The sequence below is a fragment of the Ammospiza nelsoni genome, chromosome 2, assembly GCF_027579445.1.
Source record: "Ammospiza nelsoni isolate bAmmNel1 chromosome 2, bAmmNel1.pri, whole genome shotgun sequence".
Taxonomy (NCBI): Eukaryota; Metazoa; Chordata; class Aves; order Passeriformes; family Passerellidae; genus Ammospiza; species Ammospiza nelsoni.
In genome coordinates, this window is record NC_080634.1 from 3219218 (window position 1) to 3353815 (window position 134598).

At 42.8% G+C, this 134598-nt stretch overlaps 5 protein-coding genes across 14 annotated transcripts; 3 read left to right on the forward strand and 2 right to left on the reverse strand.

The window, feature by feature from the left end:
- Window positions 1-8287: 8287 nt before the first annotated feature.
- Window positions 8288-29463, reverse strand: PROS1 (protein S). Of its 2 annotated transcripts, none has more exons than XM_059493686.1 (15): window positions 29295-29463; window positions 26042-26199; window positions 25578-25602; window positions 25180-25266; window positions 23782-23904; window positions 23546-23668; window positions 21724-21849; window positions 19566-19687; window positions 17818-17936; window positions 16285-16474; window positions 15449-15616; window positions 14258-14426; window positions 13659-13807; window positions 12729-12942; window positions 8288-10640 (listed from the first exon to the last, which is right to left on the reverse strand). In XM_059493686.1, exons 1-15 carry the CDS (start codon window positions 29353-29355, stop codon window positions 10495-10497), a joined length of 1980 nt encoding a protein of 659 aa, XP_059349669.1. In that variant the 5' UTR covers window positions 29356-29463; the 3' UTR covers window positions 8288-10494. The 2 variants fall into 2 exon arrangements, with proteins under 2 accessions (XP_059349669.1, XP_059349670.1); XM_059493687.1 differs by lacking the exon at window positions 29295-29463 and adding an exon at window positions 28847-29194.
- Window positions 29464-29886: 423 nt separating this feature from the next.
- ARL13B (ADP ribosylation factor like GTPase 13B) lies at window positions 29887-63066 on the forward strand. 7 transcript variants are annotated; one of them, XM_059493323.1, is made up of 12 exons: window positions 29887-30123; window positions 32712-32884; window positions 34075-34145; window positions 35954-36203; window positions 52183-52288; window positions 54550-54752; window positions 55724-55817; window positions 56983-57199; window positions 57558-57674; window positions 58125-58193; window positions 58900-58943; window positions 60974-63066. In XM_059493323.1, the coding sequence occupies exons 2-11, from the start codon at window positions 32826-32828 to the stop codon at window positions 58905-58907; spliced, it is 1194 nt and encodes a 397-aa protein (XP_059349306.1). In that variant the 5' UTR covers window positions 29887-30123; window positions 32712-32825; the 3' UTR covers window positions 58908-58943; window positions 60974-63066. The 7 variants fall into 7 exon arrangements, with proteins under 7 accessions (XP_059349306.1, XP_059349303.1, XP_059349309.1 ...); XM_059493320.1 differs by lacking the exon at window positions 58900-58943; XM_059493326.1 differs by lacking the exon at window positions 58125-58193.
- STX19 (syntaxin 19) lies at window positions 32474-49622 on the reverse strand. Its single transcript, XM_059493327.1, has 3 exons — window positions 49384-49622; window positions 39808-41180; window positions 32474-32877 (listed from the first exon to the last, which is right to left on the reverse strand). Exon 2 carries the CDS (start codon window positions 41078-41080, stop codon window positions 40202-40204), a length of 879 nt encoding a protein of 292 aa, XP_059349310.1. The 5' UTR covers window positions 41081-41180; window positions 49384-49622; the 3' UTR covers window positions 32474-32877; window positions 39808-40201.
- A 2519-nt stretch (window positions 63067-65585) lies between the features above and the next one.
- Window positions 65586-79351, forward strand: NSUN3 (NOP2/Sun RNA methyltransferase 3). Its single transcript, XM_059466240.1, has 7 exons — window positions 65586-65678; window positions 66350-66459; window positions 67285-67335; window positions 68099-68391; window positions 69661-69815; window positions 70340-70461; window positions 78724-79351. The coding sequence occupies exons 1-7, from the start codon at window positions 65589-65591 to the stop codon at window positions 78992-78994; spliced, it is 1092 nt and encodes a 363-aa protein (XP_059322223.1). The 5' UTR covers window positions 65586-65588; the 3' UTR covers window positions 78995-79351.
- A 24900-nt stretch (window positions 79352-104251) lies between these two features.
- LOC132069643 (nascent polypeptide-associated complex subunit alpha, muscle-specific form-like) lies at window positions 104252-117625 on the forward strand. Of its 3 annotated transcripts, none has more exons than XM_059466004.1 (7): window positions 104252-104682; window positions 105097-105238; window positions 105381-105524; window positions 105659-106355; window positions 106450-106569; window positions 108113-108187; window positions 116761-117625. In XM_059466004.1, the coding sequence occupies exons 1-5, from the start codon at window positions 104385-104387 to the stop codon at window positions 106474-106476; spliced, it is 1308 nt and encodes a 435-aa protein (XP_059321987.1). In that variant the 5' UTR covers window positions 104252-104384; the 3' UTR covers window positions 106477-106569; window positions 108113-108187; window positions 116761-117625. The 3 variants fall into 3 exon arrangements, with proteins under 3 accessions (XP_059321987.1, XP_059321988.1, XP_059321986.1); XM_059466005.1 differs by lacking the exon at window positions 116761-117625 and adding an exon at window positions 110974-111335; XM_059466003.1 differs by lacking the exon at window positions 116761-117625 and adding an exon at window positions 110993-111335.
- The last annotated feature ends 16973 nt before the right edge of the window (window positions 117626-134598 follow it).

Sequence of the window (134598 nt, forward strand, 5' to 3'; positions counted from 1 at the left end):
TTTTGGGTGCTGTGGTGCTGGAATTGCCTGCAAAACCTCCAGGAATGAGCAGATTTTCAGAGAGACTGGAACACAACTGGAAAGGATCACCTGCTTGCCTGAGAATGCCTTCAGAGTATATTGATGATACTTTTTTGTGAAATATTTTGGGTTTGCTAAAAGAGAAAAGTAAGTAGTTTCTCTGTAATATACTTCAAATATATGATTTTTTATTTATCACGATCATAGCTGTCTGCACTCATGATTTTTTGCTTTTATCTTTGTTTGCAATTCATAGGGTGAGGGTTTTTTCCCAATTTTATGAAACTTGCATAATTACAAAATTTGTAATTTTTCAAGCTGAGACAGAACCATCTTAATTTCCTTTAATTCACAGATTATGGAAGGGAAGATGAATTTACTGAGATTTACTTCACATGTACTACAGTTACTTCATGAAATTTTCACGTGCCATTTCATAAGTTCATCTAAACTAAATCTCTACCTTTTACATTGGTGGAGGAAAATCCTCTTTGCCCATCAACCGAAATAAAATATCAAAATTATGTCTGTGTTTACAGAACTTCACAGGTCTGCAAATGGCAGGACCTGGTTCACTTGTACCACAGCTATTCCCAAGGATCACTTTATGTTCAGTTTTTCCCAGCAGTGTTTCTGCCAAAAAAAAATCTTAAAAAAAGCAGAAATTAGCATTTTTGCACTGGTCATTTTCTTGCTTAAAATGCCATGGAGCTGTAGCTGCCCTGGGGGCTGTGGGGGCAGGAGGAGAGTGAGGGTGAGGATGGGGAGGAGAAGGAAAAGAAGGATCAAGATGTGGAGGAGGATGAGAATGAGGAGGAGAGTGAGGATGAGGATGAAGGATGTGGATGAGGATGGGGAGGGGGAGGATAAGAATGAGGAGGACATGTGGGTGAGAATGAAGGATGAGGATGCAGATGAATATGAGGATAAAGATGCAGATGAAGATTTGGATGAGGATGCAGATGAAGATGAGGATGCAGATGAAGATGAGGATGTGGATGAGGACAGATGAGGGTGCAGATGAGGACACAGATGAAGATGAGGATGTGGATGAGGACACAGATGAGGATGAGGATGAAGATAAGGATGAGGATGCAGAGAAGGCTGCAGACGAGGATGAGGGTGACAATGAGGATGCAGACGAGGATGAGGATGAAGATACAGATAAAGATGAAGAGTGGATGAGAACACAGATGAGGATGAGGATGCAGAGAAGGCTGCAGATAAGGATGAGGATGCCAATGAGGATGAGGCTGCAGATGAGGATGAGGATGCAGATGAGGATGAGGCTGCAGATGAGGATGCAGATGAGGTTGAGGATGAGGATGCAGATGAGGATGAGGCTGCAGATGAGGCTGAGGGTGAGGATGAGGATGCGGTCTCTCCCGGTGCCGCAGCGCCACCGCGCGTCCCCGCGCCGCTCGCATCGCCGCTCGCATCGCGGGGATCTCGGCATCGCCAGCCCGCGGGGAGCGGGGACACAAACGCGTTCGAACGCCTGAAGAGCCTCGCTCGGAGCGGGGCTGGAGCCGGCTTTGACACCAGCTTGGAGCGGCTCTCGGATGCAGAAGCTGCGCTCTCTCCCCCGCTGCCCGCCCCGCTGACGGGCTGCTCCCTTCCCTCCTCCAGCTGGAGCTGGCTGGGGATATTCGGGAAAAAAAATGTAAATCATCTCTGGGGAGCATGAGGAAAGATCGCCGAACTCCAAGCTGATGTTACTGGACTGATAACATTATTAGCAAATATTTTACGTAAGCCTTGTTGTGTGTTTCCAGGTAGCCATGCTGGGTTTAACAGCTCATACAAACATAACAAGGTCTGGAGTATCACATTCTATCAAAGCCCTGAGTGAGAAACTGGCAATTGCTCATCCAAAATAACGCAGTTTGACGTGAAAGGATTTTTGCCAGCCAAGGTAGAAATTCCCGACTGGGAGAGGATGCTGTGTTTTGTCCCTAAAATATGGGATTCTCCACAAACACAGGCTCCACTTCGGTAGTCAGCCATGTGAGAAGCATCCCTTTCTCGCTGGTTTTGGTATCCTAATTAAACAGACTTGCCCAAGGAGGAGAGGTAGAGTGTCTGAGGGCTCACCTGGCCGTGGCTGATCTCAGCAGACACATGGCACACACTCCATCCCCTCTTGTGCTGTGAGCAGGAGCTCCCCTGCCCCACAATCCGGAGTGCTTTGTATGGGATTTCTTCTTTGTGCTGTCTCAAACATCGAGTGTTTGTGTTCCTTTTCGGATGAACTTTGGTTCTGACCCTGCTGAGGGTGCATTGCTTGTTTTGGAAACACTTGCAATATCCCTGGACTGTTTGTTTTCCACTCCAATATGCTGCTACATTCCTGCAAGCTTTCTCTGGTTGTAATGCAATGTTTGGCCAGAAAACAGAGAATACAAATGGAAAACAGTGCCCCAGTCTTAGGGAAACGTAGTGAAACTGTGACAGAAAGTGTTTTATTGGAAACAAGACAAAGATTTCCAGAGAATTAATAAACAAGCAGCTGCTCAGCATCTCTGCAAGACCATCAACTCCAGATGTTTATTTCCTGGAAGGATCAGAGTATTTTGTTTAACTCTCTTCCTCTGCCCTCAGCAGGTAGGAGAAACAGAGGTCAGGTCTGGTGCTTGTGTTCCAAAGGAGATAATTAGATATTTAATAAGTGTAGCAACAATACAATTTGCATGGCCAGCTAAGCATCTACAGATTTTTTTTCCAGTGATAGATCCAAACCACTGATTTTCTCCAGGTATTTGCTGAAGACCAGCACTTAACAGCACATAAAGAGTCAGGCTGCAGAGGGCAGCAGCAGGAGAACACTTCTCCCCTGCAGAGCTGAGCAGGATCTGTCTCATGTCAATGTTGGGTCTCTTTTGCCAGGGCAGTGGGGTTTTGGGAGGGTCAGGACCTGTCTTTTCTGAAACAAGGGCCCAACTCCTCCTCAAAGAAATAGCAGTTTCAAAAACAGTGATGGAGAACATGAAAGCAGACCCTGGTCCCCAGGAAGTCACAGCACCATCAATTTGTACTAGGAGAGATGGAAGTTCAGCTCCTGAGGTGAGCCCAGGTACTGAATTCACCAGCAGCTGGTAAGGTCACCTCAGAGGGCCAGAGAGGAGTTCTGCTGCCCTGTCTCCACTCTGACAGGGCTAAAAATGCAGATTCTCCTTCAAAACTACACCCCAGAGGGATACAACCTCTCAGTACAACCCTGGAAGTGGACATTCCCAGTGGAATGGAGACCACAGACTGGCCCAGGGAAGCAGCATGGAACTCTGTTCTCCCAGAATTACAACCTGAAGAGCTATCGAACCAAAGCATTAAGACCAAAATGTTGTTGGGTGTCACCAGATGCTTTGAATCCCAACAACAGAAGCAGAAGAATAAGTGTGAGGCAAATCAGAGAACGAGGCTCAGGTAGGCACTGCCTCATCCAGAAGCATGAGGAGACTTGGAGATCTTGGAGCTGAGAAAAACTGAGTGAAAGAGATGAGATTTCACAAAAGTTGAGAAATAGGTAAAGTCCTAGTTGACCCACCAGTTTCTTTCCTGGTTTTTGGAACAGCAAGGGAATTGATAATTCAATTCCAGTGGTGGGCTCTGCAGTACAGATGTGGCTGAGCCTGGCAGAGCCCAGCATGCCTTTTCCACTGCAAACCAAGCTCTTTTATTGCTAAGCTAAGCAGCTCAGGCACAGACACTCACAGGGATCTCAAAATGCTTCCTTTGCACCCAGGAGAATTTCTGTGGGAGCACTCAGAGAGCAGGAGGACATCCAGGAATCTGCCTTCTCTGGAGCAGATGATGAATGGGTCATCTTGTACATGAAAGGAGGGGACTAACTGAGATAATTTCCCTCGGGACAGTGTTTGGACAAACCTTTTCTAACAAACTCAGGAGGCAGGATTGGCTTTTGCCCTGTGAGGTGGGGTGACAAAACTGGCATTGCATTCAGTGAAAAAGTGAACCTTGCGGCCAGCAGCACCAAGGCTTTGAGCAGACAAAGCCTTACAGGTAATGTGAATTTCTGTAAGTACATTTGCAGATAATCACATGAGAATTGCAGTGTCTGTGGAGACAAGGGACAGGACAGCTCCAGGGCTGCCTGGGCCTTCTCTCCCTGTAACAAAGCAGCACAAATGGGCAGGCAGTGGCAAATAAACCCAGCTGCAGTTTGCAAAAGGCACTGGTGTCATTGCAACTTCCTCCATCCTTAGGAACTGAAAGCCTGGAGGGAAAGTTCCTAGTGGGAGATTAAACTTGGTATTGCTGCAGAAAGCCAGCATGGCCTATGTTCAGCACTTTAAAAGGTTTTATGCTGTGCATTTATATATAGCAAAATGTACAGCAGACATGGGAAGTCATCAGATTTCTGGCTTGTCTGGAAAGTTGCTTTCTCACTCTCTGTATACAGCTTAAAGCTGGTGGCCCCATGTAGGACTGCCACAAACATGCTTTATTTTTGTTTGAAGTCAGAGAATCTTTGGACTTACTGCCTTCCCCCTCTGACTGCAAACATAAACCTCTGCAATTGCATCCAGACAGATCTTTGTTCTGGTGAAGAACAGCATATATCCTAAATTTTGGCTTTGAGATCCTCAGTGTAACAAGACAGAATTCCAGAAGCATGAAGGGTGGTTGGGTGGTTGACTTGCAAAGGGATGCCTAAATTCCTTCTGTGCCCTTGGAGATCATTGCTTTGTATATTGTTCTGCCACTTGCCTAGAAAAGCAGTTTCTGCAATTTAGGAGTTAAACCCAACATTAGCAGCAGAAAAATCTGTGCACATAAGGAAGAAAACCCATTTGGTTCTGGGCAGAGGCACAAAGAGCTTTGGGGCTCTGTTTAATATCCACTGTGCAAACTTCTGAGAAATGAATGCCCACTCTTTTAGTTTCACTGGTTGCATTTTATTTGTTTGGGGTTTTTTTGGGTTCTGGGTGGGGTGGAGGGATGGAGAATTCTTTTCATATCAAGACGTACAACAGGGTGTAGAGTAAAACTGATTAAATCCATTTCATCCTTCATTAGCAATGAAGGATGATCTCTGGGCTTCTGGTAGTAGCTCGACATTTCAAAAACTGGCAAAGTTTGTTCTTACATTCTTACCTTACATTGTTCTTACATTGTAGATGACCTAAACTACATTTTCACCCCTTGAGATCACAGATCACAGCTCTGCTTCACCAGCTTCAGCTAAGGATATCACTGACGGCCAAAACAGAGCAAGGAACAGCTAAATGCATCCACTGCTAATACTGCTAGTGGTGAGGAACCTGGGACTCCTGGGATCTCCATCTTTTGATGTAAGTCCAAGGCCAATTGAGAAGAAAGGTTGCTGCAGAGTGCAAAAAGGTGAGGGAATAACCTTTGAAGTTACCTGCTTTACAGTAGCTCTATTTTTAAAAACCATTTTATTTTCTGTAGGAACAAAATATGGAAAGGTGACTCACATTCACATCAGTGCTTGGGCTTTGCAGTGACATGTACAGAACTCACCAATCCCTCTTAACCCAAATTATTGTGATTAGATTCTGTTCACTTGTCTGAAAAAAAAATCAGCCTGTATTTCAAATTCTTGTCAGGCTCTTTGTTGAAAGACTTTTGTGTGTAAAAGAGTGCAAGGCTTAAAAGACACCGGCAGTGTGCTTGCCTTCCGTGAAGTGTTTGTTTTTATAGGTTGTGCATTTAAAGAAGAAGACTTTTTTAAAACAGAGCATGCTTGGAAATGCTGTTCATTTACCTTTGTCTAAAGTGCTGAGTGGCTGCAAGAGCTGTGGGGACAGGACACCAGTCCCTCTCTGGACTGTGACCCAGGCTGATTTAATTTCTCCTGTGGGGACAGGACACCAGTCCCTCTCTGGACTGTGACCCAGGCTGATTTAATTTCTCCTGTGGGGGGGGACAGGACACCAGTCCCTCTCTGGACTGACCCAGGCTGATTTAATTTCTCCTGTGGGGGGGGACAGGACACCAGTCCCTCTCTGGACTGACCCAGGCTGATTTAATTTCTCCTGTGGGGGGGGACAGGACACCAGTCCCTCTCTGGACTGACCCAGGCTGACTCCATTCCCCCTGCAGAGAAGGGCACCCCAAGCCCTGGGTTTGAACCCACCCCAGCAGATGCAAGGGCAGTTTGGGGCAGAGCCTGGTGTCAGCTTGGTTCCCATCTGTGGGAAACAGCAAATGCAGCAAAATGACTTCACTGGGAGTGTTTGGTGAAGCTGCCAATGAATTACTTAGGAAATTTTGGAAGACTGGGAGAGTTTAAATCTCCAGCAAGACACAAGCTCCAGCTCATCTGTACGGCCTGGGTAATGCCTCTGTTGCCCATAGTGCTTGTATAAAGTCAGGAATTACAAGGTGATGGGGTTTGCCTGCTCCAGGCAAATGGATTTGTTAAATCCACACGACCTCCTGTCCCAGAAAAAAACCCTTTAAGAAAAAGGCTGGATTTTACCCGGGTTTAGAAGAGCAGATTGCTTTTCCATGGGCTGAGTTAGCAGGAGTCTGTCACCAGCTGGTGGCAATGATCAGGCGCTCTGTGATAGGCCAGGAAAGAGTAAAGCCTTGCTTTAATGACAGCTGTGGCTTGGTGAGCTGTTCTGTGAGCTGAGTTTTGGTTGATGGAAATCAAGGAGAAAAAAAACATTGCTGGAGAGGTAAGATAGCTGAGTGGTAGTGAGAAATATTGTTTTATAGATAAACTGCTCCTTCTTGGGACATGTTTTAAGCAAAGCCATCTTTATTTGGTATTGTAAGTTACCCAAAACTTAAAACAATTTGCATGTAGTTTAGCATGTGTCTTGTGTCCTACTAATGAAGGTTTTTAATATTTTAAATGTTAAAATATTTAAATATGAAGAATTTTAGATGATCAATCTGATGAATTCTAGAACTATTCCTCCCCGATTCTGCAGCCCTCACACCTGCTCAGTTTCCTCATGCAGGGTGGTGGTGTTGCTGGTGCTTTTTATTGTGTGTTTTGGATTGGGGGGAGGTTGTTTCAAGTTTAGTGTTATTTTTGAATGGTCATTTTGGTTCCTTGTGTGTGTCCCTCCCCTCAGTGCTCAGCTAGAGTGGACAGAAGCCAGTGCACTGAGGTGGGTTGTGTTTCTGACTTTTTTCTTTATTTGTTGAGATATTAGAAATTCCTGGGGAAATAAAAACCCATAAAAACTTTTCTTTTTAAGTCACATAATTAAGTACAGAGTTGCATCAATTTGCACTCACTTAGTAGATCTAAGTGCCTGTAAGCAACACACCCTTACAATTTAGCTGCTTATTCACATATTCTACTGAAATTTAGCTGCCCCTTGAGCAGAGGATGTGCCCAGTTTAATAAGGATGTTACAGCTATTTTGTGGACTGAAAGCATTTTTCAAAAGCATGAACATCTCAGTGCCTTACTCTTATTTCTTACTCAGGTTCTTACTCAGAAAGTGGTGCATTACTTACTTATCCATTGGGTATTAGCTGTTATGGTTTTCCTTGTATTTTTGTGTTTGTTTAGGGGGCGGGGAGGGGTACATAACTTCTATTTCTGGCAGGTGAAATGCAAAATTGTGTCCAAATCAGGGTGGTAATTTTGATATAAAAAGGTTTCTGAGGCAAAAAAAACACTAAGTGTGTACGTATGATGAATGACATTAAAGGACCAGTATCACCAGTGTGTGACAGGCAGGACTAAAATTATAAAAGTGAGCGTGGCCTCCATTTCTTTGAAGATGATCTAGAGCCCATCTTGAGCATCAAGAGCCCTCAATCCACCAGAAAACATGCAGGCATTAAAGCATGTAAATTAAACTGCTGCAGTGTAATTGAGGAGCGATTTCAGGACTGGGTTTCACTTTGAAGGAAATTGGGACATGTGGAGTTGTAGCACAAGTGCACAGGAGCTGAAAATGCAGAGCAGCTCCAGCTGTTCTGAATAAACCCTGAATGGCCCTTGCTGAAATGATTATGCCTTAAAATACAATGAAATACATCTGATGAAGGAGAAAACGCAGGAATTAGTTACTTGCCCTCATCTTCTTTGTTTCCACATGCAGTTTTAAGCAAAGTCCAATTTCCTCAGGTACTATTAAACAATTAATTAACTTAATTATCTAGAGAATATGGATGCCTATTTGGATAGCATGTTAATTGGAGCCAGTTCTTTTCTTTGATGCTGAAGGTGATCACAATCTCCTGAGTAAGGCATTAGACCACCAGAACAAGCCTTGCACAGCAAAAATGAACAAAAATATGCAAATACAACTTCAAATGAAAAGAAACTTGCAAATGCTGCTTTATTTAATTCTTACAATAGGGAGGCACTTTTACATTAAAAAAGAAGTGCAGAGGTTTCATTATTAACTACAAAACCTGGAAGTATTATTCCATGAAAACAAAGAGAAATAGTGTCTGTGTGACAAAGTGACTGGTTTTTCCTTTCATTTCTATACAATTTATTATATTTAAACAAACAAAACCTATAAAAATCTCTAGAAAACAACAGCAAAAAACCTTTTCTTCTGTTCCTGCAGGCCAGAAGCATTTAGAACATTGATGACACTTTGCTTTTGTGTTCCTCCTCTCTTACTTTCTGTGCTTGTTGTATGAGGCAGAATCTGACCCAGGGGCTTTCCAAGATTAATGGGTGCCACAGAGATATCATAAATAAAGTGATCATGTGTTTATGTGATGTCAAAAGTCTCAATTCAGCTCTGCCATGCATGCCAAACCTGCTTGTTTCAGTCAAGTTATTCTCCAACTAACACCTGCAGGCAGAGTGTGTGTGCTGGTATGGTGGAAGAGCAGGGAAAGGTGACTGCAGGAAAGGATTTCCCCTGCATGGAGTCAGAATTCCAAGCTTGTTTTCCATGCCATCCCAGGAAAATGGCCTTGTATTAATGGCAATGAGCCCCTGGGTGTCAGCCTCTTGCTGGGCTGTACTGGGTGGAAGCTGGGAGCAAATCCTGCATTGCACTACCCAAGTGGGAAGTGAAGTTAGCAATAAGTTCAGCCAAAGCAATAATAACACTGAGAGAGGGCTCAGATCTGCACTGACCCTTGCATTTAACACTGGAAAAACCTCCCTGATGCCACTCAGAATATCCCTGAAGAAAGGCAGTCCTCCAAATGAATATTGTCACAATCCATCCTTCTGGACATCCACTTCAGTGTCTGAAGTGAGGACAGCAGAGCTGGGGTCAGCAATGCTGGCAGATAAATGTCCATGCTTGATGGATGAGAGGATATATTTATACCTCACAGCAATTCTCTTGCAATTTATTTGGTTTGGGGTTAACAAAACCACCAGGTGAGCTGCACAGGGAGGCTTCTGGTGCTGTGAAAATGAGCTTGGAAGTGGCAAGAACACTCAAAGGATGTTAAAGGAATATTGGAAATGCTCCAAATCAGCACACCTGAGGAAAGCAATACTTTTCTAATTACCTGTTGGTTTATTAAAGTTGGCTGAGCAAAATATGGCTTTACATTCTGAGGTTACTGGCAAAATTCAGGCTTTCAGTGGCAGCAGGGCTCACAAATAAATCTGTTCTGGAGCTCTCTCAAGGCAAGGTTACCCTAAATAAAGGGAATATGATGGATCATCAGACTGTGCTTATGTTGAACAGTGCTAGGTTTGATGGAAGAAGTATTTGCTGCAATTCCTTGGTTTTACTCAGCAAATTCCAGATTGATGTCCTGTGATGCAGAGTTCCTTCCTTGATGCCATTTCCTCTGTTTTTCAAAATTGCCTAGGGTGTTTTTTAGCCCACTTTGAAAGTAAATGACCTGACCTGATCCAGAACTCTTTTCAAACTCTAAAGCTAGGTTCTAAAGATAGAAAAATTAAAGCTGGTCCAGTATTACCAAAACTGTTTTCAAAAACTGAGCTACTTAAAGAAACACTTCCATATTGAAGTTGCTTTACCACCATAGAAACAACCTGTAAACATATTCACAGAGAGTTTGGGCTATAGATTCCAGGATATTTTTTCCTTTACCAAAAGCACGTATCACAAAACATGTAGGGATTTTTCTTTGCATGTTATGCTTGAAAAAGTTTAGTAAGTCTGGTTTCATTTAGATTCTAATACATTATAATTATTTGCAACTTGTATCTTTGTGCTGATATATGAAATAGAAGATGTAAAATTCTTTCTAAACAGAAATTTCTAAACTTTCTGTCCAAGCTAAATATGTCAAAGGACATAGCATGAACACGAAAGATAAATCTAGCTTCAAGATTTCCCACTGATATATAAAAGAATGTTTTACAAAATTTTGATCTTGATTGTCTCTTTCCAGCTGAACAGAGAGGGGTTTTTCCCTCCATTCTATATTGAAAGGGAGAAAACCACACTGCTGCTTATTTCCCTGGCACATCTTGCATGAAATAATGCAAGCTCCATTATGGCATGAGACTAATTACACAAATTACATCTGAAAGAGAAAAAAGTTAAATTAAGATCTGAACAGTTACTGCATGATCAGTGGGCACGAGTGAGATCTGATGTCGTTGTGTTTGGAAATGGCTTCATCCAGGTCCAGCTGTCTGTTGTTGACCTTCACCTCCATGCAGCCATTATAGAAAGCAGTCACTGGTGTAGCACCCAGAGGAACATCTGCACAGAAACACATTCAGTTCATTAGGCCAAGGCATGCAAGTTCCTATGGATTTTTCAGGTCAGTCAAAACATGGGGAATACTCCACTCCCCATCCATTATCCAGTCATGGGAGAAAGGCAGCAGTTTGGCAGGAAACACTTGAGTTCTTCTCCCTTAAGATCAAGATCAAGTCAGCAAAGCTGAGAAAGGCCAGTAAAATGTTAAATATGCATCCAGAAAATGGATTCCAGGAATGTTTTCCATAGTAGCTTTTCCTGTGCAACAAGAGTTTGTTTCCTGGAGCCCACTGTTCCTGCACTGAGCTACAAACAGCTGTTTCTGGGCTTAGAGGTCACACAAAGAACTGTCCTGCTTCTGCCAGGAAGCTACTCTAGATTCAAATCTACAGCTTCTCACTTGGGCACCCCTGGGAACTTCACACATTTTCCTGCTTCCTCACTGCTGCTTCCAAGTGAATTCTCTGTGAAAGACTCACTTTATCTGCTGCTCGTTTAGGTATTGTTTGGCTTAGGGCAGCATCAGATCATGGATATGTTTGCAGGAAACAATATGTTAAGCACAAGTCTTAAGGTACAACTGGCTTCTTACAAGGTAGACCTAAGGGATGCAAGTACCTTCAGCAATTAGAATGAGGATGATTAGGAGCTGATCTCAAAAGCACCCTCTGTTTTTTCAGGTGTTAATCACCCTATCCCTCCTTAGGAGATCGATGTGGTTATCTTAGGAACAAGAAATGCTGTTTTCTCCTGATTTTTATTTTGCTGTTAGCTGAGGTATTGCAGAGTCCTGTAGAATTGTTCCCTTCTGCTTTTTTCCCCCAGTGAGGAAAACACTGCTGTCACAGAACCGTGGAAGTTTCATTTAACCTGCACTGGTTGTGCTGAAATAACAGGGGAATACTCCCACCACTGTTACTAGTTTGTGGAAAGGGGTATCAAAAACAGGGACTTATGGTCTTCATGAAATGCATGGGGTTTCTGAATGCAGAGGCTTGTTTTTTGGGGGGGTTTTGTTTGCTTATTTTATTGTGTTAATTTGCATGTTTAAGATAGCTTTTAAAACTTAAAAACAGAGATGACAAGCAACTGAGATTAAGGAGCAGCAAGTAACTAATACTTGCTTCTTATCTCTTTGAGATGCCTGAATAATGCAAAACTCTTCATTCTCAAGATGTTGATTTCTCTGTGGCTGGCAGTACTAAAAAAGAGTCATTTAAGCATCACAAAGATGAAGAGGCCCAAGAAATGATTGGAATCTTAGTTACTGTGGCTCTGTTAAACTGCTGACTCACCTCTACTAAGTAAATACTGACTCATTCCTTGTCAATTCAAAACATGCCAGTCAAATTTGTAGCATTTTCTTAGAAATTGTGGTTCGTTCACCATAAAATAATAACAGGATACAGAAAAGCTCTACAAGTAGCAACACTGTAACCATGGCACCTTTCCTCTAGCAATTGACAAGTTTTAATTCAGGTTTTGACTATTTCTCATCTGGGGCAATGCTCTTTTGCCCCTTGATGCAGCCTGAAGTAAAATTATTTATACAGAAATATGTGCACACTTCCTGGGAAAAATAATCCTTGTGATAAGGACATAATGTTGACATATGTCTCAATAATGTTAACTTGAAGCTTGCTTTGAATGAAATATTTGCTGTTTCAACACATTGTCTGTCTCATAAAGACTTCCAGTCATCTCTTGCTCAGAGTTCCTGACTTCCCCTTCTGCACCTCTGACACTTGGATTATTTACAAATGCCTGCTTTTCTTACATTTTTGATGCAGTTGCTCAGCTGTGCCAGATGGTGGCATTTCAGAAACACGCATTGCTCACCCAACTCAAAAATCAACATATTTTCCAAATTGAAACCTCTAGAGAGCCATGTCTTAATGTCCAAATAATGCTACTGTTAAAAAGCTGGCTGCCTCCAAAGCTGAAATGGCTGGAGGAAACAAGAGGCACTTGAGGGGAAAAAAACCTTTTTTTTTTTTTAATAATTGTAGGCTATTCCTAGCATGGGTAAGGCTGAATAAAATCAGGCTTGTAGAAATAATGAAATGAATGAAAAGAAAGATGTCTCACCTGGCAGGCCACCCAGGTAGGTGACAACATTTGCCATCATTGCTTGATGCAGAGTAGAGAGTTGCTCGGAGTTGCTTCTGTCAGTGTGTGAATCAACAGCCAGGTCAAGCTCCTGTTTGGTCACTAGTAGTCCAACCTGCACTCTTCTGGGGGTGCATAATTTCTTTGATTCCAGCTGTGCAACAATGATGTTCCCAATGGTCACAGTGATTTTCTAGATGGAAGAGTGGTAGATCACCAAAGATGTCATATGCAACTTTAATAAATCATTATACTTGGCTTTAGTGCACTTTGTACTTGCAAGTAGAAGAAAATATTAAATACTGATACCTTCAGCTGGAAAAGCTGATGTGTAACCATCACTTCTGATGATGAAAGCCATTCTTAAATTTATAAGTGAGAATGTTTTACAGGGAACAACTTTGGCTACAGTTCTGAGGTGAAATCCTGTTTCACCTACAGTTTTGAAGGTACCCAAGTGTTCACTACAGGTTTTTATTTGGAGGAAAAAAAAACTGCATTAACCATGGTGTGCAGTTATGCTCTAGCTTGGGATGGCAGATGTAGAGGGATATTAATGGAAACTTAAGGACAACAAAATAATTTTATAATTTAGAATTAAGATAATGCTCTTACTGGATACACTGCTGTCATAGTTCCCTTTCTGCTCTGTGCATTTGGAAGGAAAAGTTAAGGAAAACATGGTGGGATGGATCTGAGCTCAGACTGCATAATGTAATCTCCCTGGCATGAGTGATTAGTGCTTAGTCACTGCTGCAGCAATCATTAATAGACAGATATTTTCTGCACATTATTACACAATCTAATTTTCACAATACTGAGGGTACCAGCTGCACTGCAAGTGTGTGAGTAGCTTTTTTTTTAGTTTGATTTTCCACCTGGCAGCTGCTAGGAGAATTGTAAGATCACCTGTGAGTCAGAGGAGTTAGAGTCCACTATGGACAAGGCAAGAGGCACTGTTTCATTAGAAACCAAGGCAAACATAACACCAGTGTCTGTGGATGGGCGAATACTCAGAGTCACATTTATTAGCCAATCTTCAGCACTGTCAAGATTATCTGTTTTAAAGAGAATAATTGAAATTAGTAAATCCACCTGCAGATGAAAAATTAATATGGGGTTAAAAATTAGTATTTAATCTCCTCCCTACTGTGGAAAAGGTAGTGCTAAATTTTTGAACTTATAGAAAGAACTATGATTCTAAAGAAACACAAGCAGATAAAACAAAAAAATAACCAACCCAAATAACTTTAATCCTGGATCTTCAATAGTGGCCAACCTTTGCAAATAAATTTCTGACTGTAAAGCACTCCAGAAACTGAACAGATGACACTACTGTGATCAAAATCCTCATTCAAGCAGATTCCTAACAGAAGTTAAGGGAATCACTGGTGAAAGCAGAAGTGTATAGCTTAGTTTGTGTGCCTTTTTTTATTTTCTTCCTTTTAAAATTTCATCAGTTCCATCACTCAGTCCAACAAAAACCACAGGAATAGAAAAATACTTACTATAGTTTATCTGGAATGCTGCCATTCCAGTGCCAGGGTAGAAGGATCCTCTCCCCACTGATACTAAACAGTGTTTGCTTTGTTTTTCTTGAATAACTTCATTTACTCCTGAATGTCCCTGGTTCATCAAGTTCCAGGCCCGGATACAACCATCCAGACGAGGGTTAATCTACAGCAGAATGACAGCATTGGAGGTTTGAGCCCAAAGTTTGGTATAAAAAAGTCAATAATGAGGCATTATTTTTCCATATCCATAGCTTATTTCTATGTAGGCAATACCAATCTTAACAATGCTATAGGTTACAGCAGTGATGCTGGGAGAAAACTGAGTGGCAGGCATTTGGTACCTCAGCCTTCAAAAGGTATTTATGGTTTAGCATTTCCCACTTTGCTGCCAGGGATCTGGACAACAAGAGATTGCTTCTACTTTTAAAGCTCGTGTTGTGACCTGGACAAAAGGGCAGCAAATTTTCTGTAGCTGAAAGAAAATCATCACTAGCAATATTCCTTGTTCAAAGATTTATCTTTACACTAGAGTGCCAAGAAATTTTTGGAATTGTTTTCTATTGGATGTTATTGTACTGTTCCATGATTTTTTTCTCTGCTTTGCTTTTGAGCAAAATTCATTTTTTACATTAATTTTTTTTTTTTTTAAATCTAAACTCTCTGTTGAGATTGCCAATTAGTTTGAAGGCTCCAGGACTGTAAAGAAGACAGTTGCAACAATTTGACTGTAGCCATTCTGGAGGCTGGGAGACTGAAAGAATCATGGGCCTTGTCCAGCCTGGGCTGCTGTAAAACCATGTAAAAACGAAAGCTCACTGTGCTGCCTGCACACTGAATGCTGCACTCATTTAGAGCTTAGCAAAAGCCAGGAGCAGGACATGAATCACCCTGAAATGCACTCTCAGCAGCAGCAGTGGTGTGATTTAGGGAATCTTAAAGCCATATTAGCAAACAGGCCACAGAATCTTCAAAGATTAGACCAGAAGTGCTGTGTTTTTGAAAGTGAAGCCTTACTGAAAGCAGACTGAAAAGCTTCACACATGTTTATTTTCAAAACAGTGGTTTAATAACCACATTTTTATTTTCTAATTGGGTTCCATGCCAGGCTTGCTTCTTCTGTGACTTCCAGAAGTACACAATTGAACAGAGCATGATCACTCAAGGTTAGCCTTATTATTTAATTACCTGTTTAACAAGAGCACCGCCCACCCTGCGAGGCAATCCTGCAATGTACACCTTGGTTTCCAAGAAACCCTGGGATTGTTTAAACAGAGTTCCTGGGCTGTTAATACTCATCACAGCCTCTTTAGCTATTTTTACACTGATGCTGTGTTCTAATTCTTCAACTGATACCTGGAATAAAATGCAAAAAATTACTTATACACACATACAAAAATGTAGAATATATTAATTTTTAAATTTTTAATAAAATAATTATGTAAGCCCCGTGAAGCATGACTAATGTTTCTTAAAACCTTGTAAAATAGTGCAGTCACTATTTAAATTGTATTTAAACTTGATGCAGGACAGCTGCCTATATCTAGGGACATTCACAGGAGGGTAACAAACAAAATCTAACTGACAGTAAAAATTTGGTGTGCTCTATAGATTGTGTGAGAAAGGCTTTTCATCTCAGCTGTAAAGGCTTGAAAAGCAAGATGAATTTTTGGTCTAGATGATGTAAAACTTGCTCTAAACACAGAGTATCCAATAACTGTGCACTTGACCATGCAATCACAGTTTTGAATATCCTGCCACTTTCCTTTTGATGTTTAAAATTAATAATTGCTATGTTCATAGCTAGAGGTAATTATCTTCTCTTTGATTGTTAAAAGGTAGCGGAATTTCCTAATGCAAGGCATGCCTGTGCATTTCTTGGCTGGTTTTTAAACCTGGGGTTTGAGTGCATCATTTTAAGCCTTTTAGTGGTTTAGTTTAGCTCAGTTTCTCCCTCCTTTTTTTATCAGCATCCTCCCACAGTGAGTAAAAGGAAGTGAGTGGGAGAAGAAAATCCAACTTACTATATGCCACAGTCCATCATTAATGGCCTTGCCTCCACTGGTGACTTTTGTTCCAAACTCATTCTTGAATTGAATCTCAATCTTCCCATCCCTAAGAGCAAGCAAGATCCACGCTGAGCTGTCCAGGGATTCTGCATACAGGATCACCCCCTCTGCGTCGTACGTCCGGAAATCAAACTCTGCTGTAAATCTGAGTTGTGAAGAAGGAATCTTAATAAGAACACAGGAAAGGTGAAATATTGTACAGCCTAGGATAACTCATTAGTAGGGTTAGAGAAAGGTTCAGAGATAATAACTTTTGGTGTTTCTATATCTGAGCAGTTGTGATTTTTTGCACAGTTAGTCAAAAGCAGGATGGAACATAAGCCTTGTTCACTCAAATCCAGTGGGAAGTTTCCAGGTTAACACCTTGACCTGGGATTTGAAAGAACCTTGGTGCAACTCCCAAATTCACTCTGACCTTCACTTGTGAAGGATATCCCAGTCCCCTGAGCAAGAAGAGAGATGTAATATCCCTATTGCATTTTTTATCAATGTGATGCAGACAAAATAGAAGATTTATGATGTGCTTCAGTACAGCTAGGTTGCCAAGTGCTGTCCTGAAAGAATTATGACCTAGGAATTTGCTCATGCTCTCATTTGAGGATTTGTTGGCTGGATCTAGGTTGAGTGTTTGTATGTAGCAAAGTTAGGATTTACTGTGCAGTAGAGGAGAGTAGAAGTAGAGTAAAAGCAGTTTTTGGGATTAGACGAAACAGACTAAGGATGAAAGGAGAAATCAAAGCATTTTGGAAGGTGGGGTTTGGCAAGGCAGCTCTAACTCAGAACTGGGTCTCTGTCCCTCGCAGTGCTGCTCTGTGTCCCCTAGATGGGGCTGTCCCTCGCCAGACGCACCCAAACCCGCTCTGTATTTACTTCAAACATTTATCATCTCTGAAAGCTCTTCCAGGACAGCATCAGTGCCCGGTCAACTTGGAACAGCGGCAGAGGGCAGAGTGCTCAGTATTTATGTCCTTCTGTGGGGTTCTGAGGCTCTGGGGATCACCAGCTCCACAGCTGCTGCTGCTGTTACCTTCCAGTTGTTCGGTCACTAAGTCAGGAACGCTGCAATTTCTGCTGCTGCAGCAAAGAGGTCCAAGAGCAATAAAGGGGTCAGTGCCAAGGGCAATCGCTCTGACAGCTGTAAAGAAAATCATCCAGCTGCTGCCAGACAAGGCACTGTGCTCTGTGAGTGTCCTTGGGACACTCTGTGTGTGAGAGGAAGCCCAGGGAGGGGCAGGGGGCAATGGCCTGACTTTGTGGCCATTCCCATATAAAACTGGAAGCCATACTGTAACTATTTTCATCTAAGTTCTGAATTTTATGTTGATAATTCTAAATGCCTTCTTGTTCATTCATCATGTAAAGGTATCTTATCCAAGGGGGAGATGGTGATATAATTTAAGCATGCAATGCATTCTTCCTAAACCTCCAGAAAATTAATGGAAACAAATATCATTCCAATGCATACTTTTATCAATAACAAATGCTTACCTTGTGACATTTGGCAGTTTGAACTTTAAGTAGAGAACAGGAATTCCTATAAATTGCTCTGCCAGGTAAAGCAGTTGATAATTCTTTTCAAGATTCAGTGGGATACACTCAGTAACAGACTGAAAATGGTAAAGAAAAAAAAGCTGTAATGCATTGTGATAGCTTATGAAGCAACTCCTGTTGTTGCCTGCTAGCCTTTTTTATTTTTAAAGTAATGGCTTACCTCTGGGTTTTTTGGTTTTTTAAAACTTGAATATCTATGTACAAATGAAATAGTGTGCTTTTGCTTCAAACATCCCTTATTTAAACTGCTGGAGGATAATCCAGGATGACACACAGTTCTGGTAGATTGAAACTAATATTTAAATACTTCATTTTTGAATTAAGAATTCCAATCTTCCATCACGCACTTTTCTTTCCCCAAGGATATATGACACCCACCTTCTAGGGAACTACCAAGCTCTGTTATTAAAGTTCTGCAGAACCTAAACCTGCTCAGGTGTTAGAAGGGAACAGACAAGAGCTGTACCTGACTTTGTTAAAGAGAAATTATAGAATCACAGTGCTTATGGACAAGTAGAAGCCTCAAAGCCTCTTTGATCAAATTTGAATCCCTCAAAACACTGCATGACTGTCTTCTACTCTGATTTTGCTATGCCTGATGCAGCAGTTCCATTAAATGTACAGGTGCTCTCCTTGAATTTTATGGCTACTTCATTTTGTGGCTGCTGGCGTCACTAGTCTTTAGATTGAATGTATTTTCAGCTGACTGAACTTTTTTTCCCCAATTAAAAGGCATGAAACTAACTTTCAGATAGAGAATTAATCACTACTGAACAACAGTACTGAAAATAAGAGCCTCATTACATGTCAACATTTCAAGGATGAGCAGAATAAAATTAAATAACTGCCAAGTGCTGTTCATTAAATTTCAGAAAGTACAAACAAGACCTAATACACAGATCCTGTAACTTGTGTCAGATCTTGTTCCTGCAGTTTAAGCCAAATTTTGTTATACTCTGTTGGAAGTGTTTTATTGTTGTTAGAAGTGGTTTATTGTTGGCAGTTATCTGAGCTCACTTCATATGACATCTCAGACTGCCTGAACTTTTCAAAGTATACAGAGAACCACTTAGAAAAAAAATCCTTGGACTTCAATCCTTGAATTCAGTTCTCTGGAGTTTCAAACTTTCTGCTCCTAAGAAGTGTAATTTTTCAAACTGATCAAGAGCAGCCCATTTTGGCTGCAAGATGTTCTCCAACTGGCAAGTATTACTGAGTGCTTTTCCTTAAGCTATGGCAGATGAGAACTGTGGAAAACAATCCAGGGTTTTTTTCAATCCAAAGAGAATAATTCTGAAACAGTGAGTGAAAACTTTTGCACAAACGAAAACTTGGGAACATATGGACAAAAGGAACATTCTGTCTCTGAGTGGGCTGAGCAGGAATTATTTGTTTGATAGGAGAAAGCTGAGGCTTATTTTGGAAGCAGCAGGGAATAAAGATGCCTGGCTAAAGCAAGCTGCTTTTGACAGGACTCCTGTAAATGAGCATGCATGAACTGAATGGCATCCAAATCCCTGCTGCTTTGTGAGCCAAACCATAGATCAGAATCCCCAGCATTTTCTCAGGAATTTTTAATCAGTTCTCAAATATCTTCCTATTTTCCTTAATCTAAGTTATCCTCTCGTCAAGAAATACCAAACTTTGTGATTTTCCACGTGGAATTTTACATAGCACACTTTTACCTCACAATTCTTCATGTCCTTAGAGAGCTTGAACCCTTTCTTGCCATCACAATAGCAGCTGTAACTTCCTGGTGAGTTCACACAGAGTTGAGCACAAATATTTTCAGCACATTCATCAATATCTAGGGAAAATCAAAGCAGACAGAATTCTGATTTTTTTCATGGAACAGACTGAAAACTAACACAAATTAATGGACTAACAGACAAGAGAGGTTCTCTGGAAAAATATGAATCCATAAGGTGATTTAGTAATCTGACAGAGGCCTAGATGGCAGAGTAGGAGACAATTTGGTCTGATTTCTGAGGCACAAGGTGGCTGAATAGTGAGAGATATCATAAATTGCTACCACAGATGGCACAAATCCCATTCTGGGTCAGATCTTCTGCTTTCCTTGTAAGACATGCTAAGAGCTCAGATTATTAAAAGTATGTAGGGCAAATATGTGAAGAAAGTATGTGCTTTATTAATATAAACTCCAAATAATCTCAGGGCAAAATACCTTTTAAAATAATATAGAATAGTCTCATAATGCCTCAGGTTCAGATAGTATCTATTTGTGGAGAAGAATAGTCTGATTTGAGCTGATTTAAGCTAAATCAATAAAAGAATTTCATTTTTTATTTAGTAGGTTGTGTAAAATAAGTAATTTAGAAATGAAAGGCTGTTTAAACAGCCAATGTAAATTTTACATTTCTAATATAGAAACAAAATCTCTCCCTGACAAGAGACTCCAATGAGGGTGAATTTGGCTTCAGATTAAAGCAACTGCAACATTTATTCTGAAACCAATATTTCTTCTAGTGGGAAGAAAAAATTTTGTACCAATGCATGCATTTAAATATGGAGGTTTTTAGGACTAAAATACTTTTTTTTTTTGCTGTTGCTTGGAGGAAGATAGGTAATGAAAAATGTAACAAACCCTGTTCTGTTCTTCAGTCTAATAGTATCTGTCATCATAGAGATAGCTGTGCACAAATGTATGTAAATTCGATTTTCCTAATAAGCATAATTGAGTTTAGCCACCTACAAGCAATATGACAATGAAAAGCTCATGTCATTTAGTATTTCTGTGAGGCTACATTCCTGTCAGGCTGCACAATCCTGTCCTTAGACAGGATTTGGTGACTCATTTAATGTGGTTACAACAAGGTCTAAAAGCTTAGCAGCATAATCCTCCTGCTAGGGAGGTAAGACTTTCCCCATTGGAATGTCATCATCTTGCAACCTCCTGAATCCATGTCCCAGTAGAAACACAACACTTACACGGGCTGCATCAAATTGGATTTATCTGAAGGAAACCCTGAGAGGAGTAAAAATTAATTACTGTGAAGTTTTTCTCACTTTGGTGCATGCAGGAACAGAAAATTGTCAGTAGTGTTTTAACCCCATGGTAACTGGACAAAGAGCTGACACCTGGATATGTAAACACTGCCACTGTGCAGAGCTTTGGCACAAAAGACCTGCAGCAAAAGCCATGAAGCTAAAGATTCATAGCCACCAGAAAGCTGCTTTTGTGTCCTTCTGAGCAGTAATGCAAGGCAGCTTTTAAAATAGAAATCACTGATAGATTTTCCTTAAACTGACAGTGTAAAAGATTCATCTTCACTGTAAAACTCTAAGAGCTTTCCTATCTGTTTACAACTGAAATTTAATTTCTGATGTGCAGTAAACAGAAACTTTAACAAGTACAGAGAAATTATGCATATTCTAAGACAAATATGCAAACACTTCTAACAGTGTAGAAGTTCTGGTCTTTGTATGAGTGGCTTCTTGCTACTTCACTGCAAGCTATCAATACTTTTCAACTTTGCTATAATTGTTACAGAACTTTGGAAAATTTTTTTCCAAGATTGTCATTTCAGGAAAGATTCTTTTGGAGCAGCTCCTTTTTTTCACAGTTTTTTCTCTGAGTATTTAGGAATAGTTTTATTTGACATCTGAGATCTTTATAAAAAAAAAATTAAAAAAAAAACTTTAGAGAACTGCCATGCTGTCATGTAATACAACCTGACAACAATTAATTTAATAAAGAATATGAAGATTCAGAAATGCACTGCTAGATGAGGAGCTGAGTTTGGTATAGAAGTGGATTAAAAAAGGAAGAGGGAAGGTGAAGATGAAAGATATGAAAAAGGGGGAGCTGGAGCAAAGACCCACCTTCACAGGTCTTGGAAGTTGAATTATATGTGTAGCCTTCTGGACATTCACACTCATATTTCCCCTGGGTGTTTTTACAGGTGGCTGTCCCACAGATGTTTGGATGTAGCACACATTCATTTATATCTAGAAACACAAACAAGTTATTAAAAAACAGCTCCCACTCTTGTACACCATTTTCTTCCCAACCTTATCCAACACTGTGCGAACTGAGTGAGGTTGGCAAAATTTCTTGGTAGCTCTACCATGCTGCCACAGCAGACTAGAGCTACAGCCAGAAAGATTTCCAGAGGGCTGTAAAAGACATTTCTGCATGCCCCCAGTGAAAAATTCTCTGCTTGCCTTTCTCTCCCATCCCTTCATGTGGGTAACAGGGAAAGGGATGCATGTCTAGGAAGGCAGAGAGAGAAACAGGCTATAAATTTCCCAAAACGTAAACCAGACTGCATAGGAAAATTCCATCTTAGAAAAAGACACCCAGAAAGACAAGAGATAATGCAATCAGAGGTTCTTCCATGCTACAATCAATTCATGTCAGTTTTCTTTTAATTGGCTATTCTGAGAGGTGTTCAAGTCCCTCACTGTCTCTCTCTATCCCTCAAAGCATTTTAGTGTCTATCTTCTGTCTTGTTTTCAATTTGTCAATGTCATTTTCCCAATGCAGATGTGACAGTGGGATTCAGGGTATAGTATCAATCTTACTAAGTGTCTTTGAGACAGAAAAATATCAGATCCCTGGCAGCACTTCACTCCCACTCGTGGATGCAGGGATCATTCTGGTTTTCTCTGTGGTTTTGTAGCAGCTGTGGAAATGGTGCTGCACAGGGGATTCTGCCACTGGCTTGCCTGGAGTCCTGGAAATGTAGTAAGTCAAAGCTGCCCTGAATTCAGACTACTCTTCTATAGTTAATAAGTGTATTCCAAATTCCTGGTTGTTTAACTCTGTAGTTGCATGTAATAAAATATTTGAATGCAGTTTGTCAAATGATTAAACTAACACTGAAGGCACTAAGGTATATTAGTCTATTTTTATCTTCGATAACTTTTTTACCAGATTTTCCAAGAATTACGGAAGTTCTAACCAATTTATCTGCTTGCCCTTTTTCATAAACCCACAGACTTCTGTCATTCTGGCATGTCTTCGGACAAAAGAAAAATCTGACATCATCCAAAACTGTTGTTCCATTAAAATGGAATGAAGTAGTAATTTTTTCTAAAAATGCAGTAAGAACTGCTAATTATGTCAATACACAGTATTTATTTGGAACGGAATGAAGCATGTAGATCATGGCCAACAGTAGACACAAGCATGCACAGAAAAAATTATGCTGGGTGAATCAAAGAAAAATCTTTCTCTCCTTTAAGAGTTTTTTTTTATTCATTAATAGTTTCTTCCCCAATGAACTTCAAACTGCAGAAAGAGCAGCATGGCTAATTAGAAATGATTTAGCCTAAATCGTATTTACCAGAGAGAATTTCCACAGTAACAATATCAGCTATTTGTATCACTTGAGATTTCAGTTTCAGGGCGCTTAAAGGATATGTGAAACTGGTGTGAGACCAAAATGAGCTTTAAGGAGCTCCAGTAATGAAGCAGAATCTCATCTATAGCCATTCCTCTTTCTTTCCTCACTTCTTGATCTGGTTCATTATTTGGCTGCCCAAATGCCTGCAGTGTGTAATGCATGAACAGCCAAACCAAACCAGGGCTGGATTTTTCAGAGGCAAGGCATTTATGGAACTACTGGATCAAACTCTTCCCTCTCTCTTGTCAGCAGGCACTGTGGTGGCATGGAAAGATGTTCTCCTGAAGTCTCCCTACCTCCACAATCCCTTTTGTTGGAATGCATGAAGTAGCCATCTTCACACAGGCAACGGAAGCTCCCGGGGAAATTGGAACAGCGCTGGCTGCAGCCTCCGTTGAAGTCTTCACATTCATTTATGTCTATAAAGAAAAGGGAATCAAACTCTCTGCTGACAGGAGGGCATCAACTGACCAGATGCAAATATTAAATTGTGCTTCTGAGAACCAACATGCCATGAAACTGAAGACTGTACCTTCCTCACAGTTCTCTCCTCTCCATCCTGCTTTACAGACACAGGTATACTTGGCTTGTCCATCAATGCAGTCCTTATATCCATCTTTATGGCATGGCAGGGGGCTGCACTGGTTTGAAATTTCTGTGGGATGGAAAACATGAGAGATCCTTGTTATTTGGGGTTATTTCTCCTCAACAATCACTTTAGTCTTTCTTCTTTCTTCTCTTCCTACAGGTCTTGAAATAGGAAAGGTCTTGATGTATATAACATGAAGCATCCCCACAACAATCTTGCAACTTACTCTGTCAGCAAAAATTTTTAAGTGAGTGAGAACATACAAAGCCACCAGTACTACTTCTTTTTCAGGCAGAAAAAAACTAGAAGACAAATTACTTGTTAAGCTAATCCCTGCAAGATGTGACCAGACTTGATATTATTATATTTAAAATATGTATTTCAGTTTTTAAAGAACAGTGCTCTGCCCCCATCATACTACCACAAATTTTACTAGAAAGATCAAAGTTTCAAGAATTCAAGATTAGAGAGTTGAATTTCTCTGTTCAAGAGTGGTCAGACGGAGAAACTGGTAATTTACTGCACTATTACAAACTGATCTGGAAAACATGTTCAGCCATGACCATGTGCAGTGTAATTATTAAGGATTTTTTTTGCCTTCCATTGCTTTCAATGATAAAAACAGTGTCAGATGGTTAGGGATAAGTATTCTTATTCAACTGAAAGTTCCTTTGATATAACCAGGCTGTAGGAGGTTTAGAGAGATGTTTAAACTGTGACAGTAGGAAATGTGGTAAAAATGGCTTGCTGTAAATTTACTAGAAAGAACACAATTCATGCTGGGCTTGTGAATGCATAGGCATAAAAATCAAACAATTGAGAAACATGCCAAGTTTCATGCTTTGTGACCTTTAGTTTGGAATCAATGACTGTCTTCCAGATAATATTTGGATGATTTTTTGGTTTTGTTTTGTTTTTTAAATTTTGAAATTTTCAGCTGCTAATGTAACTACAGGCCAAAGAGTAAAGGTAGAAATGACAATTAACAAGAGACTCTCTTAGTCTACCTGACAGAACATGACTTGCTAGAGGCAAAGGGTTTGGCATAACAGTTAAAGATGTGGTAGAGTACAGAGGACACACTGGGGAATATTGCTGGGTTGGTGTAAGACAATTCTGTTTGCAGAAGAACTCTGCCTTCCATGTTGCAGTCAATTGTGTTCCTTTATCTTTATAAAATTAAAAGCAGTCACTTAAACTGCTTTCTCTGGAAATGCCCTGTCTCACCTCACATTTTTTGGTCAATTTCTGGTTTTGATTATTGAGTTTGCCTGAGTTAAACCGTTTTGTGTCTCTGTGAACTGCTTTTTAGCCACTGAGCGTTCCAACATCGGCACTTACCCTTGACACAAGCCCTCAGGTCAGCCGGAGAGTCTGGAGTGACTGCAGCCACCCTGAACACCCCTGCTCGATGGGAGGCAAGGCAGCCTGCAAATGCAAAGCCACACAGTCAGCTCAGGGTCCAAACAACTCGTTTGCACTGAAATTACACCACTTGCTGCATGGCATCTTCAAAGAGCCTGAATTGCAAAACTGGTCTGGGCATGTTAAGGACAGCTGATGACAGCCCAACCTTCAGTGCCTCTGTGAGGATCTCAGCACACAGGACATTGTCTGCACTATAATCAGCATGGAAATCATCCCAGTGCTAGGGGCAGAAAAACTAAACCAGTATTACCCAAATGAGAGCATCACTGACTCATACACTACAGTTGTTTAGGGGTATTTTTTGTACTTACTTAAATATTTGGGATAAAAATATTCCTGCAGAAAGAAAAGAAAAAGAAAGGCTAAGAAAAATTTCAGGTAGATAAAATGACAGCAAAATACATCACCGAATATATTCTGAAGTATCTGGTATTATAACTGCAGAAGAAGAAAAAGTTACTTTGAGTCACAGAATATAGGCCTGGTTTTCTATATGACTGTAGTTTGGGCTAAAGCAAAAGATTATTTAATACACAGTATATATTTATATATATTTAAAACTCAGTGGAGAGATTAAAATACTGCACTGAGTTGGACACTTGCACAATGAAAGCAATGCAAATGAATTGGGTGTCAAAACTACTTTGAAAATTGTCTCTTTAAATGGGAGGATCTTGCCCAATGTTGTTATTGGGAACTGTGAATTCCATGTGCTTCTGTCTTTCCCTCTGCAAAGAACTGCTATCTGTGTCATAGATACTTATGAAATACTTACAGTTTCAGGATTATTTTCAAAGATTTCTCTGGCTTCTTCCCTATTGCATAATTCTTCAATGCATTCTCTTTCTAGATTTCCCTTCTTACTTTCTTCCATGAAAGAGTTTGCTCGGCGTTTCCTCAGCAGGAACTGAGATGCATACTGCTGGGGTAAAACTTGGGAGAAACAAAGCAACTCTGTTATTATTTATCTCTTTTTGCAACAGCTGAAAAATGCTGTGAACACTGAGCAAATATGAGAATTTAACACAAAATTCTGAATTAAATGCTTAGTCAGGAGTTGATGTTTGCTATTGTTTTGAAAAATGCAAGCAAAATGTTCTAGGATTCTGTATGTGGGGGAGCTGTTTCTGATTTAAAAAAAACTTTAGTCTGTGCTATTTGTCCCTAAGAGCATCCATGCCTGAAGCATAATTTACATGTCATACTCAGGACAAGATTTATTTTTCTAGATTATGGTTATTTCAAAGTGAGATATGTAAGCAACAAGTAGATAAAAAAAGCTGATTATATGACCAGTTTCAATGATCTGCAAGTCAATATTCTGACCCTATTAAATTTGCGTGAGAACAAAATTATGTCTTAGAAAGTTAGACTACCTGTTATATGTAATTAACATAAATGTCATTTTATTTTTCAGAACAGTGAAGACCAAGACAAAGGTGAGAATGCTATCCTAGGAATATCAAGGCAGACCATCTATAAATACATCCACATTTCACAAGGTAAAACAATCCTAGCCAGCTTTTATGTTTCAGACCCAGCATGAGTCATTACTTAATATTCACGTATCTGGTTATTTTCATTTTAGTGACTTTTAAAAAGTGGTGACCATTGAGAAGTGACACTGAAAATGAAAGATGTCTGCTTCAATGTTCCCTGCAGAGCACACAACACTCCAGGAACAGCCTGTAAATTAGACTGCCTGGTTTAATTTTTGGAATATAGCTTGTGATCAAGAGAAAAACGGATGAGCACAGCTGGAAGAAGTCCAGCTGACTGGGTTAAAGAGTGCAGATGACAGATGTTAACTGGAGGGCACCACACTTTGCTTTCCTCAGCCTCTGCACAGCTTGACCCGTCAGAGCTGCCCAGCTGTGTGCGGGCTGTGACGCCTGCAGCACACACCAGCTCTGGTGGCCATGCATATTCAGCCCAGCTCCACAGAAAAGAGCCACTCAGGCTCACACAGTCCATCCAGCACTGCCTGTGACAACTCCTCAAAGCCAGAGGAATAACCAAGTGCCAGAGAAGAGCTCCCAGCTTCTCTGCACTAACAGGAAAGAAAAAACTCAAAGAAGCTGACTAGAACGAGCAGCTAATGAGGCCCAGGGCTTGAAAGGAGACAGGTTTAACATTTAACTAAAACCACAGCATCCTAAACGTATTAAAGGCCTCTGTCCCGAGGCAAAAGGAGTGACAACAGAAATAGGAGAATTGTGTATTATAGCTGCTGGGTTTATTTCCATGGGAGATCTCTAACCGCCACAAACATCATTGTCATTTAGCTACATCATTGTCATTTTCACACAGTTTTACAGTAAATAAAAGACAAGAAATTTTCAGTTGTGTACAAACAGATGTAACACTTTCTACTTCATGTTTTCAGTACAGTGGAGCAATGGGAACAAGTATTTTTCCCTACATCAGAGCACTTCATCCTTCTCCCAAACTGATTTCCTGTAACTTCTGACTTTAAATAAAACACGTAACTCAGAGCAAATTCCATGCTTTTTCAGTGCAAATATTTCAATCCCCATGCACAGAATTGGCAGTGTATTTATTCATGTGTGTTTTAATTACAAAGATTATGATAGGACCTTTATTAAAAACAAAAAATCCTGACTGCTGCCAGTCTGATTATAGGAAACTCCAGCCCCTTTCTGACCCTGCCAAACCAACTTAACCCTTAATGCACTCGGGCTGCTTCATGCGGTGATCACTGAAACCTTGTGCAACTCCGGAGCCTAACAATTTCCAGAGGTGGTGCACAGCCACTGTGCAGTGAATGCTTATCAAGCATCTAAAAGTGATGCTATTAAAAAAAAAAAAAAAAAAAAAGAATTGTGGGGGAGGATGAGATTCAGTGCTTTCTTACAGCTGTTCTGTCATGCAGATGCCACCATAAACCTGCTTAAAGTGGACCACTTAAACATAACTTAGAGCCTCAGCCAAGGAAAGCATTTGAATAAAACTAAATAAAAATCTTGTTTGCACAGCTCTGTAACTCCAGTGACAAGACCATCCTGAAAAGCTCCTCAGGGACATTGCGCAGCCAACAAACTAAAATTGGCCACTAATATTTACCTGCACCTTGTGTTCCTCACCTGATGTTTGACCAAACCCACCTGCACTGAGGCTTGCAGAGGCAACTTTATGATTATTGAACGGTACCAGCTGCATTTAAAAGCTGTTTTCTCTTCTTCCCCCTCTTCTCCCCTGCCATTCCAGAAATCCCTGGCACTGTTCAGAGCCAGGCATAGGAAACTGGAAATATTATGGACCACAGAAATTTTGGATGAGCAGGACAGCTCATTTCCTGCTCTTAAGGAAAATGACAAGGTATGCAGTGGAGAAGATAAATGGAAGCAAAAACGTGATGAAAACAGAAGAAAAGATCATTAAGAAAAGCTTATTAGAAGGTTTATTTTAGGACCTGTTAAAAATATTACAAAATGAACTTTCATCTTTTGATACTGCTGCCTTCCCAAGCCAGATACCCCAGCACCTTGCAGAATAGTAAACATTCGGTTTCTGTTCTGCCAGTTTAATCATTAGTAAAACAGGCCAGAAACAGGCTTACTTTGAGCTGCAGTTCTGCTGCTTTCGGCCACACTGCCTTCTTCCACTATTAAGCTCAAAGACTTTTGGGTCAAAGACGGAATACTTTTTTTTTTTTCTTCTTTTTTATCTGTATGTGAGAGCACGTAGCTCTTAGGCTGAGAGGTCTGAATTTAGAAGCAGGGCGAGTGCGGCTTGCCGGACTGCACTCTAAAGCCACTTTTCCGAGCACACCGCGATCTCCCGAGGGCTGTCCTTGCAAGGGAGCCGAGCTCCCTGTGCCGACACCGTCCCGTGGGCGGCTGAGCCGCGATCAGCCCGGAGCCCCGGCTCGGCCGGCCCGCAGGAAGCGCTGCGGGGAGCGCCTCACCCCACACACGGCCCGAGCCCCGGGAGAACCGAGGGGCTGCAGGCACCGAGCGCCCCTCGCCCCGCACCCGGCCCCGCGTCCCCCGCCCCGCCTCACTCACAGGTCGCCGCCTGGGCCAGGGCGATGGCGAGCGCCAGCAGCGGGAGGCACCGCGGCCCCATCGCTCCCGGGGGCGGCCGGCACTGCGCGGCTGCGGCTCTGCGGGGCCGGGCGAGGCTGCGGGGGCGGGAGGGAGGGGCGGCGGCGCGGCGGGGGGAGGCTGGGCCGGGGCCGGGCAGCGCTGCCCTCCCTGCGGGAGCGTCACCAGGGCGCCGGGGACAGCGCCGCGGGGGCGCGGGCGGGTCGCGCCTGGCCCGCCCCGCGGAGGCGGCGGCCGCGCACGGCGGGCTCGGCGGGCATCCCCGGCGGGAGCGGAGGGCGCTCGGCGGGCGCGGAGCGGAGCAGGACGGGGCGGGCGTCGCCCATTGCCCCCCATGGCTGCGGGGCCGCCCCGGCTCCGGTGTTTACTCCCGGACAACCGGGGGGGGGGGGGGGGGGGGGGGGGGCCAGAGCGCGCATCCTCGCCGCTGATTGGCTAATCCTCCGCCGGCACCGGGCGAACCGCCCCTTCCTATTGGTCGGCGGCGGCACCGCCTCCTAGCGTCTGTGTGCGCGCCATTAAGTGTGTCCCACGCCGGCCGCCGTAGGCCGTCTCCCGGGGTGACAGGCTCGGTGCGGCGTCCCCGCGGCCGCCGAGCTCCCGGCGCGGCCCCGCCTGAGCAGCGCCCCCCCGGGAGCGGCCCGGAGCCCACCGGGAGCGGCCCAGCCCAGCCCGGAGCTCACGCCGGTCCCCACCAGGAGCCGCCGCCGTGGCGGGGCCGGGCCGAGCGTGGCGGAGCGCTCCGGGCCGCGCGCAGCCGTTGAGCTGCGGGGCCTCGGCGGAGGCAGCGGTGAGCGGGGCGGGGAAGGGCCCGGGGGCTCGGCAGCCTCAGGGCTGCTCTGTCCTTCTCAGAGAGCGCGTTTTGTGCAAAGCGTTGGGTTTATAAGCTAAAAAAGTGCTGCCACGGTGGGAGAGAGGAGCGAGTGACACGGGCGGGGTTTTTGAGTCGCTTCTCTCTTGGAAACGGGAAAGGAATGGTGGGAACGCGGCCGGAAAGTGCAATGAACTGCTGGACTTGCAGTAACAACTCTTTACAGGAAATACGGTGCTCCTAAAGCTGTTCTGCACAAAGATTTGAGTGCTTCGGGCTTTCAGCACGTCACAGTTGTTGCACCTTATTTAGCTCTCAGCTACAATTTTGGCAGAGAGGATGGTGGTCACAAATCTTTGCTGAATTTGCAGGTACTTTGCTGCTCAGTCACTCGGTTTGCTGTTCAAAACATAACACAGTAAAGTGCCCTTATAATTGATATTCAGACAAGGAAGAAGTTAAATAATTAAATTGTGTAAGGAAGGTCAGCTCTAAATGATTTCTTTAGCTAGCTGTGTTTGCAAGAACGTGAAAGCTTGATGTGGCTGAAATAAGTTCTCTATTGTAAAAGTCTCTTGTGAAGGTGATGTGCTGAATGTACTCTGTTGAATGGTGTGCAGGCTTCACTGATAAGTTTGACAGGTTTCTGGGCTTGTTTGTTGGTTTTTTTTGTCCTCAGCAAGCTGACAGATGTAATATCTGGAACAGGTTTGGGATGTTGTTAGTGCACCCTGTTATAGTAGGAGTCCTAGTAAAATCTATGTATTGTGTAAGTGGCCTTGCCCCAATCCTGGTTGTTCTAGATGGGCTGCAGCTGTGATGTCCTTAACTGGGTGGCAGCTGTGGCCAGTGAAGATAACTGGGATAAAAGGGGCTGGGCTGGCTGGTCGGGGAGGGCCTTGGAGAAGAAGGAGGGACAACACTTGTGATGAGCAGCTTGTGGGAAAACCAGTCAGATGGTATGGGATTCTAGAAATATGATAACAACAGTATCCTATAAAACACCTGATGTATGTTCTATACGTATTTCAGAGATCCAGTCTCTTCAAACTGCTATTGCAGAATGGAATTTGCCTCCTTACCATAACATTTTCAGCAGTGTTGAATGTCCTTTCCTTCTAGAGTGGTTTGTTTCTGCAAATTTTTATTAAATTTGTCAATTCCTACCCACCTCCTTTAATGGTCTTGTATTTAAGCAAGATTCTTGTGCTAGGGCTTAGCTGCTCTCTGCTTTTCACTCTTGAATAAGTTCTGTTCGTTTCATGAATCCCATCTGAATGCTCTGGGCCACATATGGGCTCAAGAGCAATTTTGTGGCAGTTTGCAAAGATAGTCTTTATATAATGGGATGGGAATTGCTCTGTGGAGGTGTTCAGACACCGAAAATGTTACATTTATGTCATTTGACACAATTACAATGGCACATTTGTTCACTGAGCTGTTACATTTTACTTTCTAGAAATTTGTGTGGCTCTGTTCTCAAAGTGAGCTTTGTTCAGAGTTCCTCGTGGGTTGAGGCACTGCAGCCCACTGCATGTGGCCTTTTTTTTTTTTTTAGTAGGGATTTTGTATTCTTCAGAGATTGATTTTAATAATTGTAACAGTTGTAATCATCATGTTCTTTTTAGAAACTTCTCTACTCTTCATGCACTCAGCTCTCCCATGGAGAAGCTGTTCTCAGGTTCTTGAGGATAATGGAATATAAATATTTAAAGAGAAGCTGTTGTCTCTGCTTTGGATGAAACCTGACCTGTTTCTGACACTGAATGACAGCAGACCCATGCAAAGGCATCCTTGAAAATGAGCTTCATAAGATCAGGAGGAGTTCAGTTCCTACCTCTATAAATTATCTAAGCCATCACAGTTGAGCAGGATTGCTATGATCTTTAATTATTCACTTTTTGCCATCATTTAAAATTACCTTAGTTTGAGGGTAGCTATAATTTAAAATATGAAGGGAAGTTTGAGATACAAGCTTTGGGAGACCTGTTATGGCAATTCTCAAAAAGAGTAATATTCTGTTTATTTCTGTGTGAAGAGTGGAATGATGGAAGTACTTGGTACTTCTATTTAAATTAGTGACATTTACTAGATATCATTGCCAGTTCCTCAGAATACTCACTAGAGAGCCCCAGCTTCCCTGCTCTGGGATCTTTTTGTGCAAAAGAAATTGACACTTAAATGAACACACTTAGCAGGGGTGTTCTTTGTTTGCTTTTAATGCTTCATCCTGTTATATTCTTGTAAGTTTTACTCATGCTTGAAATTGGTCCTTATTCCCTGTCAGTCAGCAGGGCTGTGGCAGGTGTTGGTGAGACAAGCACTGAAATTGTGTAGCTGGATGTGTCTTGTTCCTCTTAGTTTCCTTCTGTGCTGTGGCCTGGCATTATTTGGGATAAGCAGTGTCTGGTGGCTGCCCAGATCTGTAAGAGGGGGGTGGGTGAAGTGTGTGAGGATGGAAAAGGGAAAGATAACAAGACTGAATATACCACACTGAGCAGGAGGCTGTTGCCTTCTGTCTACAGACTGCCTAACTAATTTTTTTTTGTCCCTTTTTTCCTTTCTAGGAGTGACAAGAAAGACCTTGGCTCTGCAGTCTCTCTGCCAGTCTCCTTGGGTTGCTCTGGCCTGCCCACATCATTGCTGCAGCTTTGGTGGCTCTGGATGGCAGGTGAAGAGGGATGTTCAATCTAATGGCCAATTGCTGCAACTGGTTGAAACGGTGGAGGGAACCTGTCAGGTAAACATGGGAAAGTATTTTACATTTCTCATCTTCCCAAACTGTGTTTTATTCATTGTTTCATAATTGATCATGCCCAGCCTCTCACCCACCAGCACCCCCAAGTTCTTTCTCCCCAGGGCTCTTCTCCATGTGCTGATACCCTGACCCAGGGTATCAGCAATGGAGAAGAGGTATCTACCTGCTACTTTATCCACTGAACCCATGTCTCCAATTTGGACAAAACTCATGATAAATGATATCTGTAATCCTTCCTTTGTCCTCTGCTCTGCTCACTCCATCACAGAAAGCTTCCAAGCTGCTTAAAGTAAAGCTTGTTTGGTTCTTGCCTTACTCTTCCCACTTCTGCGTTTTGAGATTCTAAAGTGCAATTTAATTTTTGAGTTCTTTTCTCAGAGGTTTCTTGCTCTTCTGAAAGAACTTGTATAAATTATACTTCATGTTTGTTACTATTACAGTTTCAAGTCTGCAAATAACAGTGCTTTTTAGAATTACGTTTAAATGGGAATAAAATTGAGCAAATTGATTTGATCACTGAGTCTTTGTGAACAGGAGGAAGAACTGAGGTATACACACATAAATAAGGTTTTCCTGTGCCTTTTAAAATCCTATCCTGGGAAAATATTAACCTGTATACAAGTTTGTTAATAAATTGTGCATTCCTAGCACCACTGGTGTGCACATTTACAGCCTAGAAACAAAGGCATGGTAAGTCCCACATATTTCCAGCACAACACAGGTGTTGTTCAGACACACTGATGGAGACAAAAATAATTATCTGATACATGAAAAACTGAGGCAGAGAGATGGTAAAAATACAGGGGAATGGAACTGCAATAACAGATATTGCTAAAGGGACCATGACCACACCAAATAAAATTTACAGTACTGTGAAATTCAATTGCAGCAGGCAAGTATCAAGTTGAAAGCAATCATTGTCTCACATGAAAATTAGACCATGACAGGAGACTTTTCATTTCCTCCCTTCTACTGCTGTTCTGTCTAATCAGATGATTGGACATATTAAACACCAGGCACACAATAGTAACAGTGCCTTGGTATTTTGAAACCTCTTCTTTCTTTTATTTGATGGTAAATTTGCTGTGCATGTGTTAAAAAAAAAGAGAGTAAATTATGTGTAGCTTGAGGAAAAAAAATAAATATATTTGTTTTCTTTTCTCCTTATGGAGGAAGGTGACACTAATAATGGTGGGTCTTGATAATGCTGGGAAAACTGCTACAGTCCGAGGAATTCAGGGAGGTAAGTGATTAATTTATCATCCAAATGCAGCACTGAGAATATCATTCTGTTATTTAAATATGAAAATATTGCTTCATCTCTTAATGCATCTTTCCTTCCCATCTTGTCGAAAGAAAATCTTGGTGGTTGTACCATCCAAATCCCATATTTATCACATCTTAATAAAAACTCTACAATGGACAATACAATCAGTGGACTTGATTTTTTTTTTCTCATTTTTCCTTGTGTGCATGTGCTAAAGTTGCTTTCAGGTGACCACTCCAGTAATGTGCATACAGCAGTAAACTTTATCTAAAAATCTGTGTTGTAAGTATATATAAGGTCTAAAAAAAGGAAATTGGTATGTATAACATGATGGATGGCTCTAGTTAGATATTATCTAGTTAGATATTTTTTATCATGATTTATAATCAAAAAATGATGATAAATAAAATTGCCACTAAAAGACCACTTGATTTTGAAGGGTACTTTCCCTGGCACATGCAAGCAGGATATAATTTGACATAAAACTTATGAAAACAAAAATTCTGTGGTTTTTTTCCTCCACTTGTGGGACTGTCTTTCTAAATAACTTTCATCTTGTGCAAGAACAAGAGTTTACTTAGTAGTCTTTTGGCAGACTTGGAGACTCCACCTCGAGTTTGTTTACTTGTGTTATGTAAGTTCACAGACTTGCTAAAGCACAGATAAAATCATGAGTATTCTCTCCTATTCCTCCATCTTTGCCCTAAAAAAGGAGTGTTTCATAATTTAGCCTTCCATTCTATTTGAAAGCCACCTTTACTCTCTTTGCCATCTGAATGTAAGAGTTATTTCTAAAATTCCTATTTTTCAGGGGAAAAAAGTGAGATAAATATGTGTATTTCTAAAGGGTAATTCAAGGAAAAGATAGTTCTGATTTCCTTGAGAGTTCCCCAGGGTTTAAATGTCCTGAATGCCCATCTTGGCTGTCTTAAGGGTAGGAACAGAAGGCTGGTGGGGACTCAATTTCTGCACTGCTCTTCAGAGCTCAGTGCTTTTAGCCAGGCCTTCATTTTTTTCCTCTGAACAAGCTGAATTTTCCATGTTTGTCCTGCCTTGTGCTCCCCAGCTGCCTAAAACAGAGATGCAATTATCTCAGCCCTGCAGGCACAGCTTAGTGGTGTGAGATGAGTCCAGGCTTTCTTTGCCCTCAGGAAAGGGAGGCAGCAAGCAGAAGTATTAAATAGAAATCTGTCGTTTTTCAGCATATTCCATGGCAAATTAGAAAAAAGCAGCAAATAAAAATAAGCAAACAAAGGCTAAAACCTGACCTTGAATAAAGGGAATCAAATAATTTACATCTCAGAAGAAGATGGTTTCAGTTGCTTCACCTCAGCCCTCAGTTTAAACTTCTGAAGCTGTTTTGGCAGCCGTGAAGGATAAAATATAAATTTGGCAGAGCACAAGGGTTCCTGGGTCATAGTGCATTAACTGGTTTGGTTGTTTTCCTTCTCAAAGTTGAATTACTACCATGGAAATGAGTGGAAGTGAAAATGCAGTACAGTAACCACCACTGCAATGGAACTGGTGTGAAATATTAACATCTGCCTTTAGGGCCCCTCTCTTTTCTTCCCCCTTCCCACTCCCCAGTGCTCCTATCTAAAGTAATGTCAAGTAACTAGTTGAAAGACTAGTTATTTAAAAATTCCCTCAGGAGAGGGGAAACCTTCATGTAAGCAAAAATGTGGTCAGCAATATTTACCAAGGCAGTTTAACACTGTGTTTTTAAAATGTGAATTTTGCTACTATAAAATCCTCTTTAAACTGAAGGATTTCTTCTTTGACAGAGTCTCCTGAAGATGTGGCTCCAACAGTTGGGTTTTCCAAAATTAATCTTAAACAGGGACGCTTTGAAGTCACCATCTTTGATTTAGGAGGTGGAAAACGGATCCGGAATATCTGGAGGAATTATTATGCTGAGTCCTACGGTGTCATATTTGTGGTGGATTCCAGTGACATTGAAAGAATGGAAGAAACAAAACAAGCCATGACAGAAGTGTTAAAAAGCCCTAAGATATCAGGAAAACCTGTGTTAGTGTAAGTAGCTTAATAAATGTTCTCCTAATAATCTGATATTGGGTGAATTTAGACCTAAAGAACTATTTCTGTAACTAATACTGCTGTAACTTTAGCACTAACCAATATTGCAATTAGTTTTATGTTTTATTTCATCCTTCTCAGGGATATGTATTTCTCTCCTCTTTCATTAGCCATAGAAAAATAACAAGGTGAGATTTTTTAACACTTTAAAACTCTAATATTACTTGAAATACTAGGTTAAAAGGCTTTATAAATTTGTCATAGCAACATGGTGCAAAAATATTGTTGCTACTTATGCCTACATCAATTAATTAAATGGTAAATGGTTGATTATGCTCAGCAATGGGGTGATCTCTCAGCAATAAATGTCTTATTCACTTAATACATGGTGCTGCTGATATATGATCAACAAAATCTCATTAAAGGAGGCTTGCTTGAGTTGTATTAGGCGCCTGCTTTTTTCTCTGTTTAATAGAGAAAATTGTTTGTAAAATATTGGAAAGAATATATTTTTTGTAAAACTATTGGAAAGAACATATTTTTTTAAATTCCACACCAAAAATATTTGCTAACAGATAAGCTTTTGAAATTAAAAAATAAACTCTTAAAATTTAAAATGGTTTGTCAAGTCAGTATCTTCATACCTGGTGAGCATAAGACCTCCATAATGTATAAATTGCACAACATCCCTGTGCTATCATAAAGAATCTGTACAGGTAAGAGGAGAGAACTCTTATTTTTAAGAAATAGTGATGCTCTGCTGGTTTGAAGCTGAGCCTGGCTAATTGTGTTGATGAAGTGGAGGGTAGTTCAGCCAAGTAAGGGTGTATATGTTGAAAATAGATTAGATTTTACCTTTCACTGCTCTGCATGTTACTGGCACAGGCAAGGCAATAAAGCCAGCTTAGTTTAACTCAAATGAAAATGCAGCTGGGACTGTGGAAAGCTGTGCTGTGTTTTTTAATCAAATACAACTTTATGGGGGGTTTTGGGTTGTATTTTCATTTTGTTGGGAGTTTTTTTTTGGGTAGATATCTCTATAATCCTGTAATGGAGTTATATTTGTGTGGCTGACTGGAGCTGCAGAGAACTTACTCACTTCCCTGGATCCTGATACTGCTTTTTGATCCTTATCAGTAGCTAATCGGAAGGCAGAGTGTGTTTATTAATTGCTCTAATGGTGACTAAACCAAGTTTGTTGATGTTATTACTTTTTATTAGATTAAACTTCAAGCCTTTGATCAGATTTTGCTTTTGCAGTATCCCAATTCTGTGGAGGGATCCAGAAGTTCTTTGGTTTATGCTCCTGTGTGACTCTGCCTCTTGAGTTAAGAACTCTTTCCTGTGTTGTCAGATTTCCTAATTTATGCTGAAAATTAGCCTTTTTAAGTATTAATTTTAATGTTCAGATTTTGTTTGGGCTTTTTGGTTTTGTTGGGTTTTTTTAAAGACATACTTGCTACCCATGTAGCAAGAAGTTCCCCAATATCTTGCTACATTTTGTAATTGGTGCATTCTAATCCATGCAGAATAGGCTGAATTGCACAATATGGACACAAAATTGGTGCTAAATACTCTGCCTTACAGAAATATGGAATATGAGAAATCTGATGTTCCATGTGATGTTTTCTACAAATTTTAATTGCTGCTCTCCCATGTTGTTTTTTATTGCTGCCCATGGAGGTGTCACAGAAGCATTTTAAGACAATTTTCCTCAAATGTGATCTTTTACTGTCTCTTGGTATAGATTACATAGAGATGTTAACCTTGTCATTTGGAGTTTTTTACTGTTCCGTGTTATCACTTTATTTATGGGTAAATTCTTCTGGCAGCATCCTCAAGACTTGCATACAAGTTTAAATTTTCTTAGGATTATTTTTGTCCTTTATTTTATCAGAAAGGAGCACACAGACATCATATTATGCAGGCAAATCCTGGGGTTTTTTTGGGATTAGTTGTGTTTGTTTGGAGTCTTTGTTTTGTTTTGTTTTTTTTATTTAAGTTGACATGGACCATGTACAAGAGGAAATGCAAGTCCATGTGCTGTGACTGATATTTTATACCAAGGAGATTTTTGGGCAGGTATTTTGTTAGGAGAAAGCTTTTTATATCTGTTATTTTGGTGATAAGGGATTATAGCTATTAATGTTTCACTTCTCTTCATAGAACCCTTGCAGCTGGGCTTTAATTTGTTTAGTTTTCTGCATATTTATGTAAGTACTGAAAACACTGGGAAGTTACTTTAGTGATTATTGCAGATTTCTACTGCTAATCATTTTGAATGCTCAGTATCAGATTCAAGGTAAACTGTAGCTCATACTATTATTTCTTACTATTTATTTTCAGTTAATAGTACCCCCGTATCAAGGAAAAGTTTTCCACAAGTCCTTCTCATTTCCCAGTTCTCCTTCAGTGTGTTTTATCTGTTTTGCCTGTTTCTAACCAATTTACATCTGGAAATTACTTAATCAGGCAGCTCTTTTCCTAAGTATTAAAACTTGAATTTTGAAAACTTGAGTTTTATTCCGCTACTGGAAGTACAGCCTGTTTATTGGCTAATTTCTACTCTGCCCTTGGAACATAAATGTATTTTTCATATATGCAGTTAAGGGGAGAGTATTTAATGAAATAGTTTCAGTGATGTCATCATCTAAGTTTATTTTTTGTTGCTACTGTGTAAATAGTATTTTTTACTTTAAGGTTGAGACCTTTGATTATATTTTGATAGCAGTTAATTTCAGTTGCAGTTTTACTCTGGGATGGAAGGAATCCAACTATTTCTAAACACCACAATGTGAAAATGACTTTGATTGTAGATTTTTTTCCTGCTACGTGCAACTACAGGCATCCAGTTCACTTAGTGTCTTGCTGAATTGCAGTGCAGTTTCTAATCCCTTCTCTGACTATCCAAATAAAAGTGTCGTCTTTGCACAGCACAAAGCAGTTCAGGAATACATTTCTGGTTTGCTGTTTTTGGTTTTAACGTTGAAACTTTTTTTTATTTCTTCTTATAAAGAACTTTTTTTGTCTCAGTGACATCGCTATTGTCTGTTAAACTGCATGGAGAGCTATTTGTCACTCACTTCCAAAAGGAGTTGGTGGCAGGACGTTTCTTCCAACCTAAATCATTCTCTGGTTCTAGATTATGGGGGAGGAGCAGGGGGTGTAAGGATGGAGTTCTATTTTTTATTCTATTTTTTCATTAATTTTTGTGTTAGCAAGAGTGAGACTGTCAATGTGGCTGTGTATTAAGGCAGGATAGGCAGCATTAAGAATGTGCCTTTTGGGAGTGTAATTAAGGATCATATTCCTCTATCCTGGAAGGGCTCTGCCTGTGGAGCTGAATAACATAAGTATCTCTGTGTCAATTTATGATAAGTTTATGAACTTTTCCTACAGATGTAGTATTGAAACATTCCTGGTAAGTTTTCTGACCTCTTGTTTGGTTTTGGCATCCCATTCTGGATTGTTACTAATGGTGTCCGCTTCATGTGCGGAGATTTGTTTTGTAGAATTTTAGACTCCTGGGGGAAAAAACTTTTAGAATTTGAGCAAGTAAATATAAATGGTAAAAAACCACAAGGCAATTAAAAATACTTACTATTATTTTGTGAAAAGTAAGTAAAACGTTTTTATGAATCCTGTCTTTGAGATTAATGCTATTTTCAATGCCTCCCAACAGCACAGGGAGTTTGTTGCCACACTGTTTTAGTTTGAAGAACCAAACTAAACTTCAGAATTTCTAAACTTTGAATAAGTTTGTAAGAACACAAAAAAGTCACTTTTATCCTTTGACCCTTTCCTGTAGTTCATGTATTTCTGTGAAAACCATAAAATTCTTTACTGTCTTGAAAAACAGATGCAGTTTTTCCTGAGAGCTCTGCTGAAGGGAAAATGGGAAGAAAAGTGAAGGAGTTGAGGGATGCCAAGAGTGCTTTCCAAGATCAGTTTGGTGTGGAGGAACCACTGGTATTTCAAGCAGTTCATTCCTGGTGTCATCTGCAGCACGGACAACACCAGCAGCAAATTGCTTTGCAAGGGTTTCTTCTTTTATACCTGACTGCAAGCCCAAACTTTTCTTTAGATGCTTGAGTGTATTCTTGAGCATTGTTCATGTAGATTTCTATGTTGTTGATCATCTGCCCTTGCTCCTCCACCAGAAGTGAGATCTGGATAAAGAGCTCTTTCACATCTTTGATCTGGTTCTCCAGATTGACCAGTTCTTTGTGTCTCTGCTCAATCTCTGACAGCTGAGCTTTAGTAATCTTGACTTCAGTGAGCAGATTTTCATTGAAAATCTCCCACTTGCCTTGCTGGAGCATGTCATTGACCTCCTCCTCAGACAGCTCTTTGCCAGCCACCTCGAGCTGGCGGAGGATGAAGGTCCTGCACTTGTCCTGCTTGGCGGTGATGGCCTCGTTGTAGGCGAGCATGGCGTGCAGGTAGCGGTGGGACAGGAAGGTGTGCTGGGCCGCCAGGATCCTCACCGTGGCTCGGGCTGGCCCCTGCTCGCTCTCAGCTCTCCTCACTGCTTTGGACAGCTCATCCAAACCTCTGCGGACATGCTCTGCCTGCAGTTTGATTTCCCTGGCTATGTTAGACTCCTTTTTGAGAACGCTGAACCTTCTCATTGAGGACACGAGGCTTTTTTGTTGTTGGCTGAATTTATTGACTTCTTCCACCAGGTTATTAATTTCGTTCTGAAGCTTCTGGATTTCGTGCAAGTGCCTTTCAGTGATGGGCTCTTTTTCATAAATAATGGCCTGCTGTTCAAACTCCTCCTGCTCCTCTTCTTGGACAGTTGCACCATTGTTTTCCCCACCCATCTGTAGTTCTTTAGCCCTCAGTCTGAGCTCTTGCAGACGGTCTCTCATGGTTTTTGTGGTCAGGATTCTTTGCTGCTTTTTTCTTCTCCCCTCTTGCAACACAGGAAGTTAATTCCAATATCGTTTTTGTTGGGTTTGTTTCATTGCACTGTAATCAAAATGCAACAACAATCAGTGTTAGTGGTTATATGTACATATGAAAAGTAGTTTTGGGATCAGAGCTACTTCTCTCTGCACCAAAGTAAAAGTAGCAATGAGTTGGAATGGGGGGTATTCTGAACAAGTTGTGATTTGTAGCTCAAGGCCATTTTTGAGGTCTGTTTGTGAACTGAGACTGGAGAAGTGTGGGGAGGTAGAATGTTAGAAAATAAAGATAGTGCAGAAGTATCCCCATCATCTCACCCCTGATGAGTTGCAGCTGTACTAATTGCTAAAGATTAGGAACAGGCCTGCCCTTACCAGGCCAGAGCTGTGTCTAGGAAGGATGAGTGCTGGAAAGGAGTGGGTTAGCTGGAAGAAGAGCCGGAGTTTGTTGACTGTGCTGTGAAGAGCTGCCCGTGAGACATCAACAAGAAGGTATGGAACTTTTGAAATAAGATAACAGCAGAGAACACTTTTATTTTGGGGAGGAAGAGAGAAGTCACTCCAATTACTTTACTGTTACTCTTTACTTGGTAATAACTAATCAACTTATAAATCTTTCTGGAAGTAGAAGTGAGTGTGGCTGTGCCATTTTTGGATTCTCAGTAGGAGATATTTCAGTTTTTGGCATTATGAGACAGACTTTGTAACAAATCAGCATTCTGGCATGAATTAAGATTATTAATTTGGCTACTCTCAAAGACCTTTCTCTATTTTCCTTGCCTGGAGAGTTAGATAGTAACTGAAGCAGTTAGCTACAACAAAACACAAAAACAGAACTCTCATCATTGCATAATTTAGCATGAAACCAAATTAATTCTTTGTTTCAGTTTTTATGGAGCTGAATCCGTATCACTGATGTTGCAGCATGAAGATTTTCCAAGCCTTTTTGAATTAGTTATCTACTCTTACACTGTCATTTACATTCTTCATTAAATTGCTGCAAATGTGCATTGTGAACCACAGTGAGCTATAAGTCAGTGCTGCTTCTTATTTAACAGAAAGCAGATATAGTTTTGTTTGTTCCCTCGCTGTTGTGCAAGCTTTACTGGAGAGATAATTAAGAGCAAGCTATTTTCTAAAACACACCCATGGAAACTAAGTTCAGCTATTTTTAATCATAGGGAAGAAGGTATTTCTCTCAAACTCTACGTAAATGATTTCCTTGGACTGTGATCAAGAATGGAAGATTTCAGTAAGAAGTAACACGCTCAGGACTAGAAGATTATGGGATTTTTATTTAAGGTCTTCTGGTTCAGTCAGATGTGTGGCTTTCAAAGGGCTGTTCAAGCATAAAAGTTAAACAGCACAGTAGTATCTTTTGGCTGTTTCAGAGCTTTTAGGGCTGTTTTCTGAAATAGCATTAAATAGGTGCAACTCTTATTAAACCCTGGCTCTACAGATTTTATTTGGTTCTTAGCAAGCAAATGTAGGATTTCTTAATAGTATCCAAAACATGCATTTTTATAAACTGTAAAGGGTCTATCCAGTAACCTGTCAATATGCTAATGATTCTCTTCTATTTGAACAGTTCCAAATGACACTGTTGTGGTATCTCTGCTCTCCCATGCATATTTCAAGTCTTTAAACAGATTTTTGTGTAAGCCATGGAGTTGAGCAGTGTGGACACGTCTTCACATACTTAAATCTGGCTTTTTGCAGAAGGATTAGCTGAAAAACAAAACTTGAAATGCTTCAGAGGTCAGTCATGAGAAAGAATGTTGATATTCTACCCTTGTGTGAATTTTCTTTACTGCTTTTTTTTCCCCCTAAATGCCTTAATATTTGAATTTAGTGTTCGTTGATTCACATCAAGAGAAGACTTGTGATCAGAGTTTACAAGTTATTTATTGGGGAGTGTTATTCTCAGGTGAGGAAAATGCAAAATGTGTTCATTTCATGACAGTAATGCTTCTCCACTGCTGAACTTTTCAGTGGGTGTCCCCATGGCAGAAGCTGGCAGTTTCTGCCTGATAAGACTCTTCAGGAATGTTCCAGAGCTGCTTGGCACCACCAACAGGGAAAGTTCAGCCTGGGGCATGCGAAAGGACCCAGGGCTGCTAAACAGGGTTTCAGAGAAGTGACCTGAAAATCTGTTCTAGCCCAGCCTCACACATCTGCTGACCCAGTTAATTTAGCAGGGCTGGGCAAACCTGGGATTACAAGCAAGTTCTAAGGGCACCATCCATGCTTATGCTGTGAGGTGACAAGAATTTCTTGCATCCAAGGGAATTGGTGCCTTGTTCTTGAAATAGCTGTGCTCCTTGGAGCTGTGGGGAGGAACCTCACAGAACTGCAAAACAAATCTGCAAATATTGTTAAATATTGGAGAAGTGAGCAGAAAATACTGGAGATTTTTTTTTTCTTGTTTAAAGATCAGTCTCACAAAAGACTGGAATGCAAGCAATTGAATCTTAGTTTCATATCTTCTCTACTGTTGGGCTTCCCTTCAAAGCCTGCCACTGAACAGGCTTGCCAATAATTGTGCTTGATTATAGTGGCAATTGGAACACATGCTGGTTTCAAAGAAATGAGGATGTCTTCATGACAGAGATAACCTTGGAAATTGTTGGCTTGGCTCCTTGAGTGTTCCACAACAAGCTCTGTTCTTTTACTGAGTCCTTGTTTTGTCCTGTGTTTGTATATAGGGGCACATCCTGTTTTTCTTTGATTGAGATGAAAGCACTTCACTTTCCTTGAAGTTTTTGTCAGTAAAGGGAGAATATGCCCGTTCTTTAGAGTGGAGTAAATGGAATATGTGGACTGAAAGCACTCCAGTGACTTAATGTGGTCCCTACATTCACTGCCCAATGCAGTTGTTATCATGCAAAACCCTTGGTAATTAAGTTTGTTCTTCTTGAAGCACCTTTATCTATAGCCATATATAGTTGGCAGGTTCAGAAATGCATTTTTTCACATCCTTGTCAAATATATTTTAAGGGCATTGCAAGAGTCTTTGCCTTCTGATAACCTGACTGTGTTGCTTCTCAGAAACAGGGTTGTGTCAATCTCACAATTTAAATGCCATGTGTGACTGGGGAAGTCTTGATAAATACAATTACCTCAGCACGCTGACTAGGGGAATAATAGATCCTGGCAGCTGGACCACCATTAGAATCTGTCATCATGATAAAATATGTCTAGAACTCAAAGATAATGAGTTTGACAGAAATGAAATTTTTTTTATTATCTTCTGCATTTGGAAAAAAAGGTAAGTTGAAAGGACCACTTGCTTTATTGCATAGAATGTTCTTCCACCTGTCTGATAAATTTATCAGTAGACCCAGGAAACATGGAGCCTACATCCAAAAATAAGATTTGGGCTACATTAAGTTAAAGGACATAATTAGGTATGTGAAATAGGAAAGTTAATCCAACAAAGCCAAATTAGAAGACAGTAAACCCAAGTACAACCAGAAACAAGGGAATTCCATATGATTGTTTTATTTCTTCCCCAGTCCCCAAATTACCAAAGCCTCCTGTTCATTTTAATTTCTGCTTTTGATTACTATTTCTTAGGCTCTGTTTCTTTTTGATCTTTGATACAATTCGCCACCTCACCTTGGTTTTAGTGTATTCTAGAGAAGAGAACTTGCAGGCAATCAAGGAACAGAACCCTCTCTTTTAGAGCTCTTTGATATCTGTGTTCTGGCTCATGCTGCCTTCTTTACCTCTGCTGACACTGCTGGATTTTTGTTTGTTAATGGGTTTTTTGGTTGGGTTTTTTTTTAAATGACTGCACCAAAAATAAGGGTAGGCTTGTTTTCCCAACCCTTAGCTATGAGTCAGTTAAGGGCACTGGGTAGACTTTCAGGCAATGTGTCCCAAGGGAACTTCATGTTACATGTAATCCTAAACATTTTTTAAATTATTATTTCGTATTTATTTCCAAGCTTCAGAGGAATTGCATTACAGCTCTGTCATGTGGTGCCAAGAAACCCATGTAACTTTTTTCTGAGCACAATGGCAATGAGAAAATCTTGGAGTCATACTCTGGAGCTTGATTACTGCATCAATGTCTTAAGTTAGCAACAAGAAATTAGTAAGACACATATATTATTAAAAGGGTTCCAGTTTAAAATCGTTACAGTAGTCTTTGGGTTAAGCTGGTGTTTTGAGTTGAAATTCAGTTTGTGCTCTCTCATGCTCTCACAAGGAAAGAAGGCACTTGTTTGGTGGTGTTTTGAAATCTTCCCTGTTACTCAAAGATGTATCTGAGGTTACTAAAGTAGGACATCTTGTTATAAGTTACATTTAGTTTCTCCTTTGTTTGTAAAGTTTCCTTTAGCTTAAATACGTTGTAAACAAACCTACTTAAACCAAGGATTAAAAGACACAAGGTGGTTGGATGAAAATATGCTCTTAAGCATCTCTGGTGTAAGATAAGTCCTTGGAAAAACATACTTAAAAATAGTTGTACGTTCAGGTTTGTGTTTGTGGAAAGTGTGGGAGTGGTTTAACAAGAAAATACCAAAGGCAGAGAGCTTTCCCTGCCTAAAAATATGCCACAGATGAGATGATAGTGCACAATCAGTAACAGTTTGAGCAAAGGGGATGATCACAACTCCTCTCTGTGCCAGAGCCTCCCCACCCTCACAGTAAAGAATTTTGTCCTAACGTGATGTAAATCTTTTCTCTTGCATTTAAAACACTTCTGCCTTGTCCTATCACTGTGTAAAAACTGCCACTAGACTTCCCCAGGGAAACCAAAATTACCAGAAGGTGCAAGAATAGAAATGCTGCATCTGAAGCAAGGTAGCTTGGAATTGTCTAATTATTGTGAAATGGATTGTGGGAGGGGGAGAAAGGTGGATATTGAGTAAAACCAAGAAATTCAAATACAGTAAAGCAGACCTGAGTATTCAAAGAATTTAGAAGGTGGGGAAGAATTAGGCCAAAGTTCCTGTCCAAGTGTAGCTAAATCATGCTGCTCTGGAGTGAGTTTTCCAAGAGACCTGGACAGAGGGAGAAGAGACTCAAGATGTTCTTGAGCTTTAACCTCAAATCTGTGACACAGACTGTTGTAGGAGATATATCTGTCTTGCATTGGTGTTTTGCTATTTTTGAAGTATTTGGTTCAAAAATACCAAAAGTGAATCAGCTGCAAATCTGAGCTTGTTCCTTGGAGTTTTGACATCTTTGTTATGGTTGTGTGGCTGCAGATGTAGACTTGGGGAAAAGCATCTGCCAGCATTTCCATGCCTGCAGTCATTCCTGCTGATATTTTGGGTAGTAGAAGGTGAGGAGTTCATGCTTTGGCACTGACATAATTTGCAGTGAGGGTGATGGACACTGCACCTCACTGACAAAACAATGATCTCACTCTGCAAGTCACTTAGTCTGCAGCTAATTCTCTGTAATTGGTAAGAACTTCATGTTTTGATGGTGATTTTTTTTCACCTGTTTAACCAGAGATCTGCTGTCAGTGGTGTTCTTTAAGAATCCTCACAAACCTAGATGTCACAGACACCTAGAAAGTCGTGATCTCCTCTGCCCAAAGATCACTTAATTTAAGTCCAATACTGACATATTTTAAAGCAGTATTTGAAAATAAAATAGGAACAAGCGAAAGGGCTGCAGCAGGGTAGAGTACAGGTGGGTTTTTTTCCACCTGTAGGAAACAATAGGATATGTAGTTTGAATTCATACTTAACAGCTTTGTATTGCTCTAAGTGGTGTGAGAGATTTGTCTTCCTGACAGTAGAAGTGCAGACTCGGAATTTGTGCTGTGTACCATCCCACCTGCTTTACATTCCCATTTCATCTCTGTCAGACCACAGAGCTGCCTATCACAGCCTTGGAACTCACCTGTAATAAATGTAAGGCAGCTTTTTTAAAAAAAACATACAGGCTATTTGACTATACTGAATTTGCCTATGGCTTGATATATCAAGGTGAAATAAGAGTATAAGAAACCAATTCACTTTTTTTTTTTAAATCTTGTCCAAAAATATATTGTTATATCACTTAGTGTCATTTGTTTTGGAATTACACATTGGAAGCTGAACATAACTTGCTTTAGGTGAGCTCAGCCATCGCTGGCTGCAGCCTGTTTGACTAAGAGGTGGAATTGAACTGATAGCAGAGCAGTGTGTCACGAAACGTTTTCAGTAAATAGGAATATGATTCAGACCTGTGGTGGGAATGAGGCCACTTAAGAAAATGAAACTAATTATAATTGCTGTTCTTATGACCCGTTCAAAAGCTAATATGAAACTGAAGTTGCCTAGAGATATTGTAAACAGGAGTTGTTTAGAATCTTATTTTTAACTGTTCTCTTATTTAAAACTGACCTGGAGGAACTGTCTAGGGAGAATGTTGACTTATTGAAATGCCTCCTACAGCTCCCTGAAGTTGCATGAAAGCAGGCCAACACCTGGTAGCACTTTAATCGCCTTTTTCTCATTACAGTTTACCGTAATATTCAAAGTATTGTTTTGCATGAGAATTGAAGGCATGAATTGAAATTAAGTCCCTTAATTTCAGAAAGAGCCACGTGTTAACCATCAAAATTTACTGATAGGTTTGTCGTTGTTGTCAGCAACTCAGAAGGGGCAGGGGCTTGAAATGCTAAAGAACAATGTGCTTGAAGATCTGTCAGCAATTCCATTTGGAAGGCAATCTGCAAAAAATCATCTGATAGGGCAGGCTCAGGACTTCATCAAGAGTGCCTTCCGTGGGCCACTTGAAACTCTTGATCAGTTTTTCTATTTGTTTGTTAAAAGTATGAAGAACTATATTTCCATGACTTCCTCAAAAACCTCATGAATTGCCAATAAATGAGGAAGGAGGAACAAGCAAAACAAGCGGACACTTATTTTTGCCTGTGTGTGGGTCAGGAGTTTGACTTTCATGGATGTTAACGTAAGCAAAGCATAAAGAGAGAAAGTTTTTCAGGCTGCATCTGCTGAGGGCTCGCTTCTTTGCAATAAAGCATCCTTGTGATGGCCGTCCACAGGATTGCTCAAGATAAAGGTTAATGGATGAGAGATAAAAATTCCGAAGGGAAAAAGGGTAGAACAGCACTTGAAATAGAAGAGTCACTGTAGAGTGAAGAATATGGCCTTGTTCTTTCCCCTTGTTTAGACTGCTGTTAATTTCAAAGGTTCTGGCTTTGTTTTCCCAGCTAATTCCATCCCTTAAAGCTATGGCTTCTTGAAGTAGCCTTCAAGACTAATCTTGATCGTAGGTAAACCATTCTCATATAGATTCATTTTCCTATAGTTGCTCTCAATCATGGAGATTGTTCTGAGGCTGTAATAGTTTGGCCTCAGGGATGCTTTGCTTTCCATTAATTTTGATGGACACTATGCAGATCTTTCACAAAATTCTGGGGTTGTGATCCCCGATTCTAAACAAACAGAACCCCAAAAGTAGCATATCTGAGACATTTTTACAGATTTTGTATGGCCAAGTAAACTTTTAATACTGCTTTGGTTTCTGTTAGGTTTTTTTCCCCTCTTTGCTCAGTAATTGAGATTTTATAGACAGGTCAAGGAACTTCCATAGCATTCAGACTTTGTTTTTCTCTAGCAGAAGTGGCTTCTAAGAGAAATATTGTCACTGAGCTGTAGATGTCAGTTGTGCCAATGCACACATAACACTCCCTTTCCACATTGTTTCACGTGACTCTTAAAGTTGAAAAGCTCTCCAGTTGCTTAGAAAAATCCTACTTGATCTAAAAGCAGTAGGTGCCAACGTTCTCTTTATTTCTTGCATGAGGTATGTTTGTTACACTAAGACAATTCATATATACTTTATGTGAAACTGAAATAAGCCAAGCATGATTTTATAGATGAAAGCTTCTTACTGAGCAAACTTAATATGATAAACTAACAGCCACTCTGCTGTGCTTTCAAGTATGTTTTGATATATACCTCCTACAGGTTTTTAAACATCAAAAATTGCTATATATGAAGTTGAGCTGACTTGGAAAATCAAAATCAAGGTCTGTCTTTTAAGATAACTGATGTATTCCCTAAAGAAGGGGTTAATTTTGCATAAAACTTGCCTCAAACCCTGTTGTTCCTGTGAAAGAGCAGCAGAGCTGTGAGTCCATGTTCACCCACAGAAATACCGAACTCTTTGCAAGGCAGACGTGCATTATTTTTGTCTTGACACTTAGGCACATTTCCATTCTAAATCCCTCTACAAAGACTTTTTCTGATGTTTGTAAATTTATAAACATTAAGTAAGAGAAGAGTGTTTACCTCTGAATCTTGTGCTGGTGGCTTTTACCCTTTACACAGGAACTCCTGAGGTTAAGCTTCAGTATAATCCCAAAAAACATTTTTCCAGAATATTCCCTAGGCAACTTGTCTTGAGTAACATTCCATGAAATATTTCCTTCATTCCTCCTAATTCTTCTACCGTCGTCCAAGCGTGATCATCCTCAGGAGCGGTAGGTAGAGTGAGAGAGAAACTGCCTTTTGCAACTGCAGGAGACAGGCAAATTGATTACTTTGTGCCTGGGGAATCTGGTCGTGCCTGTTTGAAAGCCAGCCCTGCTGGAGGCGGATCCCTCGCAGTGCCAGGAGCAGGAAGTGCCTTGGAGCAGATCCCTTTAGGAGCCGTGAGTGGAGCGCTGCTTACCTTGGAAGCTCGAGTGTAACTGCAGGCTTTGCTTTCTTCAGCACCAAAGCGTGGAGGGAAAAGCAATTACTGAGGGTAGGTGCATCTGTTCATGGGGATAAAAATAGCCCCTACAGATAATGCATTTTACTACAAAATACTTGAAGTCTGTTTAGAAGTCTGACCTAAAGTCTGAAGTGAGCAGAGGGGTCCATCAGTAGATGGACCCCAGCAAAACCACTTCACTTTCTGGGGACAATAGGCAGAGAGCTGCTTTTCCAGGTACAGCACTTCAGCCATGGTTTTGTTAGTATTGCTGCAGGGAAAGTGGAAGCTGATTGACCAGAAAGACAAATATGACACTTTTCAAGGTGTTAGAGGTTAAAAATCAGCAGCTACTGCAAGCTGTGGGATGTTAGTGTCAAACTGCCACTGAGCTATGCAGCTTACCAGCATTTCATTCTGCTTCAGCTGTGCTTTGTAGGCTGTGCAGAGCAAACATAGTGCAAATAGTGCAGTTATTTAATCTTCAGGTGAGAGAGGAATAGGCTATGGCAACAAACACTGCTCAGAAATATTTCCTTCAATTAGCTCTAGATGAATTGACAGCACTGCTGAGGAATGCTTTTTGAGTTTAAGAGGCAGCACAGTAGGATTTTCAGACTGTAACAGAATTAGGTTATGTGGGGGAGAAAAAAGTGGAGGTAACTTTTTTCCAGTCTTAATTACTTTTTTTGCATTGCATCTCAGTTTTTCCCTGGTTTAGCTTTGGTTTCATAGCTGAGAGGACAAGTCTTATTCTAGCTGTTTGGTGAAAAGAAGCAGTGCCAGAGTATTATAAATATGCTGAAAGTATCACAGGTTCTGTATATGCATTGAGCAGCAGTTTGGAAATCCCTGCACTAAATCATACAAAGCACTGCAGAAGTTCTGTCTAAGTAGTGGGAATTCTTTATCGAGGAAGGGCAGGGAAGAGCCTTATGCTCTTATTAGCTCTGCAGGCCAAACCAGCAAAGTTCTCATTATCAGTAAGGCATAGGGATTTTTATCCTCAGGATGATGATAAATAAGTGAATGGTTTGAATGGTTTGGACCACAAATAGTTAAGAATGGTGAAGATTGAGAGAGCCTGGACATTTGAGAAGCTGCTGTTCTATGGTCTCCTTCATAAACAAATTGTTCTTGAAAAGGAAGATGAAAGATTAGATAGTGAATCATAGCTCATGAGGGTAATGGTGACAAGGAATGTGGGGTTTTGGGCTGTAGATGTAACACAGCTTTTTTCTAATGTTTTTGATGCTGAGGAATCTCTTGGGAGTGAAACAATTAAGAATTGAAGCTCTCATACTGGGATTCTGGAGAATAGAGACAAGTAAGGTCTTCGATCAAATTCAAGTGCTGACAAGTTCTGGTAACTGTGGAGTGAGTTCTTACCACTGTTCCTTCCCAGCAAGGAATTAACATAAATTTGAAGTACAAGCTTTGGCCTAAGTTCCCTAAAAGCCATTTGAGTTCATGAAAATGACTTGAAGTTTCAGGAGGAAGGCTATGATGTCTGGTTCTAAGACCTTCTGCCCCTGAGCTCATGGATGCCAAGTATTTGTCTTCTTATCCAGAAAATTGAATCAGAGTTCTCATGTCATTGAAATGTTGCTAAATTTCAGAGGAACATTATTGTAGTGGAACTCCTTTATTAGAGAGAAGCAAGTACAAATTTCATATTTACTAATATGCAGTACACTTAGCTTGGATTATTAATGTTATAGAAAGTACAAAATAAGGTTGGATTGTAATTTTATACTCCTAAATGCATGTCTGTCTTCTAGAGTCCTGTTTCCTACCATATAAATGTGACAAGACAATGATCTTCATCTTACAGAATACTTATTTTCTGATTTATGTGGGAGTCTTTTGCTTACCTCTATTTAATAAAATAGGTTCTTTAGAGCCATTCATGCAATTTCTTCCCTCTACACTTTTAAGTTTTACTCAGGAAGAGCAAGTTCAAAATGTTGTTAAGCATGAGAGAGAAATGCTGGGTAGCAGGAAGAGCTGAGATGATCCTGAAGCACTTTTAAACAGGGAAATGCTCAGTTTGGGAAGTTGCAAAACTGTGAACTTTCCTTCAGAGACTCCAAGATGTGAAGCAGTATGGTCTTTTATGTCCATTTTCTTACCTGTAAATATAATTGCTTTCTCTAGAAATAATATTAATTTATTACTAAGCACCTTGGTGATTATCTGACATTAGTATCTGATTAAAATAGTGCATCAATGAACATGCTTCTTGAGTAGAAGAAATTATTAAAGCTGAAACAAGGAATTTCGTCTTTTCTTTCTCAGTCTTCTTCCTAGTTTTGTCACCAGCTCAGCTTTTGGAGATGTGGGAGCCTCTCTTGTTGCAGGATGCTGAGTGTTTCTTTTCATCTTCCTTCCAGGCTGGCAAATAAGCAGGACAGAGAAGGAGCTCTGTCAGAAGCAGATGTGATCGAGTCCTTATCTCTGGAAAGGCTGGTTAATGAACACAAGTGTCTCTGTCAAATTGTAAGTAGATTTTACGATGCTGTATTTTCTCATATCTGTGTAAAGCTCCCATTAAGGTAGGAAATCAGCCTACATGGCATAAAACTGAAATTTAGATGTATTATTCATTGTCCTGTTAAGAAAAAACCTAGCAGGAAGTGATTGTGGGGGGAGCCAAAACCAGAAGGCTTTTATGAAAGCTGCTTAATATTGGTCAATATTTCAGCTAATATATCCAAAGTTTTTCTTTATATCCCTGAAGTTTTGCTTTAGGCCTTTGTTTTAATCTCCCAGTGTCTTAGATAGGGCTTTACTTCCACAATCTTTTCCTGATGGCAATAAACAACATTTTGAAAGATAACGAGGGTATGGTGTTATTAACCAAGATAAGAAGGCAATTTTGCAAAACCATTTAAGCTTTGGATTTTAAAATTAAAAAACAATTTTAATTCATTAGGGGGATTTTCAAAATTCATAGAGCACTACATACTGCTATTCTTTTCTCTAATAGCTGAGTTAGAGCAGGGCATAGCTCTGTTTATTATGTCATGATTATCTGAGTGTTTTTCTTCTGTTAGTGAGCTTTGCACTATGCACATATAGCAATCATAAAAAATAAATTTTCAAGTTCATCCTTGTTTTTTTTTCCAAGGACCTTCTGTGCCAAAAATATTTTCTTGAAAAATATTCAGTGAAAGATGACCTGAAAGATACTAGTGTATTCCAATGCATCTGAATTGCTTAATTTCTGACATGCTGTTCTTGTTCTCTATTTATATTTTATGTGTAATTAGGAAAGACACCAGATCACACACTCTGAAGAGTGTTTCATACTCTAATGGACACCTTCTGTACCAGGCTCTTCAAAGATAAACATGGTCCCAAATTCCTTCAGTAGGAGAGCTCCTGGGGTCAGTTTAAACAGAGGCATTGGGAAACAAGACGCAAAGTTAGGCAATGACCAAAAAAACTTCTGTTTCTTCTTGTAGTTAGTTTTCCACTAGATCTTTAAATTTCACTACAAAGTATTAAAGCAAAAGGAAGGAGTAATTTGTCTTGCTGTTGGACAGTGTCAATGAGAATGACCTTCCTCTTTTTCTTATTTAATATGTCTGTATATTCCATTTTTCTAAATTTTTATATTTTTTAACCAAACTGCAGCAACAATAATTTTGGTGCAAACGGAGAAGAGCGTTGCCCCAGTGCTGGCCAGTATTTGATCTCAGTTTTCTGAGAGAAACAAGTTGTGTACATCTTCTATACATCTCCTTCCTGATTAGGTTCTGCTAGAGGGTATTGCAGGGTTCCATAGTGAAAAGGACTCATATTTGAGCCTTAATTTAAACATAACTGGTCAGTTGGTTTTTTTCTGTTGCAAATTTGACATTCCATATCTTAACTGTGGTGCCATTTAAATCCTTGTCAGATGGAGAGAACACTGAGAGTTTTTCAGATGTTGTCATTGGAGAGGCTCTTTTAATCTTCATAAGCACAAATCCTGAACATGATCAGTGTGAAATATCTCTACATGTCATACACAGTGCTGGTTCTATTCAGTTGTTATTCAGAGAATGTTTTAAAAGACACATACAGTGTTCCAAAACAATCTGGAAAACAGCTCTCAGGAGATTCTGAGAGAGTATTGTTTCCATGTTCCAAGCTGCCTCTTTTCTCCCAATTAAAGCCTATTTTACTTCTCCTCCTGACATGAAAAATTAAGAGGAAATTATTTTTTTCCTATTTGCAGTTTCACCTTATGTTTTTGAAGGCTATTGTCCTATCTCCCTGAAGTGCTTTAATCTCAAGAGAGGCACTCTTGGTCCTTCAATGTTTTCTTACCAGATGTGTTCTCAGAACTATTTCAGAACTATTTTCTCAATGAGATTTGTATCTCTTTCAACAGATTTGCCTAGATCATGTTTCTCTCACTTGCTGCTGAGAGTATAATGACAAAAAGTATTACTCCAATTGAATTGCAGTGCCTGTTCTGATGTAAAAAATTGTTTTGACAACTTTTCTGTCAAATTCACAGGAGATTTTATTTACCCCTGAGGTGCTTATGAACATGTTGAATTTTTTTTCATGAACTGAAGCAAAGCTGATTCTCTTCCATCTCAGATTTTTCCATATAGATTGATAAATCTAGCATGGACTAACCCATAATGTTCTCAGTGCTTTACAAGCTTCACAGTCAACAGTAATTGTTCAGCTAATTTCTTGTTTCCAGTCAAGGAATGTGTTCTGAACTGCAAATGTTTTCCTCCTTTTCCATATATTTACAGGAGCCTTGCTCAGCGATCATGGGCTGTGGGAAAAAAATTGACAAATCAATCAAAAAGGGATTATTTTGGCTTCTCCATATCATAGCAAAAGATTTTGATGCCTTAAGTGAGCGTATCCAGAGAGACACTACAGAGCAGAAGGCACTTGAGGAGCAGAAGAAACTGGAACGAGCTGAGCGAGTCAGGAGGATACGGGAGCAGAGGTATTTTCTGTGATCCCCACTCCATCCCTTCCTCCCTTCTCTGAGACATTTGGGTCATTCCTGTGCATAGATCTTATGGGAACCAGGATGTCCAGGATTTAAAGCTCACAAGCCAAGAGTTTTTCTTGAAGTTTTTGCCTCTTCATTTCCTTTATTTGATTTGCTGCATGCTGGAAATGTACTGTGAATGAGAATTGCAAGGTAGTTGTGGGATAAATTTGGCCTTACTAATATAAATTCACAGAAGGCTGACCTAAAAAATAATTCCTGTGATTTAATCTGAAGTTATCTTCTAAAATAAAGTATTAAGTTAGACTCTCTAACCCGTATGTGAATATCAAAGACTAGATATGAAAATTTATGTAATACTATGCTTAGTAAACTTCAGGATATCCAACAGGTGAGGCATGAAGGAACTAAAGATGATGCAGTGAGGGAAAGCAGGATAACTGATTTATTACTCCCCTTCAAATCCCGTTCTGGTCTTTAGCAGCCTGCTGTGGTGCCTGTGAAGAGCTGATGTGACTCATTTTACTGGGGCATTCTTAAAATATTTGCTGAGCACCCCTGTCCTCTCCTCTGCCTTATAGGCAGAGAATTTGAGGCTCAGTGAGAAGTAGCTGGGAAGTATCTTAGACTGTATTTTGGCTGTTTTGGTTTAAAAAAGCAAGTAAATTACTCAAGTACATTTTAAACAGCTGCAACTTGACATGATCTTCATATATATTTCACAAATTTCTAAAAAATTGGTGAGCTCCTAATCTGCCACACACAAAGCCTTCTGACCACGTTGGATTGTGTTTGGTTTATGCCACACTGAGAGGTGTAGTGGGGAGGGCTGACATTGTTCTCTATAAAATTTATAGCTTATTCATAATTATTTATTCATTCTTCTTCTTTCCCTTCCCCTTGCTCCAAAAAAACACCCCCAAAACCACTGAAACAACACAAATGCAACAACAATGCTAAAGGGAAAAAGAGGAAGGAAATGCACCTGAGGAGGAAGACCCTGAGCCTGGGAAATGTGGAAACCCCTTCCAGCCTATATCTGCTGTAATTTCTGAGGTGGGAGAATATGTGGAAATCCGTGTCTGTTAAGTTATACACTAACAAATGTCTGAGAGGGAATAAGAAAAATGGTCATTTGAAAGAGTTGTTCTTGTTCTGTCTGCACAGCACTTTTTTAATTCTTACTTTAATCTTGGCAGCCTTGTTTTCTGTGCATTGAATCAATGTTTTAGTGATAAGAAAACCCGTATTATTGATTAGGGAACAAAAGTTTTGTAGACACAGTAAAATAAATGTAAGCACATGACTGAAAACATTTCCTAATTAAACTCCTGGGATTCAGAAGTGGAAAATATTCAAGCTCTATTAGTTTCTTCTAAGGTGTTTTAGTGATGTGGTGCACCATATCAAATCTTCCTGACTTCTTAATTTATTCAGATTTGTGAGCATAACCTCTTTTCAGTTGAAAATAGACTCTTGAGAGTTTTTTATTAATTTTGAAATATGAAAATCACATTCATATTAACATTTCCTTAACCTACATTTCTGAGTTCATATTTTTTTTTAATTCAGTTGCCTGGAGATAACACAATCTAAAGAAACACGTAAACTTTTCCAGCAAGTAATTCAAACATTTGCTTTTTTCCAAGACAAAAGCACCCATATCCACAGAACATGTCAGGGCAGCTACATGCACAATAATCCATTTAGTAATAACATCAAAAGCAAGAAAATAGAGGTGCAGGTGGGAATGTTGCAGAGGTGCAGGTGGGAATGTTGCAGAGATGGTGATTCAGTGACACAGAATTGTGAAGCAGCCTGTCACGGAGGCTGTATGCCACAATAGGTATTTATCCAAACTGGGGTAGCATTTTCTGGAGAATTAGGCTCTGTGCATCTGTATTTTTTTTAACTCACACATTAAAAAAAAGTAATTGAGGAGAAAGAAAGTAGAAGGTTGTTTTGGGTTTTTTTTTAATAGGATCAAAAATAAAACAAGAAAACAGGCAATAAATCTAAAGATCCTTTTGTTTTATAATTCACTCTCCTTTCCTCTGGATAGGATATTGGGAATTTAATTTCTTCATCTATTTGAAAATGAATTCTATGCTAAATGTAAGGTATTTGGAGAATATTTTCATTTTTAATAACTTTTCTCTCCTACTAATCAGTTTACAGCATTAGAAGTAATTTTTAAAAATTCTTGTCCTTTTTTTGTTAGAATGAAAAACAGCTGGAAAAGGAGAAGAAGAGACAAAAGCTGGAGACTGAAAAGGCTACAATTGTCTTGAAATCCCAAGCAGAGCAGGACCACTTATCAAGTAGCAGTAGCCAAAACACAAATGACAGCAGGCTGGAAGGGTCCAACTCTACAACTGCCCAGCTTTTGCAGCATGCAGAAGAGAGTGACCAACAAGGCTCAGAATGCCTTGACTCAGGTAAAACAGCTGCCTTTTAAATCATTTCATGGGATTTTTCACATGCTGCTTCCTTCTGTCCATGTTATTTGTCATGATACCACAGACCAATGGTGTCATCTATAGGAAGCACAAAAATGCAGGAGTAGGTTATCTAAGTTGAATTTCTTTATGGAAACCTAGATTTTGCATATAATTTATGCCCACAGTTTATTTTCTATAGCAAAATGTTGTGTGATTTACATTTCCCATAATTTTATGTCTAAGTCTGGACTGAAAGCTCTGATGTATCTCCTCAACAATTGTATTAGAATCTTATGTAGGATATTACCTGACTGTAACTGTAGGATATATAATGGTTTTTTTCTGTTGGATGTAGATAACAATAAGAAAAAAAGTAAAAAACCAAAATTAAAAAGGGGTCACAGAGTAGAACCTGTTAATGCAGAGGACTCTCTTCCCAAGAATCCTACACCACCAGCAGCCCTTCCACCAGGTAAGTGTAAAAACAGTAATTCATGTCTCAATTTGTAGTTGGTAATCCTTTACAAGTCTCATTTGTGAAGGATGATATGGGACTGGTTTTCATACAGAGAGGAGCTGTATGAAACCTTCCTCTCTAGAAAATCTTTAATGCAGTTTCCCACTTTATGATGTGAACTTCCAGCAGTATTGATTTGGCCTGTTCCATGGAGAAAATATTATTTTCCCAAAAAAAGAGCCAGAAACTTGATGACTCACTGAAGTGATTAAAAATAGCAATATTTTTAAGATTAAGCATTTTATTTTTTGAAGTATTTCATTATTCTTCCCCATGGATGCAATGTAGTGCATAGTTGGGCATTTCTAAATGCTTTGATTTCTCCCAGGGAGATGTGGGGTCTGTACAGCTCAGAATAATCCAGCGCAGTCACAGAATGCTCTGACAGTTTTTGTTTTCCTGTAGTTGGATGGGGAACTCCCAAACTTAATAGACTTGGAAAACTTGAGCCTCTTGGTGAAACACATCATCCTGGTAATTGAAAGTATTTGGAGCTTTGCACCTTTTCAAACCATTCTCCATTGTCCATTCACTTCTGCCTTCACTTCATTCTTTGTCTGTTTTTCATTTCTAAATTCCAGTTTTCATTGACCAAAAGCTTTCCCTTTTGCTTAGTAGAAAGCATCTTTTTGATTTTTTCAAGTCTGATTTTTTTATTAGGAAAAACAATGAGTTCTCTCCAATTTCCTCATAAAGTTTAAAGTGGTGTGGGATATTATAAGTTGTTAATAATCTGAAGTTATTTGCACCCAAAAAGTATCAAGTGACAAAGAGTAATGGTGCCAGTTACTTGAGTCCAAATGCATATTGCATTTAAAATGATAATTTTTAACTGGAAATACCAAGGTGCAGTAAGCAGTCTTGATTTCTTGCTTTAATAATTACTATTTTCTATTTTTGGAAGATTGTGGAAGACTTTTTCATATGTTGATAGTACATTTTTGAGATGATAGCTTCTTCATTTTGCTTACGTTTTTATTTTTCAAATTTCGAGAAGTGAATTTGGAGACATCTGGAACACAAGAACAAGGAGCTTTTCTGCCAGAGAACCAAAAGATGCCTGAAGAGGAAATAATATTTCTAAACCCAAACTATTTATTTCTCACAGGAAGGAAATTCATGTGCTTAAAATGTTATTTGTAATGTTGATCCTAAACCCATCTTGCTCTTTTTTTTAAAGGCAAATAGAGAGAAGGTGACAAGAAATGAAAGCCAGATGAAGAGGTAGGGAGGGGAAGAAAAGGAACTCAGTTTTTATCTGTGCCTAATGGAGGCGTTGCATTCTGTAGGAAGAGCATGGGTGGGACAAAGAGGAAAAAAACTTGCTTAAGCTAGATGTTAATCTGTCAAATAAGTACCATTATTAAATAATTTTGCAAGCTGAAAATGGCAAATATGTTGGTAGGGGAATTATCTCTTGACTAGAGGTGTAAGAGCAAACTTGAAGTACTCAGAATTTGTAGCTGAATTCAAGGCATTGCCTACTCTTTGGGAGATGTATTCTTAATTCCAGGAGTTTTGAACCACTCACAAGATTCACACTTGGAAATCCCAGCAAGAAAACTGCTATTAGGAAAGCACTATTGATAAATGAGCAAAGTTCTTCACATTCATAGCCCAGCACTGTCACACCTTTAGTTAGGTCCTGATTTCCAAAAACATCATTTATTTATTTTGTTTGCTTAAAGCAGCTGTGGGGTTTTAACTGTCAATTTGAGATCTATAGAATCTGAGAATTACTGAGATTGGAAAGGACCCTTAAGATCCTTGAGTTCCACTGTGAATCCAGCACTGCCAAGTCCATCTTGCACTGATTTAATTTGCCACCTGGCCTTGCCCATTTGTCCTTTCAGCAGAGAAATAAATCAGTGTTGATTTTTTTTTTTTTTTTTTTAATTCCCCCAAGTTTTCCCAAAATTTAAAGATGGGTTTAAAAGTTTTTTCACATATTCAAACTTTGTAATTACACACTTATATTCACTGAAGACTGCAATTTTTCCAGTCATGCTAATAATTTTGGCACAACATGAGGTGATGAGTGCCTGCTTATTGTCATTGAGGAGGATACATTTGCAAGAATATTAAACCTCTTTCATTATAGGAGGCAAAATTCTTTTCCTGTCCTGAAGTGCTCTGCTAGACCTCACAAATTGGATGAATAAAACCATCCAGTGGACAGATTTTCATTGACCTTTGAATCATTTGTTGCAGTTTTCTTGCTGCTGTAATTAGTGCTATTGAAGTAAAAATATTTATGACAATAACATAAAAATGTTCTTATTTTGCTGACCAAATGTAAAGATAATTAAAACTCCAGTGCTACAGACAGCTCCACGTATTCTTGAAGTAGTATAGTCCAGTTTGTTTGCTTTTGTTAATCTTAGCTCAGGAGTACAGTTGTAACAGAAGTTATTGCATCTGTAGGACAAGTGGGATATAATCTTCTTGGAAAATGATTTATTAAAGCTGAATTTTGTGTTGGCAGGCCATCAAGGCTTTCTTGGGGAAGAGGTGGTCTGTATAAACAGAATTGAGATTTGAATGCTTCAAAAAGCTGCTTTTATTTTTTTCTTGATTTCTACCTCTTGCCTCTTACCATCTTCCGTATTTTTTTGTTTGTGAAGTGCTTTGCATGTTCCAGTCTGCATGGTTTTTTTACTTTACATCCATTACAAATGTTTAAGAACACTTGTTACTGTCTTCTGATGTACTTATGAACTTTGTCTTGTACAATTTTACCACTTTGAATTCCTTTATTGACTAAAGGAAATGCTGCAATTTTATCTAAAACTTCTGAAATAGATATTTTAGAAAGTTATTTTACCTTGGAAGATAAATGCCATGCATAAATGGTTCCAAAATTTTGGATTCTGCTCAGTATTACTGTCATTTAAAACTATGTTGTAATGCAGTCTAATATGGAAACATACTAAGTTCAGGGTTAAATTTTTCAGTGTTATTGTACACTTTGAATTTCTCCTTTCCTGTTTTTAGGGATGTTTACAGATCCCCTTTGGGCTTGATTTTGCAAATGCTGATGCATGTATAACAAAATGTAATTAAACCCTCGTTTGGCCAGTCCATCTCTAGACATTAATTAGCACTAGGTTTGAAAGTTTGCTTGGAGGAATTAGCTCTAAACTCATAAAATACCTGGCTTTCATCAAGGAAGTAATTTAGTAAGCATTCTTTGAGCCAGAAAGGGGATAGGTGACAGATTGATGTGTTTTTCTGCTCTGGAATTTCTTTCACAGATTTCTATGGGAAGCCTCTGCCTCCACTGACTCTACGCCAAAGACCCAACAGTGATACCCATGATGTCATTGCCTAACTGGAGCACAAAGAGAATTCTAAAAAAACAGAAATTAAAAATCCTTTTTCTTTTTTTACCCTCGAAGGAAAATTTTTTACGTGACATTTGATCAGTATGGGGCAACTAAATGTGGAGTTCATCCTGTTGTGCTTAATGGTCAGACTTTATCATTTACTTTTCACATCACCAGCTCTTCTTCAGGATTTATTTGGTTTACTTGTGAAAAGACATGGCTGTTAACCTGAAGAAAAACACCTTCAAGATCCCATAATACTGGATTGTACATTCCCACCGAGACCTTTCTCCAGGTGCTGTGCAGGTGTTGGTATTTTTTCAGGGAATAAATTATTCTAAAGCATTTTGTAAGATTCCTGTATGATAGGATGAATATAGAAAGGTTAAACAAATATTGAATATATTTTTCTACCTTTTTATAAAACAAGCTGAAAGTTTGAGTGGAGCTCAGTTCCTGCTACCAATGGGATGATACCTAGGGAGCATTATAAAGCTGATAGTCAAGTGCATAAAAATAAAGTGTGTTTGACTCTTATATTTCTTTTACAGTACCAATACCTTTTCTTAGGTATTACACTACATAGTGAATTTTTCTGACAATCTGAAGCAGAGGGTACGATAAAAAAATGAAAATAAATATATTTTATACAAAATAATGCTATTTGAACTATCTGGAGGTTTTCTTACCTGTTGTTTTGTTAACTGAGTTTGACATAGGTAATAAATTCTGTGGTAAAATATAGAGTGAATACTGTATTGTCTACTACAACAAACAGGAAAATTCACATAGTGGGGAATTTGCACTAAATAAATAATCAGTTTTGATAGGAAACCAAATCAACCAGTATGCAGATGATCTCCCTCGGTTTTTAATCTCAATAATACTAAAATATCATCTTGCAAGCTGAAGAAACTCTGTGTTTTTAAGGATTTCTTTAACACTTCCATGTAATGTGTTGAAAATCACATACCAGTTATACCTAAACAAGAAGGGTTACAATTTGTTATATTCCTGTTTAAATGTTTTTACTGTTACATGGGAGACAACCAGTGGTGTATTTGTAAAGGTTCATTGTTGTGCCACTTAATGACAGACAGGAGAAAGCCCCCATTTGGGGGTCTTTTGGAGAAGCAGTATTTGGTTATTTTATATTATGGTCTGTCATCAATAATGTGGTTTTACCAAAGGAGTTTAGATGTTGAAACAATGTGGTGTGTTATGTGTTCAGCACTTTGATATTGGAAATCCTCACCATGCACCCCTTGCAGCAAGGAGTTGCACAAACATCTGCCATATTAAAATGAAATAATTAAGATTTTTAAAGAGTAAAGTGGAATCAGTCTTAAGGATACTAAGTTTGGAATAGGTGGAGAGGTTTATTCCTCTATGTTTGCTAGTGTAGAGAAAGAAGGAAACAATTTCTATGTGACTACCAGCATGAGAATACTTCTGTTGTATTCTAATAGTGGAACATGATTCAGTGGAATTATTCTCAGGATTTGGTCATTTTCCTTTCAGACAACACAATACGAAGTGGAGGGGAGGTTGCACAAAAATTTATATGTGCAATCTCCACTTTACTAACACTAGTTTTGTTACCACTTAAGTTTTTGGCTTAAAGGCTCTACTTTTGCAGACTTACTTTTTTACAGCTTCAATTTCTAGGAATGTATTACAGTTTTGTTTTCCTTCTTTCCTACAATAAATCATGGAAGGCTTTATTAAAAATAAAGCTAAATACTGCTGTGGTAACAAATTTGAGAAACTAAAATGTTGATGCTTATATATGAACTATGTGTTGTGTGTGTGGACACATGTATCATTTTTGATTTTTGCTTTTAAAAAAAATTTTACCAGTATGTGACCAATGTACTCAAAAATGTTTTATAAGTTTTTGTTTTGTTAATATGCTTTGTAATTATTTACTATGCTGGGGTTTTTCTCAGTAATTTATACTGCTATGACTTTTTATTTGCTCAAGAAGACATGTATAGAATAAAACTAATGCAAAGCCTCAACATGTTTCCTGTGTTTACAATTTTGTGGGAGTAAGTCTAGTCTATAAATATTTAAGGGCTACAAGTCTCATGTTCCTAAAATGTATGAAATAGAGTCCTTATAGACGGAATCTTTGCATATTTTTGCAGGAGAAATGTGATCACATTTAGAATATACTGATAGATTGGCAATAAGTTGAGTGTACATGTATACCTATAAAAAGCTTTGATAGTGCACTTAATATTTGAGAGAGAAAAATTGTGCAGCTGTAAATTAAAAGCACAAATTAGGTTTTGCAGATATTTTGTCATCCATAGCATGACTTTCAAAATGTATCAATGCATGCAGCTAAGAGTACTTGTATTTAAATACAGGAGTGTTAAGAACACAGAAATTCACTATTTAAGCAGAACATTTTGTATTATCTGTGTCTAGTGTCTTGAATACGTTTTAGACAAAATACTTTAAAGGTAAGTTAAAAAGTATCTTCTGAGAAGGAATAGTAATGTTCATTAACTGAATTAATGTGAGAGAGTGCTTTAAAGTAAGTTTTTCAGTTGTCTTCCCTTTTAGTCACATCCTAGAATCCAGACAAAGACCTTACTCATAGATTTCAAAGTTTTAAAATCAAAATTATTAAAAATATACATATTTGGTATCCATTAGGTCTCTGGTGTGAGATTGAAAAGGATTGATGGACCGTAACAAGTTAAACAACACTGATTCTTTTTTTCTCCCTTTAAATAAGATTCAAGCAATATTGTTTCCAATAATATATTCCAGTATTTTAGTGGGAAGTTTAGTAGTGTAACTTGAGGATGCTTGCCCGATAACTTTGCCATCATGTTAGCTTCTTGGCTCCTGAGATTCATTCAATTTTGAAATAGAACATACCCACTGTATTTCCTTTGTGAATGGGATAACTAATGGAGCCTGTTTTAAGTGTAATTTGAAGTAAGTTTATTTGCAGTAGCACATAAGAGAGATACAAGATGCATTACTGCTGTTTGCAGTTTGGCTGTGATGGTGCTGATGAACTGGAGTCCTTTCTTTGGTGGAAGTCTGGCGTCAGACACGTGGCACTATCTGTCATGTAGTGGAATATAGCCATAGATTTAAGGGAAGGTGACTCCTTCAGCAGACCTTTTTTTGTACTGTTACAGTGAAGGTCAGTTCTTGTGAACATTTTCTGGTGTGGTACTGCCTTGGCAGAATTACAACCACAGAGAACTACTTTTTATATCAGTTTTGTTCTGTGTCTGTCAGTAAAACTCACTTATCAAAAAGCCCTTCAGGTTTCCCTCACATTTGATATGTATGAGATGTCTGTTTTGCCTCTAGGCCTTTTGTCACAACTCTGATAGAAGCATTTTAAATCAACTTTCAAGCTAATCTGCATGAGGTGAGCAAAACCACTTGGTCTTCATTAGCTGGTGTCAGAAAGTCAAATATTTATCCATACAACAGCACTCCTGCCTTTACCTTTGCACCCCTTTCCAGTCTGGGTTCAGCCTGCAGAAGCTTTAATTAAAGCCACTCTTAAACAAGTTTGCTGCTTCCACAAGGCTTGATCTTAGCAAGAGAGTTGGCAAATGGGCACAAAAGGGTTTGTTTTTGTTTTGCTAGGACACAGTGATTGCTGGATGCCCTTCCTTGGAGGAGCAGTTTGCAGGTTTCAGTTCTGTCCAGACGAAGGGATCAGATAAGAGCATCCTCTGATTTTAGTGCTGCTAAACCAGGTACAGCTGAACTGGGGCACAGTGGTCCTCCTGATTCCTGTCCCCAGAGAATGTTTGATCTGAAAGTGTGTGACAGAAATTTCTGTGAATAATTAGTTCTCAAGCCTCCAGCAGTTTTTCATAGCAGTAGCAGTGGGTTAAGCTGGAGCTGATCTCCAGTGTGGTTCAGATGAGCTGAGTAGCACTTCTAAAGCCCTGGCCAGATAGGGAAAAAGATCTGGTGAGGCACAAGCAGAGACCTGATGTTTGGGGGGTGTGGGTGCCATCAGACCCTCCAGCAGGCGCTGGGATGAGGATCGCTTTTGTAAATTGATCAGGTGAGAACCCAGCTGCTGTCTAATCCTGTTTGGCTATTGGTGAGGCAGAGGAGTTGGGATGGCAAGTCAGGCTGCCACAGCAAAGAAGAAGGGAAAAAAAAAGGCAGCTAAAAATTTGGAAGTTTGGAGGGGTTTTTTTTGTTTTGTTTTGTTTTTTTTGTTTTTGTTTTTTTTTTTTTGTTTGTTTGTTTGTTTTGCTTTTTTAGTGTAAGAATAGGAACGAGGTTCCCAGGGAAGTTGTAGGATGCCTCAATCGTGGCAGCGTTCAAAGCCAGGTTCGATGGGACTTGAGCATCTTCCAGGGGATTGTGTCCGCACCCCTGGCCGAGGGGTTGGGACCAGCTGATCTTTAAGGTCCAGCTGGTCTTTCAGGTCCGTTCCTGCCCCTCTGCGTTCCGTGGCGCTGTGAAGAGCTCCGGTTCCCGGCAGCGGCGGCTCCGAGCGCGGGGGCCGGGCCGCGGCCGCCCCGCCCCGGGCAGTGAGGCCATGCGGGGCCCGGCGCTGCCGCTCGCCCGCCGTGCCGGGGCCGCGCTGGGGCTGGGGCTGGGCCGGGCGGCCGGGCGGGACCCGGGGCAGGTGAGAAGGGCCCGGGGCTGGGGCTGGGGCTGGAGCCAGAGCCAGGCCGGGAGAGCCGGGGCCGGAAGCGCGGAGGGAGAGCCCGGCCGCTTCCTGCGCGGGCCGTGCGAGCAATAGACAGCAGAGAGCCCGCCCGTCCCGTGTGTGCTGCCCGTGTTTCTCCTCCGCAGCGCCGAGTGCGCCCTGGGTCTCTGTACCCGCGGCCGGCAGCTGCTCCGGCACTGACAGAGCTTTCCCTGGTGCCCCAGCTCCGTCCCGGTGCTGTTTTCGGAAGGAGCGCCCTGGGACGGGACGGGAGGGCTGCTGGGTGCCCCGAGGGAGGGAATTTCAGCGTTTGCCCTCGGGGTTTGCTTAGACACCAAAAGCTCTTTCCCTTCCTTTGGTAGGGTAAACGCCATCAGAGTGCCAGCCGGCGCTGGGTTATCAGCACAGTGGATATGGAGGGTATTTATTAACCAGCCGAGCTGGGAGGAAGAGTGTGCTGTAGCTTAACTCCTGTGCTCTCTGAAATGTCTATTACATTTTGATCACATAAAGGTGCCATATTTAAGCATTCCAATAACATTGATAACTCAGTTGATGTAATTAGATGGTTTTTATTCATTCTAGGGAGAACTAGAGAGGGTTTAATTTGGCTTTACTCCTTTTCTTTTTTCTTGCTTTCTCTGAAGCTGGGGAAGAAGGCAGAAGGGAAGCTCCAGAGGCAGATCTGCCGGGTGGTTCTGGATCACTTCGAGAAGCAGTACACGGCAGAGCTGGGAGATGCATGGAGCAGTGTCAGGTCTGTGGCTTTGGGGACATGGAAGGAAAGGGAGGGATAAGGAATTGAATTAGTAATGATGTGTATGGCAAAGGCTGTCACTGAATTTGGGTCTTGATCACACAGCTGCTAAAGAACTTCATTATTAAAAAACAAAAAGTATCCACGCATAGCATTAGTTTAATTGAGTCAACTTACAAGCACTTTGATTGGATCAATGTGTTTTTCTGCTCTAGGCAGTGAATACTTCTGAAGAATTTTTTTTTGAGATTAAATGAAAAATTATTAATAGGAATTCAAACAGAAAGGGGGGAAATCCATGCAAGAAAGAGCAAACTGAAATACAAACAAGCATATTTCTATCACATACCACTGCTGTCTTCCAAAAATATCTGTTAAGTTTTACTGGCCCCGTGTTTGCAGAACACAAAATGTAAAAAAGAAAACTTGTAAAAATGGCATTTTAGTGTTGGCTGGAATGAGCATTGTAAAGCTAATGTGTGTGTGATTATTTTTGTTGTTTACAGCTAATACTACAGTAATTCTTTGTCCCCGGGGGAGTACTTTATAGTCAGGAAAACCATTATGCTTCATCATTTATATCTCCTACATTAAAAAAATAGAGACTATCTTGTTTCAGAAGAAATTGGTGCTTTAAGTGCAATCATTAGAAAAAACAGTGGCTTGATTTCCTATTAAAATTATTTTCCTGTGTACTTTTCTAACCAAAATGGTTGATTTCACTCTCAAAAGAATGAGTTCCTGATTACACCAGAATTGTCCAATAGTGAGATTGTATGTAAAGTTTGATGAGTTATTGAATGGCTTTTCCTTTTTTCACCCTAGAGACGTGCTGACCTCGCCGTGGTGCTGGCAGCACGCCGTGCTGCTGAACAGGTTTGTGAAAAAGAAAATGCAGTTTGTAGAATTTTTTAAAGTTTAATAATAATAGGACAAAGAAGGACAGTGTTTCTAGCACTTGGGTGCTCCTGGCCAACAGCCAGAGAAACTTCTGTGTATACAAACAGTGTTATCGTTATACTCTTAAATCACTGAGGTACATGCATATTCATGTGTTTCATATATTATTCAAACATTCTTGCTAATTTTCTGATGTTTTGCAACTCCTTTATTTGATTTCTTCACACACTGCCTCGTCTGCATGGCATCCTGGGGGTCAGGTCAATATCTTTTATTTCTTCTTGTGTTTCCATCCTGCTGTTTCACATCCTCTGATAAGGATTTCCTATGTCCCCCTTAAATTTAATGTGGTATCTCTAATTGTCCCCTGGTGCTCTGGTTTGTGTCATGGTTATCTTATCACTTGGACAGGTTGGTCAGTGGATGGCCTTGCACTGTTTTTAGTTACAGAAAAGCCTTTTTCACATCTCAGGTTTTGCTGAGGTCTATAATACAATACATTAATCACACTGTTGTTTCCATAAGTGATACATAGATATTCTATTCATTACAGTGCTATTTCTGTGAGCAACAGAGTGCATCCTTAAACCGATAGATTATATTATATTAAAAGCAGCTAGAAAGAGATATAATTGATACTATTTCTAAATACTTATACTAATAACTAACTAATCGCTAACAACATGTATAAGCTAGTACATAAATGAGAAAGCCAGTATTATCTGGTCATTTTTCACAGGTTCAGCCAGAGCCCTGGCCTGGAGAGCAGCCTGGCTGAGCAGGGATACCATCCTGCCTTCCCAGCAGCCCTGCCCTACCTCCCTGCAGCCTTCAGGTGTTACAGCAGGGCAGCTCCTGGCAGATTGCCTGCCCAGAAGCACCAGCCTGGCAGGCTGAAGGAGTATTACCTGCTCAATGCTGCCTCGCTGCTGCCCGTGCTGGCCTTGGAGGTGAAGGATGGGGAACGTGTTCTGGATCTCTGTGCTGCGCCAGGGGGCAAATCTGTAGCTATCCTGCAGTGTGCCTGTCCAGGTAATGGAGCTAGGTGCTGGTGGGGGGGAAAAAGCCAAACAGTTTGTGTTCCACCTAGTTCTGTGCTGTTTCATAAGGATTTTATGAAATCTGTTTGCCTAAAAGAGGATTAAAAATGCAGTCCTTGCTTTAAGGTAGGTTACTGCAGAGTGACAGGCAGTAACCTTCTGGATTTTTTCTCAACTATTACCTCTCCAGAAGTTGCTTAAAGCCATATGAGTTTGTTGGCACAGGAATGTAAGTAATCTGCAATCTTATTCTCTTCCTTTTTTACTTTTTTTCCCTTCTCCTCTGTTGACTCTTTTTTCAATACTGTGCAACTATTACAGATAAATATAAGTGTGCTGATGTAAAGCAGAGCTTAAGAAATTATACAAGATGCAGTCTTGAAATGTGCAAGATCTGGGTAAAGGGAAAAGGTTTATGGTAAGGAATTGGTTGGAGGAGGATTCTGAGATGATCAGAGTGTTGAGAAGGCAGCAGCAAGCAGCAGCTTGGGCCAAGGACTTAAAGCAAGCAGGGATTGCTGTTTCCCAGTTTATTTGTTTCAAAATGCTCACAGCACCTTGTGCTCCTCCTGGTGAGACCATTACTATAACCACTTGCAGCAGCTGATTACAGCTGGTTTCCCTCCCTCCCTCTTCTAGAGGAATGGGGTGATGCTAATGAAGTTAATTAAATAGGAATTGTCCTTTCAGAAGGGTAGAGAAAAAAACCCCAGCACTTTACCTTCTGTCTGCTTCTGAAGAGACCAAGCTGTTGCTGAATGGGAGATGTGAAGAATTTGATTCTTAACATACCTCAGTGAATGCTAAGATGTACCTTAAGATAGAAAAAATTGATACTTTATTTTTTTTAAAAGGCAGTTTATTAATATGGGGCACGCACTTCATTTAGATGGTGGCTCAAGGAGCCCAGGAAGGCACTCGCTCTTTGGATATGGGTCATGATTAAAGTTTGTTTTACTGTGCTATTGCTACGGAAGGATTTGCTAGTAAATATTTAGAGTTTGCTCTGTAGGAGCCTGTTGAAATTTATTTAGGTTTATAAAAATTCAACAGTATTCTAAAAAGTGCAATAACCCAGGCACATAAGGTGTAAACTCCATGGTAGTCATGGCAGTGCAGTAAAACTTCCAAAATGGGTCTAACTCCTCATATTTGTGGAAAAAAAAAAAAAAAAAAAAAAAAAAAAAAAAAACCAGAAAAAAATATAGAGAGACTTATCTTTGGGTGTTTACTTTTCTTTGTTTTTCCTTCATTTTCTAAGGTTATTTTCACTGTAATGAATATGATGATTTGAGGTCAAGATGGTTGGAGCAGACAATAGAATCCTTCATCCCAGATCCTGTCATTAACTTGATAACAGTCTCTAAACTGGATGGTAGACAGATTGGAGATCTTCAGCCTGAATTTTATGACAAGGTAACATTATTATTGGAAATTATATTTCTGCATCCTGATTCTTATTCTTCTTCTTCTTACTATGCTGCTGTCTTTCTAATTTACTTTTTTTTAAATTTTTTTTCTGGTCCCTCCACAAAAATGCCTGACCTATCAAGGGGAATAAAGTAATGTACAGGATTTGTAGAGCCTTAGGAAACACTTATGAAGCTTGTTGTGCATTTATTCCTGTGCTGGATAATGTTGGGAGTGAATTCTGAACACCTTGTAGCTGTAATTTTTGCATGATGTGTAATTAGGAAGGGGAGGACAACAAGAGGGAGCTGCTCGGGTGGATCTTACTTTCAGAGCATTAATTTTTTATTTCCCCAACTGCTAACCCCATAAAAGCATCTAATAGAGTAATGGGATCATTTCACCCCCTAAAATGGAAAATAAAATTTTCTTAATATTGGCAAAAGAAAAGTTAATATATTTTGGTGTTCAAAAAGTGACCATCTTTGTTGACTTTTTAGAAAATAATGGTTATTTTATTAATGGTTTAGGTCCTGGTTGATGCTCCCTGTTCAAATGACAGAAGCTGGCTCTTCTCTGCTGACCCTCAGCAAGCTGTGCTCAGGCTCATGCAAAGGAAGGAGCTGTCCTCCTCGCAATTCCAGCTTCTAAGGTGAGAAGTGCAAAAAGGTAAAGGAACTTCCTGTAATTAATAAAAATTACGTGGCAGCAAGATTTAATAAACCAACCCAGGATTCTCCCTCTGGAAATAATGCCAGGAATATGTGGTTGTTTAGAATAACCAGTGGGTCTCAGATAATAAGGGTGTGGAAATCTGGCTGGGTGATATCAGCAGTGAGCCCTTGGTCCTCTTACTTACAGCAATGTCCATTTGCAGATGACTCACAACAGCCTGGTGTAAAATCAAAATATTTTAGATGTACACAGCTCAAATGGGTTTAGATGTATTCCATATTGATTGTTTGTAGCACAGAAAGGCTCCCAGTCCTAACTGGCAGGGTTAAAAAGTAAAACAATGTGAGGTTTGGTGGGGGAAAGAGAGGATTGTTTGTTTTTGAGGACATGCCCCCAGTAATCCAAGGCCAGGCTCTCGTGTATTACACATTTTAAAGCTACCAGCTCTGGGCTGATATTTGTGAAGCATTTCAAACTGCACAGTTTTTCTCATGGGGGAGAAAAAAGAGTGACTTTTCAATAAAACCTTCTAAAATAAAACCTTGAATGTTATTTGTGGGGTAACAGTCATGCCTGAAGTCCATCTGTCAAAGCAAATTGAGGGAAAAATAACGTATTATTAAAAAAGAAAATTTTTATGGAAAGTTCCCATTGCAGTTCAGGATAGTTTAGCAAGACTTCCAGTTGAAAAAGGCCTGGCAGAAGCCTGTGATTTATAGCAGAAATATGAGGATCTTATTGCAGTAATGCATCATGTCATCCATTTCTTTTGAAGAAATCAATCACATTTAAAACTCTGACCTGTTCCAGTTTTCCCTTTTCAATATCTGACATGGAAAATCCAATTTGTGAACCTGTAGCAAAAGGAAGCATACATCATGCAGAGAAATTTTGAGTATTTGCATAAATCATTCCACATTGTAATCCTGGAGAACTCGTGACAGCAGAAACCTTGTTTTAAAAAAAATACATTCCTGTTAGCCCAAATCAGATTTAATTGAATTATTCCTAAATAGATAGAGAACTTTGTGTTGAAAATGTTCTTTACCTTAGCAACAGTAATAAGAATTTGTAAAGACAAAATACCTTTGCTATATAAATTAGTAAAATACCTTTGCTATATAAATTGTAGTACAAGGATGGTTACTTTCAAGAGTTAGAGTTTATAAGGGTTATTGGTAAAGTATATATGGCTTATTGATTGAATTATTTTTGTTATTGGGTAAAATATTTAAAGGATAGCTGTCCACTTGGTGGTTATTGTTCTATTCACCTGATCACTTCAGAATGAAATTCCCAGTTCTAAAGACATCTCAGATCCCCTGTGAAAGGGGAAAAAGGAAATGATAAAGCAAGATCACAAAAGGCTGAATGGGTTGTGACAAGTGCATTAGAACTAAAATTCTGGAATGCTTCCCTATTCAAGCCTCTGTTTAATGACTAGAGTGCGTAATTATAAATAAAAAGTTGAGTTTGAATCCCTTCTCTAGTACTTCCAGTAATACTCAGGAGGGCTGCGCCTCCATGAATATTACTACAAAAAAGAAAAAAAGAAAGAAAAGCTTTTCTGCTTTTTACACAGCCAGCTCATGCAGGGCTCTCCCTGGTTCATTGATTCAGGTTACCTGGTGCTTGATGCTCCCAGGTGTTCCTGACCTTGGTTCTGTATCTGTAACCAAAAACAAGTGTAAGGCTGAATCCCAGCAGTTTCATTGAGAGTAGTGTAAGAAATACATTATAAGAGCATGGAGTGACAGGACCAGGGGAATGGCTTCAAACTGAGAGGGAGTGGGTTTAGATGGGACAGCAGGAAACACTTCTTTGCTGTCAGAGGGCTGAGGCCCTGGCCCAGGGTGCCCAGAGGAGCTGCCCCTGGATCCCTGGCAGTGCCCAAGGCCAGGCTGGACAGGGCTGGGAGCAATCTGGGATAGTTTCCATTTGCACTGGAAATGGATGATCATTCGGTCCCTTCCAGCCCCAACCATCCTGTGATTTGAAAGTGAAGCTTGAGGGACCAAGCATTATTTCGGTTTAGCAGGAGGATGAAGTGTAACAAAAAAATAAGAGTGAAATGCAGAGTGGAGTTCTATTTTTATGTCTGTCAAGCAGCAGCCTAAAATTTGAGGTTCCCTCCTTAATAAGGAAAGGCTTCACCTCTAATTTGTTTTTATGGATATGTTTCTGAGGGAAGCTGGGGTCATCAGAGAGGGAATGAAGGAAAAGTAGGGTTTGCAGAACAATGTAATTAATTAAGTACATAGAGGCTTCAGAGAACGAAGATCTGGAAGGAGCTGATGCAACAATTTTCTCCCTGCAGCCTGCATAAAATCTGAAATGTAAATAAGTGATATAAATGCTGAACAGCAAATGTTCTAAGCAATGAGGGCACCACTGATTTGAAGGGAATTGAGATTGTAATGATTGTTCATACCCAAACCAAAGCATCCCTGCTGAGTGCTCTAATCCAAGAACATACTGCAAATCTTGTTAGTATTTGGAGTGCTCATGCAGAAAACAAATTGCAAAGTTAAAAAAAAAGAAATATTCAATTCCTGATGCTAAATGCTAACACAAAATACAGTAGTTCCCAAAAGCAAATTTACCAATGTTATCAGTTCTCAGAGAGAAATTAAATTTTGGGCTAAGCTTGAATGCCCGATTACACAGTGGTTAAACTGTTATGGATGTTGTAATTATTCTTAGACTGGTTTCTGCAGCTGAAAGGAACTTGTGTTAGGGCTCAGCAGAACAGAAATCCAACAGAATACAATTTAGAAAACTCAGCAAAGGCATTCAGACTACTGTAACTCTTCTATCACAGCATCTCTGAGTAATTAAACAGCTCTGTATTCTCACTGAATTGTGGACTTTTCCACAGGAGAGGAATTGTGTGCTCTTAGCTGGGCTTTTTTGTGGTTATAAAGTGAATGCAAAAATTGTGTTTATAAATATCATATATTTAGCATATGTCACCACTGTACCATTTCTGCTGTGTGGAGTAAATTGTGCTGGGAATTGCTTCATCACATCTTCAGCTCTTTCCCCTGGAATTTTTCCTTCTGCTCCTCTGTAGCTGCCCAGTTAATCCTTTTATTGTCCAAAACCATCTTCTCAATTAGGTCCACTGGGAATTTTTGAGAATTCCAGCTGTTGGACCAGCATATCTGCTGTGGGTTGTGTCGATGGTAGGATTCTTTAGCCACTTTCTATCCTACAAAAGCTGAATATTTTTTGTGTGTGTTTGTGCTGTGCCATTCCCCAAAGCACTTATGATTGGGTTATTGGAGGTTTCACATGGTTGCTTGGAATTTCTTCACAAAATGTGAGTGCTGTGGCCACTGCTGTGGCTCCAGGTATTCCATCAGGTGTTCCATCATGTTTTATCTTAAAATAATTAGTTTCTGATTTTAAGTGTGGCAGCACACTGTGAATAACTTATGGATCAAGTCCCTTAGGGTATGTTGCAAAGCCAGGTCTATTGAATACATAAATAACTGTATGACTGAATAAATAAGCTACTCAGCAGCTTTTGGGGATCACATATTTGAGTTCAGGCACAAATTTTGCTTTAATTCCACCTTCAGTGCTTTCTCTGTGTGTTTTATGAGCTGTGAGGATAACCACTAACCCTGAAGTTCTCTTTAGTGGGCTTCAAAGGTCTTTCTTTCTCCCTCCTGGGCTGTCTCATATCCCTGTTTTTACAGGGATGGTTATTCCAGAAGTCACCATGCATTAAAGGAGAAAGATCAATAATTCTAGCTCGTTTTTTGTCTTCGCTTCAGAATAATTTAGAAGTATTTGCAATAGAAATGTTGCTTATCAGGATTTTGGGGACAAATTTTGTCTAGGGTACAACAGACTGGGTTTGGTTGTGATGCCTGTGTCTCCTTTTATTTATAATTCAATTTAATGTTGATTAAAAGACAGTTGATTTTCATGATTCTCCTGTTATTCTGAGCTGCAGTGTTTCTCCACAAGAGCAAATTTTATTTAGAGAGGAGCAGAGGGAGTGCTGAACTAATGTCACTGTCCATCACAAAATATTAAAAAGAATTGATATTTTGACACCGAAGGATTTCCTTTATCATTTTGTCCAGGTTCAAAGAAATAAAAGCAAAACCTTTAACATGCAGGTCATATTGCCACAGAGTATCTGGACTCTTGTGAGAGGCAAAAGGTAATGTGGATATTTTAAGTCAATAAAAAGAATAGAATTGGCATTTTTTATTCTGTTGAGACATTATCTTGCCTATTGAGCAGAAATACATAGTAGTTGCCAAAAGATGGCACTGTTGAAGTGTTTTGTTAGTTTAAAATTGCCCTAAAATTGTGTCATCTTTAGACTTTAATACAGAAAATGGTCGAATTATGAACATAATTAATGCTGCCCCTTCCGTGGCATGCAGCATAAACCCACGTGTCAGAGGATAGGCTGGACATGCAGGTGCTACCTGTAGTGTGAAATGCATATTTTTGTTACTGTCCAATTTTAAAAGGATATTTGAGACACCAAGACTTTCCTCTGTCAGTGGGAAAAATCCTTTTTAAGCCCTGGCTGACTACATATTAGCTGCATGGAAGAGTTTTTTGGGTTTGTCATGTGGCTTTAGCATGATAATGTTTTTCCCCCTGAGATATTAAACAGTAATGCTGTTTTGTCTTCCTTAATTTGGTAAATCTTGAGAAATAAACTAAAAAAAAGCTTTGAAATAATACATTCTTTCCAAAGTCTTTTGGTACTGCTGTAATACAGGGAGTTAGGATAGATCAATGCATCTGTTGTACCTCTGCCTTCTACATTACAATAGGAGCTTGTACCCAGAGACACACCCTGCAAAAATATAAATATAAAATATTTATATATTATACATTAAATATAAATATATAATATCTTTACTTGTTTTTTGTTAGTGCTGTAAAGTCTCATTTAGAAAGAGAAAAGGAACAATCTGCATATGTTAATTTGTTTTACAGAACTTGTGGAATGAGATGGACAGAGAAAGGCTCTAGAAAAAGTTTCCAGGGCTCTTATTGTGTGTTCTGATGTTTCTTCATGTGAAGCATGAAACCTTGCAGTAGTAGTGCCTGTAAACTTGTAAAATTCATTACAGGAAATATATGTACCTGAAATAGCATTAGGATATTAACTAGATGTTTATAGCAGCTGAAAGTTTTAGCTCTTTAATAAATAAATGTAATGTGTGCCACCAAGAGGAAAAGAACTGCAGATTAACTACTTTTAAATAATGTGAGGGGTTTTTTTAACATTGTAATAAGAGGAAGGTGGAAAAATATTTTGGCATCTTCATCATTCTAGATTTGACTTCCCATTTTTGGGAGTCACAAAGTAACAGATAGTGAATTCCTTCAGCTAAGAGCGGATAATTAAGTTTCCAAATAAAAGAGAAATCTTAGTTCCTAGATGGTGGAGTTACAGTAGGACTAAGTTGTGCTTCATCTCCAGCCTAGCCCTTGGATGAGCTGGTTTCCCTCCCATGGTTAGAGAGGAGTTTGGTTAAATACATTTGAACAAATTCCCTGATGCTCAGATGCTGTCCTGAGTGAATTCTCTGTGCTGCTGATGAGGAGAGGACCAAACTCTGTGTCTCTGCTGGCCCAGCTCAGTGTCACCCCGTGTGACTTTGAGCCCAGCTCCTCCTCACTTGGAGTTTTGCAGCTCCCTGCAGGTTTATCAGGAGCCAGGCGCGGCTTAATCCGAGCTGGGGGCATTGACTTTGAGCACAGGCGCTGCAACAACTGTTGCTGCTCTTGACAGGATGGATAGATACATTGATTAACCTTGGTGCCTCAAGTAATTCTCCTCAGATATTTTAATTCCTGCTGCAGGTTCAAATGAAGAGAGCTGCACTGAGCAGGCTGACCTTTTTGGGTCACGGGCCAGTGAAGATTCACAAGCTGAGGTTTAGACACAAGGGGGTTTTGAGGTGAGATTTTCAAGTTTTCCTTCAGAGTCCTGTGCTGCTCTTTCCGCTGATGGACTCAGTTGAAGCAGCATGGTGCCCTTGAAAATGTTGTCATGAATGGGAAGAAAAACACATTTAGCAAGTGTCCAGGATTTTTACCTCTAGTTCATTCTCTTTTACCTTTCCCACTTTTGCATGGTAAAAGCATTTTCTCTCTTGTCTCAATGCTGGCTTAGAGGAAGGAAAGTTGTTGCCATTATCTGCTTCTCTGAGTAGAATTCTCAGGTTTGCTACAAGTACATCTCAGTTGTCACATTGAAGCGTTCCCAAGCTCACTGGCTGCCCTCAGGGCTTGGCACTCCTGCATGCATGGAAAAGGTGTAGCTGGCAGGGGAAAGTCTGTCAAAAATGAGTTATGTGGGTGGATTCTGATAAAAATCTGAAGATCAGCTTGACTTCATGAGAGCCCATTTAGATTTCACCTCTGTTCTCTTTGAGTTCTAATGTGAAAGATAAAAAGCAAAGTCCAATACATGCGGGGGAAAAAGTGATTTTAATTTCCCCAAATGGGAATGAGGCCAAGAGAGAGTGCATCAGGCTTTCTTGCTGGTTTGGTGTCCCTGAGAAGGGAAGGTTGCACATCCCTGCTTTGCTTGAATTTAGCAGGTAAGTCCATATATGTGGGTGCACTGTGGTTGTTAATATATTCTTGGCTCACTGGTTATCATAATCAAGACTCATAAAAGAATTGAGCAAGGTCATGTGTATGCTCCCAAGAGAAACAGGTTTGGTATCATTCTCAGGAGTTTTCACCTGGTCTTATCATTGTCTGAAGCAGTGTCCTGGTGTTCCCATATTATTTTGGACAGGACTTTCAGAGCAGCTTTGAAAGCTGTGATCAGCTTTGGTCCCCCTTGTGCTAAAGCTTTTATTTATTGATTATTTTCCCATAAAGTTACAATTCTGTTAAATGGCTTATCTTTTCTCCCCCTTGTATTTTCTTCTTTCCTTTCTCAACTGTTTTTGGTCAGCTATCACCCTTGGGAAGTCCTCAGCATGTTTCTAGAGGAATTGCTATTTCCATGGCATTGTCTTTGTTTATCTAGACTTGGAATCAGACTTTCTGCATTTGGGGACTGCTCAGCTCATCTGGTTTGAGGAGATGTTTGTTACTTTTCTTCTTTTTATTTTTCCCAGGATATTTTTTCCCCTGGGGTTTGGGCACAGTTTTTTCAGCAGCATCTACAAGTCTCTGATTATTCAGTGTCATTCACCATTCACATGTTCTGGTTTTCTTGGTATGAAAGAAATCTTATTACGGGAACAAATGTATTTAATGTATTATTTTCCTGTAGTAGCTGTTTGTATACCAGCTTACAATGCAGTCTTTGACCCAAAAATGGCTCAAAAACATATGATTTAGTGGGATTTATATTCAGACAGTGTTTTAAATGCAAAATTAATCTTTTGTGTAGCTTCTTTTCGAAATGTGGTGGTACCAGGTTTGAAGAAGACTTGTGTGGTGCAAGATTTTTGAGTTTTCTCCTTACTCTTTTAATTTGGAGTAGGTGAATACAACATGCGTATCTCATTTCTATACTCATAGGTTGTATTTCATGTGTCTGAGTAAGGACTTGCCAGATCTTGTAGTGGGAAAAAAGAAGTTTTAAATTTAAATTCACTTTCAGTGTAAAGAGCCCCTGTTCCCTCCACCCAACAGTAGTTGTGAAGCTTTCAGGCTTTAAGCCAGTATTTTACCTTTGTTTAGTCAAAATTTGTCAACAGGTTTATAAGTGAAGGGCATATAAATATATGATCCTTAAAAACTGAGGTTTTTAAGGCCTCAGTGACACCCCCAAATCCTCTTACCTGCTAGATGAGTTGCAGAATTAGCAGGAATGTTTCTAAAATTACAGCCCAGTCATTAATTCAGGTGTTACTGCAGGTTCACACAAGCATCTTGCCAAGTGTCTAACAGGCCCTTCTGATGTGGGATAACCCATTCTGTGTGCAATTGCAGCATTTTCACAGCAGTGCTGAGCACAGGGATGCCTGATGTATATTCTGAATGGATGCTGCTTTGTGCTTGTCACTGTGGTGTAAAAAATACCTTCAGCTCACTGAGAATGCAGCAATAAATGAAAAGCAAAATTGTGTTGTGGGTGGTTTCTTGAACCTAAAGTTAAGACATTTTTGTAATGTTATTTTTGTCATATTTATTTCTACTCTGGATTTATAAGTGTACACATTCTCCCACTAGCAGTGTGTCACTTTTGATGTTGATTTTTTCCCCTTTTTCCTGTTGTTCTCTGCAGGTCTGCTGTTGAAGCCCTGCGTCCTGGTGGCTCCTTGGTCTATTCCACGTGCACCCTCTCCAGGGCAGAAAACAGTGATGTGATCAATCTCATCCTGAGCTCCTGCAGGAATGTGGTGCCTGTGGACATAAGTGGGATGGCCAGAGGTGTTTCCCAGGAATTCACTTTCCTCAGTGGAATGCAGCAGCATGAACTGCTGGTTCTCCCAGAGAAGGGGAGAGCGTGGGGTCCCATGTACGTGGCTAAATTAAAGAAAGTGTGCTCCAGCTGATGCCTGTTGGTTATGATCAGTATGTGATAAATTAATATTGATTTAAATACAGTATGTGAATGTGGACACATCCAAGGCAGCTGAATTTAGAGCATTGCAGTTTCCTGATCAAAAGGAAGCAAGAAATTTAACATACTTTAACTTAAAATGATAAGTGTGCCTTCGAGCATGGGCTTGTGAGCTTCTGAGAAGTCCTTAGGAAATTTGTATTGTTTTCAAGGTGATGCTTTTAAAGACATTTGGATTCTAGAATAGGGGCTTAATGTGGTAGAGTTTTGCACTGGTTTTGGTTTATTTATTTACTAGCTTGGTTCTAATACAGTATGTTTTTAAATAAATTGTTTTCAGTGGTCTGAAGTCATGGAAATCCTGCATTCTCTCTAAACACATTTAGAAATCTCTGTTTCTGCAAGAGCTGATTTGTATGGACAGTGTCATCTTCAAGCACTGGCAGAACAGGTTTCATATTTGCTAAGTTGTTTGCTTAAAAAACAAAGGTGTCTTTTGTTTATAGATGAAAAGGTCAGCAGTTAGATCAACACCCAGCGCTTTTTTTTTAATTTATTAATGTTCTTTTATTTTGAGCTTGCGAAAATATGAATTGGAGTAATGTTGTGTATATTCCAGCCTATGCTTGTCTTGCAGCAGAGTGGAACCCTTTCATCCCCAAGGGTTCTTTCCCAGGTGGAAGGTGATAATCACTGGTTTTAAAACCTTTGTTTTAAGGAACAGAGGTAGAAGAGTTGCTCTTGTGGAAAGGGGGGTGTGTGGCATTGTACATTTATTAATTTCACAGAATCACAGAATGGTTTGGGTTGGAAGGGACCCTAAAGATTATTAAGTTTCAACTTCCTTGCTGTGCATAGGGGCACCTTCTAGTAGACCAGGTTGTCAAGTCTCATTCAACCTTAAATTAAACAATTCCATGGATGGGACAGGGTGGGACCTTCTCTGAGCAACCTGTTCCAGTGTCTTAATATTCTCACTGTAAAGAATTTATTTTTAATATCAAATCCAAATCTGCCTTGCTTCAGTTTGCAAACATTTAGTATATTTTATGTGTGTATCACACAGTTTGCCCTCAGAACACTGCTGTACCTTCTGCTGAGGCAAACAAATGCATCAGAGGCTCTGAAACCTCACCCTTTGCTGTGTGAGCTTTCACAGTTATCCTTTCCCCTGCTTTGGGATGAAAAATTTTTGAGGTGGCCCTGCAGTGTTAAATTGTCAGCAATGTCTCTGAAAACTGGAGAGGCTGTAGAGTTGATGCAGTTTGAGTATGCAGAGGATACTGTGAAAAGGCCTGACAGCGTCTGTCCCAGCAACATTAAATGTAATATCCAGATTTGGAGTCATGTCAGGCTGCTGGGCGAAATAACCATACCTTTGGCAGAGTGCTTCCCATCAGTTTCACTTGCCCTGTGGAAATTGAAATGGAAAGGCAAGAATGTAACTTGCTCAGGGATGGAATTGAAATATGTGCTGGAATTGGATGGTTGAGGAGGACGTGGACTGGGTAATCACAGGAAGAACAAAGAGACCCCTGGAAGCTGAACTCAGTCTCAGCAGATGGGCAAATCCCTGTGAGCTGTTTTAGACCTGTGTCTAAAAGCTGCACTGAGTTCTGCATAAGCTTTTGCTGATCTCTTGGAGTCCCTTTCCACTCCCAACCAGTCTAAAAATGCACCAACAAGAGAGGTAAAAGCAAGGCAAATTAATAAGTGATACTTATTTTTGTTTGGACTTGATTAATTCTGGTTTATACTCTATTCCAGAGTGCTGTGGAGTTGGTTTTTTCCTTCTGTTCTAATCAGTTCTGGCTGGTGACAGGAATTTGGTGAGCACATGTGGAGTGAGAAGGGAAAAGCAGAAAGGATGGAGGCAGGCCTGTAGAGGTGAGGGGCAAAATTTGCACATGTTGGCAAGTACTGTCCTCTCAAAGGCACTTCATGAAAGGCTTCTTGTCCATCCATTCATCTCTTGGATACTTCTGGCTTCTGCTCCCCTTCATTACAAGGCTGCAATATTTTTCCTTTTTTCACCTATTTTTTTTTCTCAGACAGGTAATTGTAATTTAATTCCTTGTCACATCCTTCCTTCTCTTTCCTGAGCAGTGCTGATGGAGATGGGGTGGAAAACAAATCAACCTTTCTATCATAGAAGAAATTGCAGCCCGAAGCAAGTTGAGGGCAGGAAAATGACCAATTTTTGTTGCATTGGGGAGTCCCAGAGAAATCTTCATGATCTCTAATGAAGATTAGAGAACCACAGTTGTATGTGTAGCACACACAAGTGCCACCACCTCAGAGGCTACAGAGAGCTCTGGAGTTCAGCTGCCCTCGTCCTTTTCTGCCATTCCCTCTTCCAGCATCCAAAAAGTCACTTCCCTGTGTCAGGAGGGTTGGCACAATAAGAAACTGGAAAGCCTTATCTAAAGGCAATTTCAGTATTTACCAAATTTTATCCTTTATTCAGTGGCATCTGACACAGTTCAATTATGGCTTGTCAAAAGCATTCTCCACTGTGGAGTGGAGTGGAAAAACAGATTACACAATGTGTGTGTGCTGATGCAGTGACCAGGGGACTCATGAACTCGCGGCTGTCTCAGTAAGGTGTGGGAAGGGAAGGGTGAAGGAGGGGCAGAATGAAAAGATCAGGACTTGCGGCAGTGGGGGAAAAATGTGAAATACTGTGACTTTTAGCATGGAAGAGCAGCAGTGCTGCAGCCCGTTCAGGAAAAGCTCTGTGAGTGGAGAGGGGAGAGTGGTGGGAGAGCCACAGGTGCTGTACTGGGCTGGGAGGATCCTCTCATTTCATTTGACTGCTTTAGAAGGAGAACTGAGGACATCAGTTGTGAAAACTGCAGTGGGATCGCTTTAAATTTGCAGGATCTTTAACCCAGCTATAAGCATTTAAATCAAGCATGTCTATCTGTTTCTTGCCAAGCAAACAGCTGTATTGGTAGATGTTCCTGTGAGAAAAGTTAATTTGGTGAGTGGGAGGAAAATTTCAGAATCAGGCCTTGCTGTATTAGAAATTGGTTTACTTCTAAGCTGATGTAACTTTATACAGTATTGGCTATAAATTAGATTGTTTGTTCTGGGGGAAATTGGAACAGCACCTGCTGGTAGTCTCTTAACTTCCAGGGAAAAGTGAAATTTGGAGTTTTCTGTTTGCCAAACCTGGGTCAGAGCACACAGGGCACACACAGTTACTGGTCACAGCTTTTAGGTATCACCCCACCACGTGATTCCTGACTAAAGACTGGTGTTTATCATTTGTCAGAAAATGCTTTCCTTCTCTGATCTTCCTGTCTGCATCCTATGAGTTGAGGTCAAGGTCTCCTGACCTTGGAAGTTTTTATTTTCTTAATAGCTTTCCATAGTTTTCAGCAGGGTCAAGCATCATGCACCTTCCACAGCTCCATCACAAAAATGTTTTGTGTGCCACCAAAACAAAATGGATCAAAAAGTCGCAGCTGCTCTTGAGAGGGAGAGATGGGACTTAAACCTGGGTGTGTTTTGTACTCCACAGAGGAATTTCTGCTCCCTACAGCTGTATCCAAGGTGGTTCTTCCCATCGATGTTTGCTGCTGTTTATCTCTGAGATGGTCACCGTGGTGTCATGGTGATGTGACCCTTTGTGGGCTCAAAGGAAAAAGAAATGGATCTGCTGCCCTAAACCCTAAACAGGTAATAATCCTATAGTGACAGGTGCTGCAAATGTTGCTGCAGAACAATTTTTTTAATGATAAAGGCACTAGGAGGCAGCACAGCAATCCAAATTTAAATGGAGCCAGCACTTCAGCTGGTCAGTGACATTCTCACCTTGTTCTTTCCAAAATGATGCTTCCCTGACATCGTGAGGCTTTCATCTTTAAGGACCACAAGCATTTGGCCTGACCTCACCTCTGACAAGGCAAGTCCAATAAGGCAGTCAGAGCAGACAAGGGGCTTGTTTGCATGCAGTGTCAGAGCAGATCTTGCAGCATCCACAGGAGATTTGGGTTGATGCTGCTGTGTCTCAGTCCCCTGTGCTGCTCTGGGGTAATTCTTGTACAGCAGCATCTGTGTTGGGGATGGGCCTGACACAATTCCTGCTGATTCTTCCCCTGTCTCCAGTAAATTCCTTTGCTTCTGGGGAGATCTTTAGAGTCACATATCTTCAGTGAGAAACCTGGGAATGGCTTTCAAACCACCTCTTGATGTCATTTGGCCAAATTTCTGTCTCAGAATAAGTGCTGTGGTAACATTTATTGTAACCTGCTCGAGGTCCCTTGATGTGAGTGTGCCTCAAAATGTAGCACATCCTTTAGATCTGCTTTTTCCTCCTTAATGTACTGGGTCCTTATTGAACATCCTTCCCTAAAAAATAGAGGAGACTGAGTGCTCTCTATCCTAACCAAAACAGGGTAAAGCCCAGATATGTGATGAGGCAGTAGGGAGAAAGTGGGAGAGGAGCAAATAAGAGTAGAAAAGAAAGGTGGCTTCCTTGTTTAATGATTTCAGCCTTATGGAGAACCATCCCACCACTAACAAATGAGCAGCTCTTCCTGCCTGCATTTGCATGTGGTGGGCCATGAAAAGCAGGGAAAAATGTCACTGATAAAGTTCTTGAAAAGTATTTTCTAATTGCCCAAAGTGGAATAAAATGATAAGAGCAAATTCAGAGCTATATATATTATATATTTTTTCTTTTTATTTTGCTTTGTTGATTTACTCTAGGAAAAAATCTATCTTGTCTGAATGTGTGAATAAGTAGCTGATGGAATAATTCTTTACAGGGAGGAGAACATGCCAGAACATTTGAGTGATGTAAAACAGGGCTGCAGAGAGGATTAGAAAAGGTACGAGGAGGAGTAATTTTGTATTGGTGGGAAATAGACTTAATAGTACTTTTTTATCTGTAATTTTTATGATTCTGTGGCTGACCAGGGAAATGTTTAATGTTCCTTGTACAGCGAGTGAAGGTAGAAGAAGGCAAATTGACATCCCCAGCACTGTTATAATTCATTCCATTACTTCAACAGGGCTTTTATATTGTCACGCCCATAAAGCGCCAGTGTGCACGCTCAGAGCCAATCCATCTTTATATACTGCTGCTGATCCCATTGAAGGCAATGGCAGAACTCCCATCAATTTTAATGGCACTGGGATATGGCCCATTTTGTAGATATACAATGGATATTTCCTGCACACACCATTTTTTGTGTGTAACGTGCTCCTCAGCCGAGGTTCAGAGAGTGTTTTATAAAGTGGTGAAGTCACGACCATTGATGTAGTCTGCAGCTGATGAGATAATGTGATCTACCTCCAAAACAGGATTTAAAGGCTGGCATTTATTTATCTACCTGGTTTTTAATTTGCTAGGGGCACAGGATGCATGCAGAATGTCTCCATGTGTAGAGTACTGCCTTTGAAAAATTTGCCCAGATAAATTGCACGAGGTAACTGTTTTAGAAATAGAGGCTGTACTTGCAAGGTTAACATTATGCTGCAGCACTTAAAAACTAGAAAGCATCAAAGAAAATTGAAGGCAGTATGGATCAGTGGGTTAGTACATAACACAGCAGTCTGCAGCAGCAGAGGCTAAGAAAGGTCCCTTTTGAAAAGCAGCTGTTTGGATAGCGACTCACTCAATCAGCAAAGTACAAACAAACAATGAAAAAATTAATTGGATGAGCACATTAACTCATGTTCTAATTGGGAAATGTTTTGAATGGAGGCAAGGTGCTTGTTACCTGCAGAACCCATCATCCTTGACCCTCTTTAAAGAAAATGCACAATGCATGAGCCATATTTCAGTGGCTGTGAACCTTGTTGGCTGTGCACTGAAAGCTCTGGATTCAGAGCAGCTTTCAACGTGCGCACAGTGGAAATGGGATGAGCTGCCAGGCTGAGGTTCTCTCTCACTCAGCTTCCTTTCCTCACCAGAAAGGATGCTGGAGAGCAGCACATGCCCAGTTCAGGGCAGGAGCAGGGTTTGCAGAAGAATCAAACAAGTAGTTTGCAGTGTAACTAAAACTTGCAGGAGGTACCTGTGAGTACTTAATTCAGCAGGCCTGAAGTGCCTTTTGTATTTTTTGCAGAGTACAAAAGGCTTTAGCTTCTGAACTCAGCTTTGCTTTAGTCTAAGATATAAGCTGCTTTTTAAAGTTATTAATGCTTGACCCATGAAATCGAAAATTACATGTAAAATGGATTTTGAGCCCAGATTTCCCATGCTGGAACCAAAATACTGTAGAGTGCAACAGCTATCTAGCAGATCTAGTAAAAAGAAAATTAAGGTAATTTTAGTAATGGCTGGAACACCAATTTTTCAGTTACTTCCAGGCGTTTTCAAGTGGCAGAAAACTTTGAAAAAAGAGTCTTAAGAGCTTTGGGAACAGAACTCTGAACTTGTGGGTTTGTCCCTTTTCAATGGTCAGATTTGCATAAATTTGTACCTGTGGAGCTCCTAACAATATGCAAGCAGCATATTCTTAACCATTAAAACTTGGGTATGTTTTGTTTTGTCTGTTTTATTGAACATGTTTGATTATTGATTTTTCTTCATAGACTTTGAATAAGAGGAATATCTAGAAATGAACCCATGCTATGGAGAAGTATCTTAGAATTCTTAAGTCTAAAGTTTCTCCTTTCAACTTTTTCTTTCTGTTGAGGAAAAGAAAGCAGGAAATGTGCTTTTTCTGAAATAGCCTGTAAAAAGGATCATATAAAAACTTCTCAGGAAAGCACATCCTCTGTTGAATTAAAAGGAAAATGGGAATTCCCTTTCTGTCTTTACATGATCCCTTTAGTCTGTCTGCAGGGTTAACAGTGCCTAAGTGACCCTGAAAAAGTTTTTTTCCTTTTCACTTCCTTGGGCGTTCAAAATAATTTCAGCACTTTGAAAATGTTAAACTTAATGCTCCAAATGGACGAAGTTTCAGTTCTATAAGACAGCTCCTCGGGTACACAACTGCTGGTGGAGGAAAGTCTTGTTGATCTGCTATGGGGGGATTTTAATAAAAATATTGTGTAGACTTGTGTGGGAAAAGCAAAGGTAAAGTTTTGCTGGAATATCTGCAACTGGTTTACACTATTTAATGGATTATTCCTATAATGAATGAAGCAGGATCAGGCCTGAAAAGGCATGAATTTAATGAAAACATGAAATTTTGCAGTCCTTCCTACCCATCCCTACCCCACCTAATATTTTCTGGCTTTCTTCTCAGAATGGCAGAGACTTTTATGCTCTCTGCCTGGTGAAAACCGCTGTTCAAAATTTATGCAGGGCTTGCAAGCAAGTAAAAGTTTTCTGTCTAATCCTATTTGAATTCCTGCAGCTGTAAACTTTTAGTGTCTGGAATGGTAATAAGTTCAATATATACATATAAATATATATATAGAGAGAGAGAGAGATGTATATTGGTATGTATATTCATGGGAGACTGTATTGTAATGTAATGACACAAATGTAATTTTCATTTCAATTTTGGAGAATAAAGCAAAGCCATCTTCTGTGGGTCATAGTTCTCCCACATTGCCTGCCTCAGAGAATGGGACTTGAATTTTTCCAATGAAATTAGAATGTCATGGCCTTGACCTGAAGAGAAGCTAATGTTAAAAAAAATATTTACACAGAAGATGCAAGTGTAATCCATGGGATTTCTCTGGCTGTTAATTTGTGAGCATTGTTAATTCAATGGCAATAACCTATATTAGTGCAGCTGAGTGTCAATATTCCCACATGCCATTTTATGCATTAAAAATGCTCCATTTGCCTTTTTTTAACTCCTCCTAACATGCACAATCAGTTTCAGGTATAACACTCTCAAATTTGTATTATATTCAGCCAATCCAGGTCTCATTATGTTGGACAAACACTGTACAGGAGGAAAGTGGATCACATAAATGCTCCTAATATTATTCATGAATTTTCCTACTGCAGTGCTTTGGAAATATGCTACAAATATTCTCCTGTAAATTACTTTGTTTAAGTTCTGGTATTGTATTTCTATGGGGTTTTTTTGTGGTTGGTTTTTTTTTTTTTTTTTTTTTTTTTTGTTAAATAGAACCTATTTAGAAGGTTTTGGTTTAATTGCTTCAGATAAAATTGAGTGATTTACTATTGCTCTTTGTTGTGCACCATTGATAGTGATGCTCATCCCACCTCTTTTTTTTCATTTTTTAGTTTTTTTAAATCATGCTTTGAATCAGCGAAAATTTATAATTGTTAAATACTCTTTCAGGCACTGTAAGTAATAGTTTTCACTCTCTCTTTTCTTCTAATGTAAAACTGTTTACCCCTGATGGTTGCTGTTGGGTGTAAAACAGCCCAAAGTATGGGACTAGAAATATAGAGGTTTTTTAGTAGGCCTATTAATAAATAATAAAAATTAACATGATAAATGTGAAATATAAAGGTTAAAAACCTATGAAATATTGCATATGGCCCACATAGGGTCAAGGACAACTGCAGATAACTCCTTATTAATGGAAAAGCTCCAATCTTAAACTGAGCCATGCTGTAGTGTTTAATAGAAATATTATCTGTGATATTCATTCTTGTAGGAAGTTTTAACACAATTTTAAAGCAAGATTCTAACTAACAAATCCCACAGATTTTTTCACAATAATTTCAGCATAAATGGCATTTCTATGGCATTTTATTGTCCCAATTACCCTTTTTTTTAGGTTGCAAAAAAACCTTCCACAAAGAAGTAGACTATCTCCTTCTTGTGGTTTGTTGAAATCCTGGTATGACCAGTAGCATAAAATGCAAAAAAAACCCCAAACTTTTGACAAGGATGGGTCTGTGATTACTGAGCATTGCTCCTTACTTGAAAAGATCATTTGTGCCTTTTAATTGAAAAAAATTCTTCTGTTTAAGGTATGTTTACTAGATCAATTTATTTTCATTATTTGTTTGGGGCTTTTTTATATTCCAAATAGGTGAATTTTTGTGTGATTCTGATTCATGTGGACAAACCAAATCTGTTACTGTCAGGGGACTTTAAAAAGATTCCTGCAGAAATGACAAAATAAGCAATGGTTGAATTGACATTTACACTCACATATAATCATTCAGTGATGTATTAATTTTAGTGGTGTTTAGTATTTTTTAATTGTAACTATGATAGACCTGCTTTTCTGATAATACAAATATATTGACTGGTGCAAAATGGCATTAATTGGAGAAATCTGAAATTTCAGATTCAATTGAGGGTCAGAGATGTGCTGCTCATTGTTGTATCAAAAATGCCATAGGTGCTGAATTTCCAGAGTCTCTTTTCCATCTGGTCCTGGTGTTGACTTCTGTTTACTAAAGTTATAAAAATTCTTGTGCATTCTGGGTATGAATAATACATAAAAATCCTTATTAGTACACTTACTCTTTACTACCAGAAATCCACTTTTTTTTTTTTTTTCCACAGCAGATTGCTGGGCAGCATATTTTGAGTCATTACTGTATTTCCCTTTATGCAAGAATTTTGCAGTGAAGGGGCTGCAAATAAATCTGGAGCTGGGAGAAAAACACCAGAAAAGTCAAAGATTTGAGGTCAAACCATTCACTCTATGGGGCTTTCTAGGGCAATTTCCACCTTTTTTCCTCCTCCTCTGGTGTTTCTGCAAGGTCTGATATCATTGGGTTCTGACCCACAGCTCCACATCTGAATATTTATTGGGAAATACACACCTGGTGACACACATTCCTGTTGATGTGGGAGTGGGTGACCATTGCTGGAATAAGCTGCTGCTTTTTTCTTTTTTTAATTTTCCTTGTATGTGCCCCCAGATAATCACATTGCATGGAAAAAAAAACCAAAAACATTTCTGGCTGTGGATAAGAATGCAACAGATGAAATCCTGATATCCAATGAGATGAGAATTCCTATTTGAGAGAGCAGAGACCAAGCAGAATTTTCATCTTGAGACAATGACCTAATTCAGATGATGATTCCAAAATCAGAAAAATGCAGCCTAGTGATGTCCAGTTTGTCATGCCAAACAAATATTTATCTTTAAAGTCTGAACATTGTCCTGTACCCGGTTCTGCACATTCCTGGCTTCGATTAAACACCCTTGTTTTATTCCTGCTGTATCAGGTTTGACAGTTTTCACTGGGTTTGCTGCTCCATCACTGTTTTCTGTGGGTCTCTGACCCTTCAAGCTCAGGATAAGTAATTAGCTAAATGGTTGTTCTCTAAATATACAGAAGCCTTCCAAGTAAGGGCATAGAAAGAATTAACCTTTTTTGCCTCCAGACACGCCTCCTAAAGATCTGAACAATTGATTTCACATAGGTAACAAATTAAAGTTTAGCAGCAGTGTGACAAATACACTTTAGTTTTGCAGCTTATTTCACCTGCTCTAGAAAAGCAATGCTTAGGCAGGTTATCAGTAAAGGACAGCTGGGCCTGTTTGGGAATGGACACAAACACAGAGCCTGAGAGGCTCTTCTACTCCTTCATCTATTAAATTTTGGGGTTTGTTTTGTCTTTTTGGGTTTTGAGGGTTTTTTTTTTTTGGTCCCTTCCAACCATACCCACTCTGGGATTCTGTGATCTCCACTGCTCGAATGCTGACAGTGCCATGAAAAATCCCTCCTAGCACAGAAGACAAGGGTGCTGTGCTCACTTTACATAAAATTAAACATCCTCACTAACTGTAATATGTTGGGAGATAAGGCTTAAATTATTCAGGAAAGGTACTTTATTGCTATAACTCAAAAACTGCAAAGCTTTGCTTCAAAACACAGGAATGCTTCTTTTTTCCCCCTTTTTACTTATTTTTCTCACTACTACTCTATTGATATAAGTATTTCATATTCTGAACCCTATTCAGTATCCATAAATCAAGATGATAAAAGAAAATGATAGCCTAACATGGTTTCTAAGATATTTCTTCAGCTTCAGAAGAATTTTTTAGTCTTTGATTGAAATTACAGGTATTAAGCTGGGAAGTAAAACAGCACAAAATTAATGTGGACCCCAGGAAGAAAGTTTTTAGGACCCTGGTCTAATGTGTCTGGGATAAAGGAAAGGAACTCAGTCTGAAATGCAGTAGGGGCTGTACCTAAGTCAAACCACAGGTAACTCCTCACACCAAATACTTCCCCCATGTTCATCTCAGCTGCTAAATAAACAGCTAAAATTGGCAGCAGATTTTAAAAGGGTTGTTGCTGCACAGAGCTTGTGGAGCTGTAAGGTACGGGACAGGCTGTGGTGTGCCCTGTGAGGTACAGGGACAGGGTTTGGTGTACCCTGTAAGAGATAACGTGTCACCAAAGCCTGGCCTGACACACAGAGGGATTTTGTTTGGCTCTCTGGGGAGGTGAGGGATTTTGCAAAGAGTTTGGAGGCTGTGGGGGGGTGAGAGCCCACATGCAGGGGATGGAGAGGTGTCTGTGTCTGTCAGGAATTGGTCAGAAAGGGATCTCAGAAAGGTGTGAAAGAAGGGATGAGGAAAAGCTACAGGCAAGGATAATTTTTCATCCCCCAATGGGAAAAAGCACAGGGAGCCTCAGGACAGCATGGAAGGGGGCAGCCACCAGGACAGTGACTGGGAAGGAATCAGTGGGCCATTTGTAATAAAGAACATGAGAAATGGATTGTTCAGGGTGCCAGGATCTGCTGCTGTACCTGGGCTCACCACACTGCAGCCCTGGCTGGGCCAAGAAGTGTTTCCTGTTAGACATGGGAACTTCTGTGTCTGATGTGAATTTTGTGCCAAAGGGGGAACAGTTGTTCAGTTGTTCAGATGTTCTTTATTGAAGTGGGAAGGATGAGCAGGTGCATTTGATTCAAGCACTGCTGGTGAATGTGTGTGGATGGGAACTGTGTGTGTTACATCCACAGCTGCCATTCCCTTCAAACACCTGTACAGGGCTGGGAGAGGCCAGGAAGGATGACACATGAGCAGTTTCATGTCCACTGAGTTGTTTTACACTTTTTCTCTGTGGAACAAGAATTGCTTTTGGTGTTTTTAGCCCAGTTTAGGACTCTGGGTACTGACTGTGGGCAGCAAAACTGAGGGGCTGCCTCGAGCCAGGTGAGTTCCTTGGCTTGCTCAGATCCTGCTGCTGAGGAGCCAACTCCTGGAGAAGAACAGATGGATGGAGGGACCAGGCTGGGAGGGAAGCTGTGGGAGAGCCTGCCTGGCACCTCTGCTAGCCTGGATCTGGGACCTGATTCTGGTTCTGGTACCTGGGCTGCTCCTCCCTGGGAACTGGGGGTGCAGAACCCCAGGGGCTGCTTGAGGTCACAGGGGTTTCCTGAGGTCATTTAGGGTTTCCTGAGGTCATTTAGGGTTTCTTGAGGTCCCTGCAGTCCCTGGGAGGCTGTCTCTCTGTTAATGGGCCATCAAGTGTCACTGCATGCCTCAGAAATGACATCATCCCACTGTGAGATGCTCCGCCCAGGGGAGGAGCCAAGCACCTGCCTGGATATAATGGGGGGGACACCAGAGCAGCCTTTTCTACAGGAGTCCCAGGGGACAAGAGCTCCATAAGCACCACTGGACCTTCAGAGGAAGAACACCCTTCTGCAGACCCTTCTACGAGATCACTGCTTCAACAGAACCACGTCTGTCACTCCAGGAGGACTGCAGCCGCCGTTCCATAGGAGTGCCAGCACCACTCTGACCTCCAGGGTGCCAGGTTGTATCCTGACTCTGTCACTGTTTCTGTACTATTGCATTTATTTTAACTTCCCTATTAAATTGTAGCTCTGACTTGGAATCTCCCACTGGTTTATTTTCAGGCCTGTACATATTTTGGCAGCCTGTGTGGGGCCAGGCCTGAGAGAAGTCAGAATTACAATTTTGTATTAGAAAAGGACACCTTTTCACCATGATGCTCAACATGCTTACATGGGTCTTATACCTTGCTCTCTGTATTTTTCTGCACAGGGGGAACTCCTGCCTGCTGCAATACTGCTGTTGAGCTCAGGGAACAGTATGAAAATTTCTTTATTGGTTTATTATTTTTATTGTGTGATAACCTCTGAGGCAGTGAACATCATTTGGAATATAAACCCAGTTTTGTTTGTTTGTCCTAGCCTGGGCTGCTACATCTGGGTCCTCCTCAACAATCACACCCAGCCCTTGGGGGCAAGAGCAGAGAATTGTTTCTTCCAGCCTTTGTATGCCCTTTGTAAAGAAGATCCCCAGGTGCACCAGGGGAGATGGAGCACAAAGGAACATGGAGATCATTTTTCCCTAAGAGTCCCAAGGATGTACAGTGCGCGTTGCAGATGTGGATGGGATTTGTACAGCTTGGACCAGAGATCCTCCTGTTTCCTGGAGATGCTGCAGTGGGGGAAGGAGAGGACAACGTGGGAGCACTGGTCAACAAATCAATGATTTACAAGGACACTGTCACTGTTGTGTTATGCACCCATCTCTCATCCATGGAAACAAAGCTGGCTGAGCACAGCTGGAGCTTGGAAGAGCAAATGGAAGAGGGCCACCAGAAACTGAGAAAGGAGCTTCAGGAAGGGATTTACCACTTCAGGAAGGGATTTACCACATCTCACCAGAACCAGCAAGTCTCTGCATTAGGAGCAGCTGTCCCCCAGCCAGGCAGAGAGGATGCACTGCACAAGGTAATTTCTGTTTTTAATACCAGGAACATGGGATGGGAACCCCCCCTCCTCCTCAGCAGGCTGGGGATGTGAACTGAAAGAGGAACATGTACCAGAGGCTGCTCATCTAGAGTCAGCAGTGCTCTGGTTTCTCATGGACAGAACTCCAGTTGGAAAAGGAATGATAATATTTCTCTGCTTCTCTTGCAGGGAGCTCAGGAGCACATTTGCAGGAGAGCAGCTGTACCTTGGCCAGGGTTAGAGGGCCCTGCTGCCAGCCAGGGGGAGGAGAAGGAGAGCTGGATCTCCTGGACTGTGTGGGCGCACAGCCTGGCACGAGTGACCCACAGAGGGACAGCTGTGGTGCTCACTGGCACTCCGTGTCCCCTGATGGCACCAAGGTGTGTGGGAGTGGATCCCATTACCATTTCTGGGCTCACAGGAGGGCCCCAGCAGCTGGAGTGAATTATCTGGGAACAAGGGGCACAAACAGCCCGTGGTGGCTGCCCAGAGGCTCTGCATGCCCAGCACAGCCCAGCCCAGCAGTGAGTGTGCCAGAGACCCCAAAGGACAGCCCAGCCCAGCAGTGAGTGTGTCACAGACCCCAAAGGACAGCCCAGCCCAGCAGTGAGTGTGCCACAGACCCCACAGGACAGCCCAGCCCAGCAGTGAGTGTGTCACAGACCCCACAGGACAGCACTTTTGGGGTTGCTGCTGCACAGACAGAAGCCATCAGAGAGCTGATGCCCTGCCTGCTCTCCTAGATGAGCCCTCTGCTGTGGGACTGCTGAGAGCTGAGGAACAACAGGAACCAATCCCCAGAGCAGCCCTGCACCACCAACAATTCCTCATCATAACTAAAACTGGCTGTAGAACAGCTCAACAAAGATAAAGTGCTTTGTTTTCCTTTCTCCCCCTTAATTAAACCAAAATAAAGCCCTAAATCAGACTTGTCTCAACTTGTGTCTGTGATTCCCATTCCCAGGAGATGGTTTGGGAACTGGGGAGCCAAGGGGGGCTCAGCAGGGCCTGTCCAGCCCTATAGGGCCATGCCTGGGTCCAGTGCACATTTGGGATTATTTCCAAACCAGCACAGGTCACTTAAAGTCATTTAAGTCCCAACTCAGGGTTACTTTAGGTCACAGGGGTCACGAGAGGTCATTTGAGGTCACAATCAGGGTCACTCCAGGTCATAGGGGTCATGAAAGGTCAAATTTGGGTTACTTTTGGTCATAGGGGTCATTTGAGGACATAAAGGTTACTCTAGGTCATTTGAGAATTTTTTTGTTTTTCCAGGGGTTACTTTAGGTCATTTTTTGTCCATCCCCTCAGAAACCACCAACCAAACATCTCCAGGGCTGCAGGGCATTGTCCATCCCCTCACAAGCAGCCCAACATGCCCAGGGCTCCTGGAAGCTGCCCCAGGGTAACTCCAACTGGGGCTGACACTTCTGACCTAAAGATCAGCTGGTGACAGCAAGGACCTTTGCAGGGGCTGCAGTAACCCCTGACCTTCACCCTCCTTGGGGTGTAGGGGAACAGCCAGAGCATTTCTGTGCCAGCCCTGCCATCCCTGTGGCTCTGTGCCATCCCAGGGCTGCAGGGATGTTTGGGCCCTGTGTGTGTGAATGGCACTGGCCCGCAGTGCCACGTGAAGGCAGTGGGGCACAGAGCTCAGCCAGTTTGCCATGGGATCCCTGAGTGCTTCCTGCTGCCAGGGGAGGGTTTCCAAACGTGCAAACAGGTTTGGGGTGTCACACAAGCCCTGCTGGCTGTGGGGAGCCCAGCAGAGGAAATCCCTGAGGCAGGGCTGGGCAGGCAGCGCTTCATGGCCCTGCACACATCCCTTGGTGCACAAACTCCATTTCCTGATGGGTGCCAGGCAATCCCTGCACAGGCAGTGCTTCATGGCCCTGCACACATCCCTTGGTGCACAAACTCCATTTCCTGATGGGTGCAGGCCCATCCCTGCAGAGGCAGCACTTCATGGCCCTGCACACATCCCCTGCCCCACAAACTCCATTTCCTGGTGGCTGCAGGCCCATCCCTGCCCTTGGCTGCTTCAAGAGACGTGCACAAAGCTGGGGAGTGCAGTGAAAGCTGCTGGAGCCATCCTGGGGCAGCAGCACTCACATCTGGGCACCTGCACCGTGCCTCTGCTCCCCAGGAACCTCTTGGAACCCCAGAACCATTCAGGCTGGAAAAGCATTGCCCTGCCAGTCCCTGGTGCTGCTGGGCTCATCACCTCTGACAATTCAGGGCACCTGAGAGGGTTCAGGCCCTCAGCAGGAATGGGGAACAGAATTCATGCCCTTGCTGTGGCTGCTCCAGGGAACACGTGAGTTTGCTGCTTTTGAACGGTGTTTTTGCACTGAGGTGTTGGATTTGTCACTGAAATTGCTGCGAGCCCTCAATGTTTTGGTGTTGTTGGAATGAAGAGAGATGTTTAAAGGGGAGGGGGTGCTGAAGGGAGCTGTGTGAGGTGTTCATCGATACTCAGACTGTGTTTGGTTAAAACTGCACCTCAGAAAACTTCCCTCAGCAGCAGGATTTGTTCTGAGGGGTGCTTTAAAGGGCAGCACCACTGGCACCGACCCTGCTGGGCTCACTGCCTACAACAGGAAAGTAAAAGTTTACAGCAGAGATTACTTTTCCACAATGCCTCAGAATTCCCCACTGCTCAGGTGTGACACATTGGAGTGAGGAGCCTTTTTGGAGGGATAGGCAAAGGATGAGCTAAAAGAACAAAAAGCCTAATGGTAAAATTAGCTCCCTCTTTCATTTGTACAGGGCTGGGAGTGGAGGGCTGAGATCCCAGGTAGCCATTTGTGCTCTGCTTTTGTTCTGCTGCAGACAGCTGAGGTCAATGTGGATTTTCTCTTTCCCCCTGAACTGTTTTTAGGATGAGACAATTGGTTGTATTTGCTGTCACTGAGCACTCAGTGGCTTCAGTCCCTCCTGATCCCTGGAATGGAACAAACTCTGTGGCTGTACATGGCTTGTGACCCGTCCTGTCACAGCCACTCCTGCTCCTTGGCATTGTTAAACCAGAACATTTGTGCTTTTGGGTGCGTTGTGTTTGTCCTCACTGACAGCCGGAGCATTTTCTGCATGGCAGCCCAATAGAGGAGGCACTGACAGAGATGCCCAGCTGGAAATGCCCTCCCTGCCCAGCACAGTTCTGGTTTCTGCTGCTCTTTGCTTCTCCAAGTGGCCAGGGAAGGCCAGGGGAGCCTCAGTCAGACTCTGGCTGGATCAGGAGGGCGGGTGGGTGAGCCAGGGAGCATTTCCAGGGCGGGCAGAGGGCAGGGATTGGTAACTGGGGCTCAGCCCTGGCCCAGCTCCCCAGGCTGCCCTGGAAAACCTCTCCTGCCTCTCTGCAGGCTCCTGTGTGAGGGCTCACAGGGATCTGCAGCAGAGCTGTGGCATTGCTGAGCACAAACACATTTACTCTGAATGCCCCTCACAGCCCAGGACTGAGCGCTGCGTGAGTTTGTTTGTCTCAGAGCCTGCCTGATCCCCTCCCTGCTACAATGAAGTGTTTTGCTAAGCCATTGTTTTCACCATCAATGTATTCCCCTGGCTGTATCTTTGTGGTGGATTATTTGCTCCAGAATGTTTTCTTTTCATCTCAGAGATGAATATACATTTCAGGAGCAGGTTTTGAAACACCCGTTTGCTTCAGGAAACTTCTCATGAGCAGGTCTGGGAAGCCAGCACTAAATCACTTTTGGATATTTTATTTCCCAAGGAATCAGGCCCACTTTGTTTATTATCAAGCAAAACCCCAAGCAGAATGTAAAAACCAAGCCTGAATCAGAAAGGAGCATTATAAAAATACTGAAGCTGTCTTTCCCTGGCAATGGAGAAATACATTGCTTCACGTTAATGTGAAAAAGAAATGGTACAATGGTAAAGGAATAAAAGCAAAGGCAAATAAGAGTCTGAGAGGAAAGCTGATGTGTTACAGACAGTCTGAGGGGTGAGGCTGGGGGTGTGAGGCTCTGGGATGGCTTTGGTGTCTCTGCTGCCTTTGGCAGGTTTGTTACACAGCCCAGGCACTCTGGGCTCTGCACAAGGTGAGTTCCTGAACTTTGGGGTGAAATAACAGGGTCAGGGGGGAAATGGGGCAGGTGGTTTGGGAAGGTGTGGGAGTTTGGGATTTAAGGAAGATGCAGCCCTGAGAGAGAGAGAGAGAGAAAGTAAGATAAAGAGAGAGAACGAGAGAGAGAAAAAAATGGGGGAGAGAGAGAAAGAGAGGAAAACACAGGAGAGAGAGAGAGAGAGAGAGAGAGAGAGAGAGAGAGAGAGAGAGAAAGAGAAAGAGAGGGAGAGAAAGAGAGAAAAAAAGGGAGAGGAAGAGAGGAAGGCAGGGAGAAAGAGAAAAAACAGGAGGGGAAGAGAGAGAGAGAAAGAGAATAGAATAGGAGAGGAGAGAGGGAGAGGGAGGGAAAGAGAGAACAAAATGAGAGACAGGGTGAGAAAGAGAGAAAAAAAAAGAAGAGGGAGAGATGAAGGGACAGAGAAGGAGGGAGAGAGAGAGAAAGAGAGAAAGAGAAAAAAATCTCAGGCGAGAGAATGAGAGAAAAATCCAGGAGAGAGAGGGAGAGAAAGAAAGGGGGAAGGAAAAACCCCTTGGGCACGTTCCCCAGTGCCTCTCCCTTTACTGGACTAAAGCTGCAGGACTCTCTCCTTTCTGGGACAAAGCTGTGGCATTTCCTGGCAGGTGGGGAATTGTCTGGGACCCTGGCACGGCCCAGCTCCAGCTCGTGGCCGGAGGGGCTGGGGGTGCCTGGCCCAGTTTGGTGCCCCCAGTTTGGGCCCAGCTCCCCTGGGTGCTGCTGGCACCTGGAGGTGCACGGGGCACCTGAGGCTGCCAGGACACAGGAGAGGGGACATGGGGGCCAGGGGCAGGCACAGAAAGGAGCACATGCATGTCCAGAGCGGGCACTGAGGGAAAGGCAGGAAGGGTTTTGGCAAATCTCACTGATGAGTGTTGCAAGAGCTGCAGTAAGGGATGCAGGGCCCCAGGCAGCTCTCCAAAATGCAGTGTATTGTGTCCAAGAGGTTTCAGGCTGTGGGTGACAGAGCTGTGCCCACAGCTGTCAGCTCCAGCTGCAGGCAGGCCTGGAGACCCTTTGTGTGTCAGGCCAGGCTTTGGTGACACATTATCTCTTACAGGGCACACAAAAATGGTCCCTGTGCCACATGGCACAGCCTGTCCCTGTGCCTCACACGGACACCAGAGCCTGTCCTGTGCCTCACACAGACACAGGGCCTGTCCCTGTGCCTCACACGGACACCAGAGCCTGTCCCTGTACCTCACATGGACACCAGAGCCTGTCCCTGTGCCTAACACGGACACCAGAGCCTGTCCCTGTACCTCCCATGGACACCAGAGCCTGTTCTGTGCCTCACACGGACACAGAGCCTGTCCCTGTGCCTCACACGGACACCAGAGCCTGTCCTGTGCCTCACACGGACACAGAGCCTGTCCCTGTGCCTCACACGGACACAGAGCCTGTCCCTGTGCCTCACACGGACACAGAGCCTGTCCCTGTCCCTCACACGGACACAGAGCCTGTCCCTGTCCCTCACACGGACACCAGAGCCTGTCCTGTGCCTCACAGTGCACACCCAGCCTTTGCTGCGGGGATCCCGGGACAGCCCCGGTGCCGGGCCCGCAGTGCCGGTGTGGGCCTGGAACTCTCATTTGTGTGGGGTGTGCTGTGTGGCCTGAGGGACAGGGATTCCTCACAGGGACAGGCAGGGTTGGACGAGGGGAATGGCCTCAGCATGAAGGAGGGCAGGTTTAGATTCAGTGTCAGAAGAAGTTTTCCCTGTGAGGGTGGGCAGGCCCTGGCACAGCTGTGGCTGCCCTGGATCCCTGGCAGTGCCCAAGGCCAGGCTGGGCACTGGGGCTGGGAGCAGCTGGGACAGTGGCAGTGTCCCTGCCATGGCAGGGGTGGGATGGGATGGGCTTTGAGGTCCCTTCCACAATTTAGTGATTCTGATCTTTAGTGATTCTGATCTTTAGTGATTCTGATCTGGGCTTGCTGAGGTCAGTCAGCCTCAGGAGCCGCTGCAAATTCAGGCTGAAAGATGAGTGCTCATAATTTACACTGTGTAAAGAAAGAATGAATGCCTGAAAAAATAATAATGCATTATTGTTTGGGGAGTTTTTTGGTTTTTGGTTTTTGGTTTTTTTTAAGTAAAGGGATGGGGCGAGCTGCTTCGTTTTCTTTTCTCCTGAATCAATGTTATTTCTCACTTACAGCTTAGTAGAAACCTTATTCTGCTCTGGCTGCTCAAAGACCCTCGGCAGCATCTACGGGTGCATCTCAAGGAGCCTGGACTACAAGAGAGATTTGTTCTGTTTCACTATTGACTCCATTGAAAGGTGAGTACAGAATGTTTGTGTGCCAGCCCCAGGATTGCACTGAGGGCTCTCCTGTTATATCTGTGGGCAGTGCAGAGGAGGCTTTTTCTGCTGCTCTGCCCCAGAGGGGTTTTCTGTATTGCTGCTGTTGGCATCACAGTGCTCAGTTCTGAGGAACATCACCGTGTAAGGCAAATTCTAGGGAAAAAACCACCCCAAACCAGCCAGGTCTGCCTTTGGTATGAGAAATTGCATTCCTGCCAAGCAAATACCAGCAGGTGCAGGGCACGGGAGGGTTCCTTCTCCTTTTCTCTGAGGAGTACACAAGCCAAGCACCAGACAGGCCTGTCTGGAGCCCCTTTGGGGTCAGCATTGCCAGCAGGCAGCATGGCCAGAGGGGCTCAGGCAGGACTCGGGGCAGGTCTGCCCTGTGCTGGCCACATCTGCTCTGTCTCTAGGGTGGGCAAGGCAAATCTGACAGCTGAGGATGAGCCTGAGGCTCTCACTCAGCCGTTTAAAATCTGTCTAGAAAATGAAAGTGTGCTTGGGCTTGGTCAGTTTATAGCACTTAAAAGTGGTGTTAGGGTATTGTTCAAGAACCATAGAGTGAATCAAGGTCTTGTGCCAGAGTTCCTTTATGCAAGCATTGTTCTGATGGACAGTGTTCACCTGAACTTGTTTCAATGTCTCTGTTTTTTTCTGAAGTTCCCATTCATTTTGCTGTGGATGTTCACCCTCATGCTCTGGACGATGCTTCTGTTTTTTTTTTTTTTTTCTTAATTCCACAGCTAATTCCACACAGCTTAATTCCACACCTGGCCAGGTCCCTGTGGGTGCTGCTGCTGTACCTGGTGGTGAGGTGATAACCAGCTGGGCTTTGCTGCCAAAGTCAAACCCAGCAGTTTTCCTGTGAATCCCAAACTGGGCCCAAGGGCTCTGTCCCTCAGCCTCTGCTTCCATTGGTTTGGAGGGGTTGGATCCCAGTTATTCACCCCAGGAGCTGCCCTTCTGTCCTTTTTCCCCTTCATTCCCACAGGTGGGAAGATGTGCTTCCACCACCAGGTGAATTGGCCCAGTAGCTTTTCCTTCTGGGCTTCCCGTAGTCTGTCCATGGCAGGTCCAGCCTGTGCCTTTAGCTTGGAGCCCTCAGTCCTCAGGGAAATGAACCTTTGGCAAGTTCTTACAGCTCTGCCCAGTGCTGTATGGATTGGGATGATTTTCTGGAATTAGGCTGTCCATTCTGACCCGTTTGTTCCCTCTCCCTGCAGACTGTACCTGCTGAAAGGCTGAGGTGACACCAGGATCCGTGACATCCCTGACTCCCCGTGCCTTCCTAAGGCTGAAGCCACGTTTGCTGTCAGTGACCACAGAGTGGAAGATGCTAAAGACTGAGAACTTGGGCATTTTTCTCCTGAATCCCAAGACTCTCTGCAGCTGTACACTGTTAAAAAACTCTTAAAAGAGTTTCTGGCTTTTTAAAGGTTTTTACATTCTGGAATATTTATCTGTAACTCCATTAAAAAGAGTCATACTATATCAATGTGGTGTTATTTACTTTGTTTGAGTTGGTTAATTAAAGCAAATTATTGATAAGGGGTTGGAGCTGGCAGCTCTTCTTTATTTTCTCTTCATTCCTTTCATTCCTTTCAATAATTTCTTAAGCAATTACTGCAATTAGGATATACAATAAGGACAGCAGCATTTCTGCCCTGCTGGATTGGGAAATCCAAGCCCAATTCCTTGCAGAGACTGAGGGGATGGCTTTTGACAGTGGGAATTTGGTGAGGAAGAGAGAGGAGAGGTCCCACAAAAAGTGGTGAAGGCCAGTTCTGCTGGCTTTGGGTGCTCCTAGCCCAAAAATCATCCTGGCTAAAGGAACTTGGGGAAGCAAGGGGCCCTGTGCCGGGGGCCTGTGCTGGGACCCCTCAAATTGCAGCCAGAGGCGCTGGGCACTGCAGCCTTTTGGGACACGGCGACTGAGAGGCTCCACGGCCTGATCCCGAGGGTTTTCCCATTGTTTCCTGTCGTGCTTAGCACCGGGCAAGGCATTACAGCCCCGCAGGCTGCAAATCCCATCGGAGCAGTTGGAATCACAGACGAGCACACAGAAACCAGGCTGGGAGAGGACAGGGGCTGCTCCATAGATTTATTTTTTACAATGTGTTTTGAATTGATACCAGGATCTCTCCCCTCCCCTCAGATCCCGTATCCTTGAGTTTTGAGTTTTCTCATAAAGACTCCTCGGCCTGCACTGGGAAATGATTCCGTGGCACCGGGGGAGCGGCGGGGTCTGGGGGTCCTGGGGACGGCACGGGGCTCCCCCTGCCCCGGCCGGTTCCCGGTTCGGTCCGTGTGGAGCCTCTCCGTTCTGGAGCTCCCGCCGCCCGCGGCCGTCCCGGTCCCGATCCCCGCCCCACACCGCGCCCGCCGCGGGAGAGGCGGCACCGCTCGGGACCCCCCGGCAGCCGACAGCGACAGGAGCCGAGCCAGAACCCCGGCCCATCCCGGCCCCGCCTCAGCGCCGGGAGCAGCCCCGGTTCGGCCCGGTGCGACGGGCGGGGCCGGTGTGAGGGACACGGGCGGGACCGGTGCAGGGGACACGGGCGGGGCCGGTGTGAGGGACACGAGCCGGGCCGGTCTGAGGGGCAGGGGCGGGACCGGTGTGGGGGACACGGGCGGGGCCGGTGTGGGGGACACGGGCGGAGCCGGTCTGAGGTGCAGGGGCGGGGCCGGTGTGCGGGACACGGGCGGGACCGCGAGCGATGACCCCGCCCCCATCCCGGGTAGGGCGGGGCGGACTCGGGGCGGGCCCGGGGCTCCGTGAGGCGGGGCCGGGGGCGGGGCCAGAGCTACGTGAAGGCGGGGCTCGGGGGCGGGGCCAGAGCTACGTGAGGGCGGGGCCGGGGCTACGTGAGGCGGGGCCAGAGCTACGTAAAGGCGGGGCTCGGGGGCGGGGCCAGAGCTACGTGAGGGCGGGGCCGAGGCTACGTGAGGCGGGGCCAGAGCTACGTAAAGGCGGGGCCAGAGCTACGTGAAGGCGGGGCCGGGGCTACGTGAGGCGGGGCCGGGGCGGAGCTTCAGGGGCGGGTCCCGCCTCCGGCTCAGGTGTGCGTGGTTGGGGCGCGGGACCCGCTCAGGTGTGCGGGACCCCAGCGCGGCTGCGCGGGGCGGGGCCGAGGTTATTTAAGATCCGGAAATCGCGTTAACCGCCATTTGCTCACTCTGAGCACGCTGCGGACGGGTGACTCTCGTCCCCGCTCCGCAGCTTTTTCTCCTCTCCTGTTCCCCCTTCTACCTTTCCTTTCTCCTGCTTGTATTCCCCTTCTTTCTCTGCTTTTCTCTCTCCCCCCTTTTCTCTCCTCTCTCCTCCTTTTCCCTCCTCTTTCGGCCTCCCCTCCTGTCTCCCCCTCTGCCGTTCCTTTTCCTCTCTGTATTCTCCTTCTCTCTCTTCCCCCCTTTCCTCTCCTCCTCTTTCGGCCTCCCCTCCTTTCCCCTCCTCTACTCTTGCTTCTCCTCCCCGTATTCTTCTTTGTCCCCCAGACCCTCCCCTCCTCTTCCCCCTACTCCTTTCTGTTCCCCCTCTCCCTTCTCTGTCCGCTGTCCCTCTGTCCCTTCACAGCCTTTCCTTTCCCTTGCCTTTCGCTTTCCTCCCTGCTATCCCTCTTCTCTTCCCGTTCTCTCCGTTCCTTCTTTCCCCTCAGCCGCGGGGCTGGGGGTGCCGGACAATAATAAAGCCCAGAGGGCCGGAGTCCGGCGCCCCCGGCCCCGCTGGAGCCCCGCTGGTGTCCCCGTGCAGTTCCACGGTTGAACGCAGGGGGCGCCGCCGGGGCTCCGCTTCCCCCATCCCACGGGGGCCCCTCGTTTGGAGGGGGTCCCGGGATGGGGGGTCGGGTTTGGGGACCCCCTTGTTTGGCGGGGGTCCCGGGGTGGGGGACACCCTCATTAGGAGGGGGTCCTGAGGGGGGGTTAGGAAGGGGCCCCCTCGTTAGGAGGGGGTCCTTGGTGGGGGGGTTAGGAAGGGCCCCCTCATTAGGAGGGGGTCCTTGGGGGGGGGGGGGGTAGGTAGGGCCCCCTCCGGAGGAGGGGGTCCCGGGGGGGGCGGGGCGGGCCCCCTCCGGGGGAGGGGGCCCGGGGGAGGGGGGCGGGGCGGAGGGGGGGCTTTCCCCCCTCCTGGCCCCGCCCCCCTCCCCCGGGACCCCTCCCCCGGACGGGGTCCCGGCCCGGCCCCCTCCCGGGGACCCCCTCCTCCGGACCGGGGCCCGGGGGGGGAGGGGGGGCGGGTGGGGTGGGGGGGAAGCAGAGGGGGGCACGTCACTCCGCGCCGTGACCCATACGTACACGTGTAAAAAAAAAAACCACCACACACACGAACGGCCCTCCCCGTCCGGCCCCCCCACCCCACCCGCCCCCCTCCCTCCCCCCCCGGGCCCCGGTCCGGAGGAGGGGGTCCCCGGGAGGGGGCCGGGCCGGGACCCCGTCCGGAGGAGGGGGCCCGGGGGAGGGGGGCGGGGCCAGGAGGGGGGAAAGCCCCCCCTCCGCCCCGCCCCCCTCCCCCGGGCCCCCTCCCCCGGAGGGGGCCCGCCCCGCCCCCCCCCGGGACCCCCTCCTCCGGAGGGGGCCCTACCTACCCCCCCCCCCCCCCCCCAAGGACCCCCTCCTAATGAGGGGGCCCTTCCTAACCCCCCACCACCCCCCCCGACCCCCTCCTAACGAGGGGGCAGCTGTAACCCCCCACCCCGGGACCCCCCAGTGTGATGTAGGGACAGCCGGAACCCCGGCGGTGTGGGGCGGTGCTTGGAACTGCAATGGGGGGACCCGCAGAGCGGCTCCGGCCCCGTGTGGGGACCCCAGCGGGGCGGGGGCGCCGGGCTCCGGCCCTCTGGGCTTTATTATTGCCCGGCATCCCGCGCCCCGCGGCTGCGAGGAAAGGAGGAAAGGGAGGAACACAGAACGAGAATAGGGGAGCGGGGGGGTACGTGAGGGGAAGGCGGGGTGTGCAGGGGGCGGGGCAGGGGGCGGGGCAGGGGGCGGGGCAGGGGGCGGGGCAGGGGGCGGGGCAGGGGGCGGGGCAGGGGGCGGGGCAGGGGGCGGGGCAGGGGGCGGGGCAGGGGGGGCAGTGAAGGGAGAGGATGGAGGAATAGGGTAGGGTAAGGCAGGGATGAATAGGGTAGGGGTGAGTGAGGGAATGGGGAGGTGGGATGGGAGCGAGGGGCGGGGGGCGGCCGTTGGGGGGGAGGGAGGGGAGGGCTAGGGGGGAGAGGGAGGGGGGGGGTTTGGGGGGGGGGTGGGTGTGGGGGGTGGGGGAGGGGAGGAAGGGAGGGGTGAAAGGAGAGGTGTAGAGAAACAGAAATACTAAAGAAAAGAAACGCAGAAGAAAATATAGAGAAACAGAGATATAGAGCCCCGACCGACAGCAACCTACCCCGCCGACCTCCGAGGAGCAAATGGCTCCGCCGGGCCCTCCCCGCGCCTTAAATCCCCCAAGGCCCCGCCCCGCGCAGGCGCACTGGGATCGCTCACACCTGTGCAGACCCCGCCCCTCGCACCTGTGCCGGCCCCGCCCCCGGGGACACACCTCCCCCCCGCCCCCCCTCCCGCCCATAAAAGCCGGCCAATCCGCGTCCGTCCCGCTTCCTTCGGGGGATGCTCGGCTCGGGATGCTGCGGGAGCGATGGTCGGAGCGCTACAGGAGATCCGGATCAGGGGTTGCTGCTGGTGCTGCGTGGGGCCCGAGGTGCTCAGGTAAGACCGGGATCGGGCTCTGGGTCCGGGGGCTCGGGTCCTGGTCCTGCTGGGGTCTGCTGTGGGAGGGGGGCAGGGTGTGGGTGCTGGGTGAGACCGGGATCGGGATCTGGGTCTGGGGGCTCGGGTCCTGGTCCTGCTGGGGTCTGCTGTGGGAGGGGGGCAGGGTGTGGGTGCTGGGTTGAGACCGGAATCGGGCTCTGGGTCTGGGGGCTCTGGTCCTGGTCCTGCTGGGGTCTGCTGTGGGAGGGGGGCAGGGTGTGGGTGCTGGGTGAGACCGGGATCGGGATCTGGGTCTGGGGGCTCGGGTCCTGGTCCTGCTGGGGTCTGCTGTGGGAGGCGGGCAGGGTGTGGGTGCTAGTGCTGGATGGTCGAGGCGCGACTGAGCCCTCGATTGGACCGACATCTCTGCAGGGGGGAAGATCCGCTCCAGGACAGACGCTGGGACCGAGCCCGGCACTGCTACTCCGGCTGTGGCCATTGCGGGGCTGGGGTCCCACCGGGGCTGGGTGATCGAGGCGAGGCTGAGCCCGGGATCGGACCGACATCGCTGCAGGTAGGAAGAGCCGCTCCGGGACGGCGCTGGGACCGAGCTGGGCGCTGCTGCTCCTGCTCCGGTCAGTGCAAGGCTTGGGTCCCGCCGGGGCTGCATGGTCGAGGCGGGATTGGGGCTGGGATCGGGACCGGTGTCGTTGCAGGGGGGAAGAGCCGCTCCGGTATGGCTGCTATAGGACCGAGCCTGGTGCTGCTCCTCCGGCTGCGGCCAGTGCGGGACGGGGATCCCGCCGGGGCCGGATGATCGAGGTAGGATGGGGACCAGGACCGGACCGGCATCGTTACAGGTAGGAAGAGCTGCTCCGGGACGGGTGCTGGGACTGAGCCGCCGCTCCTGCTCCGGCCGGTGCGGGGCTGGGGTCCCGCCTGGGCTCTGGGCCGTGGGGAGCCGGGGCTATGATGGTGCTGGGCCGCCAGGAAGACGGCGCTTCCCTGGAGCAGCCCCTGGATCACGGCTGGAAACGGGTAGGGCAGGGGAATGGCCTGTGGCAGCCCCGGGACCCCCCGGGCCCCGCCGCTCCCTCAGCGCCGCCGCCCGTCCCGCGGGGCGCCCCCTGGCGGACACGGCGCCGCTCCTCAGCCCCGCGGGGACACCGAGCCCGGCCCGGCAGCGCCGCGGCCACCGCGCTCCCCAGTACCGGGACACCGCACTGCCCTGTGAGAGCCACAGCGCCCGCATCCCCCCGCTCCGTGTCCGCATCCTCGGGGGATCCCCGCCGAACGACCGGGGCTGGGGCCGCTGCTCTCGCTGCGGCTGTGCCCGGTGTGGGCCTGGAGGAGGCCAGAAGCCCCCGAAGCGCTGGCAGCCCTCGCGTCCCTTGGGATCTGCGGGAGGAGCTGTGCCTGCAGCGTGCCGAACACACGTCCCGGTGTGGGCACCGGGGTACCGGGACAGCGCTGGCACAGACACGGCTGAAGCGCTGCCTGTGGCCCCTCAGCCAGGGGCTGCTCTGAACAGGCACACGGAGATACCTCAGCCCGGACAGACACCACCGACAGCCCAGAAGGACCCCAAGGAGCAGCGGGCATTGCCTGGAGTGGAGACACGGACCGTTTGCAGAGGGGCTCAGACAGCAGTTCCCGTTTCTGACCTCCCAGAGCTCCCACACAGCTCCCAGGTATGTCTCAGCCACCCCAAGTCTTCTCTCTCCTTTCCAGCCCGAGGCCATTGTCCCTCAGCAGCACTAACACCAAAGCTATCTTCCCTCACAGATATTGAATCCCAAGCAGTATACCTGAGAGATGCCTCAAACTCAGAGGTTCAAGCAGGATGAAGTTTGGAACTTCCCAGGGAGCCAGCTGAAGTGCAGAAGTGAAGGAAAACTTTAGCAGGTGGGTCCCACTGGAGGTGTGCTGAAAGCAGGGATGTGCATCCCTTTCCTGAGGGGAAAAATGTGCAGAGGCTGCTGCTGAATCTCTGAAAGGAGCTGGGCTTCTTCAGGGAGAGGTGTGCTGCCTCAGCACAGGCTGGGAGTGCATCCAGCCACTGCCTTGTCCTGCTTTAAAACATCAACTGGAGCCCGAGCTCCAGGAGTGGGGGTGAAATCAGCTGGGTTCCAGGGAACTTTGTCCAGTGACCCCAGGGACATCAGTGGAGCTGGGGGATGAGGGTTTTAAATAGTAAGTTCTATGGAGTATAGACCTGTCCTTGTCCTGATCCCACGCAGCTTCCCTGGAACTTCTGCTGGCTCCTAATACAGCTGGTGTAAAAGTGGTACCTCTGCATGGGAATTTCCACTCTCCATGAGGTGCTGTCAGGTTATTCCAGCAGGAATTCATCAGGGAATGTGGGGCTGTGGGTGTAACTCACCTGAACTAGCAAAGCTGATACCAACCCCCAAATCCAGGCACCCCAAATCCAGACACCACATAGAGAACAGTCTCTGTGCTGCCCTGTCAGCTAAAACCCCTGGGCTGGGAAATTTCAGCAGCCAAATACATGGAATGCTCTAAATCCCAGCAGCCAGCATTCCCCAGGGGGACAATCCAAGTTCCAGGGTGGCAGCTGGTGTCCTTCCCCTGCTGCTGGTGGGACAAATTCCCCTCAGAACGGGCAGGAGCTGGGAGCAGGAGGGGTGGGAGCAGCATGGGGAAGTGCCAGGAGATGAGGCCGCTGGAATGCTGGCTGAATCAATGCCAGCTGGGAACATTCCTTCCCTGCAGGAACCAGAGCAGATCCCTCCTGGCCAGGCTGGGGGGCAGCTGCTGGGTCTGCTCTGGGGTAGAGCCCCCTGCCCTGCCAGCAGCCCTGACTCTGCTTTCCCTCCCCGCTCCTGAGGGTGTCAGGGCTGCCGTGAGAGAGCTCAGACCCAAAAACCCCACAGCCCACAGAGTGAACGATCCCAACAGAGAAATGCAGTGTTGTGATAAAAATTTTGTTAAAAAGGCTGTGACAACACTGTAATGGGATTCCCAGGAACCTTCTGGTTTGTTCCTGGGTCTGTTTTTATGTATTTTTAGTCCCTCAATGGGCAGTTTGTAGTATTTATTCTGGGACTCCGGGGTTGAGCAGGGTTGGCTTTGGATTGGCCTTCACCTCTGCTCCCCCTTGGGCCGAGCTGGGCGGACTCATCCCCTCAGCTCTTCCCTCCAAAACACCCCTGACTCATTTCCCTGCAGGTGACCCCGGGTTTTGCCCCAAGCTGTCCCCTGCTCACCTGCCCTTGCCCTCACGGTGTCCCTTCTGTTCCCCACAGTGCCCTGGGGACACCAGGGAGGTCCCTCTGCCTTTCTCCTGCCCCTCTCCAGCCCCGGCCGCTCCTCTGCTCGCTCTCTCTGCCCCTGTCCCACACGGCGAGGCACAAAAGGGGAAAGGGGTCATTAATTCAATTAATTCTGCAATTAATTAATTAATTAATTAATTCCGACTCCCCAGTGAGAAGAACATGAACTCACAGCCACAGAGGCCGGACAGGTTCCTGCAGTGAGAGCTCAGTGCATGTCCACAGAGGTAAGTCCAGCATCTGAAGGAAAAAACAAAACACAGGAGAAAAATGTGAGTTATTTTGCTTCTAAGTTATTTCAGGTTCTTAGAGGCCAGCCAACATTTGGTCTTGATTTTGGTTGAGTGAATCGTGAGCAGTGGGCACAGGTCATGCCATTCGTGGGGGCAGAAAAAGTAGATTGAGCTCACCTTATTTCAAGTTACTAAAAAAGATTTAGAACTCTTTAAACACAACACCCTTCAACTACCATAATGTTTCTTCCTTGATTTTAACTGATTCTCAGTACATTTTATAGAACTTAAAACAACACCTCCTCCTTAGCTGACTCATAAAACATTAGACAAAAAGTGCTAATACCAGTCCCAGGCTTAAACAAGAGACCTGCCCCATAACGAAACAAAAAAATCAAACTAATGCACCAAAAGTAGACATTATTAACATTAAAAATATAATTAAACCATATCCAAAAATAACTCCAAATTTATTTCCTCCAAACACCAAATACTCTTCAAATTCTAAATCAAAAACTCTTTAAAAAGTAACAAAAACCAATAAAAATTATTCAAATATCAAAAACCTATAAATAAATATTACTCAAAGCCCACAAAAATATAGAACATTCTAATCAATATCCTAAATACAAAAAAACCTCCACTTTAAAAATTAGTACCATTCTACATAGAACATAAATAAAAATCTTTTACCAAGAAACATAGCTCCCAATAAATAAAACCACCATGTAAAGATGTCGATAGTAATAGTAACCCAACAATCTAAGGTTTCTCCAAAACAATTTCAAAACTTCAATATTTATAAATAACAACCTTCTGTAACTCAAGTATTAATAAAATCAAACACAATTAAATTTCACTACATTTAAGTCTAAATAGTCTTAAATTTCATTTTATCGCTGTAATGGTCTAATAAAATTAGGTTTATTATTCCTTACTATCAGAATTAATTAATTCTAAATCTTATTTAATGAAACTCACCCTTAAATTTTATTATAAATCATTTTTCCAAACTATAAAGTATGTAGTTAATTTTCTTCAAAAAGTAAAACAACTCCAATTAAAACAACTACAATAAAACTCTAACAAACACCTACTCATTATTACATCATCCATTTCATAAAAAAATCTATTCTGCATTGCAATGTCTAGTTTTTATCTTTTATAAAGAACACCAAAAAAATAGCAATTACTATTAATATCATACTATTTTAAATTTTTTACTCTATTTCCCTAATGCATAAATGTTTTTAGAAAGTTATCTTAGGTTCTCCAAACACTTAGTACTAATAAACTAATTATAGACAATTATTAAGTTTATAATAAACATTATTTATAACATATTATTAGAATATTTGCAACCGACTTTCACATACTTTACCATCTCTTTATATAATTACCAAAACCACATAATTTCAAAATCCCACTTTTTTATTCTCTAACTACTTATACATCTGTGAAACCAAGTGAACTCCCTAACTAATCTCTACACTAACTCTGTCATTTAGCATATCTCATAATTTTAAATATTTTTCAAAGTTAAAAAAAAACTTTATTAAAAACCTCCTCCAAACCATTAATCTTATAACTTTCCTCAGTTATTATTACATAAAGACTTCTATGAAAAATCCAAATACAACATGAATTTATTTTTCTAAGTTTCATACTAAGTATTCAGCCTCTCCCCTGCAACTACATTTCCTCCACCCTCACACTCTCAATATCCAAATCCAAATTCACAATCCTGTCTTTAACCACTTTCAAATCTTTAAAAAATAAGTTTACTGTACTCAAAACATCTCTATTCTAAAAATACTTTTAAGAACCCAATTATTATTGGGTTTAATTATTGGGTTTAAATAAGATTTAATTAATCTTTAATCCTAAATTTTTTACTCATAACTACTATTTTAAAAAACATTACATAAAAATGTATTAATGTATTACATAAAAATAAATTTCAAATAGTTTTAACTTAACAATTCAACTTTATCAATATAGCAACTAAACCTATTTTTAGCGATTGTGTAACCTTCCACTAATTTAAAATTTATCAACTGTTACTAACTCTAAAATAACATACAATATTTTAATACTTAATAAATATATAATTTCACATGTTACTAATTATATATAATCTAAATAATTCCTAATTATTTTTTCTTTACTACATACATTATTTTAATCTAATATTTCTCCATTCTTATAACAAAAAAAAATTATGATAATAATATCTTAAATAAGTATCTCACAAATCTCTATGCAATTTTATAAACCAAGGTGTATCAATAGTTCATTTCTCATATGAAAACATAAAGTTTACTTACATCTCAGCAGGTACAAAAACCCAGGTAAATTTCAAAAGAAAACATAAAACCACATCACACAAACAACCACACTGACCACTCCAGCACTAAAAAATCAATGGAAATAGAAATGGAAATTACACAAAAATCCCAACATACACCTAACATCTTGTATTACACCCACCAAAAACTATTAACTTTAAGTGTCTTTATAAATATAAAAATCAATAGTATAAAATTCTTATTACATAATAACTTAAAAATATACAATTCAACCAAATATTATGCCTCTATTTAGTTTGTTGACTTTTAAGTATACAACTTTACTAATTAACCAGCCTAAACCAAACATTTAAATAACTTCAAATAAAGTTTCAAGTTTAAATACTTTGTATTTGTCAGTACTCAAAAAAATCTGTTCTTTACTTACCTAATCAATATACCAATTACAAATTATCCATATAAATCTACTAGTAAAAATTTATTAATACAGAGAGAGAGGGGAGACGTGGGAATTGGAAAACCAGAAACCTCCAGAGACACCCAAAGATTGGATCTGCAGCCTGGGAAGAAGCTTGGATTGATGTGAAAATACAACACACAGGCATTAACAGGAAAATAATACATAAAGCAGGTAGAGCTGTGATGGCTTCTAATTAATGGCCAATCACACCCAGCTGGCTCACACTCTGTGTGCCAGCCACAAGCCTTTGTTATTCATTCCTTCTTTTTCTACTCTTGGCTGGCCTGCTGATGAGATCCTTTCTTCAATTCTTTCAGTGTAGTTTAATGTGATATATACCATAAAATAATAAATCAGCCCTGTGACCCTTGGAGTCAGACCCTGGTCCCTTCCCTCCCCCTGGCCCCTGTGAGCAGCCCCAGGCTGGGCTGGCAGCAGTGGCATCCCCAGGCAGGGAATGCAGCACAGGGGACAAGAGGAGCCCTGTGTGCCTCTGACTCACCCACAGCAGGGCAGGGCCTGAGCCCTGCAGGGCAGAGCCTGTGCTGGGGCCTCTTGCCTGTGGCTGCTCAAACACCAAAGCTTTTGGCAAAGGGGGCAGGAGGTTGGTGATTTGTCCTGGCCTGAAAGAGAGGAGGAAAAGAAAATTAATTCCACTGTGGAAGTCAAAGGATCCAGCTTTCACACTTGTGCTCTGATGGCTCACTGTGGGGTTTTATCCATGGGAGGTGACACCAATGCAAACATAACAGTGCCCTTTGCCAGCATTTCTATTTCTAACTATTTCAGACATTAAAAGCAAGCTCACTTTTCTTGTTGCATTCTTTGCCTCATTTTAAGAGAACCATTTTTATCTCCCATCTCACTTGTCAATCCTTTAGCACTGGGCTTTGTACGAACGGAGGGTGCATCACAAGCAATCCCAAAGAGAAACCCCTCCAAAGCTGCCAGGGCAAGGTTCCAAGGCACTCCAGAGCACAGCCAGCTGTTCCTGCCCTGCCAGGCCACACAACCCTGTCCCATCCAGCTGGGCTGGGCAGCCAGGCAGGGGCTGCCCTTCCTCCCAGGGAACAGAGAGACAGCCTGGGCAGCACCTGGGAACAACAGGGGAAAGGCAAAATGAAAATGTTTACTGTCAGAAAATGAGTGTCTGTAATCAGAGCTTCTGGACAAATTCAGTAACAGCACTTTCATGTGATAAATATGGGCCCTGCCCATCCTGGCAGCCCAGGTGAAAGCAGGAAGGAGAGCTACAGGAACAGAAGGAAGGCAGAGTACCTCATTTGGATGGATTTCCCAAAGTCTCTTCTGCACTGTACACTCTTTGTGCTCTTTAAAAGAATGGATTGCTGCTACAAAAATGACATTTTATCAGCCACAGCCAGGGCAGGGTGAGCTACAGCTGCAGGGCCAGGTGTGGGGGAGAACTGGAGAAGTGAAGAACAGGCAATCTTGTCAAAAATAAATCTTGTTTAGATTCACCAGTGCTGGGAACAAGGAGAACACGCTGTCCTGGACACATAGGGACACAATGGCCTGGTTTGGTTGTTGTCCTTTGCCCCCAAGCTCTGGCCTCACCCTCTCCAGAGGAGCAGGGAATTCCTGCAGGGTCAGGGGACTCTGCTCCCACTCCAGGGATGTGCCCAGGAAAGGAGGGGGCTGTTCACAGTGACTGAGCAGTGAGGAGCTGTGCCACGGGCAGCTGGGGCTGGGAATCCTCACTCAGGATTGCACACTGGATGTGCCAGGAAGCACATGCACTCACCTGTGCCCATTTCTGTCATGTGTCAGTCAGAAACCATGTCACCAGCACCTTGCTCCTCACTGCACCTCTTAGAAATACATTAAGAACAGAAAAAACCCAAACAAACCAACCAAACAACAGCCACAAAAGAGAGGGCTCAGTGCAGCACCATCTCACTGTTCTGCTCAGGGATGGACAGAAAGGAGGAGGAAAGCTGTTCTTCCAGTGCTGCCAGGTCTGGCCCAAGCAGTGTGAAACAGCCAAAATTGCCTCAGCTGCAGCTTCCCCCCTTGCCCTGACTGCTGAGGGACAGAGGCACCACAGAGCCCAGGCTGGCAGCACTCACACCCTGCCAGCACAGACATCTCCATGTTCCATCTCTGGCCAAACAGCCCCAGGATGTTTCTGCTTTCCTGCCAGACTTGGCAAATGTCACTGACGTTTATGCAGGCACAGACACCCTGTGTGGCTCTGGGGCCAGAGCCCCTTTGGCACAAACACCCCAGAGAAGGTTGGGAGGAATCTGATAAATCTTCCTCACACAAAGCTCCAGTTTATCAGATTATGCTCTTTTCTGACCCAGACATGGGGCAACTGAGAGGCATTTTAAAAACTTTGATCCCATGTTCAGTCTCATGTGAAGGGTGAGACAATACAGATGTTACAATTCACCATCATAATCAGCAGCCAACTATTTCCAGATTCCAATACACTGTAAGTGTTTCTTGGCCTATCAGCTTTTGTCACACCATGCTGTAAATGCCTTAAAGCCAATCATCTAAAATTACCCCTTGTGAATCTTATTACAATGCATCTTTCATAGTTCTATTTCTCTAAGGTATCCAGTCTTATTTGCAAAGTCACCCTTTAAAACTTGTTTCTAGCTCCAGTTCTCTCTCAGCAATGTCTGTCCTATTCCGTGGCATTTCTAAGTCAGCATTTCTTATCTCAGAATTTCCATACAGATCCACACTATGTGAGCCTTCTGTCAAACTCTGGAAATCTCCTGTATATCCATTTCCCTCCCAGAGCTGTTCCCTGCCCAGCCCAGGGGCTGTGGGTGCTGCTGCAGGGCACAGGGGCTGGAGGAGCCCTGCAGTGTGACATTAAACCAGCAGAGCAATTGCCAAGCACAAAGAGATCCATCCTACCTGCCCTGATGGCTGAGTCCCTGGGGCTCATCCTCAGCTGTCCCTGCTCCAGGGAGGAGGGCCTGGGCTCACACGCTGCCCTGCCAGCAGGAGAGAAAGGGTTAATGGAGCTTTTGGGCACGTTCTGTCCCCAGAGGGGTTTGGCACAGGCACGGGAAGCTCTCACACACACAGAAAGGGTTAATGGAGCTTTTGGGCACGTTCTGTCCCCAGAGGGGTTTGGCACAGGCACGGGAAGCTCTCACACACAGAGAAAGGGTTAATGGAGCTTTTGGGCACGTTCTGTCCCCAGAGGGGTTTGGCACAGGCACGGGAAGCTCTCACACACAGAGAAAGGGTTAATGGAGCTTTTGGGCACGTTCTGTCCCCAGAGGGGTTTGGCACGGGCACGGGAAGCTCTCACACACAGATTATCCCGAGCCAGAGCCCTCCGGGGCACCCTGGAGACAGAGAGCAGGAACAGACCCGGCTGCAGCACTGATCCTGCTCCTGCTTTCCCAGAGGGGCAGGGACAGCATTTCCTGCCGGCCCCCAGAGCCCCAAGGACAGTCACTCATTGGGGGTGGCGCTGGAGCTGCCACTTTGCTGGCACTCCTGCCCTACAGCCAGCAGGTTTCTGTGGGAGCAGGAGTTATTTGTGCAGGTCAGAGGCTGCACAGCCCCAGAGCATTCCCTTAGGGACACAAAGCTTCCCACGTGCATTCTGCAGTCCAGTTTGTAATTGAAATGCATTTCAAGAGAGTTTCAATGGGAATGAGGTGCCCTGGTGCCAGCCCAGCATCAGAAATGGGGCATGAGGAGACTCACCAGACACATTCCCTGCAGACTCTCCCCTCTCAGCGCTCCAGCTGCAGCATTCGCATTTCTCACCGAGTTCTCTTTCCAGGATTCCCAGCAGGAAACTGGTGGCCGCCTCCAGATGTAAATCCCCAAGGCAGCGCTGCTCCTCTCCCCCCCGAACCCCCCCTGCCTCCATCCTTTCCTCCTTTTATAACCACGGCTCCACCCAGGATTCAAAGGGAGCCTCCCAGGTGCTTCCCAGACCCAAATCATTCCAGGTGTTTCGGGAATTAACAGCAATAAGCTCGTCCCTTTTGGGGTAACAAATTATCTGTTTCCCCATTCCCCCTTCTGCCTCCTGTTCCCTAAGGCAAAACACCCGGATCAGGCGGGGGCCAGGGGAAAATGTCAAGTCCAAAACCACACCAAAGTTGTTTTTCCATCGGTTTCCCTCAGGACTGTTCAGTTTCCCCGCTGTTCCTCGGCCACAGGAGCAGCTTCTCTCTGGGACCCGTGGGGTGGCACAGGGACCCCCGTGCCGCTGCCTCCCGAGAGCGGAGCCCATCCCATCAAACCGCAGCTGGGGCGCGGCGCGGGTTTCGCTCCATGGAACGGGATCGCAGCGAGCCGCGAGTGCCGGCACAGACCCGTCCCGCCCGGCAGCGGCTCCGGCGGCAGCGCCACAGCACACGCGGCCCTGGGGGTGCCACCCGCCCGGGTGGCCCCTGCGCGCCCCTGTCCCCTCCGGCGGCACCCGAGGGCACCGTCCCCTGCCCGAGCCAGGGGAATTGTCCCGATCCCGGCACAGGGACAGGGCGGAGAGAGCGACCCCGCGTTCCGCAGGGCGGGCACGGGGCTGGGCACGGAACCGCAGCCCGGCCGCCTTGTCCCGGGACAGCAGCTGTCCTCGGTCACTCCTGCTGCTCCCGGGGGTAAAACCCGCCTGGGGAATTGCTTCTGATCACAGCCAGCAGGTGTCTGACGGGAGTCCCTGAAATAGAGCTGAGTGTCTGTGACAAATGAGGGTGCTGAAGATGGAGTGACAGCAGAGGGAAAGCAATTCCCAGCGTTTCATGCTTGGGAAACAGGGAAAGGGAATTCCGTGTCCTGTCCTGCTCAGGATACACATCTTCACTGTCCTATAACGGGACCATTTGAGGCTTTAGAGAGATTGCCGTGGGTCAAGGACCTGCTGCCTCGGCAGGGCAGAAGGTGGAGCTGCTGTTGGCGATTGTGACAATGACCCGAATAATCAGAGATCAGTGGGAAGTTGTTCAGTGCACCAGGAATGATAGAAAATGTGCTGGACTAGTGTCACACGTAGAGCTGGACAATGACCCTGAACACCCCAAAAAGGCAAAGAAACCCTGAGCCACGCTGTGATCAGACCCCACAGGGGCGATTTATTGGAAGCGCCAGTGAGGAACACCGGGAATTCCCTGGCCCTCAGCTTGGTCCCGCCTGCCCACACCACCGCCCTCGGGAAGCGCTGCTCTTCCCGGCTGCAAAGCCAACAAACATTTTTTTCTCCGTCCCTTAAAACTCTTCTCCGAAAGCCTCTGTTCTCCCGCGCTTCTCCTCCTGCAGCATCCTCCTCCTCGCGTCCCTCGCATCCCTCCCCGGGCCCGTGGCCCCGCTGCTCCCCGCGCTCCGGCAATGAATAGAATGGATGCGATTAATGTAATCGATGTGAGCCTCGCCGGGCGGCCCGGGGCACCGGGGGCTCAGGCCAGCGCCGGCCGTGCCAGCACCATCAGGCGCTGCAGCCGCTCGTAGGACACGAACACCACCACGTTCCAGGAGCCCAGCCGCAGCAAGGACGGGACGAAGCCGTGCCGGCACAAGCGGGGCTCAGGGGACGTGCGGGGACATCCCCAGAGCAGGGATCCCCCAGATCCTGCCCGCGGGTCGGGGTGTTTGGGGCTCCGTGCCGCGGCCCGGGCGGTGTCCCTGCCCCAGGGAGGATGGCCTGGGCTCGCTCACACGCTGCCCTGGCAGCAGCAGAGAAAGGGCCCCTCAGGGTGTGCTCTGAGCCTCCACACTCACACCTGAGCTCACCGTGCATGACACCCTGGAGCCACCTTTGCCCCAACCCTCGAGGTAATTTCTGTTTTCTCTTTCAGGAACATGGGATGGGAACCGCCCTCCTCCTCAGCAGCCTGGGTACCTGAGCTGAGAAGAGGAGCACCCACCACAAGAAGCTCATCAATGCTGCTCCAGCCCCTCGTGGACAGAACTCCTGTAGGTACAGGAATGATAACATGGCTGGTTCTCATGAAGAAGCAGTCCTTGTTCTCAGGAACACGTTTACAGGAGAGCAGCTGTACCTTGGCCAGGGTTAGAGGGCCCTGCTGCCAGCCAGGGGGAGGAGAAGGAGAGCTGGATCTCCTGGACTGTGTGGGCGCACGGCCTGGCACGAGTGACCCACAGAGGGACAGCTGTGGTGCTCACTGGCACTCCGTGTCCCCTGATGGCACCAAGGTGTGTGGGAGTGGATCCCATTCCCATTTCTGGGCTCACAGGAGGGCCCCAGCAGCTGGAGTGAATTATCTGGGAACAAGGGGGACAAAGAGCCCGTGGTGGCTGCCCAGAGGCTCTGCATGCCCAGCACAGCCCAGCCCAGCAGTGAGTGTGCCAGAGACCCCAAAGGACAGCCCAGCCCAGCAGTGAGTGTGTCACAGACCCCAAAGGACAGCCCAGCCCAGCAGTGAGTGTGTCACAGACCCCACAGGACAGCACTTTTGGGGTTGCTGCTGCACAGACAGAAGCCATCAGAGAGCTGATGCCCTGCCTGCTCTCCCAGATGAGCCCTCTGCTGTGGGACTGCTGAGAGCTGAGGAACAACAGGAACCAATCCCCAGAGCAGCCCTGCACCACCAACAATTACTCATCATAACTAAAACTGGCTGTAGAACAGCTCAACAAAGATAAAGTGCTTTGTTTTCCTTTCTCCCCCTTAATTAAACCAAAATAAAGCCCTAAATCAGACTTGTCTCAACTTGTGTCTGTGATTCCCATTCCCAGGAGATGGTTTGGGAACTGGGGAGCCAAGGGGGGCTCAGCAGGGCCTGTCCAGCCCTATAGGGCCATGCCTGAGTCCAGTGCACATTTGGGATTATTTCCAAACCAGGACAGGTCACTTAAAGTCATTTAAGTCTCTACTCAGGTTACTTTAGGTCACAGGGGTCACGAGAGGTCATTTGAGGTTACAATCGAGGTTACCCCAGGTCATAGGGGTCACTTGACTCTTTTAAAATTTACTTTATAATTTAGTTTATTTTCCTTTCAATCTTTCCTTGAGCTCGTTTGGGATGACTTGAACAGGAAGCCCAGTGCAGAGAGTCTGAGGCCTTTGGTGTCCTTAACATGCAGCCAGGACAGCAGCCAGGACAGCAGGACACGAGTGGCCATCCCACACTCGGGTCAGGGTCTCCAGGGCCCTGCAGATTGGGATTTCTCAGCTGGAAGAGAAGGCTGGGAGAGCTGGGCTCTCCGTGGAGGGATCTCAGGGGTTCAGGGCCTGGCAGAGCTGCCAGGCTCTGCTTTACCCTCAGGATTTACTTGCAGTGAGCAGGCAGAGGCAGGATGGGCGGGTTCCAATGTTCCAATGTTGTTAAAAGGGTTAAGGCAGTGATACCCAGGGTTTGTAAGGCCAAAGTGAGATGAGGAGGGACTGAGAGGAAAGAGTGCTATAAACAGTCTTTACAAACAGTTTGGGGGGTGAAGGGCTGGGTATCAATGTCCTTGGGATGTTCCTGGTGTCCGTGCTGGCTGTGGGCACCAGGTTTGGTGGTGAAGTCAAGACCATTGATGTAGTCTGCAGCTGATGAGATAATGTGATCTACCTCCAAAACAGGATTTAAAGGCTGGCATTTATTTATCTACCTGGTTTTTAATTTGCTAGGGGCACAGGATGCGTGCAGAATGTCTCCATGTGTAGAGTACTGCCTTTGAAAAATTTGCCCAGATAAATTGCACGAGGTAACTGTTTTAGAAATAGAGGCTGCACTTGCAAGGTTAACATTATGCTGCAGCACTTAAAAACTAGAAAGCATCAAGGAAAATTGAAGGCAGTATGGATCAGTGGGTTAGTACATAACACAGCAGTCTGCAGCAGCAGAGGCTAAGAAAGGTCCCTTTTGAAAAGCAGCTGTTTGGATAGCGACTCACTCAATCAGCAAGGTACAAACAAACAACAAAAACATTAATTGGATGGGTACATTAACTCATGTTCTAATTGGGAAATGTTTTGAATGGAGGCAAGGTGCTTGTTACCTGCAGAACCCATCATCCTTGACCCTCTTTAAAGAAAATGCACAATGCATGAGCCATATTTCAGTGGCTGTGAACCTTGTTGGCTGTGCACTGAAAGCTCTGGATTCAGAGCAGCTTTCAACGTGCGCACAGTGGAAATGGGATGAGCTGCCAGGCTGAGGTTCTCTCTCACTCAGCTTCCTTTCCTCACCAGAAAGGATGCTGGAGAGCAGCACATGCCCAGTTCAGGGCAGGAGCAGGGTTTGCAGAAGAATCAAACAAGAAGTTTGCAGTGTAACTAAAACTTGCAGGAGGTACCTGTGAGTACTTAATTCAGCCTTGCTGTACAACATCTTACTCTTAGTGCTGGCTGCACTCACAGCTCCTGCAATTGGATTATGCAAAGGCTTGTCAACTCTTTCCTTAGCTGGGTGTACACAAGAGCTTTTCCAGCTTTTGCTGAAGCACAGGCAATGCCAGGGTACTGAAGAACCCTTCTTTCTGATGGTGTTAAGTGGCTGTGCAGCATGGGGGTGACAAAGCCTTTGAACAGCCCTTGCACAGCAGCCCTTTTGTATCCAGTCCCTTCCAGCAGTCCTGGAAAACAGCACTGACCTAACACACGTTTTTGGTGGGCTGGTTTTCACCATCTTCATGTTTTCTGATTTGTGTTGTTTATTTAAAATATCTAAGTAGCAGGATATTTTTGCTTTGTTGGTTTTTATTTTGCTTGGGATAGGTAGTTTGTTTGGTTAAATTATAGATACAAAATTGGCCTGAACTGTGAGTCTGGCATTTATATTCCTCTCCTGTTTCTCAGGAGATTTCAGACCCTGAATTCCAGTGCTGGAAGCAGTGTCAGGTGGAGCTGTGTCCCAACTGCCCAGCTGTGCACCTCAGCACCATTGCTTGTCCAGCACCTGGAAACCACCAGAGAGGCTTTGTGGAGAGGCTCAGGGTGGGTCACAGTTCAGTTCCTGCCTCCTTTTTCTATTTCTATTGATTTCCTTTGAAAATTGATTTTAAAAGCAATTAGTGTAGGCCTAAGTGCTATCAAAAATCAAATTTTCCCATTGCCTTACCCAAAAACAGATTTAAGACTTATTGGAGATTGGATTTAAGACTTTTTTGCTGGTTTACCCTCAAAGTCTCCAGGATTTCTTTTTTTCATCTGTCTGCTGATAATCACACCCGTGCACCATACAGATCTTGGAGAACAAAGCCAGGCTTGCCCCAGTAGCATTTGCTAACTTCCACAGAATCCCCAAAGCTGGAAAATACCTCCAAGATCATCAATTTCAAGCTTTGACTAAACCATAGCACTGAGTGTCACATCCAGTCACTTCTTGGACACTTTTATGGATGGTGACTCCACCACCTCTGAGAAAAATCTGTTCCAGTGCTTGAAAACCCTCTCAGTAAAGAAATTCTTCCTGATTTCCACCCTGAGCCTCCCCTGCTGCAATTCCCATCTTTGTAAAATTCTGACTTAACTCCACCAATTATCAGAAGACAGCTGATCTGCGAATTTATTTGCTAAGTTACAAGGCTATTTAGTGCTAAGAGGATTCACTGGTTTTGCTGAGAATGTACAATACTTTAATAGCAGAGGGTGCGGATGAAGAAAGCTTTTTACCACACATTTTTATTCCAATGTACACTCTCAAATGACAGTCTGGCAATCCACAGCAGCTGTCAGTAACCTGCAAATTATTTCTGCCCTCCCTAGCAGATGTCACAGTGGCTCTCAGCAATACACTGTGACATGCAGAGATGGCAAAGATTATAATATGTGGAAGTTGTGAAACAAAAATTGTATAAAATGTTCTTTCTTAGACAAAAAAAAAAAAAAAATACACAAACAAAAAAAAAATCCACCGACCCCAAAGCACAGATGCCTGGCTTTCTGACAAAAGACTACTTCCTTTTTTTTATTATTATTTTTTGCAGAAATCAAAATGCTTTAGCTTCTGAACTCAGCTTTGCTTTAGTCTAAGATATAAGCTGCTTTTTAAAGTTATTGATGCTTGACCCATGAAATAGAAAATTACACCTAAAATGGATTTTGAGCCCAGATTTCCCAGGCTGGAATCAAAATACTGTAGAGTGCAACAGCTATCTAGCAGATCTAGTAAAAAGAAAATTAAGGTAATTTTAGTAATGGCTGGAACACCAATTTTTCAGTTACTTCCAGGTGTTTTCAAGTGGCAGAAAACTTTGAAAAACAAGTCTTAAGAGCTTTGGGAACAGAACTCTGAACTTGTGGGTTTGTCCCTTTTCAATGGTCAGATTTGCATAAATTTGTACCTGTGGAGCTCCTAACAATATGCAAGCAGCATATTCTTAACTATTAAAACTTGGGTATGTTTTGTTTTGTCTGTTTTATTGAACATGTTTGATTATTGATTTTTCTTCATAGACTTTGAATAAGAGGAGCATCTGGAAAGAAACAAACCTATGCTGGGGAGAAGTATCTTAGAATTCTTAAGTCTAAAGTTTCTTCTTTTTCTTTCTGTTGAGGAACAGAAAGCAGGAAATGTGCTTTTTCTGAAATAGCCTGTAAAAAGGATCATATAAAAACTTCCCAGGAAAGCACATCCTCTGTTGAATTAAAAGGAAAATGGGAATTCCCTTTCTGTCTTTACATGATCCCTTTAGTCTGTCTGCAGGGTTAACAGTGCCCAAGTGACCCTGAAAAAGGTTTTTCTTTTCCTTTTCACTTCCTTGGGCCTTCAGAATCATCTCAGGAATTTGGAAATGTTAAACTTAATGCTCCAAATGGACAAAGTCTCAGTTCTATAAGACAGCTCCTCGGGTACACAACTGCTGGTGGAGGAAAGTCCTGTTGATCTGCTGTGGGGATCAATTTTAATAAAAATATTGTGTAGACTTGTGTGGGAAAAGCAAAGGTAAAGTTTTGCTGGAATATCTGCAACTGGTTTACACTATTTAATGGATTATTCCTATAATGAATGAAGCAGGATCAGGCCTGAAAAGGCATGAATTTAATTAAAACATGAAATTTTGCAGTCCTTCCTACCCATCCCTATCCCACCTAATATTTTCTGGCTTTCTTCTCAGAATGGCAGAGACTTTTACGCTCTCTGCCTGGTGAAAACCGCTGTTCAAAATTTATGCAGGGCTTGCAAGCAAGTAAAAGTTTTCTGTCTAATCCTATTTGAATTCCTGCAGCTGTAAACTTTTAGTGTCTGGAATGGTAGTAAGTTCAATATATACATATAAATATATATATATATAGAAAGAGAGAGAGATGCATATTGGTATGTATATTCATGGGAGACTGTATTGTAATGTAATGACACAAATGTAATTTTCATTTCAATTTTGGAGAATAAAGCAAAGCCATCTTCTGTGGGTCATAGTTCTCCCACATTGCCTGCCTCAGAGAATGGGACTTGAATTTTTCCAATGAAATGAGAACGTCATGGCCTTGACCTGAAGAGAAGCTAATGTTAAAAAAAATATTTACACAGAAGATGCAAGTGTAATCCATGGGATTTCTCTGGCTGTTAATTTGTGAGCATTGTTAATTCAATGGCAATAACCTATATTAGTGCAGCTGAGTGTCAATATTCTCACATGCCATTTTATGCATTAAAAATGCTCCATTTGCCTTTTTTCCATTCTCCTTATATGCACAATCAGTTTCAAGTATAACACTCTCAAATTTGTATTATATTCAGCCAATCCAGGTCTCATTATGTTGAGCAAACACTGTACAGGAGAAAAGTGGATCACATAAATGCTCCTAATATTATTCATGAATTTTCTTACTGCAGTGCTTTCAAAATATGCTATAAGTATTCTCCTGTAGTTTGTTTAAGTTCTGGTATTGTATTTCTGTAGGGTTTTTTTTTTGTTCATTACTATTTAGAAGGTTTTGGTTTATTGCTTCAGATAAAATTGAGTGATTTACTATTGCTCTTTGTTGTGCACCATTGATGGTGATGCTCATCCCATCTCTTTTTTCATTTTTTAATTTTTTTAAATGCTTTGAATCAGCCAAAATTTATAACTGTTAAATAGTCTTTCAGCCACTGTAAGTAATAGCTTTGAGTCCCTCTTTTCTTCTGATGTAAAACTGTTTGCACCTGGTGGTTCCTGTTGGGTGTAAAACAGCCCAAAATATGGGACTAGAAAAATAGAGACTATTTTAGTACACATAATAATAAATAATAAAAACTAACATTATATATGTGAAATATATGTTAAAACCTATGAAATATTGCATATGGCCCACATAGGGTCAAGGACAACTGCAGGTACCTCCTTCTTATTAATGGAAAAGCTCCAATCTTAAACTGGGCCATGCTGAAGTGTTTAATGTTTTATTCTTGCTATTTGTATTTCTCAAGTCCCATACTGTACCAAGCTGTTCTTCTCTGCAGCACAGTTCTCAGTGTGTCTTCTCAGGGGCTCCTCCTGGGCTCTCGACCCACCCCTATTTATCCCAGTTACCTTCACAAGCCACAGCTGCTGCCCAACTGAGGACTTCACAGCTGTAGCTCATTTGGAGTAAGTAGGAGCCACACATAGATCTTACAGGGACCCTCTCCATAACAAGACATCTATTCAGGCCCCCACATTTCCCCTCTTTTCTTTTAACAATTAAACAACTACAATATACTTACAGCCCCAGCTCTCGGCTGTCTTTAAACACATACAAATCTCTAGACATTCCAAGGCTCTTTTCCTTAAAGGCCATATTCTTACAGCTTTCTGCTGTTACAGCTCCTTAACTCAAAGGCCATATTATATCCTAAAATACCAGCCCTCAGGCTGCCACAGCTCTCGGCTGTCCTATCTTCTATGATGTCAAGGGGTTCCATACCTTCTCTCGACGTTTGGCTGCGTGTTTTTCATCATGCCGGGGTCACCAGTTGTTTTACTCTTATTGCTGCTATTCATATTTCTCAAGTCCCATACCATACCAAGCAGTTCTTCTCTGCAGCACAGTTCTCAGCACATCTTCCCAGAGGCCCCTCCTGGGCTCTCGACCCACCCCTATTTATTCCAGTTACCTTCACGGGCTACAGCTGCTGCCCAACTAAGGACTTCACAGCTGTAGCTCGTTTGGAGTAAGTAGGAGCCACACATAGATCTTACAGGGACTCTCTCCATAAGGACCCACTTTTTTAATACATAGATCTTAACAGGGACTCTCTCCATAACAATACATATATTCAGGCCCCCACAGTTTCATAGAAATACTGTCTGTGATATTCATTCCTGTAAGAAGTTTTAACAAAATTTTAAAGCAAGATTGTAGCTAACAAATCCCACAGATTTTTTCACAATAATTTCATCATAAATCCATGGCATTTCTATGGCATTTTATTGTCCCAATTACTCTTTTTTAAGGTTGCACAAAACCTTCCACAAAGAAGTAGAGTATATCCTTCTTGTGGTTTGTTGAAATCCTGGTATGACCAGTAGCATAAAATGCAAAAATAAACCCCAAACTTTTGACAAGGATGGGTCTGTGATTATTGAGCATTGCTCCTTACTTGAAAAGATCATTTGTGCCTTTTAATTGAAAAAAATTCTTCTGTTGGTTAAGGTATATTTACTAGAAAATTTATTTTCATTATTTGTTTGGGGCTTTTTTATATTCCAAACAGGTGAATTTTTGTGTGATTCTGATTCATGTGGACAAACCAAATCTTTTTCTGACAGGGGACTTTAAAAAGATTCCTGCAGAAATGACAAAATAAGCAATGGTTGAATTGGCATTTACACTCACATATAATTATTCAGTGATGTATTAATTTTAGTGGTGTTTAGTATTTTTTAATTGTAACTATGGTAGACCTGCTTTTCTGATAATACAAATATATTGACTGGTGCAAAATGGCATTAATTAGAGAAATCTGAAACATTTCAGATTCAAATGAGGGTCAGAGATGTGCTGCTCATTGTTGTATCAAAATTGCCATAGGTGCTGAATTTCCAGAGTCTCTTTTCCATCTGGTCCTGGTGTTGACTTCTGTTTACGAAAGTTATAAAAATTCTTGTGCATTCTGGGTATGAATAATACATAAAAATCCTTATTAGTACACTTACTCTTTACTACCAGAAATCCACTTTTTTTTTTTTTTCCACAGCAGATTGCTGGGCAGCATATTTTGAGTCATTACTGTATTTCCCTTTATGCAAGAATTTTGCAGTGAAGGGGCTGCAAATAAATCTGGAGCTGGGAGAAAAACAGCAGAAAAGTCAAAGATTTGAGGTCAAACCATTCACTCTATGGGGCTTTCTAGGGCAATTTTCACCTTTTATTCTCCTGTTCTGGCGTTTCTGCAAGGTCTGATATCATTGGGTTCTGACCCACAGCTCCACATCTGAATATTTATTGGGAAATACACACCTGGTGACACACATTCCTGTTGATGTGGGAGTGGGTGACCATTGCTGGAATAAGCTGCTGCTTTTTTTAGGCAGTAAAGGATGGCTGGGTCTGTTTGGGAATGGACACAAACACAGAGCCTGAGAGGCTCTTCTACTCCTTCATCTATTAAATTTTGGGGTTTGTTTTGTTGTTTTGGGTTTTGAGGGTTTTATTTTTTTGGTCCCTTCCAACCATACCCACTCTGGGATTCTGTGATCTCCACTGCTCGAATGCTGACAGTGCCATGAAAAATCCCTCCTAGCACAGAAGACAAGGGTGCTGTGCTCACTTTACATAAAATTAAACACAGGCGCATAAACATGGAATGAAATTTTCTATATGGAACCAAAGTCCCTGACTGAAGGGGTCACCTTATAAAAAGGAAACTGCAGTAAAAATTTAAGAAGGTTACTGACCAAATCTTTTTTTATAACTCTTTATTCTCTATAATTAATAATATTTTTGATGTATAGAATCAAACGTTCAGATCTCAGCTTGTGATTTCCATCTGAGCTGGAGCTTTTCACTTCTTCATTTTAATATACATATGTATGTGCTTCGTATCCATCAATGATTAAACATATGTGCTTTGCCTTTCAGAAAATCAAACACATCATGTGTGATCTAGAACTGGCTGAATCAAGGAAACAACTACATTGATTTTAGGCATCAACTTTGATGTGTAAATATGAGGGGGTTTGGCACTTTGGAAAGAAGAGCTGTTTCTTTCTGTTTTGGTAATCAGTGGCTTTGTTGCCCTTCATCAGAACAAGAAGCCTTTGCTAATTTTCAGTGGTGAGTGAAAAAAACTTATCCCCTAATGAACTTTGTGCATGGCTACTGCTTCAGTAAATGGTATTCTGCTGCTCTTTTCTGTCAGTGTTAGCTCATCTTTATTTAGGCTGCTCCATCTTTTACTGTTTAATGTTCTGTCCTCTGTCTGCAGAAATAATGAAGCAGTAATAAGAAGAATCTTGACTGCAGCAGTTGCCCTGCCTTTGAAAGGTGAGAGCAGTTCACACATGCTGTTTTCTCCAAAGAGTAAGCAGTGCTATTTAGCAAAGTGCTTATAAACAAATGTCTTGCAGGGCTCTTACACAGCATCGTTTTTAAAGGTTCTGCTTTTGTCAGAGAATTAAGCTAAAAACCATCTGCCTTCTGTCTTAGAAGCATTGGACTAAATCCAGATTGAGAGGTGGGAGCCTCACCTGCACTGAGCTGGGTTCACTTTAGTGCTAATTGTAATTCCAATAGCTGTAATTGCCTCACCGAGCCTGGGAGGAGGGAGCAGCATCCATCGCCCTTCTCTGTTCTCCTGCTTGCTGCAGCTCTCCTCTGACAGAGATGCTCGAGGGCAGCAGTCAAAATGGAGCAATTCCTGTAGGATTTTTGCCCCACACAGCCATTGCTCTTCCTTCCCCTGGCTGCATCCTGCCTGTGGAAAACTCACCTTCTCCTCTGAGCTTGTAGTTACATCCCTCACATCCCTTTGGTCCCTTTACCAAACCCCCTGCTCCCCACCACTTCTATTTAACTCCTCCCACTGACATCCTCTGGTTTTCCATCCTCATTTTTCCTTCTGCTTGCAGCAGAGCTGCAGGAGAGCTGCCTGTCTCAGGCCCACGGGCCAATGTCACCCCCGTGCTGACAGGAGCTCTCTGTGCTGTTTTCAAAGGTGGAAGGGGGAAATTGCCTCTGCAAGGAATGCAAGACAGATGGCTGCAGGTACAGCAAGCACTTACTTGGTGGAGGGAAATAAAACCTGTGCCTATTGCACTCTGACAGATTGGTTTGAAAGGGTTGCATGCAGTTTATTACCTCCAACCTGATAAAAAGAAACTTATTTAGCATCAGTGACACCCCACGTTTAATCCTAACTCTTTTGTGGGGAGGCAGAAGATTATAAGTGGTGGTTTGAGAGCCACTAGCAGCTCTTTTAGGCATCTTAAATCAATTTATCTGTAGGCTCTCTGTAATTTGCAGGATGAGGGAATACTGAATGTGAGAGACAGTTGTACCTTTCCATGAACAAAAAGGTCAGAAAAAAATTGCTTGTCAGGCAGGTATATAGTAAACATCAATTCAGCCTTGTGTGGATCAATACTAGGTTGTGTGTTCATATCCGATTACCTTAGATGGATTAAGATGTTGGATATTATTAAGATAATAAAAGACAGGATTGGCATCAGAATGGTGGCACTTTGTCCTTGAAATTCTGTGGCTGGAGAGGTTGCCATTTGTAGATGCCAGATGGTTCTTGAAACCCAGTTGCTGAAATGAGGGAAGATTTGTACCTGAACAAGGTTGTCCTGCAAAGTTTCCTTCGGATATTCTCTTCCTCCTGTTTTTTATAGATCTTTCTTCTTTTGTGCTGTTTTCATTTGCAGCCTCTTCCCATTGTTATGTTTTGTTAATGAACAATTACTAGCATGGTATCTTGCTTCTATAATCTTTCTGTTTTTACAGCCAGCACACCTGGCCATGCTCAGGGTTACCCATATTATTTTTGTGGCAATTTCCCTGAAACTGGGCTCAGAAAATTGAGAAGATATATTTTACTGAAGGTCAGGTAAAGCATCCATCTCTCTTCATTTTCAAATCTGGTTGTTGAATGTGCAAAAATATCTGTTTCCTCATTAAAATTAGTCTGGGGTTGAATAATTTTCCTACTCCTTCTACCCTAAAGATCAGGTATGCTTTGGGCTCCCCTCCCTGCACTGTTCTGTTAAGGTGTAATTGTTCCTTTCCAAAGTGTCATTGTAAGAACAGGATTCTTCTGAATCATATTTCTCAGACAATTATTTCAGGCTACACTGTTATAATTGATCTTGCTTTATGGCTTCATTGTCTTCATGAAAAACTCTTTCCATCCATTTTAGATTAAACCTAAATCTTTGCTTTTTCAGTCTGCATGCAGTGTGTATTTGGAATACTTTTTTTTTTTTGCTTTTTTTTTTTTGCTTTATACGGCATCTGCTAATGTCTTATGATAGGAACAAAGTTTAGTTTGAGCTTTGTCCCCTTCTGATTGAACTCCTGCTGTAGTATTGAGTGGATTCAATATCTTTCTGTTCAGGTATACCATAAAAATATTAATATTAAATATTGATTAAAACATATTGCATGTGTATCCTGGCACAGCAGTTTTCTAGTGCCTCTGTGGGAATACTTCCATTTTTTCCTTTGACTCTTCTGGGGATCGCTTATGATGAATCATTTTAATTGCACTGTGATTTGTAACACGGTGAGTGGAGGTCTCTTGCTCTGCTGTGTCTTTCCTTCCTCTGACTAATGGCTTAAGATCAAAACATCCAGCACAAATCAATACTAGGCACAGCCCAGCATCACCTGTAGATGGGCTCTGCACTAGGACAGTAAACACAAAATGAGTCACACTTTGTGTGGCTTCCTTTGCCCTGGGTGTTGGATAAGCTGTGACCTCTGAAGAGGTGATGGTGTTTGTTTGCCTGTTTGTTTGACTTCCCAATTGTTTTATCTCTGATTAGAAGACCCAAGCCCCAAGTGTCAAAGGGTGGCTGCGTCCTGATGGTGGAGTGCTACAGATGAAAGTGGCTGGAGGCAAGGAGGTTTGCCTTTCCAGGGGAAGGATGGATGGAACCAGAGCAACTCTAAGGGCTCTTTGAGTTTGGCTCTGGCTAGGAAATGAGAAGTGGCCCTATCAGAGTAACAGCCAAATGGTCTGGATCGATCCCAATGCAGCTTTGACCTCGTTTTGCTGCAGGCTCTGGGGTTGTTTCAGTTCTCAGGACCAGCACAGGACACAGGCCTGTCCCACTTCTCCCGGAAACAAGGGCTCAGCTGGGATGGTGACATAAAAACTTCTGTTCTCCGGGCAGCAATCTGCTTTTCTTCCTTGCTTTTCATATTCCACAAGGATGGACAGCAGAGAAAGGATTTTCCCTTTCTTTTTTGTGTTTTTTTTTAAATAGCCTTGCCTGGTGGTTTATCAAAATCTAACTGATGCATTGATAAGGTGCAGCTCTTGTAATCAATAGACAGGAGGCAACCAACTTCTGCTGTTGCTCCAGACCATAAAGTTTGTAAATTTCAGACCATAAAATGAGTGTAAGGATTAACATTCCTGGTTAGATCAGGATTTCAGCTACTGAGCTTTTCAGTCTCTTCCCACTCCTTAGACCCTGCACACCTCATAGCCACTCCCAGGTGTCTCTGTTGGTGGTAAATGGATGTAGAAAATGGGTGAGATTTTGTTTGTAGGGTGATTTTTTGGTCTTTTTCCTTACTTCAGTGGTGGAAGTTGACTATTCATCTGAGAAGTGATGGTTTATGGCCCATCAGACTATTGCAGATTTTGCTTTTACTTCCAGCAAGATTTTGCATGTTTGTGAGCCACACAAGGGAGACCTGCTTTTAACACCCTCATTAGGGAGGCGGAAATATTTTGCTTCCAAAAGCTCTTATTCTGTTGTTTGTTTCTGCAAGCTTAAAAATAACAACCTTAGAAATATTTCGAAGTTCTTTAGAGAATGAAACCTGGTTCAGGAGACTGATGGCCAGATTATGCTACCAGGTATGACATAAATCAAGAACAACTCCACTGAATGCAGGGCCATTTCTCCAGCCTTACCAGGAGCAGAATGTGACCCTCGGTTTAATTTCTGAAATGGTGCCTGAATTTATTGGAGCTCTGCACCTCTGCAGGACCTTTCTTGGCTTTGCTGCAGTGGTAGCCTGATGTAAATCAGATTTCCTTGCAGCTGAGAGCAGTGGTGATTATATATGAAGCTCTGTTAGTGCTTGCTGGAGTTTTGTGTTCCTGAGACCATGCTAGGCATTCAGAGAGCTCACCCTTCTGCCTGTGACCTGCAGGAGGAGTGAAGTGTTTTACAGTAGTAATAAAGAGATTACATTAGATGAAGTTATTTTCAGTAACTATATCAGGAAGATTGAGAGTCAATTATACTGGCCAGGTTCATCTTCAGGACACCAGCAAAGCAGAGGGTGCAGACATTTACACTGTACCAGCAAAAAAGATTTAAAGGCACTGTGTTCTCACTGAACATTATCTGCAGGAGCAGCCAGGGAGGTCACTGAGCATATTTTGGGAGCTGCAGGGGTGCTCTTTGACCTCTTGGACTCCTTTACTCAGCAGCAAAAGCAGCTTGTGTGGCTTTTGTCACCTGTGGAAGTGACAGCTTGGTAGGGACAATAATGCTGAGGCTCCTACTATTTCTGGTTTCTGTTTTAAAAATTTATACTCTACTGCAAAACCTGCTCTGATTTCAGAAAACTTCCCAATGCTTTTTCTCTGCTGTCTCTGCACTCTCACATCTAAACTGAACATGTATAATTTCCCTACAATAAGGTGCTAAGTGCATTCCTTCTTTCTTTTTTTCCTTTCTTAAAATAATTCCTACAAGTATGAAATACTTGCTTTCCAAAAGTATCTTTGCTATTTGAGGGCCCTGGATTTTTTTTTTTTTTTGCAGGGTCCTGTAAGTCAAAAGATTCTGTTGCTTCTCTCATGTTCCATCCACAGAGGGAAATGTTGCTTGAAGAAAGGCCATATGCACTGGTGGATGATTCTGCTGACTATTTTAAAGGAAAGATGTCTGTTCTGAGAATGTGACAGCTGAATCTGTCGCCTCTGACCTTCACAATTAAAATAAATTGATGATCAGCTGGTGGGTGGGACTAACAGTGGTAAGGATATGCTGACGTAAATACATAAATCCAATGTATGTCCCAGTTACTCTGTCCACAAGATTTTGTCTGTTTTGTCACCCTTTACTTGCCTTGTGGGGGAGATGCTTATTTCTCTTCATCCATCTGTGGTTCTACTGGATTTTCTACATACTGAGTTTTTGCCAGTTGGAACACTGAGCTGTGTTTCTGATCAAAATGAGTTGAGTGATTCCAATTTGACTGAATGATAGAAACCCCAAATCCTTCCAGCCTGCAGTGGTGTCAGAGAAGGATTATTATATTTTCAACAGCTGATGGTGTACCCAGAAACAGATATTGTTTTCTCTTTTCAGCCCTTTTCCTTCCTTTCTGGGGACTGTAATGCACTTAGGAGTTCAGCTGTTTATGATGAGGGGATTTCAGTCTGGTTTGAGCTAATTCTAGCAAGTAAGTACCTTTATAGACTCACCTTTGGCACAAGTTAAAATGGTCTACTTATCCAGAGAATGGACCTAAAAAGTGTAATCATCACTCGATCTGCCATTCTGAATCAAGGCTGTCTATTGAATGTCCCTATTTTGTTTGGGTGGTATTGATTCCCCAGAACTGATTGCATTTCAGGAAGCAGCACACCTCTTTGTTCCTCAGGCTCTCCTCAACAACCACTTTGTCTTAGCAGTGGTGGCTGAACTGCTAAAGCTGCTGCTTTGGAGAAAGAGGGAAACCTAAGAAACTAATCTAAAAGCCAAAAAAAAAAAAAAAAAAAAAAAAGAAAAAAGGAAAAGAAAGCCAGACCCTTCAAAGAATTGGCATGACCTTCAGGTGGACCAGTGCATTGGAGTGGTCATAATGGAATTAATCTACATCTGCACCTAGTGGGGAAAAGTCATGGAGTGAAGCAGGATCTGTTTTTACTGAGATCCACAACATGAGCATGATTTATCCCTGTTTTGCTCCTGTATGGCTCTGTTAGCTGCACTTAGTGGTCTGAGGGGTTTACTGTAAAGATGTTTTCTCCTGGTTCTGTTCCCAGTTGCTGTAAATCAGAAGCTGTTTCACTGAGCTTGTGACTGGAGTTGTATAAAACTAGTGCAGATTCTGGGGTTTTTTTCAAGAATTTCAAAGAATCCTGTTTATTGCATAGTATTTTTGGCTGTCAGCAACAAATGACTGTTTCTGGATGAATTGCTGCTCCCATGTGTGAGAGGGTTGGATGCTGCTTTAGGTAAAGTCCAGAGAAGGATTGCGGTAAAATTGCTCAGGCCAACAAATCTTCTGTGATTTCTGGAATTCTGTCCCAAGGTCATTAGAATCAAGCTTCAACTTGTGTAAGAAAGTCTTTCAACAGCTTTTGTAATGAAGTTTTTGTTGAGGAAGGACAAAGATTGCCCCAAACTTTTGCAGTGGCTCTGAAGATGCTGTGTGGATTTGGGGGGAGAGAGACAATTTCTCCCATGTTGGAAAGGACCCCAGTGTGCCTGAGGACACAGGTTGCTGATAGCAGGATACAGATCCCCTCAATTCCTGGGTAATTCTGAAAACTGTGTGGTTTTGCATGCTCAATTCTGGTAAATGTAAAAATATTATTCTAAATCCCTGTCCTGTTGTTCACAGCTGCTTCACAAAGCTACACTGCTCTTTCTGGTTCCTGCCACTACTGAAGTGTGGCTCCTTACCAGTTTTTTTTGCTCCACTTTTTTCACCACAAAGTTGTTTAGCTGGTTCTTGGAGGGAGAGTTCTTCCTTCTCTCAAGATAAACAAACAAACAAACAAACAAACAAAAAATAGGAGGTGTCTGTCTCACAGACACAGAGACTTTTCATTTGATGCACTTTCTTCTGATCCCTGCACTCTGACTTTTCAGCAGGTGATAAAATATACCTGCCCCTTGCAATCAGAATATTATATTTTTATGTGCTGACTTATCCCCTGGGATCTCCAAACACAATGCAAACCTTTTGGCTAAGCTGTTGTGAAAGGAGAGAATTTATTCTTATTTCCTGCTTAAACAAATGGAAGAAAGGAATGATTTGGCCAAGGTTTGTGTTTAGCTGCAAGGCCTTAAGCTGTATCTAACACCCATTTTTAAATTTTATATAGCAGGAAACCTCTCAGAATGTTTTGGGTGTTTGGTTTTGGGTCTACAGCATTTGGAAAACACTTCTCAAAACAACCCATGGGAAAATTGTGGGTCCTAGGCAGCTCTAGCTTAGCTGGTGAAGGTTGTGAGTGTGTAAAATGGTGGATTTTAAGTTCTTTAAAAGTATCACTGATCAGAGCCTCAAAAGTTGAAATATTTTTCACTACCTATGTAATAAAATATTCCTGCAAGCCTACAGTGCCATCTCCAGGCACACCCCAAATGAACAAATCTGCTGCCATTACTTTCCATCTTGTGGGAGCACTTTTCCTCATGTTTCCCCCATATACAGAAGAGAGGTGGTCTGCTTGTTTTCTGTTTAAGGCTCAGGAAAAAGAGTGAGGAAAGGACCATGACATTCATTTATCCTGGCTTTTCATGTAAGTTTCCTTTTTTTCTCACTGGTAAATGAGAAGCTTGAAGAATCCCCTAAATGATCCATAGATACAGTGACTACCATATAGTGGCCCACTCTGACTTGTTCATGGATGTATTTCTGACTGAATTTTGTACAAACATAATAATTTTGTGTGATTTCCCATGTTAATTTTCAAGTTGATCATTCATGATTGAGTCTCTGTCTTTCCTGAAGCTTTTACTTCAGAATGATTGATCTATAGTAAATGAGGCAAAAATATGAAAATATGTCAAATGTGTGTACAATGACAGATTTATATAATTCACCAAGATAATTCTAAAGTGCCACTTGCTTCTGCATTCACTGTAGTCAATTCTGTAGCTTATGTTTTATCAATTTTTAGTCCTGATGTAATAATTTTTATCTGTAGGAATGACTTTAGTACTAAAACTACCTTAAACTAACAGCAGCATACACATGAAATAATAAAACAAAGCAAATTTTGATCTGGAATAGGGGAAAGTACTGTGTTGATCCAGCCTGGAGTAGATACAGTTTATGGTGGGAGATTTTTTTGCTGCTCATGTCACAGGCAGAAATATGGATCCTGAGGCAAAAATGAGTAGCACCTTCAACACGAAGGTTTCCTACATAATTGGAATTCAAGGGACTACCCAGCTGGTGGGAAGGAATTGGTAGGTGTGGGATATTTTATGATACCAGCCTTGTGGTGTGCCTGCAGCAAGAAAGGCAAACACATTAAACTCTAAGGTAATGTTGCTTAAATAATTTGTGTGCTTCTGTATATATATGTTTGCACAGCAGCAGCAACAGTTATTGAAGCTGATGCTAGATATTTCTGGAATTTCCATTCAGTGCAGGGGTTAGCTACGTGTAATTTGGAGATGTGATGGCATTAGACATTTCTCAAACACGTGCCAAAACCAACAACCCAGTAATTGCTTTTTTGCTTTTCCATTGTTCCCTGCTATTGTAACTGCTTTCATGTGTTTGCACTGACTTATTCTTATCTGTAGTGGTTTTAAATTATAAATCTGCAAACAACTGATACAAACTTAGAAAATTATAAAAGCTGCAAACACTTGGATCATCCAGCACAGTGATGCACCAG

Excerpts from the sequence above, each read along its gene's own strand:
- PROS1 (XM_059493686.1), bottom strand. The coding sequence starts at position 29,355 with ATGGGGCCGCGGTGCCTCCCGCTGCTGGCGCTCGCCATCGCCCTGGCC. Across the intron at positions 25,267-25,577 it reads TTTTTATCCCAAATATTTAA|GCTGCCTTGCCTCCCATCGA; the intron begins GTAAGTACAAAA and ends TTGCATTTGCAG. Across the intron at positions 23,905-25,179 it reads CCTGAGGGCTTGTGTCAAGG|AAATTTCAAACCAGTGCAGC; the intron begins GTAAGTGCCGAT and ends TCCATCCCACAG.
- ARL13B (XM_059493320.1), top strand. The coding sequence starts at position 32,826 with ATGTTCAATCTAATGGCCAATTGCTGCAACTGGTTGAAACGGTGGAGG. Across the intron at positions 55,818-56,982 it reads TATCTGCTGTAATTTCTGAG|AATGAAAAACAGCTGGAAAA; the intron begins GTGGGAGAATAT and ends TTTTTTTGTTAG. Across the intron at positions 58,194-60,973 it reads TGGTGAAACACATCATCCTG|ATTTCTATGGGAAGCCTCTG; the intron begins GTAATTGAAAGT and ends TTTCTTTCACAG.
- STX19 (XM_059493327.1), bottom strand. The coding sequence starts at position 41,080 with ATGAGAGACCGTCTGCAAGAGCTCAGACTGAGGGCTAAAGAACTACAG.
- NSUN3 (XM_059466240.1), top strand. The coding sequence starts at position 65,589 with ATGCGGGGCCCGGCGCTGCCGCTCGCCCGCCGTGCCGGGGCCGCGCTG. Across the intron at positions 65,679-66,349 it reads CCGGGCGGGACCCGGGGCAG|CTGGGGAAGAAGGCAGAAGG; the intron begins GTGAGAAGGGCC and ends CTTTCTCTGAAG. Across the intron at positions 68,392-69,660 it reads CCTGCAGTGTGCCTGTCCAG|GTTATTTTCACTGTAATGAA; the intron begins GTAATGGAGCTA and ends TCATTTTCTAAG.
- LOC132069643 (XM_059466004.1), top strand. The coding sequence starts at position 104,385 with ATGGCTCCGCCGGGCCCTCCCCGCGCCTTAAATCCCCCAAGGCCCCGC. Across the intron at positions 104,683-105,096 it reads GTGGGGCCCGAGGTGCTCAG|GGGGGAAGATCCGCTCCAGG; the intron begins GTAAGACCGGGA and ends ACATCTCTGCAG. Across the intron at positions 106,356-106,449 it reads AGCTCCCACACAGCTCCCAG|ATATTGAATCCCAAGCAGTA; the intron begins GTATGTCTCAGC and ends CTTCCCTCACAG.